We start from the raw sequence: 144,179 nt of genomic DNA, 5'->3' as shown, positions 1-144,179 counted from the left end.
CAGGGAATTTGGACTGCTCTTCAGTAACGAGAGGGAGGGGGAATGGAGTGGGGGGAGGAGAAGAGGAGTGGGGATAGGGGGAGGGAAGTGGGGGGAGGGCAATATTTGGGAGGAGGGGAGGGAAATGGGAAATGGGGAGCAGGTGGAAATTTTAATTAAAAAAGAATAAAAATAAATAAATAAGTAAAAAAAAAAAAAAAGTTCACAGATTTCTGGAAGCAGTGTTTTTCTCTGAGTGTGCATAATGACTTTTTGCACTGTTCACATGCTGATCCTTATCTGGTCAGAAATGAAGGTGACTATAAGTCAATCCTTAGTTGCTTCCTTCCCTGCTAAGATGTTTCTCAGCCCCAGCTCATTGAAATGCTTCCTGAATCACCTTCATTTATTATTTCAGAAACAGATATTTAAGTGTTCTATGAATTTCATATGTATACAGCCCTCTTTGCCTGTTTTAATAAATGTCTTTGTATGCTTTCCCTGAATTTGTGACTCTGATACATCTGTTTTACAAGTCATAAGGTTACAGAAAAATATTGAATAATCCTAATTTGATTCTGATATCACCTTATTTAAAAATCTCTAATTTCTAGGCATATATAATATAGGCAATAGGCTTTGAAATTCATTACTTTTATGACATTATCAGTTTCAGGACCCATACTTACCTATTTTCCTAAAATCCTCGGGGTACTCCAATTTTTTCATACTCCAAATGATCTTACCATTGCATTCTTGAAGCTTAAATCCTTCACTAGCAATATGTTGTTACATTTTATTATAACATTATTTTTAACATATAGTGAGAGAACTATTGAAATATTTCTAAGTATTCAAAAAAGCAGTTTTGAATATTCTACCCCTAAACATTTGTGAGACCTGTCTTGAATTGAAAACATATACACTTTGGTTTATAGTGCTGTATTTCCATTACATTAGGCCTTTTGTAATTCTGGACGCTATAACGTCATCAATAGACTTTCCCTGTTTTACATTTTGAGCTAAACATTTATAGAGTATATTTTCAGGAGAGTCAAATCTCTCTGCTGATATCTTGGAGTTTTTTTCCTTAGTGATTGTGGAACTCATTTTTTTCTCACGATATCTTTTCAAGATAATCAGGCACAACTTATTTTTTTGCTTCTATTTTGGGTGTTTTGCTGTTGGTCTTCTTTTTTACAATGTATACCTCAAGTGTAGAAATCCCTATCTGGCTTAATAAAGGTGAATAATATATATTTCTTTACTTATTTATATAAGGATAACACTTCTTTTACAAAAAAAATATGTCTTGCTTATTCTATGAGATTGAGCCAGTGATACTTTGAATTTTTATCACATATAGGTTCACCCTATTTTGACTTGTATATGGTTTCAAAACATAGTTTTGAAACACAAAACTGTGTAGGATTTTGTATTCCTCAGTAACGTGCTTCTACTTTATGCACATGGAGTACATTCATGGACATATCACATAGCTAAAATTCAGGGAAGGGATATTTATAAAAGAAATATTTCATACTAGGTACTATGAACACAAATGAAATTTCATGGTGGGGAGGTTATATCACAAAATGAGGAACTAGATGCTATCATTTAGTTTAATCTACTTAATGTCAAACAACCTTCCAAATGTTTGTGTTTAGACAAACACTCCCATCCTTACCCAAAGAGGCCTCACTTCAAAGAGAACTGTGATAAAAGGCCAAGATATTAGACTGTAGAAGATCCTAAGACTATGTGATGTTTTATTTGCCATCCACAAACAAGGCTTTTTAAGTCATCCATCCCAACATCCAAGGAATATAATGGAATAAAAGGCAAAACAATTATAAGATTAAGACTGCAAATTTCCTGCTTCCAGGCAACTCATGCATTGAAATAAGGAACTCTTACAATTAAGGATGAGCTCACAAGTTGGTTCTGCATAAGTATGGACTGTACAAAAACATCTTATCCTTCTTTAGTGCTATATTATTTGTGTTTTAATAAATAAAACTTGCCTGAAGGTCAATACAAAGCACTCACACTAGCCAGCCATACAGGCTTGCGCACATCTTTAATCCCTGCAGCTACACTACTTATCCATAGAGGCTGGGTGGTAGTGGTGCATGCTTTTAATTCCAGCACTAGAGAGGAATTCATTCTCTTTCAGTCTGAAGAAAGAGGTAAGAGCTCTCTAGTGTCTTGGCTACTTTGCTTTTCTGATCTGCAGGTTGAACTCTAATAGCTGTCTCTAAAGTTTGATTATTTGCAATAAATAAACTTACTTCCTACAAATAAATTCAAAGAAAAAAGTTAATTATTTCACTTTTGTAACAATTGATGATTACACATACCTCCAAGCTATAGTTCAAATCCAAGGGTCATAAAAATGATCATAATTAAACCAAATAGGCCACACACAAAAATATTAAAAAAAAAACCTTGTAAAGAGACAATTAAGGAAGAGATGAATTGACAAGTGTTGGTAGGAGGGAGTGTACCTGGGATATGTTGAATATGGTGGGAAACTGTAAAAGACTGAACTTGACAAACATTAACCAAAATGAAGGCCCTGCCTGACAGAAAATCAGTAGGCTGCCTATAGACCTCCTCCCTCTCTCGCTCGCTCTGTCTTTCTCTTTCTCTCTTTCTGGCTCACTCTCTCAGTCCCACTCTCTCTTGTTTCTCTCTCTCTCTCTCTCTCTCTCTCTCTCTCTCTCTCTCTCGCTCGCTCGCTCGCTCGCTCTCGCTCTCGCTCTCGCTCTTGCTCTTTCCCCAGACCCAATCCCCCCATCTCATCTCCAGCTCTGCAGTAGAACAACTATGGCAGCCTTTTGTGGCCCCTGTGTTCCCATCTCCTGCAGATCCCACAGATTTTCCCCATTCTACCTTTCCTCACCTGACTTGTTGATTTGTCCCAGACACCAACTCTAGCAGGCACGCCCTGCTAATCCAGGAGCCTCTCCTCCCAGGACCACGAATAGGCTTAAAGCAGATACTTTTCAAGAGCAGTAAATTCTCTTAACCATTCAGTTGTCTCTTCCAAACAGTGTTAGATAGTTTTTATGTTGACTTGAAGAAAGTTATAATTATCTGGGAAGAAGAAAGCTTAGTCAAGAAAATGCCTCCATAACATGGGCTGGTAGGTGTCGGGCAGTGGTGGCACACATCTCTAATCCTAGTACTCAGGAGGCAGAAGCAGGTGGATCTCTGTGACTTTGAGGCCAGCCTGATCTACAGAGGAAGTTCCAGGACAGCCAGGGCTACACAGAGAAACCTTGTCATGAAAACCCGGGAGGGAGGGAGGGAGGGAGGGAGGGAGGGAGGGAGGGAGGGAGGGAGGGAGGGAGGGAGGGAGGGAGGGAGGGAGAGAGGGAGGGAGGGAGAGAGAGAGAGAGAGAGAGAGATCTTCCTGGTGATTGCGGTTTCTCCCTCTGAGAACCCATCATTTTGATGGAATGTGGGGCTGTGGGACAGAGAGGAGAATTTGGGGTGTGGGGGAAGCAAAGCAGCTGGCCAAGATGTTGACTCACCAGGCAGGCTTTCGTTAACACAAAACCACGATAGTCCTGGGGATGGGTGAAATTAGATGCCATCCCCAGATTCCCCAATCAGAGCTGAGAGACACACTCTGAAATGAAAGGAGATTCCTAGCTTTACAGATCATAGTTCCTTGTCCAGCTGCATTTAGGAATTCAGCAGGGGGCGCTAAGAGGAAAAGAAGGAGTTCTAAGGTAACAGAACTGAGCTGTAAGGCTGACTTGTTTCCTTGCTTTGTGTCTGGAAAGCCACAAGATGGCGCACTGTGTTCGGTAAACTGCTTTGCATCTTGCGTGAGACAAATTGAAGGACTCTGAAGCCACCCATCCCAGGGGCTTTTGTCATGTGTGTCTTTGACTTCTCTATTAGAAAATTCAAATTTGGAGAACTTCTGTTTCTACATAAATGGGTTCCCTTTACTAAAATGCCCTGAATCCAGACAAAATGAAGGAAAAGGGACTGGAGTTTAATTTATCTTTCTTTTTAAAACATTTATACACAGCTATTCTGCTCGTGGTCATATACTCAAAAAGCTCCGTGGTCTAGTAGAGATGCCTACTTATCCATGCTTATAATAAATGAATACAGCCTATATGTATTTAACAACAAATAGTGAAGAAAACAAAGACGTCATGAACTTGAAAACGTGCAAGGAGGAGTATATGGGAAGGCTTGGAAAGAGGAAAAGGAAGGGGGAAAACGATGTAATTGTAGTATGACCTCAAAAAAATGTGGGGAAGGGACATGCAGGGCAATAGAAGGCGTAGTGGGTGAAATTGTCCAATGAATTTAATATATACATATATATGCAATGATTAAAACAAAATTCTTTAATTTTTTCTCATTAACCCTTCTTCATTATCAAGAAAACAACCTAACTATCTTTATGTTTTTGAGATTTTTTAAAAGTTTTTTACTACAGCAGTTCAGCTACCCTGACATACAGTATCTCTTACGAGTTAAGGAATGTTGGAGTCTCACCTCTCAGACTCTGTTGCTAAATTCCTTGCTGGGGGGAACATAAGCAATTTCTATCTCTTCTCTTAAGCTCCCCAAATCTCTTCAGGTCTACCCTTCTCTGAACATCCCAGGGCAAGACTCAGAAAAAGATAACTTTGGAAATACATGAACTGGCTTTGTGGGTGCTTAGCCTGTTTAGACGCTCACCTTCCTGGACATAGATAGAAGACCTTCGTCTTCCCGCAGGGCAGAGAATTTGAACTGCTCTTCAGTATCGAGAGGGAGGGGGAATGGTGTGGGGGGAGGAGAAGAGGAGTGGGGATAGGGGGAGGGGACTGGCGGGAGGGGGCAATATTTGGGAGGAGGGGAGGGAAATGGGAAACGGGGAGCAGGTGGAAATTTTAATTAAAAAAGAATAAAAAATAATAAAAATAATAAAAATAAAAACATGAAAAAGTTAAAAAAAAACTAAAAAAAAAAAGATAACTTTGGAAAACCAATGGGTGTATTGAGCTTCCTCACAGATCAGAGGTGATGGCTTCCTCGCAGGAGTACAGTCACTCTTTCCTCAGCCAACTTCACCTATAAAGCCTTACCCTGCAGGGCTTCTTCATAACTACATACACAAAGTGCATGTTCGAGTCTTCTCCAGACTCTGTATTCTAGCACCTTCTTCAGGTCACCTGAAGAGTGGCCAGGTGTTATGGAAGAACTGGATATGCAGATAAGAATTCTATTCCCTACTCCCCCCTCCCCCATGCAGGCTGTAAACTGCCAACAATGCAAGGGGGAGCAACTGACTCTCCAAGATATTTGCCCCAGAGGATCATCACTAGCGGCAATTTTCTAAGTGATGTGTATTGTATCAAAGTAAACCAAAGGTGTGGAGACAGGTCTGAATATTTTTCCACCACCTCTTCTTTCTTTCTTCCTTTATCTTGTCTATGTTATTGTTTTGTTGATTTTGGAATTTAAGAATTTCTACATGTGCTACTGTTTCCTATATTCCCCCTTCAAACCTTATCCTCACTCCTATTATTCTCCTTTGTCTCCCTAGACAGGTTTACTTCAACACACACACACACATGCATAATTTTGTGTTTCTATATAAAATCTAAGAACCACAGAGGAGAGACAATATATATTGTCTTTCGGTGTCTAATTAATTCATTCAATGTACCTTTTTCCAGTGGCACCTGTTTCCCTGTAAACCACATAACTGTTTTGGGAACTTAACTGCTCTTGAACTATTCTCTCCTGCCTCAGCCTCCCAAATGCTGATATTATAGGCATACACCACAAAGCCCAGCAAAACTTTACCTGTTAATAATAAAATAATGTTTAAGGATTTTACTTTTAATTATTTGTGTTTGTGTAAAGATAAGTGCATATGAGTATAAATGCTTATAAATGTCACTAAATTCCCTAGAGATATCAACAACTGTAAGTCGAGTGATGTAGGCATTTGGAACTAAATTTCTACTGCTAGAGTAGAAATTTCTCTTAACTCCTGGGTTATCTCTTCAACCTCTGAAATAGTATAATTTTGATTTTGACATCTACTATCTTATCTTTGCAAATATGCATGTATTACTATTTTTCTCTCTTGTAATGTTTTGCCACCTTAGTCCTACCCAAGGATATACATTAAATTGAAAAACCCCAAAAGAACAGCAATATTAGCTTTGATATTTATTTCTTTTCCCCAATTCAAGGGATACAGAAATGTTTTTCCAGATTAATAATGCTCTAGAGCACAATATAAGGTGAGATAAAAGTGAAATGCATGGAGCAAAAAGCATCCCCCAGTCCTTTCCTTATATTGCCTTTATCTCGATGCTTTCAGAAGCTGAAGCAGAATTGGTGCCTGTACCACTGATCTCGGCAGTGTCCTCACTCAGGGCTTTCTCTAGACTGGAAGGTAGGGAATGAATCAGTCTTTCTCTAAAGTCCTGGCCCACGAAAACATAGAGCATCGGGTTGAGACAGCTATTGAAGAAGGCCAATGAGCTTGTTGGGTGAACCAACATGTCAAGAATTTTATAACCACCACTAAAAAGTGACTCTTTGAGCCAGACTGTGCCTAAAAGGGCCACCAGTTGAAAGGGAAACCAACAGATAAAGAAGGAAGCCACAACTGCAGTAAGGACGCGTAAAGGACGGCTGGAATTAACAAGGGCTCTTCTGTGGATCTTGGCAGCGATGAGTCCGTAGCAGATGGCAACGATGGACATGGGCATGCTGAAGCCAATAATGAACCTGATGATTCCTCTAACTGTTAGCATAGTGATAGCTGCATTCACCCGTTCCATTTCAGTGTCACCCCAGGACGCAAAGCTGAATGTACAGTATACATGCCCTCCTGGAATTCTAACCGTAGTCAAGAAGAGGAAAATGGGCAATGTGAGGATGAGGGCAAGAATCCAGGGTCCGATGATTACCTTCCTAGCCAGGCTCACAGTGCGGTGATTCTGAGCCCAGACTGGATGTAGGACACAAATACAGCGATCCAAGGCAATGAGCGAAATCAGGAAGACACTTCCAAATAGGTTTATGTCCACCACAATGTGAACTAATTTACACATGAACCAGCCAAAAGGCCATTTTTCTTTCATGGCCATTGAGGTGATAAGGAATGGTAGAGTAGCCGTGAAAGAGAAGTCAGCCAAAGCCAGGTTCAGATAGCAGATAGTGGTGACTGTGTGTGCCATCCGAAATCCAGCTACCCAGATCACAAGCCCATTGCCCAGCAACCCGAGGAAAAAAGTGATGGAGAGGACCACCATTGAGAGGATCCACAAAACTCTGGATGTGATAGAATCATAGACCACCACTTCTGATCCATTCAGAGGGATGGAGTAGTTGGCTTCCATTCTGTCTGCACCTGAAAAATTTCAACAACAGCCATTTCTCAGATGTAGCTCCATTTTACATCACCCCTATTCAGAATCCACACCACCTCCCATCACAGGAGATCGATTTTACCAGTAATACTGTAAAACTAGCACTCTACTGGATGCCTTCTGAGATGGCATAGTTCTCCACATTTTCCACATTCCTAAAACTATTGATGATTTTCAGGCTGACTAAAAAAGAATAATAAACTCCCATGCTCTAGCAGCAACACTGAACAGAGGGGGTGAAGAGATAGCAAAACATGGGTAATAGGAGTTTAACACTCCAAGCAAAGCAGTGGACTCAGTAGACAATACCTTGGTGAAAGTTTTCCCTCAGTTCTTGTATTCACAAAAGAAACAATTCAGGAGAGTTGCCAAAAGTATAATCAAAAAGTTTTTTTAACAAAGACCTGTATACTTCAGAGAGAGAAAAAGACACAGACTGAAAGACAGACAAACACAAAGAAGAGACAGACACAGAGAAAGATAGAAACAGACAGACAGACAGATAAGAGATATTAGAGTTGGCTGAACCAAAGAATAAGTAGCAGCCCACTGGGCTCTGCATTGTGGATTTCAAAGACAATTTTTTTCAAAGATTTATGAAACAGGAGGTATACATATTGAAATAAGGTGACCCTTTATTCAAATTTGTGGTAGTCCAGATGCTCTTTTTAAGTACTGATTACTATGATACGCTTACAATTTTACAAAAAAATGGGAGGTGAAAACACAGTCCAGTGAATATCATAACAAAACTGAGGTCACATTTATACCCTTTGCTAATGTGTAAGTAAGGTAGCTGGTGATGCTTCTCATTGTCTTGGATTCTTATATAGTAGAAAGACCTTAACTGCAGTGTAAGGGATGCTTAAACATAAAGGGGCTTTCCAGACACAGCTACCATTACAGAAGCAGTTTTCTTCACATCTAACTTCTTACTTACATGGTCTTGAGTTCAAAATATGATTACACCAGGACTTGACTAATGGTGCCAAGATCTCCTCCACCTTCCAAACTCACTGCCTTCTTTCAACCCCAGATTTAGACAGTTTTCAAGTTTCTGCTTCTCTTCATTGTGAGAATCCTTGACCTAGTGTTTGCCTATTATTTCTGTTCACCTAAGGCATTGGCTTTAGCCCATTGTTGAAGTGGAGATCGAATGACTGCTACCACTGCTTGGTAATGTATTCTACCTTGTGATTCTACAAAGAGGGGAAGTTAGTGAGGAGTGGATAACATCTCTACCTTCAAATTAGTGCCTTTCATTGCTCTTTCTTGTTTTGAAATTTCTCACTCATTGTTATACTAAGAGTGTGCATGACTGCACAGCTTCATGTTGTGTGGGATAGAGGGTGAGTCCTAATGAGATTTGGTGGAGTTTGTGGGCCTCTCCTTAAAGACCATGTATTGTGTAATTATTATGGAATTTAGATTTATCTATATAATCTATGTAAGAATTTTAAAAGGTTTATTATTTCTTGTCTTTGTAAGATTAGAATGATTTTAAGAGAAAATATGATACCTGAAATCTATACAAATAGTGAAAGGACAGATTTTAGCCTAGCTATGTCTGACCCTGAGTCCGTCCTCTGTCATTCCAAATGTGACAGATATTGCTAAATGTGCCCTCCCCCAGCATCTAATCACTTGCTGTTCTCTGCTAAGCAAACCACAGTTTTCTTCATGGAAGTTATCCCTCTATCTACTTTCAAATCTAAATCCTGATCAGTCTAGAGACTATCACGAATCTTCACTGCTTCACAAGACACAATTCTCAATGATAACACAATGGTAGTAAGTCCTCAGGGGGCCTCTGTGATTGCTTTTCTAGCCTCCTAAAAACAAGATTTCCTTTTACTCTGTTTCCTGATTTAGTGTCAGATCATGTCTATAGCCATCAACCAAGAAGTCTCAGACCCACAGCCAGGTTCAGGAAACTTGGAATATTTTCTTATGCTACAGCATGTGGGCCACAAAATCTGCCTACAGGTTATCTGTTGAAACTTATTTATTGGCCTGTGGATATTGTATCAGTAATGGAGAGCTGGTCTAGACCCTCTTGTGAGGGGATGGGAGCGTAGCTTAATGGTAAAGCCTCTAGCTGCCTAAAATTTCCCCAGTGAGGAGCTCAGGACACAGTTCACTGGTAGGGGGAAATTTGTAGTGTACAAAAACCCTTAGATTCAATCCCCAGCAGTATAATTAAATAAAAATGTAGGAAGAAACATCTCACTTCTTTCTAAATCCTACCTTAATATGGATTTGCACAAAACCTAGTGTAATTTTGCACAATCATAAAAGTTGTAGACTTATCCATCTATCTTTAAAAAAGAACAATAATATTGACCTCTTCTTTGGTTGATTGGTTGGTTACTTGGATACATGGTTGGTTAAGATAGGGTCTGGCTATGTAGCCAAGCTAAGTGACCTCATATTCTTAACCCTTCTGCTTCAACTTCCAGAATGTTGAAATTGCAGATGTGTGCTGCAACAGTTTTATGCAGAAATTTCCTTCAAACTCAAACATTTCCATCAGGAGGCAGAAGGAAGCTTCCTGGGTTTCAGAAAGTAAAGAAATTTCACACGTCTTGGAGAGTTGAAACTTAAAGAATTGCTTCTCTCCATGTTCATGGGAACAGTAAACATCTACTGGGATAGACTTTGACCAGCATTGCTACCTGACCTGTCAAGTTGTCTGTAAGTCATGCAGAATGTTGCAGGAATACAACTTCATGAGTCTTTCTTCATCCTTGTTTGAGCTGGGCTTTTTGGTCATAGAACTACATCTGAGTCATCACTTCTGTAACTCCTTAACCATACTCTTGTTAATAAACCCAATAAAAATTGCCGATTCACCAAATTGAACTTTGAGGTACCATTACTTTGGTCTGCCATGGGTCCCCAGGATGGTAGGTATGTGTCTTGTTACCTTGGGAAAACTTACACAACACAGAGCCAGAAGTTTCTCACCTCTAATTCTCATGATAATAATGAGAGACAGCAACATCCCTCTTTCATCAGATCAAAGTCATACTCAAAAGATTTTGGTATTTTTTTTCCTGTCTTTGTTTGTGTTAACAGCAATAAGCATTAGAACCATAATTAATTCCAGAGCTCCCAAATTTGCCTTACTGGTGAGCTTAATTTGATAGGACCTGCCACAAGAGCTGACAAGCCTCACATGTGATATGATAGTGATTTCCCCTCCTTGGTTTTATATTACAGTTCCTTATTTTCATTTCCTCGCTTGTCACTCTCACTAAAGTCCTATGCAGGACATTGTGTAATGGGATTCAGGATTTCTCAACCCTGGTACTGTGGACATCTGCCACTACTTAATTGTGGTTGGGTGTGGTGGAATCCTGTACATCACAGGATGTGTAGCAGCTTTTTGACCTCGTCTACTGGATTTCAGTAGCAAACCTTGTCCAGCTATAATAATCAAAAGTATCTATAGATGTCAAACATCCTCTGGCAGACAAAACCACCTGCAATGGAAAACACTGGTGCAATATAAATTTTCCTGGACTCTACAATCAGATAACTATATTTTATTTATTTATTTTATATTTTCTATGTGAAATCCACATGGGTGCACCTGTGTACATCCATATGCCTGTTTCTGTGCCTGTGGATACCAAAAGCAAATATCTGTTGTCTCTGTCAATTGATCCTCCATCTTATTTTCTGAGATATGGTCTTGCACTGAACCTGGGGCTTACTGATTGGGTGGCTTGTTAGCTAGTGAGCTCCAAATCTCCTGCTAGCTCTGCCTCCCTAGAACTGGGGTTACAGATGGGTGATGTTTTGCCTGGTTTTTGTGTTGTTTTTGTTTATGTAAGTACTTGGGATCCAAGTTCGGATCCTCATGTTGTTGTGAGCACTTTACCCACTAAGCAATCTCCTTAGTCCTAATGAGTCTGTTTTCTAATATTATATCTATTGCTGTTAATGTCATTTCTTTGAGCCTTAGTTTCTTCATCTGCTGATCAGGAATGGCTTTATAGTGGAGAATAATTTTTTCCAAGTGAGGATAGAATGAGAATAAACACAGAAATTTTCCATGTTGGAACAAGTGAGTCTTTAATAAATGTTAATTTAACCCTGTCTTCACCATACTATATACTTCTCTATACTGTGTTTTAGGAGTCATTTGTTGACTATTCATTATAGAAGTTCCCATTCAGAGACAAACATGTTTCTGTGGCTGAGGATGTGCCTCAGCTGGGAAAGTGCCTGACTAGCAAGTACTTGTTTCTGGGATTGATCTCCAGATCAATTGATCTGCACAAAACTGAGTATGGTGGTATACATCTTTAATACCAACAACCTAGAGGTGTAGGCATGAGGATCAGGAATTTAGTGTCATCCTTGACTTTATTTTGAGTTCAAGAGAGAGCTACACAGAGAAGAGCATGGCTGTGACAATACTAACTAGTTCTTTGAACGCTGTCTACATTGGAACAAGTTCATTAAGACTTTACAATTTACTGTGTGGTGGTGGCATATGCCTTTAATCCCAGAACTCGGTAGGCAGAGGCAAGCGGATGTCAAATTCAAGGCCTGCCTGGTCTACAGAGCAAGTTCCAGGACAAGCTCCAAAGCTACACAGAGAAACCCTGTCTCAATAAACAAACAAACAAAAAAAAAGACTTTATAACTCATCTTAGCTCTTGCAGATTACAAAAGGAAATGATGTAAAGCATGTGTACTCTGAGATATTGTGTGTACTGGATATGATTTATAATGAGAATAACTATTGAACAGTTAGATGAGTTAAGATTTACTACTCAGCAGTAAAAAACAATGACTTTCTGAATTTTGCATGCAAATGGACGGAAATAGAAAACACTACCCTGAGTGAGGTGAGCCAGACCCAAAAAGAGGAACAGGGGATGTACTCACTCATATTTGGTTTCTAGCCATAAATAAAGGACATTGAGCCTACAATTTGTGATCCTAGAGAAGCTAAATAAGAAGGTGAACCCAAAGAAAAACATATAGGCACCCTCCTGAATATTAACCTTCATCAGGCGATGAAAGGAGACAGAGACAGAGACCCACTTTGGAGCACCGGACTGAAATCTCAAGGTCCAAATCAGGAGCAGAAGGAGAGAGAGCAGGAGCAAGGAACTCAGGACCGCGACGGGTGCACCCACACACTGAGACAATGAGGATGTTCTATCGGGAACTCACCAAGGCCAGCTGGCCTGGGTCTGAAAAAGCATGGGATAAAACCGGACTCGCTGAACATAGCGGACAATGAAGACTACTGAGAACTCAAGAACAATGGCAATGGGTTTTTGATCCTACTGCACGTACTGGCTTTGTGGGAGCCTAGGCAGTTTGGATGCTCACCTTACTAGACCAGGATGGAGGTGGGTGATCCTTGGATTTCCCACAGCGCAGGGAACCCTGATTGCTCTTAGGGCTGACGAGGGAGGGGGACTTAATTGGGGGAGGGGGAGGGAAATGGGAGGCGGTGGCGAGGAGGAGGCAGAAATCTTTAATAAATAAATAAATAAAAAGATTTAGACCAGTAACATTCATTATTTAACCTTCTAGTTAGAAAGAGATAGGGCCATCTTTTGAGCCCAGCCCTGCTTTTAACCATGTTCTACACTATGTTCTCACTGTACCAGTTTCCCGCCGCTTTGTAAGTTTCCTACAAGCAACTTACAATATATGATGCACTCCATAATCTTCAAATCATTGATATAAGAAATGTTACACAACAAGGAAGTACCAATGGAAAGACGGAGGTGCAAAAGATCATCTCCTTATAACAGCCTTATCTTAGGATACACATCACCATTCTTTAACAGATGAAACATGGCTCTGAACAAGAAGGGACTTTGTAGAAACAGCACTTTTTTGCCAATGCTCTCTACTATTTATCGTGCTCATTTCCTGTCTATGAAGTGAGTACTCAGGACAGGGGAGATGGCTCACTAAAAAGTATTTGCCGTATAATAAGAACCTGAGTTCCGATCTCCAGCATCCACATAAAAAGCAAATATGGTGGCATATCTATGACTCCATCAGTGGGAGAGGGTGGAGAAAGGAGAATCTGTGGATCTTCCTGGACAGACTACCTAGTCCATTATTAAGTTACAGTCTCAAGGAGAGTCTTTACCTCAAAAAGGTAAGAAAGATAAAGAGTAACTGAGTCTGCTGTCTAATGTTGATCACTGACCTCCCCACATGTACACTAATGCACATACATGAACACAGATAGAAACCCATACAAACTAAACTGATTATTCTGTCCCTTTGATTTCTCCTCAAGCTAAATCATCTCCTCTGCCATTTCAAAGCCACATTCTCTTTTTTTAAATGATACCAATTATTCGAGGAGTTCTCACTGTACCATCAGCTATCTTTCCAAGCTACTACATATACAAGCTCCTGAGGGGAAAGAGTTGTCATTCGCTTCAAATGGCCTCTTCACTCACACACACACACACACACACACACAGGCTCGGGATCTGTCTTGCACCCAGAAATTGCACTCTTAGACTCCTGAGTTTTTTTCTTCTCTTTTCTTCCTAACCAAGACAAGACACAAGGATATACTTTCCAGCAGACCATTCTCATTGACACATGAATGTTGTCATGTCACTTCCCTTCAAGAATAAATCATTCCTAGGCAATCCTTATCTTTCACACCAGTAATCCCAACTGTTTTGGGAGGCTGAGATAAGAATTGCCTATTTGGGCTGGAGAGTTACTTCAGGAGATGGAGAGAGGTTAAGAGCACTATCTATTCTTTCAGAAGTTCTGAGTTCAATTCCCAGCAACAACAAGGTAGCTCTTAACCATCTATAATGAGATCTATTGTCCTCTTCTGGCATGCAGGCATACATACAGACAGAACACTATATACGTAATAAATAAATAAATCTTTTTTTAAAATTGCCTATTCAAGGCCTGCCTCAGCTATAGGACAAGTTCCAGTTCAGCAATTTACTGGAATTATGGCCCACAATAAAAAGTAAAAAGAAGGGGGCTGGGGTGGTCACTCAGCAATTAAAAGCATTACCTGCTCCTTCAGTGGATCTGAGTTCAGTTCCCAAAATTATCATGTATACTTAAACTATCTATAACTTCAACTCCAGGAGATTCAATGGTCTCTTCTGGCCTTCTCATGCACCAAGAAAGTGAATGACGCATGAACACACATTCATGGAAAATGCCCATATACATTTTTAAAAACCTTGGAAAAGGGGAGGGGGCAATATTTGGGAGGAGGGGAGGGAAATGGGAAACGGGGAGCAGGTGGAAATTTTAATTAAAAAAGAATAAAAAAAAAACCTTGGAAAAGGAAACACAATGCTGAGGTTGTAGCTAGAATCTGCCTAGAATCCCCCCAGTAGTGATGGACGTGGCAGTGTCACTTAGTGGTGGAGCACTTGTGTAGTATCCCCAGTAAGGTTCAGGATTCATCAGTACAGTATTTGGTTAGCATATGAGAGGCGTTTCATTCAGTTGAGAGTGGAGGAAAGAAGGAGAAAGGAGAAAGAAAAAAAAGATAAACTCTGTTTTATTGAAGAGATTTCTTCCCCTGAAAAGAATTTATAGCTCAACTTTAAAACCTATTAATATTTTTTATACTTCCTTACCTCCCCACTTCTCATTAACTCACTGCATATTGATCCGTGTCCCTGTCACTGCACCAAATTGGCCTCATCAAGGATGTGGACTCCAGATTGCCAAATCCAATGGATCATTTTCAGTTCCTATGCTAATATCTCCCAAAGCACAGTACCACTTAGACACCTTTTTCCTTCCTAAGTAACATTTTTCTTGTGGTTTAAGATAACAAAAGATGCACAGAGCATATTCTTAGTTGCCTTTATATCTCAGTGGCTGGATATATAACTGCCCAAAAAATCAGACTGCCTCGACTTGGCATTTTAAAAGTGGGTTCAGCTCAGGTCTACATGCTTATAAGGCACATACTTACAGACTAAGCCTTCTCCCTATAACTACAACCGTATTCTATCCTCAGCATATTCTAAACCATGAACTCTGAAGTCACCTATTGAAAGTAAATGTTATACTGAACATCTCTGCACAGGATTTTAGAAGTGTCCATTATATAACAGACATTCAAAAAGTAAGTTTTCAGTTGTTGGAGTATGACTTACCACCAGCTGAAGTCCTCTTGCTAGGAACCTCCTGGGTTCCTGTGGTATAACTGAAGCAACTGACTGTCAGGAGCATTTACCACAAGCAATTGCAGGTCATAACACAATTACAGCTGATTCTGAAAACTGTGGCTTTCTTCTGCAATTTCACTTGTTCAGTAACAACTATAATATCTTCCCATCACCATGTAGTTTCATATAATGTGTACCTGTAATCTTATGATTACATCGCAGTCTTATGGGCACACACATCCATGGATGGTGAAATACATGACTTTTCATTTAGCTATATAGTTTGTTGTTGTTGTTGTATACTATAGTCCTGTTTTATTCACTTTCTGGGATTTGATACATCCCATTTTATAATACATTTTATTACTTTATAAATAATACCAATCAAAATTCCCACTTCCTCCCCTCTTCCCACTTCTGCTCCACTCCCCGACTCACCATCCTCCTCTCCCCCTCCAGTCCTACAAGAGGGCAGGGTACCCTGCCCTGTGAAAAGTTTAAGGCCCCCCCACTCTGTCCAGGCTTAGAAAAGTATGTATACAAATAGAATAGCATCCCAAAAAGCCAGTACATGCAGTAGAGACAAATCCCAGTGCCATTATCATTGGCTTCTCAGTCTGCCCCAGTTGTCAACCTCATTCAGAGAGTCCAGTTTGATCCCAGTCCAGCTGAATTTGGTGAACTTCCATTTGCTCAGACACACTGTCTCAGTGGGTGGACCAATCCCTCATAGCCCTGACTTTCTTGCTCATATTCTCCCTCCTTCTGCTCTTCAACTGGACCTTGGGAGCTCAGTCCAGTGCTCCAAAGTGGATCTCTGTCTCTATCTCCATCCATCACTGGACAAAGGTTCTATGGCGATATTCAAGATAGTTATCAGTCTGACTACTGGAAAAGTCCAGTTAAGGCACCCTCTCCTCCACTGCCCAGATTCCTAGCAGGGGTCATCTCTGTAGACTCCTGGGAACCCTTCTAGAGTCAACCCTCTTGCCAACCCCACAATGACTCCCTCAATTAAGATATCTCCTTCCCTGCTCTCATATCCATCCTTCCTCCATCTCAACCATCCTTCGCCCCCAAGCTCTCCCTGACCCTCCCCTTCTCCCTTCTCTCTCCCCCTCTCCCCTTCCCCCCACCCCACCCCCATGCCCATACTCTCAACTTTTGCCTGGCGATCTTGTCTAACTCCAATTTCTAGGAGGATCTATATATGTTTTTCTTTCACCTTATTACTTAGCTTCTCTAGGATCGAGAACTATAGGGTCAATGTCCATTGTTTATGGTTAGAATCCACTAATGAGTGAGTACATACCATATTCATATTATTGGGTCTGGGTTATATCACTCAGGATAGCGTTTTCTATTTCCATCTATTTTCATGCAAAATTCAAGATGTCATTGTTTTTTACTGCTGAGTAGTACTCTAATGTGTAGATTAGACACTTTCTTTATCCATTCTTCCATTGAGGGGCATCTAGGTTGTTTTCAGCTTCTGGTTATTACAAATAATGCTGCTATGAACATAGGACAACAAATGCTTTTGTAGGATAATTGAGCATCTCTTGGGTATATTCCCAAGAGTGATATTGCTGGATCCTGAGGTAGGTTGACTCCCATTTTCTGAGAAACCACCACACTGATTTCCAAAGTGGTTGCACAAGTTTGCATTCCCACCAACAATGGAGGAGTGTTCCCTTTACTCCACATCTGATGTAGGAGGGTCTTCTATCTATCTGTTTCTTTCATTGGTTAATTAAGAAAAAAATACTGCTTGGTCTGATAGGTCAGAACATAGGTAGGAGGGGGAAGACAGAACAGAATTGTGGGAGAAAGAAGCAGAGTCAGGCAGACACCATGACTCTCCTTTCAGAGACGGACGCTGGTTAGACTCATGCCAGTAAGCCACAGTCAAGTGGCAATACAGATATTAGAAATGGGTTAGGTCAATATGTGATAGTCAGCCGATAAGGTACTGGAGATAATGGGCCAGGCAGTGTTTAAATGAATACAATTTGTGTGTTGTTATTTTGGGTGTTGAGCTAGCCATGCAGGATCTGGGCGGGACAAAAAGCAGGCCTGCTCACCTCATCACTACACACATCCTTTCCAGCAAAGGCTATCATTGGGGTTTTTGATTTTAGCCATTCTGACAGGTGTAAGATGGTATCTCAAAGTTGTTTTGTTTTGCATTTTCCTGATAGCTAAGGAAGTTAAACATGTCCTTAAGGATCCTTTGACTATTTGAAATTCTTCTGTTGAGAATTCTGTTCAGTTCAGTACTCCATTTTTTAATTGGGTTATTTAAAATTTTAATGTCTAGGGCTGGAGAGATGGCTCAGTGGTTAAGAGCATTGCCCGCTCTTCCAAAGGTCCTGAGTTCAATTCTCGACAACCACATGGTGGCTCACAACCATCTGTAATGAGGTCTAGTGCCCTCTTCTGGCTGCAGATATACACACAGAATATTGTATGCATAATAATAAAAATAAAATATTAAAAAAAAAATTTAATGTCTAGTTTCTTGAGTTCTTTATATATTTTGGAGATCAGACATTTGTCTCATGTAGGGTTGGTGAAGGTCTTCTCCCATTCAGTAGGTTGCCTTTTTGTCTTAATGACAGTGTCCTTTGCTTTACAGAAGCTTCTCAGTTTAAGGAGGTCCCATTTATTTATTGTTGCTCTCATTGTCTGTACTACTGGGTTATATGTAGGAAGTGGTCTACTGTGCCCATGTATTGCAGGCTACTTCCCACTTTCTCATCTCTCAGGTTCAGTGTAGTCAGATTTATATTGAGGTCTTTAATCTATTTGGACTTGAGTTTTGTGCATGGTGATAGATATGGATGTATTTTCATTCTTCTACAGGTCGACATCCAGTTATGCCAGCATCATTTGTTAAAGATGCTTTTTTTCTTCCATTGTATAATTTTAGCTTCTTTGACAAAAATCAGATGTGTTTGCCGGGTGGTGGTGGCGCATACCTTTAATACCAGCACTCAGGAGGCAGAGGCAGGTGGATCTCTGTGAGTTTGAGTCCAGCATGGTCTACAAGAGCTAGTTCCAGGACAGACTCCAAAGCTACAGAGAAACCCTGTCTCAAAAAACCAAAAAAAAAATCGTCTTCATAGGTTTGTGGATTAATATCCAGGTCTTCAATTCAGTTCCATTGGTCAACATCTCTGTTTTTATGCCAGTACCAAGCTGTTTTCATTACTGTCACTCTGTAATAGAGTTTGATGGTTTGATGTCAGGGATGGTAATGCCTCCAGAATTTCTTCATTGTATAGAATTGTTTTAGCTATCCTGGGTTTTTTGTTTTTCCGTATAAAGTTGATTATTGTTCTCTCAATGTCTGTGAAGAATTTTGTTGGGATTTTAATGGGGATTGCATTGAATCTATAGATTGCCTTTGGTAGGATTGCCATTTTTACTATGTTGACCCTACCAGTCCAAGAGCATGGAAGATCTTTCCATTTTCTGGTATCCTCTTCAATTTCTTTCTTCAAAGACTGAAAGTTCTTGTCAAATAGATCTTTCACTTCCTTGGTTAGTGTTACGGCAAGATACATTATGCTATTTGTGGTTATTATGAAAGGTGATGTTTCTCTGATTTCCCTCTCAGCTTCTTTATTTTTTTAGTTGATCTTTGATTTTTTTAGTTGATCTTGTATCCTGCCATATCACCAAAGGTTTTTATCAGCTGTAGGAGTTCTGTGGTAGAGTTTGTGGGGTCACTTGTGTACACTATCACATCATCTGCAAATAACAAAAGCTTGACATCTTCCTTTCTGATTTGAATCCTCTTGATCTCCTTACATTTTCTTATTGCTATTGCTAGAACTTCAAACACTATGTTGAAGAGATATGGAGAGAGTGGGCAGCCTTGTCTTGCTCCTGATTTTAGTGGAATCGCTTTGAGTTTCTCTCCATTTAATTTGATGTTACCTATCGGCTCGGTCTTTTTATGGTATCCAAGATTTCCTGGATGTTTTGTGATAAGAATTTTTGGATTTGATGTTTTCGTTGATCAATGAGTCTATTTCCTCTATAGTAACTTCAGCATCTGAGATTCTTTCTTCTATCTCTTATATTCTGTTGGATATACTTGTCTCTGTAGTTCCTGTTCATTTACCCAGATTTTCCATATCCAGCCATCTCTCGGTTTGGGTCTTCATTTTGGTCTTCAAGTCTTGAACTGTTTCCTTTACCTGTTTGATTAATTTTTATTGGTTTTCTTTGGCATCTTTGAGGTATTTATTAATTTCTTCTAACTTTTTGTTTGTCTTCTCTTTCATTTCTTTAAGGGAGTTTTTCACTTCCTGTTTTAAGGTCTCCGTCATTTTCATAAAGTTACGTTTAAAGTTGATTTCTTCTACTTCTTCTGGGTTAGGATATTCAAGTCTTCCTGTTGCATGTTTGCTGAATTCTGGTGTTCCCAATGTTGCTTTTCAGGATGTTGGAGGAATTCTTGCAGTAGTGCCTGCCCATCTCTTTCTTCAGATGAGGCCAGCAAAGTCTTGGTGTCTTGGTCCAATCTTTGCTGTGGCTGACTATATATTTTGGAGTTTTTTTGGTCTGCCCTCTCTTAGGTCCCTTCAGCACTGGAGCAGGCTCTCAGATCCCCTCTACCCTGAAGCAGGCTGTATTGGAGAATCCAAGGACCCAGCAGAGAAAAGGTGAGCATGGGGGCAGGGTAGAATGGGGTAAAGAAAGCCAGCAGCAGGGAACTCACCCCACTGGATGGCCAGAAATGCTTAGGGAATTGGAGGTGACCTGGATTCAGTTCCCTGGGACTGTCTAGCCGTGTGTCCACTTACTCACCTCTCCGGATTCCCTCAGCATGGGTGCAGGGTCTCTTGCAGGTTTTTAAGGACCTCACAGACAAAAAGGCAGGCTTGAGGAGCAGGGTGGGATGGTAGAAAGAAGGCCCAGCAGCAGAAACTCTCTCTGCTGGCTCTCCGGACCCCTCAGCCCTGAAGCAGGCTGTGTAGGGGGATCCAAGGACCTTGCAGATGAAAAGGCTGGCTTGGGGGCAGGGTGGAATCAGCTATATAGTTTTGATAAATAGAATATATACTGGGACATTCTTCATAACTAGATCAGTTGTCCAACAAGGACTACAGACACCTAAAAGCCTGACTTGCTAACTATACAGTATCAGTTCATTTTCACCTCAGAACAAGCTCAACTCAACTAAAGGAAAACTTTACAGCTTACACAAGGTCAGAGTCACAGGTGTCCAACCAAGGTTACTTAGCAAAAGCATGCCAGTTCTTCACTTGCCAGCCTACTAACAATGGATCTGTGTCTCAAAGTTGTCACTGGGCACTGTGCCCCTGCCCTGTCTGATCAAGGTTTTACTCCTATGGTCTTGGACCTTTGTGTTGCCATGGTAAGTGGCTCAGCTCCTTATCGCTTCAAGGCTCCTGTAGGAGAGGAGGTTTTTAGGATGGGAGAAAAGGCTAGAAGAAGAAGCATGGAGAAATTAGAGGTAAGACAGGATTATTAGAGTAGAAACAGAACAATAAAGAGCATGTAAAATAAAGGTCATGCCCCTCAGATTGTGTGTGAAGTTACTATAGAAATCATCTACCCCCTCCTTCACTCCTGAGACGCACTTGACCTTTGAGACCCGAGGGCCTGGAGCTGGTGTCTTTGGCTCTCGTAAGAGACTTAAGAAAACACAGAGAGGAACAAGAAAGCTGGAACCAGTCTGGTGGCAGAAATCCAAAATTTCTTAAGATTTTCAGAAGCTATGCAAATGTGATACTATATGAGTCATTTTATTTTATCCTATTGTATGTGTGCGGAGGTTTTTCCTGTGTGTATGTTTGTGCACCCAACTCACACATTCCTGGAGTCCTCAGAGGCGAGAGAGAGCATTGGATCCCTTGGAACTGGAGTTAAAGGCAGTTGCTGGGAAATGAATCTGAGTCTCTGAAAGAGACGCCAGTGCTCTAATTGCTAAGCCCTCTCTCTAGCCAAAGTGAAGTTATTGGAAATACAAAAGTGTAAATATCCTCCCACCAATGATCTGTGGAACACATGAGAGGTTAATCCTGTCAATCTCAGAGTTCTGGTTCTTTACATTCCCTGATCTGAAATTACAGACAGTTGTGAACAGCCTGATGTGAGCTTTGGTCCTCACCAAAGTCAGGTCCTCTACAGGGGCTGTACTTGTTCTTAACTACTGAAACATCCCTCCAGGCCCCTCATTCTTTAAGAAAAGGGGGGAGGATCAACGGATGGCTCTGAGATTCGGAACACTGAATGCTCTTAAAGAGGACCCAATTTAGATTGCTGTCATCCCCATCTGACTAACACCATCTGTCACTCCAGTTCCATGGGATTCAAGGTCTTCTTCTGGTTTCTACAGGAACCAGACACAAACACGGTCATACAAACAGGCAAAAAAAAACTCATATATTTAAACATAAATAAATAAATCTGCTTTAAAGCAAAGAGTAGCTGGATAGATGTCTCAGTGGCTAAGAGCACTCTATTCTTCCAGGGGACCCAGTTTCATTTGTGCCCACATCAAACAGCTCACAACTGCATATATCTCCAGATCTAGGGAGACCAGACATCTCCTCTTGTCTCTTTGGGTGCAGGCATTACACACGTGAAGACTGAGATGACACAGTTTTGCCCCACTGCCTACTAAAACAGCATGTGTATGGGTTCCTTTCCACACCCAAAAATTATTCAGTTTTCTGTGGACACTAACTAGGGGACCCACCAATTCAGTTTTTTTCCTGACTCAGAAGTAGCAAGAAAGGGCATAGACACTACCATTGCTGTAATTATAAATCTGCTGGCCTGTCTTGTCACCTGGGTACCCTGTCCCATTAAGATACAAACTCTGCCCACCCCCAATTGCCCCTCTTCCCTCCAGCTAAGGCAAGCTAATCTCAGGCCTCCTCTCCATCTTATTCTCTTCTCTCTCCCTCTCTCTCTCTCTCTCTCTCTCTCTCTCTCTCTCTCTCTCTCCATTCTTCTTCTGAAGAGCAGCTTCTGCATCTTCCTTCCCCCTTCTTTCCTCCCCCTCCCTTTCTCTCTTTCTGTCATTCTTCCATAACCCCCTTACCCTTATACCCTTCCCAATATCCACTAAATAAACTCTATACAAGCTCTCTCCACATGGCTGTCTGTATCCCACCTGCTACACACACACCCCCACACACAAGAGCCGAGGTACCTCCCAGGGTCACGCCGCCACAAATCACCACAACCATAGTGAGGAAAATGTCAAAAACAGTGTCTTGGTCATGTTCTTTCTATATGTACCACTACATCTCTGCCTCTGTCTCTATCTCTCTCCATGTCCCCACCCGCCTCTCTTATGCCTACATTTTGAAAACAGGTTCTCATATATCACAAGCTATCTTTAAACACACCAAGTATACATCTAAACTCCATATCCTCCTTTCTCCCAAGTCCTGGAATTACAAGCATGCACTATCACATCCAATTTATACAAGACTTCCGGCAGGCTAGGCAATCACCCTGCTAACCGATCTACACCTCCAGTCTGTGGCCATCTTCTTTAATACACTGTAGGAACTGAGTAGATTTGAGGTCACCTTAAAGGTAGGAATCCCTGCACTAAAGCGGCATGGGTTAGTTTTCTAAGGCTGTCACTACAATGCACCACACGCTTGGTGTCTTTAAAGCACAGCAACTAATTTTGTCATAGTTAGGGATACTGGTGTTCCAGATCATGATGATAGTCCTGGGGCTTCTCTTTGGCTTTCAGATGGCCATCTGTGTCCTTCTATAGACATCTCTGTAAACTTACACAGCCCTGGTGTTTCTCTCCTATCAAAAGGTCACCACTTATATTGGATTAGGGTCCCACCCTTATGACTTCATTTATTTTAATTAGTTTTTTAAACGCCCTAACTCTGAACATTCACATTCTGAATGGAGTGGGAGTTTGGACTTTAACTTGAGAATGAAGACCCCAGTTTAGGAGAGAAGACAGGATTAAGCAAAAAGTTGATGAGAGGAAATTCTAGAGGTGGGTCTGAAGGGACAACTGATCCTAAGGTGTGCCTACAGTTCAAGAGCAAAGTCTGAGCTGCAGACTGTGCATAGAGGGAGGTGTGACAGAAATGTCTACTCAGAAGATAAGAATGTCAGCAGATAAGAATGCTTTCTAAGATGCAGATAATATTTCTTACACTGGAATCTGTGGTACATGTACTGAAATAAAAATTAATTTTGTCACTATTATGACTCTGAAGTCACAGGTGAGGTGACTGAGCCTCCTAAATCATGGTCACATCCAGTCCCCACCTGTTCAGTTGTTGTGATCTGTAAGAACATCAAGCGCTATTGACCATTTAGCTCTCTTCTCTAGGCCCAATAACACTAGTTTTTGTACAGCCTGCAGGCCAGGAATAGTTTTCTTGTCAGTTCATTTGTTTGTTTGTGGGTTTTGTTTTTTTTTGCCTAAAGAAGAATAAAATATGGCATGTGGAGTGATGTGAAATCCAATTGCTATGTTATTAAATGATGTACTCTTGGCATATTATCTGTGTATTCATGCCATAAAGCTGAGCTGAGGACCCTGAAGCCTACCAGGTATTAAATATTGACTTTCCCACCCTTGATAGAAAATACTCAGCTCTGGTTAAACGGCTTGTCATGTCACCCAACTAATGACCAACCCAGCCCAGGTTCTGAGAATTTTCACAGTTCCCAAAGGGAATTGCCAGTAGTCTGTTTTCTGACAGGAGAATTGGTATCTCAAACAGGCATTCCTCCAACCCAACACAGCCCAGGGCCACTTCCTTTGGCTTTACCTATATTGTGCAAGTGCGGTCACACAAAGCAGAAGTTCACCCTGGGACTTTCCTGCTTTTCTTCACCCTCTAAACTCTACTGCATACACGCATGCCTCTGCAATCTCACAGGTGCTGTGTGGTAATCGGAGGCTATTGAGCAGCAAAGAGCAAAGCCGCCCTGTGCTTCAGGAAGAGATGTGGTGGGCTCTGAAAGAGCTGTTGGGGACTCCCATCAAACCATTTGACTTCAAATGACCTCATGGTTTGTTCAACAGTTGCTCTCTACTTATCCCCTTTCTTGTTTTCTCTTGGGATTTGGGTTCTTCACTATGTAAAGTGATGTCCTTTGTTATGCCCAGATCAAGGAGTACCCCCTCCCAAACCACCTAGGAGACAGAGTCCTGTATGTAAAAGCAAAGAGCCTTTATTTTCACATAAGTTTGCAAACTCAGACTCTCCGTGTGTCCAACTTATTGGAGTGATCAGAGAGCCCCAAGCTCACTTAGCATTGGGATTTAGTAGTAGCAAAGGTTGGAGTGAGGGATTTCTAAAGTTCAGGGCTCCTGATTGGCTGACATTTGTCTAGGGGTGCACTGGTGAAAAGTGATGGGTGTGTGCTGGTTGGAACATTAGGAATTTCCTTTGGAGGGTCTGTTCCTGCGTGGCGCCTGGGTAATTTCAGTTTGTAGTCTTTTTTTTTTTTTTTTTTTTTTTTTTTTTTTTTTTTTTTTTTATTTTTTATTTTTTATTCTTTTTTAATTAAAATTTCCACCTGCTCCCCGTTTCCCATTTCCCTCCCCTCCTCCCAAATATTGCCCCCTCCCCCCACTCCCCTCCCCCTATCCCCACTCCTCTTCTCCTCCCCCCACACCATTCCCCCTCCCTCTCGATACTGAAGAGCAGTCCAAATTCTCTGCCCTGCGGGAAGACGAAGGTCTTCTATCTACGTCCAGGAAGGTGAGCTTCTAAACAGGCTAAGCTCCCACAAAGCCAGTTCATGTATTAGGATTGAAACCTAGTGCCATTGTCCTTGGCTTCTCATCAGTCTTCGTTGACCGCCATGCTCAGAGAGTCCAGAATCAACCCATGCTTATTCAGTCCCAGACCAGCTGGCCTTGGTGGGCTCCTAATAAATCAGTTCCACTGTCACAGTGGGTGGGTGCATCCCTCGTGGTCCTGATTTTTTGCTCTTGTTCTCCCTCCTTCTGCTCCTCATTTGGACCTTAAGAGCTCAGACCGTTGCTCCAAATTGAGACTCTGTCTCTACCTTGATCCATCGCCAGATGAAGGTTCTAAGGTGATATGCAAGATATTCATCAGTATAGGATAGGGTCATTTCAGGTTCCCTCTCCTTAGTTGCCCAAGGTACCAGCTGGGGACATATTCCTGGACACCTGCGAACCCCTCTAGAGTCAAGTCTCTTGCCAACCCTAAGATGGCTCCCTTAGATAGGATATATACTTCGCTGCTCCCGTATCCATCCTTCCTATATCCCAACCATCCCAATCCCCCGAGCTCCTCCCATCCTCCCCTTCTCATATTTCTCATCCCATTTCCCCTTTGCCCCATGCCACCTCACCCGCAAGTTCCCATTTTTTGCCCTGCAATCTTGTCTACTTCCCCCTCTCCATGCGGATGACTATATGATTTTCTTTGGGTTCACTTTCTTATTTAACTTCTATAGGATCGCACATTATATGCTTAATGTCTTTTACTTATGGCTAGAAACCGATTATGAGTGAGTACATCCCATGTTCCTCTTTTTGGGTCTGGGATACCTCACTCAGGATAGTGTTTTCTATTTCCATCCATTTGCACGCAAAATTCGAGAAGTCATTGTTTTTTACTGCTGAGTAGTACTCTAATATGTATATATTCCACACTTTCTTCATCCATTCCTCCATTGAAGGGCATCTAGGTTGTTTCCAGGTTTTGGCTATTACAAACAATGCTGCTATGAACATAGTTGAACAGATACTTTTGTCATTTGATGTGGCATCTCTTGGGTATATTCCCAATAGTGGTATTACTGGATCTTGGGGTAGGTTGATCCCTAATTTCCTGAGAAATCGCCACACTGATTTCCAAAGTGGTTGCACAAGTTTGCATTCCCACCAGCAATGAATGAGTGTGCCTCTTTCTCCACAACCTCTCCAGCAAAGGCTATCATTGGTGTTTTTGATTTTAGCCATTCTGACAGGTGTAAGATGGTATCTCAAAGTTGTTTTAATTTGCATTTCCCTTATCGCTAAGGAGGTTGAGCATGACCTTAGGTGTCTTTTGGCCATTTGAATTTCTTCTGTTGAGAATTCTCTGTTCAGATCAGTGCCCCATTTTTTTATTGGGTTCATTAGCATTTTAAAGTTTAGTTTCTTGAGTTCTTTATATATTTTGGTGATCAGACCTTTGTCTGTTGCAGGGTTGGTGAAGATCTTCTCCCAGTCAGTGGGTTGCCTTTTTGTCTTAGTGACAGTGTCCTTTGCTTTACAGAAGCTTCTCAGTCTCAGGAGGTCCCATTTATTCAATGAGGCCCTTAATGTCTGTGCTGCTGGAGTTATACGTAGGAAGTGGTCTCCTGTGCCCATGTTATGAATGATCAAGGTGACTTGTTAGAAGTGTAGGCTCTTATGGGACTGATCTTGGCGACTGTGGTTAAGTGTAGAATGTGTTGGTATCTCTGGCTGTCTGAATTATTCATTAATCTTCTTTTCTCTGGGTCTCTCATTTTATTTCTCTCCATTTCTGTCTTTCACTTTTTCCCGTAGCCTCCTCCTCTTTCCCATTGCTGAGGAGGTTTCTGAACATCCAGATCCCTTCACCTTTGATATAGGGAAGGTTGGACCATCTATATCCCACCAATGAGGAAGTAGAGAAAGGGTTTCTGGCTCTTGAGCATCTAAGAAGGATCCAGTCCAGTCACCAAATGCTTTTGAGAAAAAATGTAATTTGGGTATGATCTTATGGTCAATTCAAATCACAGGAAGCCCTGGTTTCCTGTTTCCTCTTTCCCAATTCATTTCTGCTCTGTTACCCCTCCCCCGTTCCTTTGTATATTTTCTGTTGGGCCATTGGAGACAGGTCACTCTCTCTAGGAGATCAGACTTAGAGCTGTCTGGAAGAAGGCCCACAGCTGTTGGAAAGTACAGGTGAGTAAACTTTGCCTGAGGGTCTGCACAACTTGGTGAGGTTGTATTCAGCTGATTGGTGGCAGAGTAGAGTTTGGTCTGTGTAATAGAGGGTTGGGGATGCAGTTTCGTAGACAGAGTGCTTGCCTAACAAGCACTGAGGTTTCTTTCTACTACCACATAAATCAGACACAGTGGCACACTCATGCCATCTAAATATTGGAGTTGTAGATGCAAGAGAGGAAGAAATCTAAGGTTATCTTTGGCTTTTGTAGTATGTAACACCCGATTCTGTGTTACACCCTCGGTACAGTTCGTGCACCACTGTACCTTACGAGTCGGGCAAGGGCCTGGAGATTGAAAGAACACACAAAGAGACCAGGGTCATTCGAAAGGAGATCAGCCGAATGCCAGTTTATTTAGACTTGGGGAAGTCCTTAAGTACCTAACTGTTGCACAAGGACCTCTGGCCAGGCAGGTGGGAAACTACCATATTAATAATGGAGTCAATGCCCTACAGCTAATCACCAGGCGGGGCAGGGAGAGCACAGAAACAAACAGGATGCTTAGTTAGCTGACCAGAAACTGTCCCCGGAAATGCACCCCAGGAACAAGGGCAGACCCAGGCCCTAAAATAGTAAGTTCAAGGTCAGCCTGGACTACATGAGGGCCTGTCTAAAAAGATAAAAGAAAAAGAAAAGGAATAAGTAATTTCAATTGTAGTGAAATATAAGATAAAGAGGTAAATGCAGGAATATATATCACTCAGATGTTTTGCTGCAAAAGAAAGTCAAAGGCATGGTTGAGATACAAAAGGTGACATAAAAGTGAATGATAGCTTATATTAAAGATGCTGTGTTCTAGAGCATATTGATGTGCTCATTCGTTGGGAGGAATCAAGAAAAAGTGTTGAATGTGCACTAGTGAGGGATAGCACTCCTAGAGAAAAGTAAGTTGTGAAGGATTTGAGGAATGAACAGAGAAAAAGTCTGAAGCTAGAAAACTGGTCTTCTGGTCATAGATGTGGGGCCACAGAAGGTCCTTCAGGAGTGTGGAGGACAGTGGCTTTGCTGGAGGATGAAGAGAAGCATGGTCTGTGTTTGGGTCAGTGGAGAAAAGGCTCAAAGCTTTAATCACAAGAAAGAAAGAACAAAGTTGTTCTTATAAGTCATAGGAAGTTCACAGAAAAGGGCATATATGAGAGCAGTGATGAGCCTGCAAGAAGACAGGCCCCACATGCTTCATAGATTCTGTTGTAGAATTTGCCTCTGCCTCCTCCGTAACTACTAATTTTAGTTGTTTTCCTATTCAGTCAAGTTGGGCTTTATCAGGTTTTGTAGAAGGTGGTACAGTGACTGGCAGGTTTAAAGGCTTCCCTAAACATTGGCTAACAACATTCCTATTCATTCCAAACCACATTCTTCTCTCGCCAACCATAGGTGGGGGCATTTCTCATTGCTCTTCTGCTCTTGCATGTTCTGACCTGTCACTGCAAAATCTTTCTTGTTCATTTTGTAATCCTCTTTATTGTTGCCTCAGATATTCTTGAGAACAAACAGCACTCAGCCCAATTTGATGGTTGGTAGTTGGTGGAATGTGGGGAAAGAGGAGAGACTTCCAAATTGTTTCTCAAAGACTCAAGCATTGAGATTCAATAATAATGTGAGCTATAAGTGTGACTGTAGGCTCTCCTGTGGGTGCTTTAAAGAAATAAAGAGAATTGCAGGACTGTGGTTGTAGCTCAGCAGGAAGAGAGTGTATCTAGCATATAAGCCCTGCATTCAAAACCCAGCATCACGAAAACTGAAGATTGTGCATACCAACAATCCCAGAATTTGGGAGGTAGAAGAATGAGGACCAGAAGTTTAAGTCTATACATTTGGGATTCATGAGACCATTCTCAAAATACAAAACCAAAACAGATGAAGAAAAGGAGGATGAGGAGAGTGGAAGGAAAATGAGAGCTCTCTGGGCTTTATAGCACACATCTGTAATCCTACCACTTTGGAAGCAGAGACACAGGACCGTTATAAATTCAAGGCCAGTCTATTATGTACAGAAAGTTCCAAGTCAATTAGGGATACAAAAGAACTTAGGTGAAACAGGAGGAGGGGAAGGGAAAGGGAGAAATGGAGGAAAGAGGAAAACAGAGGAGATGGGAAGGGATTAATTTTAATCCACTATTTGTTCACCAACTATATAAACTTGTCTAATCAAATTATCACCTTAGCATGTAGTCAAGACCTGTAAACATTGTTAATGTTTACAAGCTCCTTCCTCCATTGACTTTCAATTCTGAGGATCACTGTTGCTCTTTCCCTTCTCAAATTGGAGTTGATACTACGGTAGTCAGCCCCTGTTCCAAAAAAGGTAGTGTGCCAGAGCAGGGTCAGAAAAGGGCATTTGCTGAAATTTCAGACTGAGAGATTGAGTGACTATAAGCTAATTTTATGTTTCAGGTCTGTTTTTTCATTGTCACAAATGTAAATGATAAAAAAAAAGAGTAGAACTTCTGACTGAAGAGATTGCTCACTCAGAGGAGTCAATGAGTACCTATCTTCAGACCACCAGCACCCATTTAAAGGCTATGTGCAGGAATGTGGGCCTTCAACTTCAGCAATAGGAGACGGGAGAGGAGAGGATCAGATACCTGGAACGCATTGGCCAATCGCTGTAGCTCTAAGTTTAGTGAGAGACTTGGTCTCAAAAACATAAGGTAAAGAGTAATCAAGGAAGACATCAGACATTGACCTCTGACCTCTGCATGCATGATCACATGCACACACGCGCGCACACACACACACACACACACACAAACATACACACACACCTATCATTATTCAGTAAATTCTACTTGTCAATCACTGACTCACATCCAAGGCTATTAACTTATTTTACCCCTTGCCCCCATTTACGGAAGTCTACAGCTAATATTAGGGAGTCATTTTTGACATGAGCAATTCTTTGCATACTTAATCCAGTAAAGTTTCATACCTACCACATATTGGAACTCTAATTTCTCTCTTGTCCTTTCCCACCCTAGAGCATCTTGAGATCTCATATACAGAGAGAACATCATTCCCTTCCTCCAAGGGTAACCTTAGAGAACTGACTAAAGAGACAACTCAGTGATTAAGAGTGCTTGCTGCTCTTGGAGAGGACCTGAGTCCAGTTCTGAGCACTTAAGTCAGTCAGGTAGCAACTGGAACCCATCATTTCTGGTCTTTTCGGGCATCTGCACTCATGCACATATTCACACACTGATATTCACATATACCTAATTAGAAAATAATTTTTAAATTGATTTTTAAAAGCTAATTTTAATTGGTTATTCAATATCAAATGATTTCCCTTGGAAACATATATGCAAGTAACAACATACAGATTGAGCAGGTTCTATTTAACACTATGTGTGTTTGTGGGGGTGTGTGCGGGTAGGCTATAACAACAATTAATGAAAAAAGAGGCCATGCAATTGAAAAAGAGCAGGGAAGGATGGGAGAGCATATGGGACAGATGGTTTGGAAGATGAAAAAGGAAGGGGGAAAATAATGAAATTATATTATACTTTCAAATATAAAAGAAATACTATAAAAGAGACAATTTCAGAGATGTCACCAGAAGTCAATACTCATGTAACTATCTCCTCTAAGCAGAAGAGAAGGGTCTCCACTGAAGCCCTAGGAAGAAAGAAGGTAGGTGTATAATGAAGTGCTTTTACAGAGTGATGGGTTCGTGACTGTCTTTCTGGGCCACTGAAGCTGTCTTCTGCCAGTTCCTTTATGTCCATACACCATATTTTCTTTATTTTGGTAAAATGCATGTAACAAAAGTCCACGCATTTTTGTTGTTGTTGTTGTTGCTTGCGTGAAAAAGTCACAAACCTCAGTTTTTGAGACAAGGTGTCTCATTGGACCTGGGGGTCAACATACCCAGTTTGACTGGCTTCCCTAAGGAGGCTCCTGTCTGTGCTACTCCTCCATTGAGAATTTTAGACAGGTAAATCCACCTTACCAGTTTTACATGTAGACTGGGCATCCACACTGACATTCTCACACTTTTGTGGCAAGCCCTTTACTGACCGAGCAATTTCTTCAGTCCCTTATTGTTTGTTTCCTGAGACAAGGTCTTGTCATGCCTTTCAGTCTGGTTGTAAACTCACTATGTAGCCCTTACTAGCCACAGAGTCAAGATCATTCTGCTCTGGTCTGCCAAGAACTGAGGTGACAAGTGTACATCCCCACCACACCCACTTTAAATTTTACCACTTGAAAATTAAATGTCATTAAGTGCATTTAAAATGTTTTGCAGCCATTCCCCTATCTAATTCTAGAGTTATGGCATCACTCAGAGAAAAACAAATTCCATATCCTTTGAACAATAATTCTTCTCACGCCCTCCATCAGGTCTCTGTATCCACTAACGTGCTGCTTCTTGTATACTTACCTATTCTGAATATTTGTTATAATCTGAATAATGTATCATACGATATTTCATGTCTGGATTCTTTTGTGTTATACCTTTAAAGCATATCTGTCATACCATGTGCTAGTTCTTCATTATGTTGGTTTGCTTTCTGAGAGAGTTTCATTGTATATCGTATAAAATACAGGCCTCAAACTTAGTAATGCTCTTCCCACTGAGCAATTGCCTCAATCAGATAGGCCTGTAGACCAGTTGTGTGTCATTTTCTTGAACTGATACAGGACGGCTGGAGAGATGGCTCAGAGGTTAAGAGTACTGGTTGTTATTCCAGAGGTCCTGAGTTCAATTCCCAGCATCCATGCGGTGGTTCACAACATAGATCACAACTATGAGATCTAGTGCCTTCTTCTGTCATGCAGGCATACATGCAGGCAGAACACTCAATATATAATAAATAAATCTTTTAAAAATTTGATGTAGCCAGGCAGTGGTAGCACACCTCTTTAATCCCAGCACATGGGAAGCAGAGGCAGTTGGATCTCTGTGAGTTTGAGGCCAGCCTGGTCTACAAGAGCTAGTTCCAGGACAGGCACTAAAGCTACACAGAGAAACCCTGTCTCAAAAAAAAATTGATGTAGGAGGACTCAGCTTACTGTGTGTAGTGCTACCCTTGAGCGGATGGTCCTCTTTTATACAAGAAAGCATGCTGAACAATCCACAAGATCAAGCCAAAAGGCAGTACTCCTCCATGGCCTCTGTTTCAGCTACTGCCTCCAGCTTCCTGCCTTGACTTTTCTTCATTATGGAGTATAAAATATTTACTGAAATAAACCCTTTTCTTCACAAATTGTTGCTGGAAGGCAAACTAGGGCAGGTTGTCTTTATATTCTAGCTATAATGAGAAACACGGCTATAAAATGTGTGTACAACTCGTGCCTGAACACAAGTTTTTTAACCATATCTTTTATTTATTCTTCAACAGCTGCATACACAATCACCTTCACACTCTTGCCCTTATACACCACCCAGCACACACCCCTCTGCCACCATGTCCTCTTTTTCTGCTTTTAACAGTCCAGTAAGTGCTGCCTGCTGGAATATTGACCCATCCTGTTGGCTTGATCTTGTACTGAATTGTTGAACACAAATTTTATCTACATGTTCTTCATCCAGTTTTGAGGGTATCCCCCCGCCCCTTGTAAGAGCAGAAGGCATATTAGCAGTTGTGGAAACATAGGCACTACCTTCCCTACCTGGTAAGAGGTTAACAACAGCCAGGCAGTGGTGGCACATGTCTTTAATCCCAGCATCTGGGAGGTAGAGGCAGGTGGATCTCTGTGAGTTGGAGGCCATCCTGGTTTACAGAGCTAGTTCCAAGACAGCCAAGGCTACACAAAGAAATCCTATCTTGAAAAACAAAAACAAGCAAACAAAAAAGAGAGGTTAACAACATGGGTAAGTATGTCAGGCAGTGGAAGCTTGCTCTAGCTTGGGTGTGAGGGGCTCAGAGGGAAAATAGATTCAGTACAATAAAGGCAAGGAAAACTGCCTTTCTTGGCATTTTCAAAAATAGGTACTGAAGAGATAGCTCAGTAGTTAAAGTGCTTACATACAAACGTGAAGGCCAGAGTTTGGATCAAAAAAAATGTAAATGTCATCTGGGCATAGTGGTTTACCTATAATTCCAGCCTCAGAAGGTGGAGAGAGCCAATTCCCAGAGTAATCTGCCTACCAAGGTTAGCCATTGCTCTGAGTGCTGGGTTAAACTGAGGGACCGTGTCTCGATGAATAAGGAGGAAGAATGGTAGAGGAAGATGCCTGCCATCAACCTCAGGGTACCACATAGGTGTGCACATATGCACTAATGCATACGAAGAAAACATTCACTCATAGTAAATGAAAAGAAAATTAAAGCCAGGCATGGTGGTAAACGCCCATCATCCCAGCAGGCAGAAAGAGGCAGGCAGATTTCTGTGAGATTGCAGACACTTTTGTCTATAGAGAAAGTTCTAGGCTAGAAAAGGAATGTGCTGAGACTCTGTCTCAAGGAGAAAAGAAAAAGTTAAATAAATAAATAAATAAATAATAAGCAAACAAACAAATATCCCTGTTTCTTAATGTTCTAGGTGTGAACAAGATGGACTTCAACATCTCTCTTCTCATGAATATGTCTGCAGGGAACCCCATGAATATGTCTGCAAGGACCCAGTCAGTATCTGCAGGTCATATTGCTCTGAATGTCTTCTCATATTTGATGTTTGCAGTCACCTTTGTCCTTGGCGTGCTGGGCAACGGGCTCGTGATCTGGGTAGCCGGCTTCCGCATGGTACGCACAGTCACCACCATCTCTTACTTGAACTTGGCCGTTGCAGACTTCTGTTTCACCTCCACTTTGCCATTTTTCATTGCCTCCAGGGCCATGGGAGGGCACTGGACATTTGGCTGGTTTATGTGCAAGTTCATATTTACCATAGTCGACATAAACCTGTTTGGAAGTGTCTTCCTGATCGCCCTCATAGCACTAGACCGCTGTATTTGTGTCCTGCATCCGGTCTGGGCTCAGAACCACAGAACCGTGAGCCGGGCCAAGAAAGTAATCATTGTACCCTGGATTTGTGCTTTTCTCCTTACCTTGCCAGTTATCATTCGTGTGACCACAGTTCCTAATATACTTGAACCAGGGAAAAGAATCTGTACTATTGACTTCTCCCCCTGGACCGAAGACCCTGTAGAGAAGAAGAAGGTACAAGTCACCATGCTTACTGTCAGAGGGATCATCAGGTTCATCATTGGGTTCAGCACACCCATGTCCATTGTAGCCATTTGCTATGGGCTCATAGCCACTAAAATGCACAGGCAAGGCCTGATCAAATCCAGCCGTCCTCTGCGGGTCCTTTCTTTTGTTGTGGCTGCTTTTTTCCTCTGCTGGTGTCCATATCAGATAGTGGCCCTAATAGGCACAATCAGAGTCCGTGAACGCCAGAATGGTATGACTCCAAACTTCATAGTTGCAGTGAATGTCACAAGCGCCTTGGCTTTCTTTAACAGCTGCCTCAACCCAATACTCTATGTCTTCATGGGCCAGGACTTCAGAGAGAAACTAATCCACTCCCTGCCAGCTAGTCTAGAGAGGGCTCTAAGCGAGGACTCAGCCCAGACCAGTGACACAGGCACCAACTTGGGTACCAACTCCTCTCTACCTTCTAAAGACAATGTACAAGCAGTGTGAAGAGAGAGCTCCAACGTTAAGATTTATCTGCCTTCAGTTCCCTTGTGCTTTGTATAGACATTCTCTGTTGACCTATACACTCATTAGAAAAAACCTGAGATGAATTTTTGGACTTTTATTACCTCAACCCAAGATAGTCAATAAAGAGAAAAGGCAAGGGGGCTGGAGAGATGGCTCAGAGGTTAAGAGCATTGCCTGCTCTTCCAAAGGTCCTGAGTTCAATTCCCAGCAACCACATGGTGGCTCACAACCATCTGTAATGGGGTCTGATGCCCTCTTCTGGCCTGCAGACATACACACAGACAGAATATTGTATACGTAATAAATAAATAAATATAAAAAAAGAGAGAAAAGGCAAAAAGAACATACATTTTCTTGTTAGTCTGAGATACTTATAAATGACAGCTAGTGCTATAGTGTTGTTACTAATACTATCCACCTCTAGTCCCCTCACAGGATGTAAACCCACAAATTCTCCTAAGTGTCCTTCTGTGGCTAACGTGTGTATGTTTACTTTAGAAAATGAAGGGAGAAGGGGAAAGACTCCTAACCCTTGAACTGCACAATTTCCTGATACTTGTGTTGAAATATTTTAAATAATTGAAATATCATGTCACTTGCCCTCATAAGACCAGTGTTTTCCCTCATGGCTTTCAGTATAGCTACAACCAAATTAGTCCAGATTGTACAGTATCTGGTACCTGAAGTACCTGCTCCAAGGTGAATGAACCCAGAATGGCACTCCAGGTTTTACTGTCAGCAACAGTGAATAAGAGCCACCCAGCACTCACCACCATCCCACCAGCAGCCCTCCACCACACACCTGGGTTTGTTGTCATTTGAGTTCTTTTGATCTTGACCACTCTGACTTGAGTAAGATGAAACCTAAAAATAGTTTCCTGCTAGATAAGGATTTTCAACATTCATTTCAATGTTTTGTAACCATTAGTAATTCCTCCTTTGAGAAATCTGTCTTTAAATTGGGTTGTTTGCTTTCTTGATGTTTAGCTTTTTTATTTTTATTTTACTTATTTGATTTTTAGCTCTTTGTATGTTTTCGATACTAATCTGCTGTCAGATGTCCAGTTGATAACGATTTTTTCCCATTCTGTAGACTGCCTCTGTACTCGAGTGCTTATATTCTTTGTTGTATAAAAGTTTTTTTAGTGACATTGGGTCCCATTTATTTATTGGTGATCTCAACATCTGTACATTAAGGTTCTATTTTAAAAGTCTTTCCTATGCCAATGAGTTCAAGTGTATTCCTTGTTTTTTCCTATGTCAGATTCACATCTCATGTTGCAGTCCTTAATCCATTTGGAGCTGAGTTTTGTGCAGAGTGAGAATAAGGAATCAGCTTTTCTCTTCTACATCTGGCTATCAAGGTTAGCCAACACCATTGTTGAAAGCATTCTACTGCAGTGATTATTGTGGGATTATTGAGGGATTATTGTAGATCTGCAGTCAGTTTCAGTGATCAATGGGTTTGCTTTGAAGCCAGGGACAGGCTGTTTTTATTAGATCTGTACAGATCTGCAGTACAGCTATATAGTGCTAGGAGGTGCTATGCATGCCACTAGAAAGGAATCAGCAGGCTTATCCATTGGTGAGCACTGAGAGCTCAAATAACAACCATCCTGACAAGTCATATCCATTGGTACAATACTGGCATAAACATCACGAGATTAACCAGTCACATTTTTATTGGATTTAAGGCCCACTACAAAAATCAAAACCCATATCTGCCACCATGATCAGAGCCATGAGCTTCTGACTAGAGAGGTTATAGGCCCTAGAGGAGAACCTTAGACTGCTATTCTAACTATACATAGTGTTAACCAACTAGTAGTGAGTATCATTCTACACATAGAGTAGTGCATCTCTCAGCTCTCACCAGAGAAGGTTCATTTTCCTGGAGATAAGGACTACAGAGATCCGCAGCTGGTTAAGATGTAGAGAACAAGAGACTAATAAATGCTCAATCCCAAATGGAGAATGTATATCACACACAATCCTCTCAAGGTTCAGGGGATCATTGTGAAACAGAGACTGTGTTAGGGCACAAAAAGATTGTAAGAGTCAGAGGTGGCAGCTGTCTACAAGGAAATAGTGTTTTCTGGGCACCACAGGGCAGTTGCACATACAAAGCTACAGGGTTTATGACAGTGTGAATGATGCCCGTGCAAGCTAAAGCCAAACCAAATCTCAGTATGGAAAGGAGAGGTGAGCATGAAGTACCATGCCTAACTGAGGAGGTATTGGCAATTGGAAGATTGTAGGAGTGTCTTTTTTTAAGGGATGATCTCTGGAAGATCAACCATGCTCCACTGGAAGGCCACATATCACAGAGTATGTGATTTATTATATTTATTGGATGGGCTTTTTAAAAAAGAAATAAGAGGTGGCTGGAGAGATAGCTGAGCAGTTAAGAGCACTGGTTGTTCTTCCAGAGGACCTTCTTTCAATTTCCAGCACCCATATGCCAACTCACAACTGTCTGTAACTCCAGTTCCAGAAGATATGATACCTGCACACCAATGCACATAAAATAAATTTAAATAAATTATTTTTTTAAAAAGGAAATAAGAGGATGCAAAGCCAAGTAGGGAGGGGGAGGAGAGAGAAGGGAAAGGAAGTGAGAGAAGTTCTGGGAAGAGTTAGATGATAGGATAAATATGCAAAGTATATTGCATGAAATTCTCGAAGAACTAACAAAGAAATGGGAAAAATAAAATTTTCCAAGAAAAAAAAACTGAGGAAATCCTTGATTTGCAACCAAGTCAAACAGATGTGTAAGTAACTCTGTGAAAGCCCATTTGTGGGGAGGGGGAAAACAGGGTCTCATACATTCCATGTAAAATATGACCTTTAACTTCTGTGTGCTTGCGTGCATGCATGCTTGCATGTCTGTGTCTGTGCGTGTCTGTGTCTGAGTCTGAACATGCATCTGGATGCCAGACGTCAATATCGGATATGTTCCTCTTTCACTCTTTGCCTTATTTTGAGAATGAGTTTCTCAGTGAATCCAGAGATTAACAATTTACTGGACCAGACGGCCAATGCACTCTGGAGTTCTGCTTGTCTTGGCCATCTCTAGGTCTGGCATCAGTCATCACGGGTGTGCACTGTCCTTACCTTTTAAAGACTTTCTAGAGATATGAAATCAGGTCCTCATGTTTCTATAGCAAGCACTTTACCTCCTGAGCCTTTCATCTCCCTCGGTCCATGAATAGGTCATTCTGCCTGCATGTTAGGATTAAAATCATATCACCACACCTGTTTTGTGTGGTGCTGGGGATGGAATGCAGAGTTTCCTCACTATCAGGAAGCAGGCTACTAAAAGACTGATATCCCTAGCCCAAGGCTACTGAGCTGTTAACTCAGTAATTAGCATCTCTAAGCTGCCCTAAACCCAGGGTACAGTATCAAAGTTGAATCAAATAGTACAGCTCTGTGAAGGTATACATACACACACACACAAAGGAGAATTGTTTAGGACATACATCTGTTTACACAAGTGCTATAAATAAATAAATAGGATTTTCCCTTTAGTTCCCATCTCAGGATAATAAAACAACCGCCAAAGTGAAGAATACCATGAGAAAGGGAGCTTGGTTATGGTGAACTCAGAATGTAAAGAGTTTGGGACTGAGGGGAATGGGCGGGACCTTATTTCCATGTGATTCTATCTTAACCACTAGTTGTACTGACGCAGTAAAACCACATCCCTTGCTATTTGAAAATCAGACGGAAACCTACTTCCTATTACTCAAGTAGCCCCACACCTACTTCCCCCTTTTTTTCCTCATTTCTGTTCAGAAATCCCTGAAGACTGAGACACACTCTACAGATGACCACATCCCAGAGAAACCACAAAGTTAGATCAGGAGGAAAAAGTCTGTGTCTGACATATATATTCCTAGAATAGAGAATTAGGATGACTTGAAGAGGTGATGGGAGAGAGGTCCAGACTCCTGGAATTCAGGACTTCATCTCTCTGAACTTCTGTCTTTTGGTTTGTAAAATGAGTGATTGGCCTGTAGGCAGGTCTGCAGGGCATTTTCTTAATTGATGATTGATGTGGGAGGGCCCAGCCCACTGTGTGCAGTGTCACCCCTGGGTGAGTAGTTTTGGACTGTATGACAGGAAAGCTGTTCAGCTAGAGAGACAGCTTAGTGATCTAGAGTACCTGACTGCTCTTGCAGAGGACCTGAGTTATACTTCCAGCAACCACATGGTGATTCACGAACTTCTATAACTCCAGTTCCAGGAATTCCACTGACTCCTCCTGGCCTCCTCAGGTACCATGCACATGCATGTGATGTACATACACAAAACACTCATATTCATAAAATAAAATGAGTGGATTTTTACTTGCTTGTTTTTTTTTAATATTTATTTATTTATCATGTATACAATATTCTGTCTGTATGCCTGAAGGCCAGAAGAGGGCGCCAGGCCTCTTTTACAGATGGTTGTGAGCCACCATGTGGTTGCTGGAATTGAACTCAGGACCTTTGGAAGAGCAAGCAATGCTCTTAACCACTGAGCCATCTCTCCAGCCCCTAATGAGTGGATTTTTAAAGAAGAAGAAGAGGCGATGACAAGCTGAGTAAGCCATGTGAAACAAGCGGGCTAGTAAGCAGCATTCCTCCGTGGTCTTTGCCTCTGTTTCTGCCTCCAGATTCCTGCCTTGAGCTCTGGTCCTGAATTATTTCCCTTCATGGTGAAATGGTAAAAGTTATAAGAAGGTGGTTGTGGTGTTTATCACAGCTACAGAAACCAACTATAACAAAGAGTCTACTGACAATCCCTCCCAGACAAGATTGCATGATACAAAACCAAAAATTCAATGTTTTACAGGATGGAGGAATAAATTGTCACAATGTTAGCTACTGTGGATATGCCTCACAGACATCAAGTTATGAAAGACACCAGGAATAAACATAGATATCCTAGGTACTCCACCTACATAAGGTTGAAAAAATAAGGAAACTAGGGGCCTACAAGATGGCTCAGTAGGGAAGGGTGCTTCTGCCAAGCTTCCATCCTGAGTTCAATCCCAGGAACTCACAAGGTTGAAAAACAGAACTGACCCTTAAAAGTTCTTCTCTAAGCTCTACACACACACTGTGACATAGACACACATGCGAAAATAAATAGCAAAAAAAGGAGGCAAATGATGCATGCTCTGTAGCCTCTGGCCTTGGGGGGGGTTGTTTGTTTGTTTGTTTATTTATTATGTTTTATGCTCCATGTTTTCTGGTTATTTAGTTGCTTTTCTTGTTTTTGATTTTGGCTACTGTGTTGGGGCTGGAGGGTCAGTACAGAAAACGAAAACTGACCTCTGTGGTTAATGAACAAAATGGCATAATCTCTGTAATCAGTCACACCCCTAGACCCTCACTGTGGATTCTAGGCAGGGATTTTGCATTGAGCCACCTCAGCCCCTCATTGGGAGATTCTAGGTAGTGGCCCAATCATCAAGTCATGCCCCAGCCCCTCACTTAGTATATATAGGAAAATTTTCTGCTACTGGGCTACATTTCCCACCCTCCTTATGTTTTCATTTTATAACTAACTAATTAATTAATTGGTCTTTGGTGACGGGGTCTCTTTATGTAGTCCTGGCTGTCCTGGAGATAACTATGTAGACCAGGCTGTCCTTGAACTCACAGTCTTGACTTTGCCAGTCAAGGGTTAGAATTAAAAGTAAGTACCACCATACCTGGCTCTGGCACCTTATTTATTTTTATTTTTTTATTTTCAGGTAGGATCTCACTAAGTTGTTCAGTATAGCTTTGAACTCATTATGTAGTGCACACTGGCTGGAATTTCCTATCCTTTTTTCCTCAGCTGCCTAAATATCTGCAGGCCTTGCACCAGGGAAACACATATCAAGTATAGATAAGATAATACTTACACTTAAGGTGGGGACTGAGAAGTGAGAAGGGTCCTCTCCTTCCTGACCCAGAGCTGTTTACACGCATGTTAACACAGGCATGTTAAGACGGACATGTTAGCATGTGATGTGAGATTCCTCTCTGTATGCTGTAAATATGTTTTGTTTTATTACCATTAGTTAATAAAGAAGCTACTTTGGCCAGTGAGTCAGGCATACTTCTAGTTAGCTCTTCCATCTTGAATTAACCCGTTTCTATTAATCTATGTATCACCACGAGGCTATGACCTACGGTAAGGTTCCAGTGGTGTCTTTCTCCTTCAGTACATGGTGTCTCCTTGACTCCAACTTGTTAACACGGGCATGTTAACTCTGTGAACATTTATCAAGAAATCCTGGGAGGTGGGTGGAGAGGTAAGAAGGAAAACTGGGGTTGGTACATAAAATAAAAAATAAATTTTTTAAATAAAAAAAAAGGCTTGTGCCAAATAAATAAATAAATAAATAAATAAGCAAATAAATGTATTCTCAACTTTTTTGGAGCAGTTGTTTTTCTTTACAAATATAAGACTGCATTCAGTAACAGCACTTTTTATTCTCCCGGGATGTTCTATTTTACCATTGGAGACCACAGACTGTTTGTAACAACTAAACAATTCATCTCTAATTAAAAAAAAAAATGGACAAACAAAAATCCTCTGTGCTAAGTACATTCTCTGTGTATACTGTACTTCAATTTTTATATTTATTTATTTATTCATTTGTTCATTTACTTTACTAAGAATAGAGGGACAGGAAGGGCAAAGATGAGAGGATGCGAAGGGAGAAAACAGAAATAAGCAGAGAAGGTGGAAGAGAGAATTTCCTGGCATGTAGGAAATGAAGACTGGTTTTTACAATTATTTTGCACCTGAGAAGGTAAGGTGGGATAAGATGGCACAGCGATTAGAAAAACCACTGAAAAAATCATTTCTAGGAGTTATGATATTTTAGCAGGTACCGAGCCTGGCAACCCAAGTTCCATCCCGAGAATCCCTGGAAAGAAAGGACTAATTCCTTTAAGTTATTCTCTATGGCATTATGTCCACTGTGGTACAACATGTACCAACACACATATAAACAACAACAACAAAAAAGAAAATCTAAAGTCACTTCCCATCCTTTCCTACCCCCTCCTTCATCTGAAAATCCAGAGGCACAGAGTGGAGGTTGGGAAGACACCAGTTGTTAGGGCAGGAACATCTGGAGACTAAGTATATCTATGCCAGGTATTTGAGACATCCAGTGTACACCTAGGGTAGAGATGTCACATCTGACAAATTTACTTTAGTACCCTATTATTTCCATGGATGGTTGGTGGCTTTCCTGATAGGTTTCTATACCCTGATAATAAGTTTCACTGCTGATGCAGTAAGTAGATCAAAGCCATATTATATTATATTATATTATATTATATTATATTATATTATATTACCAGGTATATTTGAGCAAAGCACTCCTGGGTGACTCTCCAGCCCCAGAGATAGGGTGAGAGAAGAGGACAGGAGAAAAATCATCTGACCTCTCTGAAGGAATGGGCCTAAAGACCCTGTAGGTGTGGCATGATGACACATCCTCCACAAACTGGATTTGGGTCTTGAGCAGCCTTAGGGGAGGAGCCATTGCCACCAGGAATGAACTGGCCAGGAACTGGGCTCCCTGTGGCTTTTCTGGGAGGGCTGGATTTGCAGAGGGAGGAATGGCAAACACGGAGGACCTGGAGAGTCCAGCTGAACACTTTTTACCTTCCATATCACAGAACTGGCAGTGTGTTGATCTCTGGAAATCAGATATGAAAAGAACCCAAATTTCTCTTTCTTACACATATACAGGGAGTCCCCCCACACACACTCCAGTGAGGTTCTGTGATGGGTTGCAATGACATTGTTGTTACAATTTCAGAAATTTTATGTATCTCCTCTCTGCCCACCCCCTACTTTGTCATTGAATTCTCAGTAAAACCTTTGGGGTATAATATGCATATAAAATGTTGCACCTATTATTTATATATTGCTCAATGAGATAAGTGAAATAGACACAAAGCAGCTATATTAAACCACCAGGCTCAGAGAATACTGTGGAAGAGTAGGGGCTGAAAGAACATTGGAGCTGGAAATGGGGAGGACTGCTGGAAAATGCTGTTTTCTGGATATGACTTGGCTGCTGCACTATGAACTCACAGCAGCTATATTTATATATACTAGATCTGCAGATGATAATGCCAATTAAAATTTCCAAGACAGAAAAAAAATCCAATGTGGAGTAGAGAATGGGCTCCTGAGGCCACACCACGACAGAGAAGTTATTGGCAGTAGATAGTTGCCAAGGAATGAAGAGTCATTTTCCTTTCTCTTTACCTTTAAATATTTATTTTATTTTATGTATCTGAGTATTTTCTGCATGTGTATCTGTACACCATGTGCATGCCCGGTGCCCACAAAAGTCAGAAAGTGGCACTAGATTTCTTAAAACTGGATTTACATATGGTTTTCAGCAGTCATGGGGGTGCTAGAAATCAAATCCCGGTCTTCTGAAAGAAAAGACAGCGCTCTTAACTGCTGAGTCATCTCCCTATCCCTGAGTTATGTGGTTTAATATTTGTGGTTTGATATTCTGACATGGTTGTTGGTCGTAGCATTAGAAAAATTAATGTTGAATCTGCAGATAATACTAAGTTGGTAGAGTGTTTGCTTAGCACTCACAAATCCCCAAATTTCACCCCCAGTACCAAATAATCTAGGCATGGTGGTGTATGTCTCTCATTCCAGCACCCAGGAGATGAAAATAGAAAAATCAGTTCAAGATAGTCTCCAGCTACATAGAGAGATCTAGGCCACCCTGGGCTACATGAAAACCACCTTCAAATGAAAAAAGAAAGGAGAGAAGAAAGAACGGGAAAAGAGAGAAGAGAGTGGGGAAAGGAGGGGATGAAAAGGGAAAAGATGGAGAAAAAAGAAACTTGATAAATTTTCTAAGAAATTCTCTCCCTCCCTCCCTCTCCTCTCTCTTTTCCTCTCCCCTTCCCCTCTCCTTCTCTCTTGTCTCTCTCTTCTTCCCTCCCTTGTTCTCTCTTACCTCCACCTCACGAAATTCCACCAGAAGTGGTAAGTGCATGAATTTACAGTATGAGAATCATATGTTGTGTCTACATTCACAATCTGCTATAGTCTCTAAAATCAGTAGGTTTGGGCTAGAGAGATTGCTCAGACATTAAGAACTCTTGATATTCTTGCAAAGGACCTGAGTTTGATTCCCAGCAAATATATCAGGTTTCTCATAGCCACCTGTACCTCCAACTCCAGGGAAATCTGACACCAATTTCTGACCTCTACAGGTACCCGTGTAGTAGGGAGAGGGGTCCCTTTGTTCCATCCCGCCTGACTAGCTTACACCCGAAATAACCACACAGAAATTGTATTAATTAAATCACTGCCTGGCCTCTTATCTCTAGCCTCTTATTGGCTAACTCTCACATCTTGATTTAACCCATTTCTAATAATCTGTATCACCATGTAGTCGGGGCTTACTGGGAAAGATTCAGCATGTCTGACCTGGCAGCTCCATGGCAGCTCTCTCTCTGACCTTCTTCCCAGCATTCTGTCTACTCTGCCTACCTAAGTGCTGCCCTATCAAAAGGCCAAGGCAGTTTCTTTATTCAACCAATGAAAGCAATACAGATACAGAAGGATCTCCTACACCATACCCACATCCATATGCACATACAGATATACACATAAACACAAATGATAAAAAATAAACTTTAAAAATTAGCAAGTTTCATTGGATGCACACATATTTAGACACACACACACACATAGTGCTTCAGAATGTCATCTATTTGCATACTGGATCATTGCTGATATAATTACTTAAGTTGAGATTGTGTCATACCAGGGCAGGGTGGAGCTGTAATCAAATATGACCAGATACATAAAGAATATATATATATATATACATATATATATATATATATTCCCTCTAGAAGGCCAACTGGTAAACACTTTCCAGCATGCCACAATATAGACAGCATATGTGTTTTGAAACCTGTAAGAGCCTTATTTAAACCCTCGCTTCCTCACTACTCATGTGAACTCAGTCTAATTGCTTTTTTCTTCAGACCTTTGCTCTCTTCAGCCTGTTTGCTACCTATCATAACTATTGCAAGAGATCTCTTGAATACAGCTCATAAATACTGAGAGGGGAGCCAGGATCTTAGCATAAATCACAACCACCATCAACATTATGTTAGCTTACATCTGCTGTTCTCATTCTCGTCTTCTGCATTCTGAGACTGAACCTCATTGCCCTAACACTTCCCATCTGACCTGTTTGTCTCATTTTCATATCTATTTATGATATGAGAATATCTGTTTAGGCCAGTGGTTCTAAACCTTCCTAATGTTGAAACCCTTTAATACACTTTCTTATCTTAAGTGACCCCCCATCCATAAAATTAATTCATTGCTACTTCATAACAGAAAGTTTACTACTGTTATGAATCATAATGTAAAAATCTGACATTTCATGTGTATTTTTACTGCTGCAAATTTACCCAAAGGGGTGGCAACCCACAAATTGAGAAACACTGATTTAGGCAATCAACAAGTTGGAGAATCATTCTGAAGCCTTTATTCTGAAATCTGAAATTCTGAAACCGATTTGGAATTGGGTCTTGGGGGGAAAAAATCCCCATGATCCATTTTGTACCTGATAACTTTAGAAAAGGAAGGTCTCTGTGAATGTGTAAGGGAAAAGTCCAGAGATTGATTCATGTGCCTGTGTATACCAAGCAATGAGCTAGTATCTTAGTAACCACAAACCAAGCAGTGGTTTAAAATTTTAGAAACATCTTGTCTCATATGTCTGAAATCAGAAGTCTGAAATTGAGCTTTCACCAGAGTTGGTTCTGCTTTAGAAACTCTGTAGGGAAAACCACACCCCTTCCCCTAGCTGTAGTCAACTCCTAGGCATACCAACACCTCTCCTGTGTGGAGGTCCTAATCCATAGTGCTTCAAAATGTCACCTATTTGCATACTGGATCGTTGCTGATATAATTACTTAAGATTGTGTCATACCAGGGCAGGGTGGAGCTGTAATCAAGTATGACCAGAACTCTTACGTAAAGGGAAATCTAGACATAGACACACACACACACACAGGAAAAACAGTGTGGCAGTAGCTGAGTTATGGACTTGGAACAGATTCTCTCTCACAGAGTCAGGAAGAACAAGTTCTACTAACACCTTGACCTTGAATTTACAGCTTCCACAACTGTGCAGCAGTAATTTTCTGTTGTCTCACCAGCCTCCGTTACCAAGGAAGCTATAACAAATGAGTATGCTTGGCTCATAGATGCGTCACAGTTCAGCCTATCTTCCCGTCACTTTCTCGGCAGTGTCGGAATTTAGGGCCCACCCTACCTAACACAGGGTGAGCTCATCTTAACGTTTGTAACTTCATTATGTCTACGAATGGAACCAGTATCCTCAGATTCTGAAACTTAGAGCTAGCTTTGGGAGGACATTAACTGGCTTACTACATACAAAGGTCCTTGTGCATTCTGAGATCTAATCCTTGTTCCAAGAATCGAAGGAGGAAAAGAGAGGCGCAGAGAGAATGTCATAGTCTTTCTGATGTTATATGTATATTTCATATGCATATTCAGATTGGAGGTATTCTAGTTTGATTCTTACCACTCAAATAGTCCCCACACATGCTCTTGTAGTATTTATTCCATTACCTTCACTCTTCTCCCCCTTCCCTGTGCACCCTTAAGATCTTTTCTACCCTCTTCTACCTCCAAGAACAATTGAATTTCTTTATGACACTGAATACAGCAGACTCTTGATTTCTCTTTCTTTAAAATGGGTATCATAGCGCTTCCTTCAGATGTTTCTGGAGAATGTTAAATGAGAAATTGTACCCAGGCTAATGTCATTTATAAATTAATAGATTGGATTATGCTATTTTACCTCAGAACCCATCATTTCCCTAGTCATGTGATCTCTAAATTTTATAGCACATGCAGGGTTCTGGGGTCCCATGCTCACAGAAACATAAGGTAAATGTCCTTTAATCTGAATCTTAACGAATGTAACAGAGCGTTACATGATTTAGGGACTCAGAGTCAAGAGCACTAGCTGCTCTTCTGGAGGTATTGTATTTAGTTCCCAACATCTTCATGGAGGTTCACAACCATCTGTAATTCCAGATCCAAGGAATCCAATGACCCCTTCTGCCCTCTGGAGGCACTGCATTCAGGTGCACATACACACAAACACAAGGGTAAAAAAATAATACTTGATTTTTGAAAATAGCTACTTTGGAGTTCATACGATCTGCAAAATTATTAGATAAGACAAGAGCTGCTGGGGATGTGCCTTAGTTGGTAGGGGGTTTGGTTAGCATGGGTGAAGCCTGAGTCTGATCCCTATTGTAAATCCCAAGTCCCAGTCTCTGGCCTCCATCTTTGGAGGCCCCATCCCTGTGCCCGCCAAGCCTTGACCCCTCCCCAGAGGAATGTCACGACAAGACCACCAAAATCTTGACCACGCTCCCAGTCTACTTAAACTGCTTCCCTGGAAGGTCCCCTCGTGGTCTCTTTCCTCTACCCTCGGTGGTCATGTTCATGATTCCCCTTTGGGACCACCTAAAAGCGCAGGAATCCTTTTCTTTCCTGATGAATAAAAAAGAAAGAAAAAAACAAGACATGATGCTCCCAGGTATGGTGAATGAGGTTTATTGTAGATAAAAGAGAACATAGGCAGAGGCAGGGACATCTGAGAGCCCAAAGTGAACATATCCCTGAGCCACGCCATGTGAGAAGAGGGTGAATGAGAGACAGCAGAGCCAGAAGACCAAGGAGGGTAAAGGGTAAACAAAAGAGGTCAGATAACAAAAGTGGCAGAATTATATAGAGAAGGGGCACTCTGCTTCAGGACTGGAGAAGTCTACTATACGGCAGTAGGGTATGCCAACCAAACCCTACAGCAAGTAGGGATTGAGGAACATTGGGAGAACCTGGAGGTTAGGTCCACTCTAGTATGTTAAATAGACACCTCAGTTAGCCATTGGTCTTGGGTTTGAGACCTAACATCCTTGTCTTTTTGTTGGTAATAAAAGATAAGGGGTGATGTGATCTTTTTACAATTACTTCCTGCTGACATTGCAACATCTTTGTTGGGGGGCCCAAGAATGCTGGAATGCTGGTCAAGGACAGGAAGAGAGAGAGAGAGAGAGAGAGAGAGAGAGAGAGAGAGAGAGAGAGAGAGAGAGGAGAGTGAAGGCTGTTTCACTTCCTGTCCAGGCTCTGTGCAACCCTCCAGGGCTAGGGAAGTGCAGGTCACACTGGAGCAGTCTGTAAGGCTGGACCACCTGGGGCTATAGGCTTTGGAGTCATAGATTGTAGCAAGTCTTTTTGGAAATTTCATCAGAAGCACCTAGGGCTGGAGAGTTTGGAGCAGTTAGCAGACTTTAGTTGATTAGGAATCTGCTGGGACACACTTGGAAACAGACGATAAAGTTGACATTTGAATTTCAGAAATCATCAAACAGTAGACAAATTAGCAGGAAAAAAAAGGCAAGCACCTTTGTTCCAGACATACACAAGGAGGCATCCCGAGAATGCAAAGTGAATATCCTATAAGATTTAAAATTGTATGTGCCCTTCTTTATAGCAAAATGGAAGTGAGGGCTGTAGGTCATTTAGAGGAAGAAAAAATTACTTTTACAGGATATGAGTGATAAGCATAATGATCTGTCCTGTCACTTTAAGAGACAAGCCCAGTCCACTCTCCTCCCCATCTCCACTGCCAAGGCAGGCAGATCTTCCTTCTGTTTCCAGTCTGAGCCCTTCTTTTCCATGTGTCTCTCAATATTTCTCTCTCTCTCTCTCTCTCTCTCTCTCTCTCTCTCTCTCTCCTCTCTCTCCACTCTCTGTCTGCTCTTCTCCCTTCTCCTCTTCCCCCCATTTCCCCTCCGTAACCTACTAAATAAATACCCACTTCCTCTGCATAGCATGCCTACCTGCCTTGGGTTCTCACCCACTATGCAACTTTGTGCCTAGGACTGGCTGGTCCTCATATCCCACAGGCCACTTGGGGGCTCCCTGCCTGGGACCTGGCTGCCTTCGTGGCCCAACATGGTCTCAGGACCCACTGCCAGCTGCCTGCCACCACCATTTCTGCTGCTGTGCCCTTCGGGACAGCACAGCCTTTTTATCTAAGCCATAACAATGAGTATCCCTGAAGAGTAGACAGTATTGAGGGAGAACAGTTACCCGATCTTCCGTGTGGCACTCATCTCTCAGTCTCTTCTATGATGATGGCTTAATTTTCCCTGGTTGATCAAATAACAGACAGAGGTTGTGGGCAATTGTATTCCTTTCTTGTAGAGCCTATCCTTATGCAGACAAAAGAACCTGGAATAAAAGCCCTACCTGCTCTTGCTGCTACACTGACACTGTTTGCAAACCAAAGTGATGGTTTTGTATTATTTTTCAAACCTCAGCAGTAGAGAGGAAACTATAGCACTACTATTTCCATTTTTCTGTCTCACTGGGAATGTCATTGTTATGGCTTTGGCCTACTGCCCTATTGGTAACTAAAGCATTTGCCACAAAAGAGGTCTCGTCACTTCTGACCTAGCATCTTCCAATTGTCTCCTCCCATGAACCCCTCTGTGGATCCAATGTCTATGCTGCAGATTCTCTGCTAGTCCCCACAACATTCCATGGTTCCCACTGAGCAATCTCCTATAGTAGGGAAGAATGGTCTCTTTACCCCATACTCTAGAATGAGAATGATCAGTCCATGCACTAAGGCTGTTCACATACATAAAAATAGTGATTGGATGTTGTGATCAAAGGTGGATAAAGACAAGTTCGGGTATGAAGGTGGCTGGCTCAAGGCAACCAGTCTTGGAATCCAGTGTGACTCAGAACACGGGCTCTTTCCAATTTCCACTTGGCTGATTCTTCAGATAAGAGATAACATAGTCAAGGAAGAAATAGTCTTGTCTCTGCTCTCAACCCAGCACATTCATCAGCCCTCCCCCTCCCCAGAGATTACTGGTTTAGTGCCGTGCTCTAGTTTGAATCTGAAATGTCTCCACTTCTCTCCTAGCTAGTGATGCTAACTTGGAAGGTTGCCAGCATTTAGGATATGGAGGCGTGTAATGGTATTCTCCGCTAACCTCACAGAATATATAGTACTTAAGAGATAAGCCTCCACAGACTCCTATGAGAGATTATTCATATTAGGTTAGCTTCTACCCATGCCTGTAGAGGTTATCTTGATTAGGTCAACTGGGGTGGGTAGTGTAATGGTCTGCTCTGTCCCTTTAATAGACAAGCCATGCCCACTTCCCACCCCCCTCTGAGGCAAGCTGATTTTCAGCTTCCAGCCTGAGTCCCTCCCTTTCTGTCTCTCTTGAAGAGGCAGCTTCTGTCTCTCCCTCTCTGACTTCTTCCCCTTTCCCCCCCCCTCACCTTCTCCCTTCCTCCCCTTTCCCCTCTATAGCCCACTAAATAAATATCCAACCTCACTCTGCATGGCATGCCTATCTATGTGTCTGTCTCTCGCCCACCACATGGCTCCCTGCCCCAGACCAGCCATGGCTTATTGCCTGGAGCCAGGCACCTCCAGTGTCCTATGGAGTGGTCTTGTGGTGTGTCCATCTGTTTGTCTCTCCTTGTGGGACTGGCTGCCCCATCGAGGTCTCTCACCCACCTGGCAACTGCAGCTCCCTGCCTGAAACTCATGGCCCTCTGCAGCCACTCGAGGAACTGCACCATCCCTGCTCAGGACTGTCTGCTCTCAGGACCCGCTGTTTGCTGCCTGCCACCACTCTGAGGGCCTGCAGCATGGTTTCATTGTCCGCTGCCCACTGCAGCCACTTGGGGATCCACAGCATTTTACTTTTACCATTACAGGAAAAACTGCCTATTGTGAGTTGCACCATTCGACCAGCTGTGGTTGAACGGCATTCATTGTCCTCTGCCTCCCTGCTATATTGCAATGTGATCAGCTGCCTCAAGCTTCTGCTACCATGACAGAGGGGCCTTTGCAGCTCTGAGCCAAGATAAAAACACTTCCTTAATCAAATTGCCTTTTCAGAGTGTTTCATCATAGCAAGAGAAAATATCCAATACAGGCCTGGGGAGGGGAAACAGGACACTAAAGCAAGATTTTACAGGTTATTCACAGTCCCTACTCCCCCATGTCTTCCTTGTCTGCCATAATAAAATCAGACTTTACCACTTGGCTGCCATAAAACTGAGCTTCTCTGACATACTTTTCCCACTGTGGTGAACTAAAATCTTTGAAAACCATGAGCCAAAGTAAATCTTTCCTCCATTGAGTTTGTTTCGGTCTAGTGTTGTGATCACAACAAGGCAAAAGCAATTTCCACAAAGGAATAACATCACTTCATAACCTCTATGCTGGGGAGACTCTTACTTGATTAAGGTTTAGGACATGAGAAACGACTTGAAATAATTGTAATCCCAGCCTCGGCCTCCGTCTTTGGAGGACCTTCCCCTGTGCCCCTCAAACATTGACCCCTCCCCAGGAAAAGTCAAGATCACTCCCACAGGATACTTAAACTGCTCCCCAGAAAATAAACACGTGGTTTTCCCTTTCATCTCCAGTGGTCATGTTGGCAGCTTTCCGTTCCCCTCAGGGCCACCCGGGAGCACAGGTGTCTAATTAAACCTGGATAGCTGGTCTGATTTGGCTTGATTGGGATTAATTTGCATCGGCCGAGAGGCTCGGTTAGGAAAATATTTCTAACAATAATCTCATCCTATAGATGATGAAAGAAAGGTTCTGGGGAATGAGCCTTTCAAATAAGAACCTGATAAAATCAGAGCTTGTGTCTCTTTTCAAACCGTAATGGGAATCCTAAGAAACAAGGTGATGGTGCACTGGGAAGAGCGAGCCCTCAAGATGGTCAATAGGTCTAATTTTATTTCTGTTGCTGTGACAAACACCCAGACAAAAAGTATTTTTGAGGGAGAAAGGGTACATTTGGCTTACAAATTCAGGTCACAGGCTATTACTACGGGAATTCATGGCAAGAACCCGAAGGCAAGCATGCTACATGCTACCTTATCCGCACAGCATTAACTGCAACTGAGTATGATAGGAACCACAGAGGATGCTGGCTGCTGGCAGGTTCATGTTCAGCTAGCTTTCTTATACAGTTTAGAATCACAGGCCTAAGGAATGGTGCCTGCCACAGTGGGATCCCTGGGGTCAATGTGGAAAAGTGAGATAAACTACTGCAAACTGTCGTCTGACTTTCAACAACTTCAGAAACCTTCTGTCCTGGCATGTGTGTACAAATCCACAGTACATGTACAAATATTACATACAAAGAATAAAAATAATTTTAAGAAAAATGAGCCCAGGTTTCTTTTCTTTCCAGTATCAAGGCCCTCTTTCTTCAGGCCTGAAGTCCAGACCTTAACTCTCCTCCCACAGACACAGATGTCCAAGTCTAGTACTCTTCCCGCAGACCCAGAGATTCAGATCCCATCTTTCCTCCCTCAGACTCAAGTGTCCAGGTCCCAGTCTCCTGCCTCAGATCATGGGTCCAGGCCTTGTCCCTTAATCCCTCCCACATGGAGGTACAGGTCTCAGTCCCTTACCATAGAAAGAGACCTCCTAATTCAGAACACCTACTCTGTCACCTGGCTCAACTAGCCCTCATCCTTCCTTCTTCCAGCTGACATATTTTCTTGAGCCTCACTTCTTCTCTGTGGAAACCAAGATCCCTCCTCTCTTGCTTGTCTGAGCAGAAACATAGAGCTCTGAGAAAATTCCCTGTCCTCTTTCATTCTCTTCTCTCTTTTTCCTCCAGGGGAAGAGTAGAAGTGGTGAAAATCCCTGGAGAGTGTCTAGGCATAGGGGCTCTGTCTGGGACAGCTATCTTCCAGAGGCATGGACTTAAACTCCCTCCATTGGGTGGTTTCCCAGGAATCTTTCTTGAAGGCCTAGGTATTTCCTGGAATCTTGAGTGTGGGGGAGGAACAGCTCAGTGAGGCCCCATTGGCAGTATTAGGATCCAAGTCCTCCCAGTTCCTGGAAGTCAGTAGCAAACTGCTTGCATGTCTGGGATCTGTGCCCATCCTGGGGACGCCTTGCCTCAGGTCCCATTTCCACAGCTGGGAGTAACACATCCTGCCCAACTGAGTGGTAGCCATAGAGCTGTGGGGTGTGGGCCTCCCAGATGCTGGACCCTCTTTCTCCTCCAGTCACTTGCTCTCCTCCTCCCCGCTCTCTGCTGTCATCCCACCTCCCCCATCACTTCTGCCTTCCTGGGAAATCCCAGTGTGTGAGCAATCGACTCTGCTACAGCAGGAGTTACAGCCCAGGAGAGGTGGTACAGCTGGCTGACGAAAGATAAGACTAAGCAAAGGGAAATTCTAGGGAGTTGGAGCATGGGGAGAACAGAGAGAGAGAGAAGGAAAATGAGAATAAAGAAAGAGGCAGATCAATAGACAAACACACAGAAAATAAAACCAGGAAGAGCAGGTATTAGGGCAACCCACACACCCTTTATTTCTTTAATCTAGTACTTCCTAGGACACAGGAAGTGTCAATCTGGGCTACAGGGTGAGTTCAAGGTCAGCGGGGGGCGATAGGAAGGAGCGGTGAGTAGAGAGATAAAAGAAAGAGGAAAAAGAGAGAAAGGGAAGGGAGAGAGGGAGAAAGGCAGAAAGAGGACGTAAGGGATAGAAGTTTAGAGAGGAACAAACTTTAGCCTTTTTCTTTTCTTTCCCCTCTCCCTGATTCTGATTTTTCGTCCTGACAACCATTCAATACCTGATGATCTACCACCTGCTAAGCGCAGGAACTGGCCTAAACTCTACGGGCAGGGAAATGTGTAGAAAGGATAAGGACCTCTGTCTATGGAGAGCTTATGTTCTAACAAGGCCCTCATTACACACACACGCGCACACGCGCGCACACACACACAAAAGATGCTGAGCAATCAAGTCTATACATTATATAGAAAGCTGACCCGTACTGTGGGGGAAAAGCGAAAACAGAGAATCAGGGCCCACGGCCCATAAAGGTGAGAAAAGTGTGACAGCTGAGTGACTTAACTTGTGACAGCCGGAGCTCATTACATGCTTGTTCACATTTTGGGGGATCAGGAAAAGAGACCTGGCTTCTAACATCTAAAGCCCTTCACTGGTGTGCCAGTAATACTACCCAGTGGCCAGTGTCTGCCAGTTAGACATAGTGACCCCCCAAACTCTAATTCTGAGTAGACAGGAGTTCAATATGAGGTGCTCTACCTTCTTTTCTGTGATAAAACACTGATCAAAATCAACATGGAAGAGGAAAAGATTTATTTGTCTTATAATTTCAGGTCACACTCAATCATTAACAGAACTCAAGTAGGAGCATAATGAAGAAACCATGAAAGAATACTCCTTGGTTCACTCACTTGCAGGCTCATGCTTAACTAATTGTATTCTACAGCCCAGGGCTACCTGCCTTGGGAAAGCACCCATAGTGGGTGGTGCCCCACTACATCATCAGTCAAGACATTGTCAGACATGGCCACAAGCCAATCTGATCTAGAAGCTCTCCTCTGAAATAACTCTAGGCTGTGTAAAGTTTACACTAAGGAGGAAAAGAGATTATCTGAGGAGAAACTGTAGCTGCATCTTGATGGTGTGTCTCCCTGTGGTCAGAACCTCCTTGTGGTTAAACATCTTGGAAACAGTTAGGTTGTTCTTGTTATATCAGAAAGTAAGACACTTGGAAATTCTCTAACACATGTGTAGTAACCAAGGGTCTACACACCCAAATTATCCGATGTTTTTATATATGTACACTCTAATTCTGGATTTACTGTCTATGTTTGTTGTTTTTTGTAGACTGTTTTAGAGGGGTAGGTGAAGAAATACTTTAAAAAGGATACCCAGCCCATCATGATTTGGGAAGAAGAAAGGGTTACTTAATTCTATGACTATCTCACACACCTCATAAATATTCGTTACAATTTCTTTAAAAATCTGCAACACTGAATCCACCTCCATGCAGTCCAGTTCAGTCTTCCCCTATAGTTTGTTTGTTCAGCTTTTTAAAATAAACTTTTGCTCAAACTGTTTTGTCTTTTGACTGAATATTTTTTCAAGAACTGAAAGTCAACCCCCTTCTCTCTCTTACGCACACACACACACACACACACTCCATAACAGCTCCTCAACCTTTAGCACAGCACCACCAGCTGGTTACTAAGTGTTCAAGCACATGACCCTGTGAGAGATACCTCCCTCCACCTCTCTTTTTCAGTATCTGGATTTTTTTCAGAGTATTTCCTCTCCAAGTCAGAACACTTTACAGAGTAACCACCTAGATCGAGAGCAGTATTTAAGAAAATGCAGATTTCTTCCAAGTTAACTTTTTCAGTGGCCATTTTCCTCCTTAGTTCTCCAGGAAACTCAAATGTCTCTTACTTTGAGCTGGGGCTGTAGTTCAGGTAACAGAGTGTTTGCTTAACATGCAAAAAGTCCTGCTGGATTCCTTCCCCCAAATTGCATAAACCAATCATGCTACCACACACCTGCGATCCTAGAGCTTGAGAAGCGGAGGCGTGAGGATCAGGAATTCAGTGTCATCTTCAGTTATCTGGGTTAGAGCCCAACCTGGGCTGAGAGGGGTCAGGTTTCAAACCCAGGACAACAGGCTGAGGTGCCTACTTGCCAGATCAAAGTGAACCTGGTTCTCCAAGCCTCTCTAAATCCCTATCTGTTACAGGGTCCTCCTGGCAGACACACCCCTCCCCTAAACTTTTCCAGCCCAGAGGTTGGGCTGCCCTTCCCTATATAATACAACCATTTGGTTACCTGGTCTTTCTATTTTCTTTTGCTACACTTTCCTCCCCTCTCCCCATTTTTCTTCCCCTCTTCCTCTCCTCACATGGCTCAGGGTCATGGCCACTCTGGGCTCTCCTAGATGCCCCTGCCTCTGACTATGTCTGTCCCCCTTTATCCACAATAAACATTCTCCTCCATCTTAACTGGGAAAAATCATGTTTCTTGCCTTTTTATTTCATTTTTCATTCATAAGAAACTATGCCTCAAAACACTAAAATAAAACTCCCTCCTCCAATTATCTAAGGGGTATATTTCTCTCTCTCTCTCTCTCTCTGGTTTCTCAAGACAGGGTTTCTCCGTAGCTTTTCGTTCCTGTCCTGGAACTAGCTCTTGTAGACCAGGCTGGCCTCAAACTCACAAAGATCTGCCTGCCTCTACCTCCGGAGTGCTGGGATTAAAGGCATGCGCCACCACTACCCGGCTAAGGAGCATATTTTCAAGACCCTTCCCGAATATTTGAAATTATACATAGCACCCAGTCCTACACACACACTAAGAATCTTGCACTGCATGATTTCTTTTTAGTACACCTGAATTTGCAAGTGTACACAACCATGCCCAGTGCTAAATATCAAACCCACAGTCTAAATGCATGCTAGGCAATCCTCATCATGAATATATAATTTTGCCTTTCAATCTAAAAGTTATTTTTAAAAATTTTATGTGTACAAGTGTTTGGCTTACATATATGGCTGTGCATCATGTACCTACAGTGCCCACAAAGGTTCAGAAGTGAGCACAGATTCAGTGGACCTGGAGTCATAGGCAATTGTGAGCAGTCATGGGAGTGCTGGAAACTGAACCCAGGTCCTTGTCAAGAGTAGCAAGTACTCTTACCACTGAATCATCTCTGCAGCTGTCCATGCCTTCTTTTTAAAAGATTTATTGTATTTTTATGTGTATATTGCATGTGTATAGGTGACCACAGAGGCCAGAAGAAGGCATCAGATACACTAGAGCTGGAGTTACAGGTGGTTATAAGCCACCCGACATGAGTTCTGGGACCCCAACCCAAATCTTCTGCAAAAAAGCACTCTTAACTACTGAGCCATTTGTTCATCTCTCCAAGCACTTTAAAAAGTAATCTTACCTTTACGTATCTCATTACTTCTCAGCTACTTTGCACTTCCACAGCACCTCTCACTGAGTGCTTTGTCAACTAGCCACACCATGTCTTTGCCTGGGATGCCTTTTCCCTTCTTCCCTTTCCACTCCCATAATTCCTCATTGATCAGGAGCACCTCCTCCAGGAAGCCCTCCCCGCCTTTCAGTTGGGTGGAACTGTTACTCCATCAGTGCCCAGTCCTCTATTTACACAGCTGTCTCCTCTAGGGGAATGGCATCTCCTCAGAGGGAGGCAGGGCCCCCTGCTGAGTCATTTGTGTGTGCCTGGCATCACTTAGCCCAGGGCCCCACCCATCAGTTGACCCTACAATGAACACATGTTTTTTCCTGTTTCTTCTCCATTTGTAGCTACCACCCTTACCTTTCTCCCCTGTCTTCTCATCATGAAATTAAATAATAACCCTTCTGGAGAAGGAAGGTCATTGTAGACTCAGGGCAGGCACCAGTTAAAAGCTACCATCAGAGGGGAGAGAACTGGGCAACAGTGCTCAGCTTCTTCTGTCTTTGTCATCTTGTCTTTGCTACATTCAGTCCTGATCATCTATGCTTGCAAGGAATTATGGGATAGTGGACCTCTGTGTCTGAGAGAGGAGGGCTAGGCCTAAACTCCTTTTCTGAGAGAAAAGGGCTGCTGTCTAGACTTCTGAGTCTAAAGGCGGAGGATTAAATACTGGTCTAAGAGAAGAAGACTAGGGTCTGGAATCCTAAGTCCAGGGAAGGAGAGCCAGGGTCCTGTAACCCTGGATCTAACAGAGGAGACTAAGGCCTGGATACCTGGGTCTGAAGGGGGAGTCTTGGCTGTGGCCAGATCTCTAGTACGCTGGCTGAGAAAAAAAACCCAGGGTTTGAAACCCTGGTCTGTCTCTCATACACACTCTGGTTTTAGAAACATCTGGTTTTATACAGTTGCTCCACCCAGTCAGGGCGGTGTTCAGACTAGGCAGTCAAATGCCCAGCTCCTGGGAGGAGGGAGCTTGGGCTATCCCTTCCTAGCCACAGGAACTCCTCTTATCCCCTGTTCTGGGCTTGCCTCCATCATCCTGACACAGCCAGACACTAAGCATCACAGGCTCCCGGCAAAAGCGTCAGACACAGCTTGCCCCACCCTAATGGGTGGGTGGTATTCAGGTTCCCACCACCAGGGAGCTTCTCCCTAGTGGCTAGGCTCAAGCAAAGGCCCAACCTGGCACTGCCCCTACACCCTGTCTAGCAAAGTTCTCACAAGCTGGGTGTGAGAACCTGGCTTTGTTCAGGAAAGTCCTGAATGACTAGGAGACATGAAGCAGCAGGATAAAGGAAGACCAGAGAGACATAAAAGTTGGTGGGGGGGGGGGAGTGAGAGAGTCTCACAAAGAGACAGGCAGGTAGATGATATTTAGAGACATAGAGGGATAGAGGAATACATAGATGATAGATACACATAGGTAGATTATTAAGAGATGAGAGATGACAGACAGGCAGACAGATCCATGAGAGATGGTAACAGATATCAGAGGGGAAGACTGGGTGGGATAGGAAAGGAGAAGAAGAAATGTGAATACAAATGGGTAGAGAAATAGAGTCAGGGGGTAAAGCACAAAATGAGAGGGCAAAAGAGAGTGAGGGAGACAGAGAGAAATAATAGAAATTATTAGTATCCACCACCCAAAAGGATGCAGGAAGAGACAGTTGCTGCACACTACCCACTATCAGTTCGCAGTGAGAGGAACTTAGAGAAGGATAGTCTTAGAGAAAAAAAAAACTTATAAAAAGAATATAAAAGAGTAACAGGGATCACTGGCCTTCTGACCACAAAGGGCTGAGGTACATACACCCTGGCACCCCATCTCCATGATGGTGTATCACAGCACCTCAGCCCAGACCACTCCCAGAAGTCACTTGAAGTCCCTCAGCCCCAGTCCTCAGCCCCAGTCAGACCTTGACAGAAACACATATGTGTTCACACACACACCCCCCACAGACAGACAGACAGACATCAGCCCAGCAAAAAGCAGGCAATTCTGGCTGTAGTTCTAGGCTGCTTTGAAACACACGCCAGCAACACCGGCACACACACCCACAGATATGCGTGCGTGTGCACTTTATCTATCTGCCAGTTGCTGATATGTGCTCCTGCGGGACTCATTTGTTTAGAGTCTAGAGAGGAAGGTGGGCTCTGGGGAGATGAGAGGTAAGTGAGGAGGAAGAATAAGGTGTGTGGGCAGGGCAGGGAGACAGGGGGACAGTGTGGGTGATAGAAAGTGATAAGACAAATGGGGTGAGATGGAGACAGAAATACAGACAAGACACAAGAGAAGCAGCTGAGGGAGATGGGGAAGACAGACATGGGGGGAAGGTGGAAAGGGATATACAGATAGGACAAATGAAAGGTAAAGTGAACTCAATGCAAGGGAAAAGGAGAGAAAGAGATAATAGAGGGGAAGGGCTGGAAGAAAAGGGAGTGTGAAGAGCCAGTATGAGGGGCTATGAAGACAGGTCCTATCTGGTGAGGGGGATGGGGCAATGTCGGGAATCGAAGAGGGTGGAGTTACAGGACTGCTGACCTCAGAGCCCCTGGACAGGCTAGTCGGCTGACGTCAACCTCCTCCACCCCCGCATTTGCTGGTCTTCAAATGGCCCCCCTGCAGCTAGCTCTAGACACACACGGACTGCAGAGCAAGCCAGAGAGGAGAGAATCCATCAGTATCCACAGCCATGAGACACGTATGTACGTGTGTGTGTGTGTGTGCGCGCCTGTGTGTCTGCAGCCATAAAGGATAATTACTACCATATGTGAGACCATGTTATCGGGGACTATTGAGAATGTGTTTGTATGTGAGTGTATCTACTTGTGACAGCAACTGTATGAATTCAGTGAGCATGTGCAGTGGAGTGAGCTTCCTTTGTCATCCATGTCTATGATTCTATAAGTGCATGCTAGTGTTCCTAAAGAAGACTGCATGTGTGTAATGCATGCATTTTGGTTTCAATTTAATGAGTTCAGAATCTATTTAGCTGAACTACATGTGTTCACCAACATTCAACCTCTCTTGACCTAGAAAAAGAGTAATGTCATATGGCTGGCATCCACTTAAACCAGTGATTCTCAACATGTGGGTCATAACCCTTTTGATCAATTTGCAACAATGAAAATACATCCTGTATGTCAGATATTTATATTACAATTCATAATCGTAGCAAAGTTAGTTATGAAAGAACAACTAAAATAATTTTACGCTTGGGGGTCACCACAGCATGAGGAACTGTATTAAATTGTGGATAACTACTGATCTGAACTATTGACTATTTCTTCTGAAACCTATTTCTGTTCCTTCACCCCAGACCCTTGGTGGCTGTCTGGGTGTTTACTGGCATGTTGTTTATTGTCTTGATACTGTTTCTTCCTCATGCTGAGGGCTTGTGTCCTCAGGTCCCTTGCATGACCATTAGTGGGAGATCACTGGACCCCCATTCTCAGCCTTTGACATGGTATCTTGTGGAACATGGGTGCTTTCGTTCTGTGTGGCTCTTAAAGTTGCGAGTACAGCTGTAGGTGGAGGTGTCCGTGTTGCTGGCATCAAAAACTTCTTCATAAGCTGAGCCGCCCTCAGGAGCCCAGGCAGAGCTGTGTTTGAGACAAAAAGACAGGAATAAAAGAGTCTAAAAGAAAGAATAATTGTTGTTGAGTATTTAAAAGTACTATCTTAAGTTGGATACCACCTACTTGAGGCTCTAAATACCTGGGAGGCTGAGACTGGAGGATTCTTGGGTCTAGGAGTTTGAGGCCAGTCTGGACAACACAGGGAAACCCTTCATCTTCTTTTAAAATCCCCAAAATGCCTAACTCCCCTCTACTATCTGAAATATAACATGGATTATCACATAGGATTTTTAAAACCTCTTGAAAAAGTAAAGAGGGGCCTACAAGATGACTCTCAAAGGAAAGGTGCTTGCTTCTAAGCCTAACAATCTGAGTTTGGTCTCCAAGAAGAGAGAACCTAGTCCCAAAGCTGTCCTCCAACCTACACACACACACACTGTGACACACATATGCCCACACACAAAATAAGCAAAGAAATAACTAATTTTTAAATGAAATTAATTTTGGTAACTCATTTGCATCAACTCAGTGTGTGAGACGACTGTAAACTTTTCTACCAAACAGCAGAGTATATCCTGATTTGGTATTTTACTGTGGAGTCAGGACAGACAACGGTGAATGAGAAGTGCAGCATTAAGGACACTGACCTTTGAACTGCTAGTAACTTTCACGCTCCACAAAACATTTTTGTTTCCCTCTCAGCTTAAAATGATTTGGGAATGTAAAAAGATATCTGTTTGTAAGTGGTAGTGGAAATCTGTGTCTTGACCACTATTGTATACTTAAAAAATATGGTTGTTTGGGACTGGCAAGAGGACTCAAAGAGAAAGGGGCTTGCAGTTAAGCCTGATTACTTGAGTTTGTTCCCCTACATGAGGGAAGATGAGAACTGACTCCTGAACGTTGCCCTGACTGCCACTCACACACCATGGCATATGTGTATGCATACATGCACAGATAGATAGATAGATAGATAGATAGATAGATAGATAGATAGATAGATAGATAGATAAGCAAACAAATAAATGTTTTTGAAGCATGATTGTTTCAGGGACTTAGGATGTAGCTAAGTTGGTAGAGTGTTTGCTCAGCATACACAAAGCTCCAGGTGCAAGTAAACTCCAGCATCAAATACACTGAATGTGGTGGCTTACCTCTGTCAAGCCATGACTCAGAACACCGAGGCAGAAGGATAAGAAGAAATTCAGCAAATTCTCCGTCACACAGTGAAGTCAAAACCAGCCTGCGCTTCATGTAATCTTGTCTAGAAAGCAAAATATTTCAAAATATTACCAACACAAATATACTAGTGAGAGCTTTTGTTTTTTTAATCTACCCCAGACTAAGACTGCAAAATACACTGGGTATGAAAAAAAAATGGTTTACCTGGGCTTAGTTTTTTGTAAAATTTACAGTTAAAAAGAGAAGAGTCATGCATCACACTTATTCAAGGCATAATTAAAAGTTTTTCAATAATTGAATGAGACTAAATGGAATATTTAATTTATATATTTAAATTACGCATTTATAATTTAATATATGAGAGAGAGAGTTGAGTTTTTGACATCAACCTAGGGTCCTCAAGTTTGGGAACAAGTAGACATCTTGCTGGCCTCTTCATTTTTATTTTGAAAGAGGGTTAAGAACTCAGTTAACCAGGTGGGCCTTACACTTGAGATCCTCTTATATCATTTAGCCTCAAAGGTAGCTAGAATGACAGGCTTCTGTCACCAGGATTTTCATTTTAATGACTGTGTGTATCTTGAATAGGTTCAGCTGTGCCTACTCCTTTGGAGTTCAAAGATCAACATTAATGTCTTCCTCTACCTGTTCTTTACTTTTTGTTTTAAAGATAGGCTTCCCACTGAACATGGAGTCTACGATTTCAGCTATAATGGCTAGCCAGCAAGCCCCAGGCATCTACCTGTCTGCCTGCCTGGGGATGGGATTACAGGCGGCACTCAGCTCTTTTGTGTACGCTGAGTCATCTTCCCAGCCTGTTAATGCTAAATTTTAAATTAAGATTAGAAACTCACACCCTGGTCAGACTGGCTGCCCTTCAGCTGTGGGCAGTGTGACCTACCTTACATTGATGCCTTATCCTGCAGTCAGTGTGGCAGGCAGGAACTGATAGCCTAAGCTGGAGGAAGCACAGCAGCCAGACTGTCTGTGTCTGACCCCTAAGTCCTCTGCATATTATCTGAGTGATCTTTAGTGAGAGAATTCATCTCTTTTGTCCTCGGTAACAGGGCACAGCAAGAGTACCCACTGCAGAAGGCTGTTGTAGAACAATGTCTGGCTGGGGAAGCAATTTCTTACCCATCTTATGCATGAGAAGACAGAGACCCTTCTCAGCCTCTACTGGATAGCGGCAAGGGGACACACATCAGGATTTCAGGAAGTCAGAGGTGCCATTCTGTCACCTGCGGCTGCACACCTGTCATAAACTTTTACTATCCTGTTTTGCTATCTATACTATGACCGCAAATGCTGTCATTAGAGGCTCTCCTGGAAGAGGAAAACAGTCTAGGAAGACTGTGATTAATGACTGCAATCCTGGGTTCAAATCCAATAACTTTAGGTATAATCTTGGGAGTTTAAATTTCTGTGACTTGGCAGCTCTGCCTGGAAAATGATGATAATGAATCAGATTGAAAACTGACCTACTTGTCATCATAGAACAACTGTCATCCAGTAACTGTCGGAAGCAGAGGCCGAGACCCAAAGCTAAGCAGTGGGCCAAGCTCCCAGAGTCCAGAAGAGAGGGAGGGTGGATTACATGAGCAAAGGGGTCAAGATCATGATGGAAAAATCCAGAGAGACAGCTGAGCCGAGCTAGTGGGAGCTCACTGACTCTGGGGAACCTGCATAGGACGGAACTGGAATCTCTGAATGTGGGTGACAGTTCTGTGGCTTGGGCAGTCTTTGCGGCTAACTGGCAGTGTATCCCTAGTGCATGAACTGGCTTTTTGAATCCCTATGGAGGGATACAGGACTCAGCCTTGGTACAGAAGGGAGGGGCTTGGTCTTGTGTCAACGTGATATGCCAGACTTTGTTGACTCCCTTACCCTTTCTGAGGAGTGGATGGGGAGTGGTTGGGTGAGGGGAGAGATGAGGATGAAGTAAGAAGAGAGGAGGGAGAGAGAACGGTGGGTTGGCATATAAAAGGAAAAGAAAAACCTTTGAAATAAATTTTTTTTTTAATAAAAGTACTTACCTGGGTTGGAAGTATAGCTCAGCTGGTAGTACACTTGCCTAGCACTGCAAGAACTGGGCATGGTGCTGCATTCCTGTCATCCCAGCACTCCAGAAGCTGAGACAGTAGGTTCAGAAGTTCAAAGTCATCCTTGGATACATGTAGGACAGGCTGGGCTACAGGAGACCTTGTATCTAAAACAAACAAGTTCATATAAAAGGGTTAAAACAGCACTTGATACGTATTTGGTATAAACTGCTTAGTATATGGTATTAGTGTCTTGACGCAGAAACTTTTGTTTTACTGGGTTATTCTTAACTTCATTATTTTTTTTCCAATTTTTAAAATTACTTTTTGGGCGGTGGCACACATACGCATGTGTTTTAGTCACAGCACAGCAAGTTCACTTCTCTCCTTCCATCCTGAGGGTTCCAAGGATCAAACTCAGTTGTCAGACTTGGAGGCAAACACTTTTCACCCACTGAGCCATCCCACCAGGCAGCACCACTTTTTGGGCCACTAACAAACACGGAGAAAGCCTGGGAAGTTGCACTGTGTAACCCTTTTGTATAGAAGAGATGCTAAAGCTGGGGGAGGGGAAGCATAACGGCTTACTTTAGAGGGCATCACGTAAAAACCTGGCTTGGTGGCTCACTCCTGTCTTACCAGCACTCAGGAGGATAGGGCCTTCTAGACCAGCTGGGGCTACACAGACTCTTTCTCCTAAAAAAAAAAAAAAAAAAAAAAAAAAAAAAAAAAAAAAAAAAACGGGGTAAAGCAATTAATAAAATCAGGTAGTAAGCCACGATAATTGCTTCAAAGGTGGTGCTTAGGGGATCTTTTTAAGAACTCCTGGGGTGCTAGAGAGATAGCTATCTTCGTGGTTAACAGCACTTGCTATTGGGAAGCCAAAAGACTTCACAAGTACTCCAGGGCATACGAGGCCCTCTTCTGGCCTCCATGGGGATCGGGCACAATGGTGCAATGGCATATACATGGGAAAAAACACCCACATGAATAAAATAAAAATGCATAAACAAACCTTTAAAACATTAAACAGATCATTTGAAAGTTCTGGAATGTTCTTATCCAGCTTAGACGAGAGATCCCCAGAAATAAAGTCATCTTCAGAAAGCCCTCAGGACTGATCCTTCTCCTTGGCTCCCCACAGGACATGCCGAAGCCCTCACAGGCAGCCCGTCGCTGCTCCGACCTGGCTCGGCGGGCGCTCACGATTATGTTCGCACTGCTCATCCTGGGTCTCATGACCTGGGCCTACGCCGCCGGCGTCCCTCTCGCCTCGGATCACTACGGCCTCCTGGCCTTCGGCCTCTACGGGGCCTTCCTCAGTGCGCATTTGGTGGCGCAGAGCCTTTTCGCTTACCTGGAGCACCGGAGGGTGGCAGCGGCTGCGCGGCGCGCCTCAGCGAAGGGACTCCCGGACGCGGCCACCGCACGCAGCGTGGCGCTCACCATCTCTGCCTACCAGGAGGACCCCGCGTACCTGCGCCAGTGCCTGACCTCGGCGCGGGCTCTGCTGTACCCGCGCGCGCGGCTGCGCGTCCTCATGGTGGTGGACGGCAACCGCGAGGAGGATCTGTACATGGTGGACATGTTCCGCGAAGTCTTCGCCGATGAGGACCCCGCCACCTACGTGTGGGACGGCAACTATCATCAGCCCTGGGAACCGGCGGAGGGGGCGGGTGCAGTGGGTGCCGGTGCCTACCGCGAAGTGGAGGCGGAGGACCCCGGGCGGCTGGCGGTGGAGGCGTTGGTGAGGACGCGCAGATGTGTGTGCGTGGCGCAGCGCTGGGGCGGCAAGCGCGAGGTCATGTACACGGCCTTCAAGGCGCTGGGAGACTCCGTGGACTACGTGCAGGTGAGTGCAAGGTATCCCGTGCCTCCTGTGAATGTGACCTCACACCCTCCACTTCAGAAAGAGTAGAGTGCATGCACCCCAGACCCTGGGAGGTGGAGGCGGGAGGATCAGAAGTTCAAAGTCAGGCTTTGCACTCTGAAACAGGAGCCGCTGTATCAAACAGATTTGAGGGAACCGCTTCATTTCCTCCTTTTATTCATTCGGTGAAGAAACCTTTCAGTACTTACTCGTGTTTTTATCTGTCCTCCAGCAGATAATTTCTTCAATGTAGTGTCAACCCTGTCTTCTCTTATTTATGTATGCATGTTTGTGTGGTGTATATACACGTGTGTGCGCACTGTGGAAGCCTGAGGAAGACATCAGGTGTCTTGCTCTTTCACTCCCCTCCTCCCTCATTCCTCTGAGACAGGACCTCTCACTGAACTTAGATGTAGGTTGGCAATCAACAAGAACCAGGGTTCCTCTTGTATACACACACACACACACACACACACACAGAGAGAGAGAGAGAGAGAGAGAGAGAGAGAGAGAGAGAGAGAGAGAGAGAGAGAGAGAGACAGTGCACTATGTTACAGGCATGCATATGCAACCATACCTATCATTTTACATGGATGCTGAGATTCAAATCAGGGTTCTCAAGCACTGTTATCCACCTCGCTATCGCCCCAGGCTCAAATCCTTTCTTATCTCATCACTCACCACACGTTCAGACAGAAACTCTAATTCATTCATTTCACTCATTTATTCATCAACCATTGATGAAGTGATTTAATATGGATATTTAGTCAATCTTATCCATCCATTTGATATAATGGTTCTTCCTTTTTTCTTACTTTGGTGTGATTCTTTCATTTGATGGTACACACATCTGCGTACACACCCAATACAGTGCTCATTCACTCTACCCATTTGTATATTTGTTGTTGTGACAAAATACCAGACCAAAGCAACTTTTAGAAAGAAGGGTTTATTCTGGCTCACAGTTTGAGGGTGCAGTCCATCATGATAGAAAAGACATGGATTTGGGAGCTTGAGAAAGTTGTCACACTGCTCCTGCAGATAAGAAGCAAAAAGAGAAAAGGAGGTGAAGACCCACTAACTGGTTCCCATCTCCTAAAGGTCATACAACCTTCCAAAACAGTGCTACCAATTATGAGACCAATTGTTCAAAAACACGAACCTAGGGGGGACATTTCACATCCAAACCACAACACTGAATGAAGAAATTCATTCCCTCTTTCATTCACGTAGCCTCTGAAGATAGAAGGAAACTCTGAGCATACATTCATCCTTTCATGCAGCTACTCATTCATTTAATACAAAGATTCATTCACTCAATCACTCACCCACAAATCAAGACATTTGATATAACGTTACTTTCTTTCTTCATGCAATATGGAAAGGCTTTCCTTTACCCTTCTTTCCACCCAGGCATCAATACATCCAGTGTGGACCTCACCCACTTATTTATTCATTCACTTACCCTTTTTATATAGAGGTTTGTTCCCCCCTTTCCTTTTTGCTTTCTTTCCTTCAGTGTTGAGACTTCTGCTACCTATTCAGCTACGAAATACAGACCTTTATTTCATCACGCATCCATCCATTCAGTGTGGTCATTCACTAACATGCTACTGTCTTAGTTTCTTCTCCTGTTGCTCTGAGAAAATACCTTTACAAAAACACCTTAAGGGAGAAATGGCTTCCTTTGGCTCACAGTTCACCGGACAGGAAGTCAAGGCACGGGAGCTGGAAGCAGCTGCTCACACCACCTGCACATCTTATGTGAAGCTCACGTCCTCTTTTTATATAATCCAGGATCCCAGTCCAAGGAATAGTGTAAACAATCTCTAAGCCCTTTCTAGGACCAGCCCTGTGTAGGATTCTGGTCTGACCCTAGTCCCTTTCTTTTCACAGGTCTGTGACTCAGACACAAGGCTAGACCCCATGGCACTGCTGGAGCTTGTGCGAGTGCTGGATGCAGATCCCCGGGTAGGGGCTGTTGGGGGTGATGTGCGGATCCTTAACCCTCTGGATTCCTGGGTCAGCTTCTTGAGCAGCCTGCGATACTGGGTAGCCTTCAATGTAGAGAGAGCTTGTCAGAGCTACTTCCACTGTGTGTCCTGCATCAGTGGTCCTCTGGGTGAGTGAAAGCAGGGCTTGGAAGGCTTGTGGGTGCATAAGGAGGGGAGAAAGGGAGCCAGAGGCAGGGTAAAGTTGTGGACAAAGATAGGGCTGGGGTCGGGATTGCAGATTGGGGAGTAGGAAGAGATGGTGCTAGAGCTGCACTGGTTTGCAGGAGAGAAATGAAGCTGGGAAAGGGGGAAGGATGCAGATTGGGCAAGTTGCTGCAAAAGGGCTTGTGGAAAGGAGATGAGGTTGGGGTGGAGATGAGGTTGAACAGGGAAGGTATTGAGAATGCTGGGGCATTGTGGGAGGAGTGGTGACTTTACAGTGCATGGTCATGTGACAGACACATTGGAAAGGGCAGGGGCTTCAGATAAGACTGGTGCTGTACTGGGGGGTGATGAGGGGCAAGGCTGAGACTGGGATGGAGATGAGGAAGCACAGAGTGGGAAACAGAGATGCATTGAGCACAACATTAACCACATCAGAGGCTGATGCTTGGTACTCCCCACCCTACCTAGGCCTGTACAGGAACAACCTCCTGCAGCAGTTCCTGGAAGCCTGGTACAACCAGAAGTTCCTGGGCACCCACTGCACTTTCGGGGATGACAGGCACCTCACCAACCGCATGCTCAGCATGGGTTACGCTACCAAGTAAGTAGAGGGGACCATGTGGTCGTGTGTGTGAAGGGTGTCCCTGAGGGAGAGAGACAGAGGGTCCAAGAGGCAGAGGACAATATCATAAGAGGCAGAGGAGCCATGCGTATTTAGCCAATGGCCTCCAAAGAGTTTGATATTAGAAGAGAATTGGAGGTACTGCAAAGGCTGTAAAAGGTTTTGTGAACCCTTTTCGCCCCCACCAAACAAGACAAGGTGAGGGTGAGCAATTTCGCACAGAAGGAACAAGGCAGATGGGGTAAATGGGCTATCCCATGGAGACCGAGCCAGCGTGGGCCACTCGGAAGGGAGGGAGAAGAATGAGATGAGTAGATGGGGTGGGTTAAAACCAGTGGGAGAAGCAGCAAGAAAAGAGGACGTTGAGGAGGAGAGTGTCTGATCTCCATAACCAGTGTACAGGAGGTTGGATGCCCTATAGGCACAGCAGTAGGCAAAAGAGGCAAAAATTCTTCCTTATGCTGAGGCGACAATATATCTACCAAGTGTGGCAACCTATAGCGTATATTGTGTGACTTTTCCTGGGGAAGAAGTGGTGTTCTATTTTAATTTTTGTTTCTGCAACAAGTATCCCTGACCAAAAGCAACTTAAGGGAGAGATTGTTGATTTGGCTTACAATTCCAGATCACAGTCCATCACTGACAGACACTCAAGACAGGAACTCAAGCAGCCAGGAGAATGGCATCCACCATCAAAAGCAGAGAGAAATGAATGGACCCTAGCAGGCTGCCGCCTTTTGCTTAGTATTTAGCTAGCCTTCTCTACGCTTACAATATTCAGTACCTCCCCTGTGAAATGGTGCTACCCAAATTCAGGGGGAGTCTTCCCACCTCTGTGAACAATCAAGACAGTTCCAACAGACATGCCCACAGGCCAACCTGACCTAGCCAGTTCCTCAGTGGAAGCTTTCTTCTCCGGTGATGCTAGCTTGTGGCAAGCTGACTGTTAAAACTAACGATTGTAGATGTAAGCAAACGTCCATTCACCCCAGACAGGGCACACATGACAGACCAAAAATAAATAAATTTAAAAAAGAAAGAAAAAATAATTCACCCTATTGTTTGATGTCGGTCGTGTGTGCCAAAGTAGAGAGAGAAACTCACTAAGATGCTAAGCCTTCATTTTTTGAAGGAGCTTCTGAAGGAGCAGAAGAAGGGCTTAGCCTTCTTGGAAAAGACTGACCCCCAGCTATCTCACTCCAGTTACTTTGTTCAAACATAGACAAGGTTAATAGGAGCTGGGAAAGGTTTCAGCTTCCAAAGTTAACTTGCTTTTGCTGCCTGTGAGAGCAGACAACCCACACAAATCTCAGTCTCTTTTGATTATCAAAAGTAAGAACTCCAAATCTTCCAGGAGTGTCTTAGGACCAAGGTCGGTGTAGCTGCCAGCTCTCACTTAGCACCAACTGCAGTTTCTCCAGAGAAACATTTTCTTTTTTTTAAGATTTATTTATTATGTATACAAAATAATGTATGCCCGCATGCCAGAAGAAGGCGCCAGATCTCATTATAGATTATAGATGGTCCAAACACTCGGGAGGCAGAGGCAGGCGGATCTCTGTGAGTTTGAGACCAGCCTGGTCTACAGAGCAAGTTCCAGGATAGGCTCCAAAGCCACAGAGAAACACTGTCTTGAAAAAAAAAATTACAGATGGTTGTGAATCACCATGTGGTTGCTGGGAATTGAACTCAGGACCTCTGGAAAAGCAACCAGTGCTTTTAACCACTGAGCCATCTCTTCAGCCCCCTCAAAACATTTTTTTTCAAGGCTGAAACAGTCTTAAAACAATTTCACAGCATCTACTAATCAACCCAAATGTAGCAAAGGCTTTGCTGAAACATTTCTCTCAAATCCAGACACAAAGGCTTTACTATATGTTTCACTTAAAGCCAGACATAAAGGCTTTAGTTGCAAATCACTGCATCTACCCAAGTCTAACTTGATACCAGTAGTTGGGTGTACGTATGCATGAATGATTTTGAGGCAGCTTTGACTGCTCTCAATAGCTGCATCTGTAGAGCTCCCTGCACACCTTGCAGGCAGCTCCACTGAAGAGTGCCCCCCACCACACACACACAGTTGATCACCTCTTTTAGGAGAGCTCTCCGTAATCTAGTTACATTTTAAGCCTCCTGGGTCGTGTTAATTCCTTTTATTTCCATTAACTTTTTAAGTCTTCCCTTCTCCCTCCAAGAGGAAATATGTCAAGCTGGAGGAAACAGAGTTGGAACAATAATCGCATTTTAGCCAAGAGCACCAGAAGAGAGGATTGAGAGCTACCAGGGGTCCCCTCATGAAAGGCTCGTAGGACCTTCACTAAAATGAATCATGGAGGGCTTTGAGCATGTGAAAGCATCCTTTAGGCAGATGTTTTGGGTACAAACAGCAACAGCAGAAGTGAGCAGAACATTGAGGGTGCCAAATGACACAGTGAAGAGAGACACTGTCAAGTACTGCCCTTGATTGAGAGACTAGTTTGACGTCACCTAATAAGCTAACTGCTGATGGCCACCTGTGGCTTTTCCTTAGTTGGGATTCTATCTACCCTTCATGGGTATGACTAAGGCATGTAAGGACAGATTAATGGTTTCTGCCTCAGCCACAGGAAGGGGTCCATCTGTTCTTTTGAGAACTTCTCATGCAGACGCTAACCTGGGTAGTGGCCAGTCTTGCCCTACTCCTCATGGCAGGACTTGCCAATTTAGTCAGCACTTAGTCATGCCACTGATGGTGTTAGTGTCAATGACTAATGTTCGTCATGTCTGCAAGTAACAGTGTTAGTCACAGTAAAAACAGCAGTAGCTCACACGGATTGAGCAATTACTAGAAACTGCTTGGCATATGACCTCCATGTAGTCCTGGCTGTTGAAAATATTAAACAGTGATATAGGCCCACAGAAAGGATGCTGAGGAAGCTGGAGAGTTGGTTCACTGGTTAAGAGGACCTCTTCCATTTCAGCACCCACATCTGGTGGCTAACAGTGCCTATAACTCCATCTCCAGGGGACCCGAGACACTCGTCAGGCCTCTTTGTGCGTCCATACTTAGGCACACATACACACACCACACGCATACATACACACACCATGCACATACACCATGCACACACCACACGTGCACGCACATGTGCGCGTGCACACACCAGCATTCCATCCTCTCTGCTTCCTGTCCACAGATGGAATGTGATCAGATGCTTCATATTCCTGCTTCCATGCTTTCCCTTCCAGGCCAGACTTTATTTTTGAACTATGAGCCATAATAAAACCCTTCCGTCCTTACCTGTTGTCAGCTGTTTTGACACAATGACAAAAAAAAAAAACTGCAAAAAGACAAAACAAAACAAAAACTTGTCCCAATAGTATTGAAAGTGGGCACTTCAAAATTCTGCTCCCTGGACTGGGAGTAAATTAAGAGCACTGGCGGCTCTTGCTTAGGACCTGGGTTCGATTCCGAGCACCCACATGGCAGATCACAAGCATCTGTAGCTCCAGTTCCAACGGCTGTGATGCCCTCTTCTAACCCCCTTAGGCACGAGGAACACATGTAGCACACATATGTACATGCAAGCAAACCATTCATACATATGAAATGATCTTTAAGTTTAAAACTCCTGCCCGGGCCCCAGGGAGAACCACACTGATGGCTGCCCTTGTTTCTCTGCACCTGTCAGGTACACTTCGCGCTCCAGATGCTACTCAGAGACGCCCTCCTCCTTCCTGCGCTGGCTGAGTCAACAGACCCGCTGGTCCAAGTCTTATTTCCGCGAGTGGCTATACAACGCCTTATGGTGGCACCGCCACCATGCGTGGATGACTTATGAAGCAGTGGTCTCCGGCCTCTTCCCTTTCTTCGTGGCTGCCACAGTGCTGCGGCTCTTCTATGCTGGGCGTCCATGGGCCCTGCTCTGGGTGCTGTTGTGCGTACAGGGCGTGGCGCTGGCTAAGGCGGCCTTTGCAGCCTGGCTGCGAGGCTGCCTGCGTATGGTGTTGCTGTCACTCTATGCACCACTCTACATGTGTGGCCTGCTGCCCGCCAAGTTCCTGGCATTGGTCACCATGAATCAAAGTGGCTGGGGCACCTCAGGCAGGAAGAAGCTGGCTGCTAACTATGTCCCGGTACTACCCCTAGCACTCTGGGCTCTGTTACTGCTTGGAGGCCTGATCCGCAGTGTGGCCCAGGAAGCTCAGACTGACTGGAGTGGCCCATCCCGGGCAGCCGAGGCCTACCACCTCGCTGCTGGAGTAGGTGCCTATGTGGCCTACTGGGTGGTAATGCTGACTCTCTATTGGGTGGTTGTGCGGAGGCTCTGCAGGCGTCGCAGTGGTGGCTACCATGTTCAGGTGTGAATCTGGTCATGGACATGCTCACAGAGGACTGTGGAGGAGGCAAGAGGAGTCCTGCAGGATAGCTGCAGGAGCCATGAAGTCCATGGGGACTCCCTGGCCTCAGTTTCCCTTCTTGAAGTGAGAGTGTCATCCAAGTTTCTTGGAATGCATTCTTGGAATACATTCAATGAACTGTATTGGACCTCAAGACTTCTGGGTCTCGGGGGAGGGGTAATTTATTGATCAGGGTATGGGTTTGTAGGACCAGGACCAGAAGGTCCCTGCATTCTTTCTGTTTCTATTTAATGTGTTTGTACTGTGATTAAGATATAATAAATTTTTTATTTATTTTCTTCCAAGCACCTCTTCCCATTTTTCTTGTCATTGGGAATTAGGGAGGCCCAATAAGGGTTGACGGATGTTTGAACTTCTACAGGGTACTCTCCTTCCTGAGAACCTAGATTCTGATGTCATATAATACAGGTATTGGAGCTGGGGAGATGGCTCCTCAGGTCTTCCAAAGGACCTGAGTTCAATTTCCAGCACCCACATGGTGGCTCACAACCTCTGTAACTTCAATTCCAGGGGATCTGACAGTTTTTTCTGGCCTCCGTGAGTGTAGTGCACAAGCACACATGCAGGCAAAGCACCCATCCATCTTAAATAAAAATGAAAGAAAATAGAAGTAATAGACAAATGATGTGAGGCACACCTATAATCCATATCATGTCAGAAGTTCATGGTCATTCGCGATTAGTTCTGTTCCCTGTGGCTGTGAGAAAATATCCTGGTAAAAACATCAAGGAAGAAAGGTTTATTGGGCTAATTCCAAGCCACTGTCCATTATTACAGGGAAGTCAAAGCAGCAGGAGCTTGAAGCAGCTACTCACATCACAAACAGTCAAGAGCAATGGATTAATGCACACATGCTTTTTTGCTCACCATCTCCTTTTCAACCAGGACCCAGCTTATATAAGGATGCTGCCTGCATTTGGGGAGAGTCATCCACCTCAGTAAACCAGTTTAAAATCACCCACAATCATATCAAAAGGCTACTCTAATCCAGGTGATTCTATGTGTCAAGTGGACAATCAAAACTAACCATGCTCTGCTACACAGGGACTTCAGTGCCACCCTGGCTACATAAAATCTTGTCTCACAAACCTCCTAAGACTCTCTCAACTTCAATTTCTTCCTAGACTACCAAGCCACTTCCTTTTCTGTGGATAGCAACATTCCATGAAAAAACTCCAAGTTTAGTAACTTGGTCATTGTGCAGCCATAGCTGTAATCTAACTCTACTTATTTCCATCTCTCCCCAGGGGACTCCATACTCACTGGTGGTCACCCCTCATCCCACACACACTCAAGGCAGTCACTCATCTTCTAAATGTGAATTTACCTGTTCTAGAGAGTACTATAAATGGAAGCTGGCAGTCTGTGACCTTTTATGGTTGATTTAGCTTAAGACTTTCAAAGCTCACTCAAGCCATTGAATCTCTGATTCATTTCTTTTTATTGTTAAGCAGTAGACCATGACAGGACACAAACAATTTTTATCCACCCTATTATCAACAGACAGATATTTAGTTGTCTCCAACTTGGGACTATGATGTTCTTCAGCAGGTTTTTGTGTGGACCTATGACTCTAATTCTTAAGTATATACCTAGGGAAATAACTATGAGGTCTTATAGTTCTTTTTAACTATTATTTTTAAATATATGAATGAATTACTATTAAATAATAGATCATTTATGATATTTTAAAATAATTATTTTTCACTTATTTTGAGACAGGCTCTCATAGAACAAAGGTTAGTCTCAAACTTGGCGAGGATGACCTTGAGCTTCAGCTCCAACAGCTTTCATCTCCCGGGTTCTAGATTGATAGACACAAACCAGCACGTTGTGTTCACAGAGGATGGGAGCAGGGGCTTTGAACATACTAGGCAGTTACTCCATTTACTCAGCCGCATCTACAGCGTCAGCCATTTCTTTTAATTTTGTGTTATCTTTGTGTGTGCGCTCATGTGTGACTGTGTGCACACAGGTGGATGTCAAAGGACATGTCATCTGTGCATCCAGTCCTTGCTTTCCATCTTCTTTGAGGTAGGGTCTCTAATTTTCCACTGCACTCCCAGCCTGGGTGGCACACAAGCTTTCTGGGATTCTCCTGGCTCCATCTCTCATCTTGTATAGAAGAGCAGGGATTACAGAGGCTCAGTATCTTACGCCGCCGTTTTACATGGGTTCTGTGGATCCAACTGGGGTCCTCATGACTCAGTGCAAGTCTTTTGCTCACCAAGACTGTTTTCCAGACCCGAATTCTAGAAGGGAATGGCAGACTTTACCACAAAGACTACACCATTTTACCTCATTGCTAGTAAATGTGGTGAGGCTTTTGATCTCCCCACCCCCTTGCCAAACTTATTATGTAACACTAATTACAAGCTATCTCTGTGGCTGTGGTTTGGTTTCTCTTTGTGGTTTTGATTTCCATTTTCCCAATGACTAATGTGGACTCCCATTGTCAAAAAACCCAAGCCAATCACATGACCTGCAGGTACTCCTTCCTCACCTCTTCCTCATTCTACAAAACTATTAAATTAACCTCATTAATAATATCTCCATTGCCAAAACCATGAGCTTCCCAGTGAGGCAGCAGCTTCTGCAGTCAATCTGTCTGTTTCTCATCCCTCTGTGCCTTGTATATATGTGAGGAAGTATATTGAGTTTTTTGTTTGTTTGTTTGTTCTTTTTGGTTTCTTTGTTTTCTTTTGTTTCTGTCTATGAAACTCTGGCTGGCCTGGAACTCACTGTGTAGACCATTCACTGGCTTTGGGCTCAGAAATCCAGCTGCCTCTACCTTAGATTCCTAAATGCTGGGATTAAAGGCATGTACATGACTGGCATTTCTTTACTTGGCTGTCAGGAAAAAAAAAAAGCCTCAGCAACCTCCCTCAGCTTGCTGTTCATTTTTTCCTGGTTCTGAAGCTGGAACACTGCTTATCTGCTACAGTGCTTCCATTCTGAACACACATGAAGCCGAGTTTGATCCAGCACTGGGAAACTAAGAATGTTAGTACACACCCATGATCCTAGCCCTTGGAATCCCTGCCTGTGGAGGCAGTAGGCTCAGGAGTTCAAGGTTCTCTTTGTTCAGTCTAGACAAGGAAACACAAGCTCCAGATTCAGGGAGAAACTCGGTCTCAAAGGAACAGATGGAGAGTGGCAGAGGACTTCTGAGACACACACAGTTCCCCCTCCCTCCAAAAAATACTCATACTCTCACTCAATATAAACAAGCGAATGTTTCAAAACTTTGCTTTGGGTTCCTTTTCATGCAGCCATTGGAGAGAAGCACGTTTCTCATCTGTGTCTACACATGGCCCCACTAAACTCAGCACTGTGGTTCTAAGTGCCCTAATTACACTCTCCACCCAGAGGCAGAATTCCTAAGTATTGTTTAAATCCCAGACTAGTATACCAAATAGCCTGCAAGATGTTTTCACTTAATAATTAACCCACTTCTTACCCCCAATTCCAAACTTTTCTCCTTTTAATCTATCTCCCTGTCTCAGCAAACACAAAGGCATCATCTCAGTTCCCCGGGCCACAGATTCAAGAGCCATGTTGCCGATCAGAGTAACCACTACAGCTTTTCCCTCGATCACTGATTCAGTCACAAACCCATTTACCATGTAAGCTACCAATTCAAAAGGAAAGAGATGCAGATATGCTCACATGGGGCTCCTAGCCAACACGTCGATCAAGATGTGCACACCTTTATTCCCAGCACTCAGGAGGCAGAGGCAAGAGGACCTCTGTGAGTTCAAGGCCAGCCTGGTCTACAGCACAAGTTCTGGGACAGGCCTCACAGCTAAGGAGAAACCCTGTCTTGAAAAACAAACAAACAAAAATTTAAAAAGACTACCTAGAAGAGTTAGGTATGGTAGTATACACTTATAATTGAAGCACTTGTGAAACAGAGATAAGACCCCAAGATCCAGGCCAGTCTAGCTTAGACAGGGAGATCCTGTCTCAAACACACACACACACACACACACACACACACACACACAAAAGTTAAGACTATCTAGATAATGAGTGTGGTGTCAAACAGATTCTCCCAGCATTTGGGAGGCAAAAGAAAGAAAATCCTGAGTCTCAGGACAGCTTTGGCTATAAATTGAGACTGTAAAGAAAAAATGGTAAGTTGGGGAGGGTATCTTGACTGGTAAAGTGCTTGTTGCACGAGACCTCAGTCCTTGCCCCATAACCTACACAGAAACTCAGGTGCAGTTGTGCATGTCTGCAATTCCAGGTCTGGGGTGGTAGAGATAGGTGGGGATACCTGGAGGTCAGCAAGTCTAGTTATGTGGCTGAGCTACAAGTTCAGTTAGAAACTCTGTCTCAAAAATACTAGCAGGGTTGAGAGTGATTGAAGATGTCCAGCATCAACCTCCAACTTCCACATACAGGAACACACTATTGTAAGCATATACATGCAGACAAAAAAAAAAAAAATGCCAGTCATGTGCCTCTGTGACTTCTGTTGGCCTGGATCAAGGACTACACTAATTCTAGTTACCTCTAGCAGTCAAGGCATTCACCAAAACTTACTCCTTTCAAGAATAGAATGTAGGCAGCTGGTCCTTCAGCTCTGGACAGAGCAGAATTAGGCCAGGGCCATTACAGAGATCACTGCTGTCCTTTCCTTAATGTCTTCTTGTCTCGTAGACCCTGCATTCACATCTGCCTGCAGATGCTGTTGAGTTCACCTTCTGGGTGGAATGGAGCTATGGTTTACGTGAGATATGCTCCCATGTATGTGAACATGTAATCCCCAGTTGGTGCTGTCTGGGGAGGTTAGGAATCTTCAGGTGGAACCTTGCTGGAGGAAGTCTATCTCTAGGGTAAGGCTTTGAGTGGTTCTAGACTCACTCTACCTTTTATTTTCTTTTCACTGCCTATGTGTGGATGAAACTATGACCAGTCAGCTTCATGTTCCTGTCTTCATGCCTTTCCCTGCCCACAGCTGAGCTTTCCCCACCATAAGGGACCTGTCAGTAAGTCTGCAACTATAAGCTAAAATAGCCTTCTCCCTTAGGTTGCTTTTGGTCACAGTATTTTATCACAGTAAAAGAAACATAACTCTTACATTACTCCCCATTCCCCTTTGTCCCAGAACTTTGGTGTTTACCTAATTTCTGCAGCATCTCAAAGTGCCACCTCTGAGACTTAAATTTGAAATACACAGGCTTGTTTCCCAGTAGATCTCAATATCTGGGAAGAGTATGGAGCCTTTTATGAGATGTGTGGCCCACCAGAATTGGTCACTGGTGATAGGCTCTGAAGGTTTATTAGCCAGGACTCTGAATCCTTTAACTCTTTCTTCACTTGCAGGCAGGCAACAAACCTGTAGTAACACACTACTACTGCCTTGTATGGAGCTCCTCAACCCTGCCAAAACCTAAGAAATTCAAAACCATGGGTCAAAATAAAACATCCCTTTCTTGTTTCTATTGAGTACTGTGGTTACAGAAACAGGAAAGTAACTTATATAGTACCTGTGCAGTGTATGACTTTCCATGGCTCAGTGTGGTGATCCAAATGAGAAATGTCCCCCACTCGTTCACACATACTGGTTCCCTTATTCTCCTATTGTGCTGTTTGGGGGAGGTTATGAAACTTAGGGGGTAGTCTTGCTGGATGATGCTATGGATGGCCTTCCTGAACTTACAGCCTCACCGCTCTTCCATGTGGCTCCCTTGCTTCCTCTGTGCATTTTGAGATGCGTTCTCTCAGCTGCTTGCTGCCATATATCTCTTGTCCTCATGGCCTATCCCTCTGGAACCATAAGCTAAAATGAACTCTTGCTTCTGTTCGCGCTTTCTCATAGCAATAGAAAATTCACTAATACATTCAGAAACTGTTGGTGACTTAAGGCAGAGAAAAATTGAAACCTTGCAATGGGAAATACCCTGCACAACCTGACCTGTCTTGCCCTTTCCTTCCACGCTGAGTTCACAGCGTGTTCATCTCATAACACTTTGCTTCAGTCCCTCCTGCATACCTGCAACTGCTGCACCAGGGCTCTCAAACATGTACACAGCTCGCACTTTCCATTCCGTCCTCAAATGTCAGCTTCCCAGTCAGACTGTCTTCAGAGCCAACTGCCACTGTTCCTCACACAATATTCCAAAACTCTCCCTTATTTTTCTCTCACAAATATTATGTGTTTTAATTTCTTGTTTAGTCTTCAGGACGTAAGCAATACAGGGGTTTGGGAAATGGCTCATTCAATGCTTAGCGTGCAAACAGGAGGACCTGAGCACAGAAACCCCACCAACTAGGAATACTGGCACATGTAATCCCAGCTCTGAAGAGGCAGAGCCAGCAATATGCCTGAAGCATACTGGCAGGCCTGTCTAGCCTGATGCACAAGCTCCAAATCCAGTGAAAGACCTTGTCTCCCATTATAAAAGTGGATATCAATTGAGGAAGACACCTGATACCAATCACAGTCCTCCACATGTACCATGTACCCACACACATGCACACAGAGCACATTGAAAAAAATGAATGAAAGAAGGAAGGGTTGGTGAAAGTAAGGACAGTAGTGAGACAGGGCAAGACTAGGTAAGCTATGTTTAGAAGATGAGAAGACTCAACCTTTGTTATCATCATTGGAAAGTAAAAAAGTGCCGGAGAGTACTTAATCAGTAATCATGTCTAGGGCTAGGAGTATATAGCTAGTTGGCATAGCACAAACCTAACAAGCACAAAGCATGCCATTCTTCCACCAGCACTGCATAAAACTGGGAACAGTCGTGCACACTTAATCTTATCAGCACTGGGGAAGCGGAGGCAGGAGGATCAAAAGTTCAAGGTTATCTGAGTTTTAGGTGATCCTTGGCTACAAGAGACTTCCTAAAAAACTAGTCATCTGGGCTGGTAGGATAGCTCTGCAGTAAAGAGCACTGGCTGCTCTTCTTGAGGACCAGAGTTCAATTCCCAGCACCCATATGGCAGCAACTATCTAAAACTCCTGTTCCAGGGGATCCTATACCCTTACAAAGACATGTATGCAGGCAAAACATTAATGTGCATAAAATACAAATAAATAAATAATTAATAAAAATTAGCGGTCTATTATGCCTACATGGAACATGGGGGCAGAGGTGGGAGGAGGGAAGACACAGAATAGCACAGACTGCATATGGAACAGGAACTAGTCAGAGAAAGTCAATTGTGGGCTGGTGCCTGTGCAACGGACAGGAAGTCATTCAAGATGGAGGAAGAGTGGAAAAGGTCCAGACATGGAACAGAACTCTCAAAGTTCAGGGGACCAAAGCTGAAGCCACCCGAGCTGAAAAGTAACAAGGAAGACATGAGAGGGGATACAAGCTATACAATAAAACAAGTTTCGAATGGTTGTCACAGGCATTTACTGAGCTGACATAAAGGTAGACATGAGCAGGGGGGCAGCAGCAAGGGATAAGAGAAAAGGAGGTTATGAGGAGAGAAGGAAAAAACACATTATTGTAAATAAGAAACCTGGGGAGGCCAAGAATCATCATGGACACCATAGGGAGAAAAGAGAACTGCAGTGTAGGATGGAAAGCTCTCTTCCTTGCATGGGAGACACAACTAGGAAGACCAATAAGGGCCAGAATGTGGGGACCTTTGGAAGTTTAACAAGGAATTAGATTTGATTTCATTGACAACAGAAAGTCATTGATGAGTTTAGGGCAGAGAAGTAACCCACTGTGACACACTTAACTAGACTGGAAACTAGTAGGGATCTGAATCCATCCTGAGAACCCGGATGTAAAAAGCTTGCAGTTGTAATTCTAGGGCTGGTGAGGTGGTGACATGTTGACCCTTGGGGCCTGCTGGTCAGCTATCCTGATCAGACAAGTCTTAACCATTGAGAAATCCTGTCACCAAAACACAGTGGTTTGTGCCTGAGGAATGACACTTGAGGTTGACCTCTGGCCTCCACATGCACGTACATGTACACAAATGTGCCCCACCCTGCTCACACATAGAAAGAAACCAGCCTTGGCATGTAGCTCACCTGTCTAGAATCCAAAGTAAGGGGCTGGAGGTGTGGTCCAGTGCTAAAGCGACAGGAGCTGTGGAGTGTGACTTAGTGGTAGCACCCTATCTAAAATATTCCAGTGACTGGCTGAGGTATGGCTTAGCAGTAGAGCTTCAGTCTAGAATCCTCTAGTAAGGGGTTAAGGGTGTAGCCCAGTGGTTTTTGCACTGAACTGCTAGAAGGCTATAGGTGCTACTTCTGGAAGGGAGAAAGCCTGGGGGGGGGGGGTTGGAGGAAGGGATACCATATAGTACTCTAAGGGTATTTTCTATAGATGGAAATGTCAAGGAATCTGCTAGAGTACAGAACGGTCTGAACTGGTACTCAAAGACCTCAACAAATAGCCTCCCAAACTGATAGCCTAAGTCCTGTCACCATGGGTCTATACACCGAAGCATTGTGGGGTACTTTGTCCTCCCTAAGGTGAGCAGTGATCTCGTCAAAACAAACAAGCCACCCCTCAAAACCAACAACAAAAAACAGAAAACAAACAAGAGAATCCAGAACTGAAATACATTCTTTATTTCAGGGAAGAATGTCAAATCAGAGCAGATATCCTCTTAGCTGCCACTTAAGTACCATTGAAAAAACACCCTGGGAAAATAAACGAGTGTGTGCGTTGAAGGAGCGCCCAGTGACAGAAACACATTAGGATTTCAAAGTGCAAGGAGAGCCTAGACCTGAGTCTACAAGGAGCCCTGGTGTCGGGACTGTGTTAGTTTATGAGCTGTAAGGATAGAATCTGGATTTCTCAGCCTGGGCAAGGAGGGCTAAAACCTGGACTTCTAGGTCTGAAGGAGAATTGGAGGCTAGAACCCCGAGTCTAAGGAAGACCTTTAGTCTAAGAAGACCTGGGTTGGGCTCAGGGAGGAGGCTGGGGTCTGGACTCTGAGGATGGACGGAGTCTGGACTCCTGAGTCGGAGGCCTGTGGCGTGGACAAGGGGAGCTGCGGGAGGGGAGGGTGGATGCGGGCACTCACCACACTAGCACAGTGACGCTAGCAGACACGAGTGCAGCAATAGCCGCGAGCAGGAACAGGTTGCCAAGCGTCAGAGCCTGGGGCCTGGCAAGCAGTTCGGTTAGGCTGGGCCTCCAGGGCTCGATCATTTCCGCCTCCCGCGGTGTCCAATGTATCACTTCCCGGAACGTGACCTGGAGCTCAGTCTCCCCAGGCGGAGGAGGGCCGGTCACTGCCAGAACGCGCGCGTTAGAGGGCGAAACCCCGCCTTTGGCCCCACCTCTCCTCACATCCTTGCCCCGCCCGCACCGTTCAGATAGAAGTAAAGCCGCGCCAGGGGGCGTTGGTCGTGCAGGATCACGCAGGAGAAGGTCCCGCGGTGGGTGGGTTGCACTGGCCGGATCCGCGCCAGGTACCCGTGGGCCCCTGGCACATCACGGAAGTATGACACGTCCTGAGTCCGGAGCTGCGAGATGGCGGGTCTGAGGCGCTCAAATGCATCCAGACTCAGCCAGAACGGGCAATCCCCGCCCAGTGCACACCCCCCTCCCCAAGCCCTGACTCAGCTCGCAAGGCTCTGACTCGTCTGGCTGCCATGAGTAACCCTTCCCAGCATTCTTAAAGTCTGACTCATAATGCACATCCAAGCACTGGTCTTCCATATATTTCACCTCAGTCTTTCCCTAGGTCTACGACTGCCCTCCCGCATTAAACCCAACCCCTGGGGCCTCATACCCTGAATTTAGCCTCCTCCATTCCCCGGAGCAGAACCGATCCCTTAAGCCCTCCAGCAGGCCCTGTTCCGACTCACACCTCCTCCCGCGAATTTCCATGAGTAAGTGAGCTCCGATTCAGGCAACTGGAAGCCCACGATACAAGAAAACAAAGCCTGATCCCCTCGCTTCACCGTCACGTCCTGAACTGGAGAGAGGAAAGGTCGTTCTGGCAGGCCCGCACAAGCCCCGCCCCTTCCCAGGCTTGCCTGCGCTGCCGCTGCCGACTCACCTGGACAGTCTAGAGGGAGGTCGCAGACTGTGGAAAAGCAGCCCCAGCAGTAGAAACGCCTAGTGACCTCCTGGACGCCTGTGAGCCGAGACCAGGAGTGTCTCCAGATCAATTCCCCGGACCTTGTTGAATCTATGGGAACTCCCAGGGTTCTACTGGCCAGGTGAAAGACAGACCCCACATTTTCTGCACTATTTAGATAACCCTGCTTAATTGGCCCCCAGGTCACCTCCTGGTTTGTTTAGCCAGTTTTCTACAGCATTACACTTATGTTTTGTTTGTGTGTTGTAGCCACTGGGAATGGAACCTACGGGATTATGCAGGCTAGTCAAACTCCCTTCCACCAAGGCATGCCCTCATCCCCTGACTGGGAGATTCTAGAAAAGTGCTCCTGTGCTGAGCCGTATCTTCAGAATTCTTTTTAGATTTTGTTTTAAGACAGGGTCACCCTAGGTTGCCCGATGTGGCCTAGAACTTTATGTAGCCATAGTCCAGGCTGGCCTTGGATGTGTGATCTTGCTGCCTTAGCCTCTGGAGTAGCTAGGATGGCAGGCTTCACCAACAGGGCCTCTTGCTAGGAAGTTTTGGCAGAATACCTAGTTAATGCACTTTCCTACTAACTTCCTTTAGATCTATGGCCCACTCATGGTCTTCATCTTAGGTTCCACGTTTCCGTCCCAGCTTCCCCTACTTTTTTTAAGTGTGGGACTAAATCCTTACCACAAGGAGGGATGCAGTCCTGGACTGTGGAGAGAAAGGAGGAGGCATTAGGACCCAGATAGTTGACAGAGCCTATGGCCCTATGGTGGAATAGTCAGGACTTGCAGTCCTTGCCTCTGGAGAACAAGCCTAGGCTCCTAAAGCAGCATTTGGAGGGCAGAACAGAGCATATAGTTCCTAAAGGGCAGGGCCGGGTTCACAGCACTTCATCCAGAGGGTGCAGCAAGGCCAAGTGTGTCAAGTTGAAAGCCTACAACTAACTAGGAAAAGTGAAATGGGAGGTGGGGCGGGGCACAGGAGCCTTGAGGAGGAATCAACCTCGAAGTATTAATTACCCTTGGAAGTGGGAGAATCAGCACCTAATTAGTAGGCCCAGATAGAGAAGCACCAACTAGAGAGGATGCCTTTGAACACAGGGCCAAAAGCAGTTCAATTGTCACATGATCTGTCCTGGGCTAGGAAATTCACTGGTCCCAAGGTTTAGGCGGGATTCAAAGAGTACAAATGTCTGTATGTGGCATATTGTGTTTGCAGGGGCGGAGCTGGAGGCTGGTTTACCTTTTTTAAGCTGTTGAATGGTCTTCTTCATTTTTGCTGCAGCAATAGGGAAGGCAGCCTTAAAGGACCCTGGAGGATGAAGCAGGGTGGTTGTACTAAAAGCTCTTCCCCTATGGCTGAATAGTCAGGACTTGCTGTCTCTCCCATAGGCACATACTGTGTTCCTAGCTCTCATAGGTCCAAAGGGAAGGCTGGCAAACTTCTTCAAGATTCTCTTTCTGCCTCCCGACAGCACTATCCATTTACATCTTAGTGGAAAGGGAAGAACAATGATTAACTCTTCTGCAGGGCTTACTAGGCCCTACAATGCTGGTTGTTTCCCTTCTCTGCTGCAGCCCTCTTGCTGACTTCCAATTTCCAGGTTACCCTTACCTTGCTCATAAATGTCTTTTGCCCAGCTTTCCACCATTCTGTTTATCTTACCATCTCAAGTGTCCCTGCAAGGGTTTTGATTACCCCAAATCTAAAGTTCCCCACTTTTATCTCATTGTGCCTCTTTCAGTTTACATAGAGTTCACCAGATTGCAATTACACATATGCAAATTAGATGTGTGTGTAAATTAGATGCTGAGATACAATAACGGCCTAAGTCCATCATCTTGGTATTTTGTTTTAAGATGGTGCCTCACTATGTTCCAGGCTGGCCTAGACTTCTCTATGTAGCCCAGGCAGGCCTTGAACTCAGAGATCTGCCTACTTCTAGCTTTCCAGTGTTGGGATTAAAGGCACACACAACCATACCCGGTTACTTTTTTGTATGCTTTTAATTATGTTTTTTGTTCTTTGAAAATTTCATATATGCATGCAATGTGTTTCGATTATATTCATTCCCTCCTATATCTTCTTCCAGACCCATATACTTCCTACTTGTCCTAACCCTCTTCATTTAATTTTTTTCCCCTGTAACTGTAATAACCCACTCAGTCTAATCTGTGCTGACCATCCAGTGGTGCACCTACCTTCAGTGAACCTAACCAACCTATCAGGGACTGCATGCACCCTTGAAGACAACTGGCTCTCCCAATCCATTTGCCTCCATTTGGGGTGGAGGCTTGTGAGCCCCTCCCCCACAGCACTGGAATGTTGACTTGATCTTGGTCAGGCAACTACAGCTGCTGTGAACTCAGGAGTACATTGGTCCTGTCAAGTTCACAAACCGCTTCGTCTAGTCCTCTCCAACCTCTGACTCTTAACCTTTCCACTCTTTTCTCAATATTCCCCAAGCTTCCACCTTTTGAATACACCATCCTCAGAACCCACGAAAGGGTCCCAAGTCTTACAAAACAACCCAGTAAGTATATGTCTAGTGAATTGGAGAGTCCAGCAGGACAGCAGGTCACCAGCTGTAGCCTTAGACTCAAATGTATTACCTGGATATGATAAACACCAGGCAGTAAAGTGTTTCTTTTTCTCTTCTTTGTTTCCTATTTTTTCTTTCTTTTTGTTTTTATTTTTTATTTTGTTTTATTTTTAAAGATAGGGTTTGTCTTTCTAGTCCTGGATATCCAGAAACTCCCTCTGTAGACCAGGTGGGCCTTGAACTTTGAGATCCAGCAGCCCCTGCCTCCCAAGTGTTGTGATTAAAGGTGTGCACCATGACTGTGGCTTTTTTCCTTTTTATTTATGAACTATTTGCCAATATGCAACTTTGGGACAGTTATATAAAAGTTTCTTATCTTGGTCGGTAGGTGGTGTTGGGTGCTTTTAATCCCAGCAATTGGGAAGCAAAGACAGGAGGACTTCTGTGAGTTCAAAGCCAGCTTGGTATACAAAGTGAGTTCTAGGACAGCCAAGGCCACAAGGAGAAACCCTGTCTCAACATAGCAAAAATATTGATATCTCTTTGCAAAACAATGGGGAGGAGGCTGAAGAGATAGTTCTGCAGTTACGACAGTGTCTTGCAGAAGACCCAGTTCTGTTTCCAAGCACCCATGTCAGAAGTTTCACAACCATCTGTAACTCTAACTTTAGGGCATCTGATGCCCTCTCCAGGACTTCAAAGACTCCTGAACTCAAGTGCACCAATGCCCTGCTCCCCCCATCCATATAATTAAAAATAAAATAAATCTTAAAAAAAAATAAATGGATTGCCAACACACAAAACTGATGTCACAAAAATGCTTGGCATCCTTTTTTTTAAAAAAATGTTCAAAGCTATATAACAAAGACCATAGTGCCTTAAGGCAGCAATCAGCAGTTCAGTGACCACCACTGTCTTTAAACAGAACATTTCCCAGTCGTCGTCGCCCCCTCCGCACCAAGCACTATTCATTTCTACCCTTCTATACTGTTATGTTCTGTGTCCTTAATTCTCACCACCACAGGACCCTCCAGATCATGAGATGGAGCTCACCAGAGACCAACAACAAGACAAAGGGCCCTTCTGGTGGAAATGGTTGGGACACTGTCCATTCCACCCCATTCATATGTGCAACCCTAATCCCCAGTGCACTATGGAAGAATGCGACAGTACTTGGAGCCAACATTCTTAGAGGTGTTAAAATGACGTCATTTGGGTACACCTTAGACTAGTATGATAGTTCATCTTTATTGTCAGATTCCTAGGATTTAGAAACACCATGGAAATAAACCTCTGGGCCTATCAAGGGGTGGGAAGACCTACCCTGTATGTGCTTTGTACCATACCACAGGCTGGACCCCCAGACAGAATCAAAAGGAGCAAATTGAACACCAGTATTCATCTTTCCCTGCTTCGAGGCTGTGTATGCAATGTGATCTCCCGCTCCTGCTGTGACTTCCTGCCACAATATAGCAGTGGTTCCCAACCTTCCTAATGCTGTGACCCTTTAATACAGTTCCTCATGCTGTGGTGACCCCAACCATAAAATTATTTTTGTTGCTACTTTACAACTGTACATTTGCTACTGCTATGAAATATAAACATCTGTGTTTTCCAGTGGACTTAGGCGACCCTTGGGAAAGTCCCAAAGAAGTCATGACCCACAGGTTGAGGACCACTGGACTATACTCTCAGTGAGCTAGGATAAACCTTTTCTCCATTAAGGTTATTGTCTTGTATTCTGTCACAGCAATGAGGATGGTGACCAGAATATATGTGTGCATGAAACTGTCAAAGAACTGAAGGCATTAACTAAAGAATGGCATATGTTGTCGACAGAGAAGCACCAAAGCCAAGGAGCTGGTTCTGAGGTCATTCTCTTAACCATAAAGAGCTGGAGTATGACTTAGTGCCATAAGAAGGCTATGGTTCAGAGTGGAGCCCTCAATGGAAGGCCAAAATCCTGAAGGCCTCACCCAAGCTACATCTAGGAGCCAAATCAATGACTCCCAGGATAGTATGGGTGGGTGGGATATAGCAGGTGTACCACGGAGACCTGTGAGGTGGGCAGGGGTGGGACAGGTTTAGGCAATGGTGGCAGTGTCTACTACAAAGACCTACGTGGGCAGGACTGAGTGCTGTGGGAAATGGAATCTTTTTCATTCTCAGCTATTCTGTGGCTTGCTTTGGAGTGCACATTAATTAGCCTTGAGTTTGAGGTTCCCTCACACTTGGGTAGAGGACCATCTACTGCTACACTCTTCAAATTTGAGATGGGGAAACTGATGTATGAAGAGGTTAGGGAAGTTGGATGTGGTGACACAGTCTCTCTCCCACAAGGGAGACTGGGAGGATCATGAGATCAAGGGCAGCCTGGGCTATGTAATGAGACATTCCTTCAAAACAGAAAGGATAAATAAAATAAACGTCAAGGTCACACAGTCACTTGTAAACTCAGGCCTCCATCGTTATCCATTTATACGTCATTTTTTAAGATTTATTTACTTGTGTGTCTGTCTATGAGCGTGTGCATAAATCTGTAGGACATGAATCTGCTCATACCCATGGAAGTCAGAACGCAGTGACAGGTGTCGTCTGAGGCAAGGTCTCTCTGATGCTCCAATTAAAGTGTTCTCAAGTAGGCTGGAAGCCGTGTCTTCATTTACTGTGGGCCTGGGGTAATAAGGGTGCAGGGGACACCGCAGCACTTGTTTTGATAGTGCTGGAACTCAAACTGTAGTTCTCATGATTTTACAGCAAGCACTCTTAACCACCAAACCATTTCTCTCTAGCTTTCTCCACTTTTGTTTGTTGGGATAGGTTCTCACGGAGACCAGAGAAGTCTTCAGAAAACTCATGGACATATACACATGATTAAAAAAAAAAATTAAAACAGGAGCCAGGTAGAGCAGTGGTGGCACACATCTTTGTTCCCAGCACTTGAAAGGCAGAGACAGATGGCTCTATGTGAAGCCAGCCTGGTCAACATACAGAGTGACTGCCAAAGCTACACAGATAAACCCTGTCTCAAAAAACCAAAACAAAAACAAAAACAGGAAAACAAAAAACCAGGAGCCAGGCAGTGGGCGCATGCCTTTTTAATTCCAGCAGAGACAGGCGGATATGTGAGTTGAAGGTCAGCTGTGTCTACAGAGTTCCAGGGCAGCCAGGGATGTTACACAGAGAAATCCTGTCTCGAATGAATAAAAAAAGAAAGAAAGAAAGAAAGAAAGAAAGAAAGGAAGGAAGGAAGGAAGGAAGGAAGGAAGGAAGGAAGGGAAGGAAGGAAGGAAGAAAAGAAAAGAAAAGAAAAGAAAAGAAAAGAAAAGAAAAGAAAAGAAAAGAAAAGAAAAGAAAAGAAAAGAAAAGAAAAGAAAAGAAAGAAGCAGAGGCTGGAGAAATGCCTAAGCAGTTAAGACAACCTGCCATTTTGGCAGAGGCCTTGGGTTCAGTTCCCAGCCAGTTCCCACATGGTGGCTCACAATCACCTGTCACTACAACTACAGGGGATCTGACAACCTTTTCTGGTCTCCTCAGGCACAAGGCATAAATCTGGTGCACAGACATGCATGTAGGCAAATACTCAGACACATAAAGTAAAAATGGAAATTCACTCGTTTCATGTCTGAAGTTTGAGTTCACATAATATTTTGAGTCGGCCTGAGTTGGTTTTTGTTTGTTTGTTTTTTAGAGAGGGTTTCTCTGTAGCTTCAGGAGCCTGTCCTGGAACTAGCTCTTGTAGACCAGGTTGGCCACAAACTCAGAGATCTGCCTGCCTCTGCCTCCCGAGTGCTGGGATTAAAGGCGTGCACCACCACCACCCGGCATGGGTCTGAGTTTTACCTGTGGCCTGTCACGTGATGCTATGTGGAGCAAAGATAACACTCAAAAAGGTTTTGTGTTTTGGAACATTTCATACACACACATGCACAGAGTAAGAACACATGTATGTCACTGTTTTGTCTGGTTTTTGAGACAGTCTATGTAACATAGGCTCCTTCGATCCTACTGCCTCAGCCTCCCAAAATACCTGCATTGTGTGAGCCATCACTACACCTGGATACTTTATTTTCCTTTAACACAGGGTCTCTTGTAGCCTGGACCGGCTTCAAACGCACAATGTAACCAAGGATGATCCTCCTGCCTCCACTGAGTACTGAGATCACAGATGTGTGCGGCTAGGGGCTAAGAATAAAATCCATTACTTCATGTACTCATCAATTGAGCTACATGTTCCCTGCAGTGATATTGGAATGATAAACCACATCTAGCTTAGAAACAGTTCAGATTTCAGATGTTGCACAAAGGATATTCAGCATATACTCACACTGTAAACTTACAGTATGTATATAGAGACATTATCACCTGTGTGACCCCCAATAGACGGCACTAGTCTGGCTCATCCAATGCACAATTTTCCTAAATTCTGACTACATGTCTTCAAGCACAGCTCAGCCCTAACTTTCCTACCTCACCGGACTGGTAACTGAAAATCCCTTAGGAGAATAATTAGCATAAAAGACAGGGCCTGAGACTCTTCCTCTAAGCAAATACTCTATAGCTTAGAAATAGCCCCAGCCTTTTACTACTGGATTCAAAGTGAGAATTTTATTACGAAGCCATAACCTTAGAATCTCACCGGTGGATTCTTCACAGGTTCTCTACCCCGAGCCACACCTTCAACCTCACAGACCTGTTTATTGTTTAATACACTATTAAATACAAGCATCTCGAGGGCAGGGCATTAGCAGCTTTGGTCCCAGCTCTGACCCCACAGGTGATTCTGGAATAGGCCTCCCTCTGAAGAACTTACTGTGCCAGTTCCTCTCAGTCTCCAATCTCTCTGAGAGCAGAAGCTCCTCCACCCTGCTTATATCACTGTGGTTTTCCAGGGCCTTAGGACATCGTCATAAATTACCTTTACTGATTCCCAACATTCTGGTGTTGAGATGCCTTGTGGTTATTGTGTAACTACCCTAATCATCTGTACCCAGTCCAGCTCTTTCCTCCCTGCTCCCCGTCTTAACAAATGTCACTCCTAAGAAGCCAGACCCCAAGTGAAGGCAACTCTTTCCCTTCCCTGTAACAGACCACCAGATCCAGGCCCACTTTTTTGTCCCTCCTCTTCACTATGTTCTCAGACCCATGTCACAGGCTGCCTCCTCTCTAAGTCCAGCTTCCATCTACCCCAAGCCTCTGCCCTACTCCCAGGTCTGCACTTGGTGGCTTTTTATAAGTTTCCAAAAAGGAGACAAGCCCAAACAGGAGCAGAAGGCATTCCCCAGTATCCTGCAATCCTTCCATCTCTCAGGTTCCTCAAGTTTTTCTTTGGGAATGGGGACACACAGAAAATTCTCTTCCACGATGGTCGTGGACACCCCCTCAATGAATGGACCCTTTGTTTGGGAGGATTCTGATATCAAACTTAGTGGAACAAAATGAACCATTGAAAAAGAAAAGAAAAAAAAAAAAGACCTTGAGCTCCCAGATCCTGGGAATGGCCAAGTTATCCTTAAACAAACAAAAATGGCTTCTCACACTGCCATACACATACTGCTACAAAAGAGATTGTGTGTTCCGTGGTTGGGGTGACCAGGTGTGACTACTGCAAATCATGTGTTTACATGTCCCCAGAGCCTTAAGGTTTGTTCCATACATCTACATGGGCATGTTCTCCCCTAATGTCCCAAGCAAGGAGTCTGACACTGACTCTCCATGTCTATCCCCTGAATGGCTAGTTCCACTGCTCCTACCTTTGTTAGCCATGAGAAAGATGTGTATGTGTCTTGTCCTAAGGGATTATGTCCTCCATAAAAAAGAATCATCCCCTCCCAGTGAGCTCTGATTGGGAGATAAAGTGCACGTCTCCCCGTAGGAGAAGAGAATGTTCTACCTTATAGGTCAGTAAGTGGAGCCTAGGTGAGAGGCAGGAGCACACCCAGACTTCAGAGCCCAAACAGTGAGAACCACAGATGGGTCGCATGAACTTGACCCCACAGGGCTTCAAACCCTTTTGACTTCTATACTTCTGTCCGTTCCTTGCCATCTTCAGCTCCACTTGCCTCCGAAGCTTCCCCAACAAACAACCTTATTCACACTGGTTTCCAGCATCACTCCCTCCAACCAGAGGAATGTCTTATGCCTCCACACAGTCTGGGGCAAGGGAGGGTGGAAGGTGGGAAAAGCAGAAGCCAAATTCCACGAAACACTCACCCTGAGCTGCAGCCACCTCTTGGAGGGCGAGTGTCATCTGTGTGAAAGCATCATGAAGGTGCCCCCTCTCGTCATAGTCTGAGGGTAGACAGGAAGCAGACTGAGGAAGCATCATGGCACTTATCTGGTGCCAGTTATGTTCTACGTCTGATTCATGGCTGAAAGTGTCCACCCCCAACTCCACTCCAGGGTCTCTGTGCCCTCTCTGGAGAGATTACATACATACATACATAAACACTCTCTCTCTCTCTCTCTCTCTCTCTCTCTCTCTCTCTCTCTCTCTCTCTCTCTCTCTCTCTCTCAATTTCTTTCCCCAACCCTAACCCGCAATCTGGGTGTCTGTTCCTCCCTTCCTCTAGTCTCTCCTCTCCTCATCTCTCTCTAGGCCTCTGTCTCTGTCACACCACCCTGGATCTGTTATGCCCTCTCAATCTACCCCAACATCATCAGTCTCTGTCCTATCTCTCTAGATCACTGTCTCTCCCTAGGTCCCTGACCCCCTCTCTCCATCAGTCCCTTTCTCCCTTATTCTGGGTCTCTTTCAATCTTCAGAACTCTGTCCCTCTCTGTCTCTAGGTACCTGTCTCTCTCTGGACCTCTAAGTATCTGACCTTCCCACTCACGTGTGATCCCAGTCCACACCCTCCTCCCTCTGGGCACTGACCCTTTTACTCATTCGCTTTTCAGTTTCCTTCTCATTCTGTCAAGGACTTCACTGTCCCTAGCCTCTCCCTGAGGCACTGTCTCTAGTCTGTCTCCACTCCTCTCAGACTGTGTTTCTTTCCATTGTTTCCACCTGTCTCCCTTCCCTGTGTCTCTGCCTAAGTAATCCTGTACTCAGCTTTACTTCGTGGAGTTGATCAAGGTTTCTCCTGCCCCTCCCAGTGCCCTGGATCAAGGACAGGGGTTTCCTCACTGATTTCCACGTCTGAGAGACCCTCAAAGGCAGCTGTGAGTGCGTCTTTACACTGGCCCAGCTTGGGGCCCTCTGTGCCCACAAACAGCTGGCAGAGACGAAGGCGTTCCTCATGGGTGGTGAAGCAGAAGAGACATGCCCATGTGGAGGCCCTGAAGATCAGCGGGAACAACAGGGCGATGCTCCCCATTAGGGCAACAGGGGCCATCACAGAGGGTCTCTGTGTCTGAGGAGTAGCTAGTAACCTTTGTGAGGTCACCGTGGGGGAGGGGGAAGCTGTAGCCTAAGATCAGAGATTATCTTTCAGCTGGTGGTCAAATGTCAGGCTCCATCTAGAGGAAGGTTGTCAGGGGTCACCTGTAATCCCTAAATTTGTAGCTGAGCCAGGCGCCAGGCTCCCAAGAACCTCACCTGTGACCCTGGACGTCCTCACAGGTTAAAGGGTCTCAGGGACCTAGAAGCCGGCATTGTAGCTATGGTGGACCAGGAAAGTCGTTTTCCCCAGAGGTGGGAGCAGGGAAATGAGAAAGGAACACTGGCAGATACACTGAGCCCTAGAAGAGAGAAACCGGGCAAAGAAGACAGAGAAACCTGGAGAAACATCAAGAGGCCCAGAGATCCAAAATGTCACAGAGATGAGAGATAGATTCAGAGCTCTAGAGAAACAGAAGCTTCGAGAACCCCAGAGACAGTGGGGTAATAGAGTCAGAAAACGAGGAAATCTCCTAATGGCAGAGAGACTGCAAAGAAAAGGGCTAAGACAGAGGGTGTGGGCAGAGAAGGCACCCCAGCTCATCCCAAGAACTCTGGTGCAGTAGTGTGGACCTGGGGTCCCCGCCGGCCCCTTCCCGTGCAGGGCGCAGCCTGGGGAAAGCTAGGAGGCCGTATAGTGATCTCCTCGGGTGTCTTCCTCAACTATACAACCTCCTACCTCAGCCCGGGGGGCGCGGCAGGTGGGCAGATTGACAGATGGAATGTTGGGGAACCAGGAGAAATAGGGAGGGTGGGGAGGGCCGGGGAGGTCCCAGCCGCGACGGTGAGCCCCCGACACGGACCCACAGACACGAGCTTGTGTGCGGCGAAGGCCCCGCAAGGTCGGTTCTACGGGTGGGTGCCAGGACCCAGGAGTCCGGGCCCCCGGCCCCCTCCTCCCCAAGGAACCCAGGAATTCAGTCCCAGCCCTTATCCCACAATCTAGACCTCAGTCCCCCTCCTTCAAAGCCAGGGATTCAAACTCCAGGCCTCCTCAGACCCCGGGGTCCAGAACCCAGCCTTCCTCCCTCAGACTCAGGGGTACTGGCTCCAGACCTCCTTCCAATTTCAGACTCAGGAGTCCAGGTCCCAGTCCTCCCTCCCTCAGCAGATCTAAGGATCCAGCGCTCCACACCCAAGAGCCCTCAGACTCAGTTCTCGGGCAGTCCCTAGCGCTCTCACCATCTCAAACTCAGGGGTCAATCTTTCCCCTCACCCCACCCTTGCAGACCCCGAGTCCAACCACTAGCACTTCCCTTACAGGAGGCACACCCGGGGAAGAGACCTGGCCTTTGGAGTGTAGAAAGAAGGGGGACTCACTTGTCTTGGTAATCTGCCCCCCTCCTGAAACCCCTCAAGGTTTCAGACCCCAGGCCTGAGCTTAAGGGTTCCTGGGTCTCAGGAATACTCATGAGGCTCTCAGAAGAAACCGTCCTTTCTACTTTTCCCCACTCTCAACCTTAAGGGTGACAGCTATGATCCAGGGATAAAGATACCAAAAAGGGCCCTGTCTCCGAGACTCCTCCCAACTCAGGATAAGGTTCTTCACCCCTGAGCCCCCAGAGAGGAAACCACTTGGCCAAAGGCAGTCGGCTGCAGGTGGGAGGGGCCCTAGGATCTGCACCCACCCTGAGGCTCTGAGCTCACAACTGGTCCTCTGGGGCTTCTAGGTTCCACGTCCATCTTCTTGTTTCTTTCTCTCCGCTCGTTTTGCCTTACCCTGCCCTTTCCTATTTCTCTCTTTCTCAGTTTGTATCTTCCCTGTCTGGGCTCTCCTTTTTTGCCGTATCTGCATGCCTGGTCCTCACTCTTGTCTCTCTTCTGGCTGACCCTTTCCACATTCACCTCTCCTCTTCCTCACCTCGTATCTTCCATATCTACCTCTCAAGTCTCTCCCTCTTTTACACTGTCTTCTTTAGCCCCCTCCTTCCCTGGCTTTGTCTCTCATTTTCTCTCTTTCTCTGAATTCCTCTCCTCTTTTTTCTCCCCGCTTCTTATTCAGTCTAGCCTCCACCCTCCTCTCCGGGGTCTCTCTCCCTTTCTCTCCCTCTTTTCGCCTTCCCTCCCAGATTTCCTTCTCTCTTTTCCCTCCCCTCCCCCATCCTCTCTCTTTTTTCTCCTTCCCTCTCTCCCTCCCTCCTCCTCGCCGCTCAGAGCCAGGTCTGGAACTGGGGGTGGAGTGGGGGTGGGTCGAGAAGGGGCCCTGGGCCGGGGTAGCGACCTGCTGAGGCGGGGAGGGGGGGTGAGGAAGGGAGGCGGGAAGGGGGCGGAGAAGCAAAGCGGGAGGCGGGGGCCTGAGACGGGTCTTCGGCCCCAGCACCAGTCCTCCTTTCCCTCCTTTCCAACCTCCCAGACCCTCAGGCGGGGCGAGAGTCAGGCCAAGGTGGGGAGGAAGGGGAAGGGAGGAGGCTTCCCCCCCCCCCCCAACAACCTGGCCCAGAGCCCAGGCCTGGGTTCCCAGCATGCCCCGGGGCTGCCTGGGGCCTGAGGAGGGGGGTGAGGAAAGCGGGGAAGCAAGAATCTTAAAGATTCTCAGACCAGAGCATCTCTCCCACACCCAGCAAGTTTCTCCCCAAAGGGGAAACTGAGGCTGAAAAGGTTCCGGACTGGTTCAAGGTCACTGCCCCAAGCCTGGGTGCACTTCCCCTGGGTTCATAGACATGTTTTGGGGAATGGGTAGGCACTGGACTTTTCCCCCCCAAGGCTTGGGTCCCCTCCCCCCCCTTTTGCAGACCCTAGGGAGCCCCCAAGGGTCAGAGAGCAGACCCAAACAGTCTGGCACCATAGCAACCAACTGGCCCCGCCCCCTTAACCCCTGGAGGGCTGGACTCCAGCTGGGGCTAATGCGAGGTGGGGGACTCGTGGTTCCGGGTAAGAAACCCCCCTACCTACCCCCCCCCACATCCTAGCAACTAAGAAGAAAAATACTTAGGGTCCTGACTCTTGGGTTCTGAAGGAGGGATGGGGCGCGGGAGTAGTGGCCTATGCTTCTGGGCCGAAGGTGATGGTAAGAGAGTAGACTCTCGGTCAGAGGCAAGAAGCAGCTGGGTGGCCCAGACTCCTGGGTCCTGGGCAGACTGCATCTAGAGTTTCGGATTGTAGAATTTTGGTAAGGGGCTGGAAGGTGGACTCTGAGGGAGGAGGGAGCCGAGGCCTGGAAGCCTAGGTCCCCAGAGAAACCTGGACGCAGGGCCTCTCCACTACCAGACATCCCCTGCCCCGGGCGCTGACCCGGGCCCGTCTGGCAGCCCAGACAACCTCCCCCTCCTCCTGGCACCCTCCCACTCACACGGCTCACCCTTGACCCCGCAAAGCCCCGCAGCCCCATCTCTGCCCCTCCCCCGCCCTTCCAGCCAGACGTTAACCCTTGGGCCGCCGGAGGCACCTCCAGAGCCAGACAGTCTTCCTCCAACTCCCCTGCGGTCTCAGGCATCTGGTCCCCAGTCCCTTACTCTCTGGGATCCTACATCCTTCCTTTAGAATCTCAGAGGTTCTCTCAGCTTCTGTAACCCGAGGAACCCAGAATCTAGACCCCCAGCTCCCTCCATCAAAGACTGAGGAGTTCGTACTCCCAGCTCACTACCCTCCCCCCCGCCGAACCACTTCTCTGCCATCCAAGTCAGAACCCAGAAATCCAGGCCCAGGCTGGCTGCCTCCTCCCTTGGGGGACCCTGGAGTCCGGCCCAGGTCCCATCCCCCGCTCCTGTTCCGCAGACTCACCGCTCCGCGGCTCCAGCGTCGCGGGGACCCAGTGTCCTCCAGCTCCAGCCCCAGGTTCTCCATCCTCTCCCTCTGCCGCCCGCGGCCTCTCCCCTTCCTCCCGCCAGCCCCGCCATCCTCCGCCCCCGGTCGCCTGCAGCCTCCGGCCGGTGCCTCCTCCCGGCTCTGCGAGCCTGGGCTCCCCCGCCCTAGACCCCGCGGGCAGCGTGGCCTCGGACCGGCCCCCTCCCCGGGGGGCCCCTGCCCAGCCCCTCCCCACCGCCAAGCCCAGTCCGGCCAGGCTTTTCCCCCCACCCCCCTGCCCTGAAGCTGGCCCGAGTCCAGGGGAAAAAATTCCATCCAGCCCTAGGGAGGAGGAGCGGGGCGGAGGAGGGAGCGGGAGGGGAGGCCGGGCTAGGGGAGCATGACGCAGGGAGAAGGGAAGGGACAAAAGAGAGGCCGGGAGGCTCCCTCCCTCCCTCCTCCTAGGCTAGTGCCCGCTCAGTCTCCGCAGCTTTCTACCCCTTGGTTTTCTCCATCTCACCTCCCTTCGTGGCTCTCAGCCTCCTGCCTCTTCTCCCACCCGCTCCCCCCCCCCCGCCCATGTCATTCTTTTTTCTGGCCTCCCTTCCTTCTGTCTGCCCTTCCTTTCTGCCTTTCCCCGTGTCTGCATCTTCATCCGTTTTTTTTTTTCTTTTTTTCTTTTTTTGCTAGCGACGGGTCTTGCATTTTCTCTCTGCTTTTCTCCCTTTCTGCCTGGGTCTTTCCTTTCCTCTCTCCTCTGTGCACCTTCCCCAACCAGGGGCTGCATTCCCACCCACCCCTTTAGTCTCTCCCAGCCCACCACCCCCCTTCTCCTGCGCTGTGTTTCTCCTCTCCCCGGCACTGGAACTCAAAGGTGAATTAGACCCGCATATCTATCCTTGCACACAGAGCTCACAGTCTGATGAAGGAATAAGACCCAGCCGCAGGGTGATGGAGTGTGACTGGGGTGAAGGGGGAGGGGGGGTGTGCCGAGACCAGAGACTCGGGAGATAGGGGGTGGATGGGGCGGTGGATGGAAACAAACCCTGCAGCAGTCAGCAGACGACCAGCCAAGAAGGCGTGGTTGAGGGTGCGACCTCTGAGAATCAGAAGTAAGACCTGAATTGTTGAGGACAGAAGTAAGGGAGGTCCAGGCCCGGGGCACAGTTTAGGCAAAAGCCCAAAGGCAAGAACCAGGGTGGTAGCGGAGGGTAACAAGGCAGTCCAGCACGATTGGAGGACGAGAGCCACTAAGCTCACCAGAGTGGGCGGGCAGTTCTAAGGTGTTCAAGGCCAAGCGCAGCACGTAGTTGCCTGAGGCTAACTTAAGGAGCCTTGGAGCGTTTTGAGCGTGTTGGGTGAGAGCTGAACGTCCGACCTTTCTGGGTCCTGGATGAATTGGAAAGAAAGAGATGGTGGACTCAGAAAAGTCCTACTCTCTCCTGAGTAGGGACTAGGACCAAGGAGGGAGTCGGAAAGAGAATGTCAGGTGCTAGTGGGAACTGTCAGGGGAGAAGAGGCAGAGACTTAAAGAAGCTGGCGATCCGAACCAGGAGAGAGAGGAGAGGCCACAGAATATGAACAAGAATATTGTGAGCAGCCTATTAGAACCTAAGGATATCAGAGGGGTACAAAGGGAATTTTGTGTGCCTATGGTGCACTAATTTTTCTCCCCAGGTAGGATCACTTTTATCTTCACCTGTTTTAACAGCATACCCCAAAGGTTTCCTCATACCCACTCATTTTAATGACTATTTAACATTTTATTTTAATTATTGTGTAAATAATATTATTAATTCTATATTCTATAATATAAAACATTATTTATTTTGTAATTTATGAAATCAAACGAGAGACCAGGCTTTTTTTAAAAAAAAAAAAAAGTGTGCCTATTCAAATAACCTAGGTTCTTTTGTTTTGTTTTGTTTTGTTTTTTGCCAGTACTGGAACTGAATACAGAAAGTCAGACATTCTACGCAAGAGTTCTGCTGTCCCCGATCCTTCCTAATAGTTGCTGAGTTTTATTTTGTTTTTAGACAAGATCTCACTATGGCCTGTAGCTCACTTTGCTAAGATGCATGTGAGTGCAGGTGCCTACAGAAACCCATAGAGAGCTTTGGATACCCTGGATCTGGAGTTAAAGGCCTCTGTGAACCCCCAGGATTGGTGCTGAGAACTGAACACCACTTTTCTTCAAGAACAATACATATTCTTAAGCATTGAGTTGTACCTCCAGCCCATCTTTATTTTTTATTTTTATTGAGCTTCACATTTTTCTCTGCTCTCCTCCTGCCTCTCCCTTCAGCCCTTCAACCCTCCCCCAAGGTCCCCATGCTACCAATTTACTCAGGAGATCTTGTCTTTTTTCTACTTCCCATGTAGATTAGATCTATGTAAGTCTCTCTTAGTGTCCTCATTGTTGTCTAAGTTATCTGTGATTGTGGTTTGTAGGCTGGCTTTCTTTGCTTTATGTTTTAAAACCACCTGAGTGAGTACATGTGATAATTGTCTGTCTGTGTCTGGGTTACCTCACTCAAAATAATGTTTTCTAGCTCCATCCATTTTCCTGCAAAATTCACGATGTTGTTATTTTTTCTGCTGTGTAGTACTTCATTGTGTAAATGTACCACATTTTCTTTATCCATTCTTTAGTTGAGGGGCATTTAGGTTGTTTCCAGGTTCTGACTATGACAAATAATGCTGCTATGAACATAGTTGAGCACATGTCCTTGTGGCACAATTGAGTATCCTTTGGATATATACCCAAAAGTGGTATTACTGGGTCTTGAGGAAAGATGTTTCCTAATTTTCTGAGAAATCACCGCACTGACATCCAAAGGGGTTGTACCAGCTTGCATTCCCACCAGCAATACAGAAGTGTTCCCTTTTCCCCAGAACCTCTCCAGCATAAGTTGTCACCAGTGTTTTTGATCTTGGCCATTTTTACAGGTGGAATCTCAGAGATGTTTTGATTTGCTTTTCTCTGATGACTAAGATGTTGAACATTTCAGCCATTTAAGATTCCTCTGTTGAAAGTTCTCTATTTAGGTCTTACTCCATTTTTTAATTGGATTATGTGTTCTTTTGGTGACCAATTTCTTGAGTTCTTTGTATTTTTTGGAGATCAGACCTCTGTCTGATGTGGGGTTAGTGAAGATCTTTTCCCATTCTGTAGACTGTCGTTTTGTCATGTTGACCAGCTTTTCAGTTTCAGGAGGTCCCGTTTATTAATTGTTACTCTCAGTGTCTGTGCTGCTGGGGTTATATTTAGGAAGTGGTCTCCTGTGCCAATGCATTCAAGTGTACTTCCCACTTGCTCTTCTGTGAGGTTCAGTGTGGCTGGCTTTATGTTGATGCCTTTGATCCATTTGGACTTGAGTTTTGTTCATGGTGATAGATATGGGTCTACTTTCATTCTTCTACATGTTGAAATCCAGTTATGCCAGCACCACTTGTTAAATATGGTTTCTTTTTTCCATTTGATATGTTTTGCTTCTTTGTCAAAAATCAGGTGTTCAAAGATGTGTGGATTGATATCCAGGTCTTCTATTCGGTTCCATTGGTCCTCCTGTCTGTTCTTATGCCAGTACTAGGCTATTTTCAGTACTGTAGCTTTGTAGTAGAGTTTGAAGTCAGGGATTATGATGCCTCCAGAAGTTCTTTTATTGTACAGGATTGTTTTGGCTTTTTTTTTGCTTTTCCATATGAAGTTGAGTATTTTCTTTTGAGGTCTATGAAGAATTTTGCTGGGATTTTGATGGGTATTGCATCGAATCTGTCCTCCAGCCAGTCTTACTATATTTTATTTTAAGATGGAGACCCACTGGGTTGTCTAGGCTGGCCTCAGTTTACCACAGTTCTCCTGCTTTAGTTTTCTAGGCTTTTCTTACTGGACTTAACTTGTAAATTATACTTTCTCATAAATCTATATGACAAAGGATTAAATATATTCTAAACAAGGTCGAGCACTAATAGTTTCAGATAAATATATTGCAACATACCTCCTTTCCCCACCAATAAAAGCGAATGCTCTGGTTGGCATTAACCGTAGTTACCACACACAGTCTTTGTTGAGATGTGAACAGTTCCTGCATTTAATATTCTCTATAGAGCAGGATTTCTCAGCATGTGGGTTGCAACCCCTTGAGGGTCATGTGACCCTTTTGTAGCAATCACCTAAGACCATCTTGAATATCAGATATCTACATTACAATTCATAACAGCAGAAAAATTATAGTTTGAAATAAAAACAAAAATAACTATGGTTAGGGATCACTACAGTGTAAGGAACTAAAGTACACTAAAGGGTTGCAGAATTAGAAGGTTGAGAACCATTGCTATAGAGTATATCATTTAACACACATCTTACAGTCTCCATGCAAAGATGAGGGACCAGGATTCTGTCATGGTATTGATGGAAATTAGGGCCCCATGTATGTTAGGCAAGCACTCTATCAGTGAGCTAAAACCCCAGCTAGGACTTGAGGTTCTCAATAGGAAGAAGCACAGATTCATAAAGTAAGCCCAGGCCCCCTTTTCACGATATGCTATACTCCTTCTTTGGAGGTGTGCTCTATCTATAAAAACATGCTAGTACTGGGGACCAACACAGGCACATTTTGACTTCTGCATCCAGAACTTCATGTGATTTAAAAGTACACTTGTATCAGTCCCTATACATAGAGTAGGTATCTGGAATTGCTATCTCTTATCCACAGCCCTGCTGACCTCTTGTCCTAGCTTGAATTGAGCTGTGTTCTGTTGTGACTGGGTCTGACTGTGAGCACCATTTGAGATAACAGCCTATTTCTGAATCATCTCTTGGTCCTTAGTATCACCCAATGCAGGCGTGGCTCGGAGCAGGGATCAGGAGGGTGTTTGTTAAATGAGTAAATGGAGGGATGGGTGGATGTCAAACAGGTTCTTTAGATGTTTGTCTGGGACTTGCTTTAGCCTGTGGGATAAGAGAACGTAATTCATGAAATATGAGACCTTTATTCCCATCAGGAAGCCATGGGGAGATCTGTTCCTGTCCTCTGCTTCAGAAAATTCCACTTCACATAGAACCTAAGAGTCATTCATGAAATGCCTACAAATTCTTGAAACTCAGGACCCATCATTTGTATCATTCTTGAAGACAGGAATGCCCATTTCCAACTCCTGGTGTTCAGTATCCTCCACTCCCATGATATCCCCTGGGCTAAGTTTCTTGGCACCAAGCATATCCCTGCACACACCCATACATATATACACAATTAAAATATTTTTAGAGTGCTTTAAATTTTAAATGAATTTATTAAATAAGGTCTGGCAAGAAGATTCAAAGGGCAATATGCATTTTCCATGCAAGTTTGATGGTGTGCTCCATCTTCAGAACCCATATAAAATATCCAAATGTGGTATCTCACAACTTTAACTCAGCAATGTTACAGCTGGGTACAAAACGAAAGAAAAACTTTCTAAAACTTGTGGACACATTAGTGCCCCAAACAATAGTAGTAAATGAATAAAATTTTAAATAAAGATATGTGTTTTAATTAAATCAGCACTTCCTAACTAGCATATGTTTGTTGGATGGAAGGCCAGGTTTCATTATAATAGTTTTGTCTAAGTTTATCATATTTTGCTCATATTCACCATCTTGTTGCTCTCTTTAGCTGTCTTTTCTTCCTGCTTCTTCCTCATGATTCCCTTCTTGATTTTATTGTTTTTTACATTTTTGTGCATGGGTAGTGCATGTTTTTGCAGGAGTGTGGATGCATGCAGAAGCTGAAGTTTGACGGCAGGAATTATCTTTTCTCGATCTTCCACATTATTCACTGAGGCAGGATCTCTCAGCCAAACCTAGAACTCACAGATACAGCTAGTCGCAACAGCGAGCTTGCCCTGTCTGTGTTGTATGAGGCTGGAATAACAGGCAGGCTGCCATGCCCATTTGGCATTTGTATGGGTTTCTAGGAATTCAAACTCTGGTCCCCAGGTTTGCAGAGAAAGCAGATCACCACTGAACTGTCTCCCCCAGCCCGGTTTTACTTAAAATCTTAGCTTTCTTTTAAGGTTTATATGTATGGGTCTTTTGTCTGCGTGTATACCTGTGTTACACATGTATGCCTGGTGCCTGTGGAGATGATATAGAGACTGTTGTGGGCCACCAGGTGGGTGCTAGGAGTTAAATTCAAGTTCTCCAAAAGAGCAACTAGTACTCCGAAATACTGAGCCATTCCTGCAGTCCCTCCTGTCTTTTTTAGCTTTTCAGTGTACTAAGTAATGGAATTCATTATGACGTTTGCCTATACTTGTACCCTGTACTCTGTTAACACTCACCTCTGCCTCTACCTTACCCCTTTTAGGCTCCCCACCTCCCACTGGCTGCCTATCCCAATCAGCAAACAGTCCCTCTTACAGCTTTCATATCGTGTGTGTGTGTGTGTGTGTGTGTGTGTGTGTGTGGATAGATTCTACATATGTGAAAAGAACATGCTATATTTGTTTTACCTCACTCTGCCCTCTTTTCTTCCCCTCTTCCTCCTTAGAATACTCCACCCTCTGTGTTCCCATCATATACTTTCAATACACTTGTGAATCCATGGAAAGATGCAGTATTTGTCTTCCAAATCTGGCAACTTTGCTGGAGATGATGACATCCAGATTCATTCATTTTCCTGTAAATAACTTGATTTCTTTATCCTTTTTTAATTTTAAATTACATTTTACTAGCAGACAACAGTAAATGTGTGCCACAGTGCATATGTAAAAGTCAAAACCGCAACTTGAAAGAGTCATTTTTCATTGTATGATAGGGCATCTCTTGGGTATATTCCCAAGAGTGGTATTGCTGGGTCCAGGGGTAGGTTGATCCCCAATTTCCTGAGAAACCGCCACACTGCTTTCCAAAGTGGTTGTACAAGTTTGCAGTCCCACCAGCAATGGATGAGTGCACCCCTTTCTCCACAACCTATCCAGCAAAGGCTATCATTGGTGTTTTTGATTTTAGCCATTCTGACAGTGTAAGATGGTATCTTAAAGTTGTCTTGATTTGCATTTCTCTGATCGCTAAGGAAATTGAGCATGACCTTTAGTGTCTTTTGGCCATTTGAACTTCTTCTGTTGAGAATTCTCTGTTCAGCTCAGTGCCCCATTTTATAATTGGGTTGATTAGCCTTTTATGGTCTAGTTTCTTGAGTTCTTTATATATTTTGGAGATCAGACCTTTATCAGTTGCAGGGTTGGTGAAGATCTTCTCCCAGTCAGTGGGTTGCCTTTCTGTCTTAGTGACAGTGTCCTTTGCTTTACAGAAGCTTTTCAGTCTCAGGAGGTCCCATTTATTCAGTGATGCCCTTAATGTCTGTGCTGCTGGGGTTATACGTAGGAAGTGGTCTCCTGTGCCCATGTGTTGTAGAGTACTTCCCACTTTCTCTTCTATCAGGTTCAGTGTGTTCGGACTGATATTGAGGTCTTTAATCCATTTGGACTTAAGTTTTGTGCATGGTGATAGACATGGATCTATTTTCATTCTTCTACAGATTGACATCCAGTTTTGCCAGCACAATTTGTTGAAGATGCTCTCTTTTTTCCATTGTATACTTTTAGCTCCTTTATCAAAAATCAGGTGTTCATAGGTTTGTGGGTTAAAGTCCGGGTCTTCTATTCGATTCCATTGGTCGACTTCTCTGTTTTTATGCCAACACCAATGATAGCCTTTGCTGGAGAGGTTGTGGAGAAAGGGGTACACTCATCCATTGCTGGTGGGAATGCAAACTTGTGCAACCACTTTGGAAGGCAGTGTGGCAGTTTTTCAGGAAATTCGGGATCAACCTACCCAAGATCCAGTAATATCACTCTTTGGAATATACCCAAGAGATGCCCTATCATACAACAAAAGTATATGCTCAACTATGTTCATAGCAGCATTGTTTGTAATAGCCAGAACCTGGAAACAACCGAGATGCCCTTCAATGGAAGAATGGATGAAGAAAGTATGGAATATATACATATTAGAGTACTACTCAGCAGTAAAAAACAATGACTTCTTGAATTTTGCATGCAAATGGACAGAAATAGAAAAGACTATCCTGAGTGAGGTAAGCCAGACCCAAAAAAGAGGAACATGGGATGTACTCACTCATAATTGGTTTCTAGCCATAAATAAAGGACATTGAGCCTATAATTCATGATCCTAGAGAAGCTAAATAAGAAGGTGAACCCAAAGAAAAACATATAGACATCCTACTGGATATTAACCTTCATCAGGCGATGAAAGGAGACAGAGACAGAGTCCCACATTGGAGCACCAGACTACAACCCCAAGGTCCAAACCAGGAGCAGAAGGAGAGAGAGCACGAGCAAGGAACTCAGGGCCATGAGGGGTGCACCCACATACTGAGACAATGGGGATGTCCTTTCGGGAACTCACCAAGGCCAGTTGGACTGGGTCTGAAAAAGCATGGGATAATACCGGACTCACTGAACATAGCGGACAATGAGGACTGCTGAGAAGTCAAGAATAATGGCACTGGGTTTTGATCCTACTGCACATACTGGCTTTGTGGGAGCCTAGGCTGTTTGGATGTTCACCTTAATAGACCTGGAAGGAGGTGGGAGGTCCTTGGACTCCCCACAGGGCAGGGAACCCTGACTGCTCTTAGGGCTGATGAGAGAGGGGGAGTTGATTGGGGGAGGGATATGGGAGGCCGTGGCGGGGAAGAGACAGAAATCTTTAATAAATAAATAAATAAATAAATAAATAAATAAATAAATAAATAAATAAAAAGAAGAAAAAAGAGTCATTTTTTTCTTCCACCATCCTGGCGATCAAACTTTGTGACAAGTTCCTTTACTCTCTGAGATGCTTTGCCAGAAGTTTGTTCATTTAATTATTTTGAGATAGGGGCTTGCATAGCCAAGGCTAGGCTTGAACTGTCTATATAGCTGGTGATAGCTTTAAATATCTTATCCCCCTGTCTCTACATCCCAGATTCTGGGATTACAGATATGGACTACTACCCTGTTTTACACAATGCCGGGAATCAAATCCTGGACCCTGTACAAGATAGGCAAGCAATCTACCAACTGAGCCACATCACTGGCCCCATAGTTTTTTTTTTATACCTAAATGTATATGTACCATGTGTCCTATACCTGTTTCCAAATTTAAGCACTTGAAACTTTTAAGTTGAGGAGAAAAAAATTTCCCACTGATTTTTTTATTGTTTTTATTGAGCTATATATTTTTCTTCATTCCCTTCCCTTCCTACTCTCTACCCACTCCTATGGGCCCCATGCTCCCAATTTACTCAGATCTTGATTTTTTTTCTACATCCCATGTAGATTAGTTCCATGTATGTCTCTCTTAAGGCCCTCATTGTTATTTATGTTCTCTGAGATTGTGAATTGTAGACTGGTTTTTCTTTACTTTATGTCTAAAAGCCACTCATGAGTGAGTACATATATTTGTTTTTCTTGGTCTGGATTACCTCACTCAATATGATATTTTCTAGGTCCATTTGCCCACAAATTTCAAGATGTCATTATCTTTTTTTCTGCTGTGTAGTACTCCATTGTGTAAATGTACCATTTTTTCCTTATCCATCCTTTAGTCAAGGGACATTTAGGTTGTTTCCAGGTTCTGGCTATACCAAACAATGCTGCTATGAACATAGTTGAGTTCATGTCCTTGTGGTATGATTGAGTATCCTTTGAATATATACCCCAAAGTGGTATTGCTGGGTCTTGACGAAAGCTGTTTTCTAAGTTTCTAAGAAATTGCCATTCTAGGATATACAAAGTGGCTGTACCAATTAGCCCTCCTACCAGCCATGGATAAGTGTTCCCCTTACCCCACAACCTCTCCAGCATAAATTGTCATCAGTGTTTTTAATCTTGGTCATTCTTAAAAGTGTAAGATGGAATCTCAGAGTTTTGATTTGCATTAAGTTGAATAGAAAACAAATCTTATCTGTGTTTATTCAATGTCAACATCTTATCATTCCGGCGAAGTGTGTTACATAATTGCAGGAGCAAAAGTCTGGACTTATCAGTAATGCGTGGAAAAACATGGAGACTGCAAATGGTTCTTCAGGAGAGGGACTCCAAAAACAGAGATCAGGGTTCATAGGATTAAGTGGACATCTCTCAGATTCACAAGTGTGGGGCAAAGCAAAGAGAGCAGGACCTGGCCATGGGAAATCCCAAGTTGCCCAGCAATCACAACAAAGTCTTTAGTCAATTCACCCAGTGATTGCACTGAATCTTGACAGATTGTGTCTGAACATTACACACTGACTGGTTATCGATGCATGCTGCCAAGTCTGATAACCTGAGTTTCACCCCTAGGATCCACTTTGTGGAAGGAGAGAACAGACAATGAAGAGTTTTTCTCTTACCTCCACAAGAGCATTGTGACATACACACATGTGCACACACAAAAAATCTAAGACACATCAAATTACTATATTTATTTGACAGGTGTGTGTGTGTGTGTGTGTGCATGTGTGTGTACAGGTGTGCATACATGCAGGGGCATGTGTGTGAGTCCAAAGACAACTTCTAGAAGTTGGTTATTTTTTCTATCATGTGATTCCCAGGAATGGACTTCAAGTTGTTAAGCTTGGTGGCACATATCTTTACATACTCACTGAACCACCTCACTGACTTTACAAATTAATATAATGGTTCTTATTTGAACAAAGAATGGTCCATGCATCAGGCAGTCTAAGAACTAGAGTTTGAAGAACTTCTTCACCCAACAGGGAACAAGGAGCTTCACACCCTAAACAAAAGCCAAACTGGGAAACAGCTGATTGGCCAAGCTTGACAACTAAGTCTACCTGATTTGGATGTGACTTGGTTGGGCATGGGCCAGACAAGAGTGCTGCCTGAGATCTGTTGAAGCTTCTCTGTTTGCAATTGGTAGAAAAATGCCTTTTAGTTTACACACACACATACATAATTTGTACAAAGTTAGTGTGATAGCAAATGAGTCCCTCCTTTAAAAGTCTGATTTTGAAATTCAGTCTTCAATGCAGTGGAGTTGGGAAGAGTGTAAGCAGACATTTCTCTCTTGCCAACCTTTTCCCAAATAAACCGCTCAAGAGGCTGAATATTACTTATAAATGCTTGACCAATAATAGCTCAGTCTTGTTACTAGCTAAGTCTTACACTTAAACTAACCCACATTTCTCTATTACACTCAACCACGTGGCAGTGCCTTTATTAACATGGCATGTTCATCTCCTGTTCCCTCTGTGTCTAGCTGCTGTCTCCTCTGACTACGTTCTCCTTCTACGTTCATCCTTAATTTGTTTATCCCTTCTATAGTTCCTGCCTAACTATTCACCAATCAACATTTTATTAAATCAATTTGTGTAGCAAATCTTTACAATTTACAAAGAGGATTATTCCACAGCAGAGGAAGGGTATAAAGACAGAATTTGGGGGGAGTACTCATGGGCAAAGTTAGAAGGACATAAAAGCTAAAGTTAGTAGGAGGGGCCAGAAAAACAAAGTTGTGAGGAAATACCTAAAGACAGATTTGTCTGGAGCAGCTTTGTGGACAGAGTTGGGAGAAAAGACTTCAGAGATAAGGATAGGAGGAATAATTTCATGGGTGAGATTAGGAAGAGGAGCCTCAAGGACAAAGATGAAAAGAGGAGCCTTCTGGATAAAATTGGAAAGAGGGAGTGTGGTAGTTTGAATGTAATTGGCCCCCATAATCTCATAGGGAGTTAGGAGGTGTGGCTTTGCAGGAGTAGGTGTAGTCTTGTTGGAGCAAGTGTGTCACTGTTGAGGCAGGCTTTGAGGTCTCATGTATCTCAAGCCACACTCAGTGAATCAGTCCACTTGCTGTTGCCTTCGGATCCAGATGTATCCAGCACCATGTGTGCCTGCAGGCTTTCATGCTGTCCACCATGATGATAATAGAATTAACCTCTGAAGCTGTAGGCAAGCCACCCCAATTAAATATTTTCCTTAGAAGAGTTGCAATGGTCATGGTGTCTCTCCACTGCAATAGAAACTCTAGCTAGGACAGGAAGCCTCTTAGACAAAATTGTGGGGACAGGCTCATGGATAAGACTGTGAGAGAGGCTTAAGGACAAGGGTGGCAGAATGTACCTGATGGACAGGTGGAGGGGCCTGGTTGGAGTTGTTTACATCATGAGAATTTCAGACTCATGAATGTCTTCAGGTTATCAGGCCAATTTCTATCCTCTTTTACACCTTCACCTTATACCATAGGTTTTAATAGCAAGAACTTCCATGCTAGAAGCTAGCATCTAGACATAGGATTTCCCAAAACAGTGAAGAACAAATCTTTATCTTCTCTGCTTTGTTTTATTCTTTATTTTCATACAGGTATATCCCATGTGTTTAGCACATCCTTACCATTTTCCTCTAATCTCCATTTGCTTACCCTCTTCCCACTCTTACTTGTTTCTTAAGACAATTTTCATTCTTTTATTTTAAAACATTATTTGTGTGTGTATGTGTGTGTGTGTGTGTGTGTGTGTGTGTGCTTGAGTATGTCTGTTCATCACATATATACAAGTGACCATGGAGGCCAGGAGAAGATGTTTATTGATCCCTTGTAGCTAGTTAAAGATGATTGTGAGCTGCCATTTGGGTGCTGGGAACCAAATCTGTCCTTTGGAAGAAGAACAGCAAGAACTCTTAATCACCGAGCCATAGCTCTGGTCCTGGTATTTGTCTTTCTAGATGGACATACATAATTATGTCCCGCTTTTTAAATTTTGCTTTATTTTGCTTGTTGTTGAGTCAGGGTCTCACACAGCCCAGACTGAATCCATATTCACTATACAACTGAGGATGGCCTTGAACTTATTTCTTCCTGCCTCCACCTCCCAGTTGACAGGCATGTGCCACTATGCTAGGCTCAGAACAAGTACCTTTAATGAGAATGTTTTGTACTCTTGGGACGAAGAAGGAATAGAAAGAAAATGAGAAAAAAAAAAACTACAAAGAAAACATAAGGTGGAAATAAGTAAATTTTATGATAGGTACACTTCTTTGTGGAATTGTTTGTGGTACTGGCTTTTATATAATTAAAGAAAATAATCTTTAATAATAGTATTTAATGTTTTAGTTCTTAAATTGCATCTAGGCCACACATCTTTTAAGAAAGGTGTTATTTGAAAAGCTTTCACATCCGTGAGAGTGAGTTTTTTGTTTTTTGTTTGTTTTTTTTTTTTTTTTGGTTTTTCAAGACAGGGTTTCTCTGTGGTTTTGGAGCCTGTCCTGGAACTAGCTCTTGTAGACCAGGCTGGTCTCGAACTCACAGAGATCCACCTGCCTCTGCCTCCCAAGTACTGGGATTACGTGAGAGTGAGTTTTAAACAAAGATTGACATCTTTCTTGAAGTGGAAATAAAATCATGTGTAAATATCTCTGTGGTATTTTATTTTTTGTCCAGACCAAGTGAATATGGAGAGAGGGGAAAAAAAAATCAAGAAAGCACTGAAGTGTATTGCCCCAACACATTTGTTTCTCACTAATTAAACTTCAAAGCAATTGATTTTATTAGAAAAAATTGCATGATAAATTTTTAATAGTTTCATGTTTATCAAAGATAAAAGCTTAAACAGAAAGCATCAAATTGATTACATAATATTATCAAGCATTTTTGGAACAGGAAGATGAGATGTTTTTATAATGTGCTCAAGTTGTGATCCTTAGAAGTTCATTCAAGAAGAAAAAAAAATTAGGAAAGGTGTTTAATTACTTTTCTGTTGCTGCGACAGAACACCATGGCCAAGGCAACTTAAGAAAAAGAAAGAGTCTTATGGTTCTAGAGGATTCCAAGTCCATCACAATTAGAAGGCAACACCACAGACATCTAGAAAGCTGAGCATTCCCAGCTGCAAATGCAAGCAGGAATCAGAGAGAGCAAAGTGCAAGCAGGGGAAGGATATGTATGGCTTCCAAGCTCACCCTTGGTGATATATTCACTCCAGCAAAGCTGGACTTCCTAAACTTCTGCAAATAGTACTTGGAATTGGAGGCTAGGTGTTCAAATGCCTGAATCTATGAGTAGTATTTCTCATTCAAATACCGCAGAAGGGGGAATGGCTCATTTGATGCAGTGATTGCTGTAGACTCAAGAGTGTCTGAGTTTGATTGCCAGAACCAATCTAACTAACACAAATGAAAGCAAGAAAGTAAAAAAAGCAGAGAGAAAGAAAGAAAAGAGAGAGTATAGTATTGCTTAGGGGCAGAGACTGGTGAATCCCTGGGGCTTGGCAGCCAGCTAGCCTAACATGTCCAGCAAGTTCTAGGTCAGTGAAAAATCTTGTCTAAAAAACAGACAGGATGCTCTGACCAAAAGCAATTTAAGAAATGAAAAGGTTTTCCTTTGTTAGTTCACATTCCTGGTTACAGTCCTTTATTTTGGGGAAGTCGAGGCAGAAACTTCAAGCTCATGGTCACATCACATTCAGAGAGAGAGAATCAATGTGTAAGCGATTAGTACTAACCTAGCTTTCTTTCTCTGTACAAGTCAGACCCCAAACCCAAGGAATAGTGCCATCTACTTCAGGCTAGGCTTTCCCACATCGATTAAGGCAGGCTATCTAGACAATCCACACGGACGTGCCCATGGGACAACCTGATCTAGACAGTTCCTGAGGAAGCCACTTTCTTTCTGGGTGTTTCTAGGTTATATCAAACAGACTATTAAAACCAAACAGCGTAGCTTTCTTGCCAATTTTTCTCACAGGTGAGAAGTAAGAGAAGCAAGTCCTCCACTTTTGGGACTTGACAGTGTATACTCTGGCCCTGGTTCTGTATACCTTAAAAAACATGTGATGTCTTCTGTTTGACTTTTCATAGCCTCACCAGGTAACTTCACTCCCACAGCTGTCAGTCCACCAAGCCATGAGCCATCTGCTTCTGCCTCTGTTGGTCATAATTTTCCTCTCTTCTCCAGTTTACTGTACAGGACCTAGAGGGGTCCTGTTTCTAGTTGACCTGGTGCTAGCAGATTCTTTTAAGGCAGTCATAGAGAGTTTTTGTATTTTCAACACATATCTGAAGTTGGGAATGCAGAAGTTGCTCTTTGTCTCCCTCAACGCTCTGCCCCCTACCTGCCCTCCATCCTCTTCCACTATTTGTAATAATCTGGCTAGTTATAAAATAATAAGAAATGATGATGAGGCTTTAAAAATAAGGAAGGTATAAATAAAAGAAAATAATTAAATATTGAATCTATCTTAGTGAAAGGACATTCTGATATTTTTATCTCTGAGTTGGGTAGCTAAATTAACTTAAAAGTTGTTTTCTTAAAAAAAAATAAAAAATAAAAAATAAATAAAAATAAAGGTCGCGGTCGTGAGCTCCTAGGCGCGGCAGGCCTAGAGACGCCAACATGCCTGTTGCCAGAAGTTGGGTTTGTCGTAAGACCTATGTGACCCCACGGAGACCCTTCGAGAAGTCGCGTCTCGATCAGGAACTGAAACTCATCGGAGAATATGGGCTCCGAAACAAGCGTGAGGTGTGGAGAGTCAAATTTACCCTGGCCAAGATCCGCAAGGCTGCCCGAGAGCTGCTAACGCTGGACGAAAAGGACCCACAGCGTCTTTTTGAAGGCAATGCTCTGCTGAGGCGACTTGTTCGCATTGGGGTGCTGGATGAGGGCAAGATGAAGCTAGATTACATCCTGGGCCTGAAGATTGAGGATTTCTTGGAGAGGCGGCTGCAGACCCAGGTCTTCAAGCTGGATTTGGCTAAATCTATTCACCATGCCCGTGTGCTCATCCGCCAGCGTCACTCAGGGTCCGCAAGCAGGTGGTGAACATCCCGTCCTTCATTGTTAGTCTGGACTCCCAGAAGCACATTGATTTCTCCCTCCGGTCTCCTTATGGTGGTGGACGACCGGGCCGAGTGAAGAGGAAGAATGCCAAGAAGGGCCAGGGTGGTGCCGGAGCTGGTGATGATGAAGAAGAAGATTAAGTTAATGTCTCCCTGGACTGGAGAATTGTCTAGTTTCCAGTTGGCTAATAAAACAGAATTAACACTTAAAAAAAAAAGTTGTTTTATGTTTTCTTATTGTAGTGTTTAGGATAAATAGTAATGTGGAAATAGAATGTAAAAATTACAAAAAGAAAAGAATCAGGAAGGGGGGAAAGTTCCCCAACTGTTCAAGCATAAGACAAAACTTTTTATTTATTTTATTTTTTTTTTTTGAGACAAAGTTTTTTTTGTAGCTTTGGGGCCTGTTCTGGAACTATCTCTTGTAGACCAGGCTGACCTCAAGGAGATTCGTCTGCTTCTGCCTCCTGAGTGCTAGGATTAAAGGTGTGTACCACCCACTGCCCAGCAAGACAGAACATTTTTTAGAAGTATCATGGTATCTAGAGATGGCTCATCACGTGAAGGTGTTGCCACCCAGCCTGAAGAACTGAATTGGATTCCCAGTACCCTCCTGGAGAAAGGAAAGAACAAACTACTACAAGTTGTCCTCTGACCTTGAGATGCTCACTGTGGCATGCGTATGTGTGCATGTGAGTGCATATTCACTTGAAATATAAAAATACCATATTTTTACCTTTTAGAGATAATGTGATCACTTACATAAAAATCTTGAGATAATTTACAGACATATTAAAAAATCATAATCAGGTTCTTAAGCTTGGTAAGATTGAAGTTAGCTCTTTATACTTACCATGAGCTTATAATGAATCAACCTTACACAAAGTTATTCCAGATTTAATGTGACTTTTGGTATGATTAAAATATCAACAAAACATTTTTCCACTATCTTTTCTCAATTGATCACTTTCTAACGTAAGAAAATAATTTATTTTGTGAGTTAATTGTTTGTGACAATTCAAGCAGGGGCCACTTATGTTCTTCCCTCGACAGGAGATTTGACAAAGTCTGAAGTGTGTGTGTGTGTGTGTGTGTGTGTATGTGTGTGTAGTCTAGAGAATGGTATGTATGGTGTCTTCCTCAGTTACTCTCCACCTTAGGTTTTGAGACAAGATCTCTCATTGTTCTTGATCTCATCAATTAAGCTAGGCTTGTTGGCCAGAGAGCCCCAGTGATGCTCTGGAATGCATACCATCATCCCAGGCTTTTGACATGGATTCTGGAGATCTGAACTCAGGTCCTCATGCTTGCAAGCACTTTACTCATTGACCCATGTCCTCAGCCCCTGGAGACATTTTCTTTTGGTTATAACTGAGACATAACATTTTACTCTGTCCCCACAACAAATTATTATTTTGTTCCAAAAGTCAATAGTGGTAAATTAAAATGCTTTGTTTTGACCAGACATGGTCATGAGTTATTGTATGACTTTGAGTTGTCTTTCTGGTTAATTTTACATTTTCTAGGTATAGAAACATATTAAATGGACATACCTTTTCCATTATTAATATTTTTAACTGTTTTGTATTATAACTGTATTTGACTAACCTTTTTCAAAAATGATCTTTAAAAATATTTACTTTATTATTAATTCTTTGTATATGTGTGCAAATGTGTCTGTGTATATGTATGTGCCTATGACTACTGGCCCCTGAGGAGTCCAGAGTTGTTGGATCCCCTGGTGTTGGAGTTAGAAGCGGTTGTGAGAAACCCAAGAAGGGAGCTGGGAACTCCCTTCCTCTGCAAGAGCAGTATGCACTCTTAACCACTAAGCCATCTCTCCATCCCAGAAACAATGTTTTCAGTGAGGTATTGAACTATCATCCTCCATTGGGAGAGTTCCTCATTTTGTGAGTGCCAGTGAGGAGTCCTAAATCAAACAACCAGGCGCCTAAATGCTAGCATTGGGTATCTAGCTAAATTTAGCATTAAATCCTTGTCTTTAAGTATCACAGGGTCCCAGACCTTAGTACAAATAGCTCCAAGATGGAAGTACCATCCAAGACATAAAATTCAATATGTAGACAGTACCATTAGCCAAAATAAAAACAAAGACCTAATCTACTAAAGACCATACTTCTGGGAATGTCTCTAAATGTACTAACATTGCCTTTTGGCTTCTGCGGCTTTATTTCTGGCTAAGTGTTCTTGTTAACTGAAATATGACAACCCAGGATATGTTTTTTGTACTTAAAAGCTCACCCTGAGGAAAGCTTCAGTCTACACTGGGATCCTGGACACCCGGTATCATCTCTGGCTAGCTAATAAAGACTTCCTATTGACTCAAATCCATGTCTTAGCAGTCTTCTCTGGTGGATACTCCATACCGCCTGGGAGCTTACTGACTAGAGTGGAGGTGTCATTCTAATCTCACCCTGAGATTTTATCATGCCATGAAGAAGAGTTTGGTGCTCATTTTCACAGCTGTAGTAGTTAACCAATGAAGTTGTCCCAAGGCAAACTTGGCAGTGGCTATGCTGTCATTGTTTCCTTTTGTTGTGATCCAGTTTCTGAACTTAGTATTTTAGCTATTACATGCTGTCAAGTGCCCTGAATCCTGTAATAGATTCTTTTTTGTTTGTTTAAGTTAACCAACCAGTTAACTTTGCAAAAAAGTATACCACTGCTAGAATGTTAAATAATATGGCAGTGACAGCATATTATCCTTACTATTTGTAAGGCTCAGACAGAAAATTTCCAAATTTTAAGCTTTCCTGGAGTATGTTCAGAGTCAAAGTGAAACTTTGCAAGATTCTGACTCAAAATAAAAAGTAAGAGGGTTGGGAATGTAGCTCAGCAGTAGAGCACTGGCCTAGCATGTGAAAGGCCCTGAGATCCCAAGAATTACAAATAGGAAAAGGTAAACAAAATATTTGGAAGGAGAGGTGTGGTAGTTTGAATAGGTATGGTCCCCATAGATTAGTGTGTTTCAAAGCTTGGCCTATAGAAAGTGACACTATTAGGATGTATTGCCTTGTTGGAGGCATTGTGGACTTGTTGGATGAAATGTTTCATAGTGCAGAAGGGCTTTAAGGTGTTATATGCTCAAGTTATATTCAGTGTGACACACAGTCTTCACTTCTGCTGTCTGCTGATCAAGGTGTAGAACTCTCAGCTCCATCTCCAGCACCATGTCTGCTTGCATGCTACCATGCTTTCTGCCATGATGATAATTGACTAAGCCTCTGAAAGTGTAAGTCAAACCCAATTAAATGTTTCCCTTATAAGAGTTGCCATGGCCGTGGTGCCTAGAAGTTATTGATTTGGGAAATAACCAGGCTAGCTAAAAGATAAAACAATTATATTTTTATTTATTACAAGGGGAAAACTCACAAAACAGGAATGATAACTCCAAGCTCAGCTGTGCTGCAATGGAACCACACACAGAGAGCACCTGGGATGTATGCCCATTTTTGTCTGGGTCCCAGAAAGCCACACCCTAACTTGGTCCCACCTCTTAAAGATAATTGGTTAACAAGGCTTCCCCATCACCTTCCCCTTTTGTCTAAACAAGAGTAATCCAAACCCAATACAAAACTATATATAATAGGAACAGATATCAAATATAAAATTACAAACAACATAAACAATATTAAGCAAGGAACACATGATAAATGGTTTAATAAACATTCTATTTCAAAGAGTCTAAGTTGTGCATTGGAAACAGACTTGGCTAAATTGTAAGAGGAAGGTAACTACGACTATCTATCTTCAACCCCATTGAAGGCCTGAGAAGGGAGATAACATTACTTGAGTAGAGCAGTATATGACAGAGACAATTGGCTACCTGAGCCATTACCCAAAGTCTCATTTGTAACATTGAAGCAAACTTTGGCTAAGGCCTAACATAACTGACAGACCATTTTCAGAGGCAGAAAATGTTTTCAAAACTGTTTTACAGCCGGGCGGTGGTGGCGCACGCCTTTAATCCCAGCACTCGGGAGGCAGAGGCAGGCGGATCTCTGTGAGTTCGAGGCCAGCCTGGTCTACAAAGGGAGTTCCAGGACAGGCTCCAAAGCTACAGAGAAACCCTGTCTCGAAAAACCAAAAAAAAAAAAAAAAAAAAAAAAAAAAAAAAAAAAAAAACTGTTTTACCCCATCTTGGCAAGGTTTGGTAGTCCTTTTCTTTGTGTCCTGCTTATCCAGTCCAGATACCATGTACTTTGTCAGTGGTTGAGGCAGGTGCAGTTCCTTGCCCAAAGGCCAATTGTGCCAAGAAGAAAACAAACTCTGAGTGGAGTGTCTTCCGTGCTCAACATTCTCTCAGGAACAATCATATTTCATGTCAACAGAACCCTAAGTTAATTAAATGCCATGCTCTACAGATCACTGAAGTGGTTGAAGATTAGCTATCTAGACAAAATACAATCTCTATGTATCTAAAGAACCTAATTAATCTGACTATATATATATATATATATATATATATATATATATCAAACATGAACAACTATGGACCTATAATATTTAATACCTGTATAACTTAAGACTAAGACTTGTCAGATTATTAAATAATCTGTAAACAAATGTGCAGCAAATGAGGACAATGACCTCAAAATGTAAACAATGTATAATTGTCTTGATCAGAGGTAAGAAAAATATATAATGCAATATCAAAATAGATCCTAAAAGTTGTATCAATATACAAAATGTCCTAAACAAAGGTAGAAACATGCATGTATAAAATCTGACAGAATAACTTTGCATAGGAGTACAAATATTGTAAACAGAAATAACAAATATAATTTGAATTTGTATTAATATGCAAAAAACTATACCATTCACTCTATTACCCACTATTATTATCCCTTTTCTAAAATCTCTCAACCTACATAGTTTCTACTCCAACCCTCTACCTTATACAAGTAATAATCAAGAACCCCTAAATGGTGTTCCCAAACCTGAGGACAAACTTTTTTGAGAGAGAGGACATTGTCTTCGAGAATTGCTTCCCACTGTCATGGGGGCAATGTTCTCTTTATGGTATTCTGCAAAAGTAAAGTGATGGTTAAATTTCAAGATTGCTTTCTAGCATATTGCTGAAATAGGTCATGACCCCAAAAATTCACTGCAATATTAGCTACATATAGCCTCAGCCTTCTACTCTGTCCTTCTAGCCCTATGCATTTGACCCATCTTGTGCTTTGTTTCACTTAAGATAGGGTTCCATTTTCTAGGAACTGAACATCTACCTCTTAAAGAGGCCAATTCGAATGCCAAGATTCTGGGGTAATGATACTTACATCTGCACCCAAGTCTAGTAAGCCTTCAATAAAAATGCCATGTAGACACACTCTTAGCTTTGGTCTTTGATCATTTATAGAAGTCTGACAGAATATACATTTCCTATGTCCTACTGGAGTGTTTGCTTCATCCTCCACACCTATTTCATCATCCAGACCAATATGGTTTATGTTTTTTTACAGTATGTTTTTTGTTGTTGTTGTTGTTTTTTTTTTTTTACAGTAGGCACTGGATTTTTTAATTTTCCTGGTGAGATACATTCTCCACAGTAACTGGGAATGATTGCATCACATTTGTCATGGGGGCCTGAAAGAAACCCCCCCCCCCAAGGAGTTGCCTTATCTGTCTTTTGTTGACCTACACCCATTGGTCCAATATCGGTCTTTGCCACACTTCCTACATATACCTGAAGGCTGACATTTCCTATATTTGTCATTCCTAGAGGAAATATTATTCCTAGAAATTCAGATGTCCTAACTTACCACAATTAAAGCATTTGGAAGTTTGATGTCTCCTCATTGCTTTGGAAATTGCTTCTCCTACCCAAGATTTGGTACTATAGTCAAGTGTTTCAACATTCATTGTATGCAAGATCCATTTATCCATTGGTGTTGATCTGACCTTTAAAGGCCCAAAGATTTTTTTGCATTCTAAGTTGGCATTCTCAAAAGCCAAAGATCCAATTAGTACATGTCTAGCTTTTGGGTCTGTTACCCCTATTTGTACAGACTTAGTTAATCTTTGTAAAAAGTTACTAAAGAATTCTCTCTGAGCCGGGCGGTGGTGGCGCACGCCTTTAATCCCAGCACTTGGGAGGCAGAGGCAGGCGGATCTCTGTGAGTTCGAGACCAGCCTGGTCTACAAGAGCTAGTTCCAGGACAGGCTCCAAAACCACAGAGAAACCCTGTCTCGAAAAACCAAAAAAAAAAAAAAAAAAATTCTCTGACCTTGTTTAACCCTGATATATGACTCAATTCTCTTTCCTAGTTCCTGAATCCTTTCCCAAGCACAAATGCTGTGCTACATAAAGCTGCTGTGCTACATAGGGACAAGGTGTGTTTATTGTAAAGCGCCTGATCCTGAGGATCAGAATAAAGTTCCTTGCCCAGGATTTGATCTTGGGAAATCTCAAGTCTTTTTGCTTTTCCCCGTTGCTCTAAAATTTTCATTTCTTTTCTCTGATAACATTTCCAAAACAGCTGAGGGCCATTTTCTAGGACCACTGAGATTAACTAAATCCAATTTTGTGGTGTTGACTTGTTACGTAAAGCCCATGTTGTGACCATTTCCCTAATGAAGGATGAATGTATTACATAAGATACAATTACTTATTTTTATTTTCTTTAGATCAGTCTTACATATGGGCTCCCATGTATATTCTTTGACTACCTTAGGATATTTGGTCCCAAATGTTCTTTCTGATGATATCACTGGAAAGACAAAACTCCAGGTAATCTGTCTTTCATCCCAAAGTTAGGTACATACTGATGAAGCTACATTTTGTCTTTGTACCTTTTGTCCCTGGTCCTCAAATTCAACAAATTCCTCAGTCTTTTAAAAATTTTTTTTTACTACTGTCTTTTGTAGAGTCTGGATCTCTTGTCCAGTATTCTTTCTGTTTTAATGCCCTCATTGAGAATTCCAAGGTGTGTAGTCTGTCCAGTAAACATAACATCTCATCTTTGTATATAATTTTTATAGCATGCATATTATCTTCCTGGAGAGATGTTCTATCAGGTAATCTATCATAACCATTCAACAGAGTCCAATTAACACATTGAACAGTATAAATTCTCTCAGTCAATGTCTCAGCACCCTCTGTCATTGACTGGGTTTTGTCAAATTGGTTGTATCCTTCTCCAGAGTGCTGAATTTCCTTTGCAGTTGGTCATTATTAGTCTATAAATACTGTATCATTTTAAAAAGTGCCTCATTTTTGGCCCTATTATCAAACCATGTTTTAAAGGAGAAAGTATTGAGGACAAAGCTAATTCCCAGAATCCAATAGAGGGATGTAGAAAGGAAATCATATAAACCTTGCATAACATCATACATGGTATAAGTAAAAAAAGTTATTGAATTTTTGGATTGTTAAATTGTCTGTAATCTTGTTCTTTTAAATTATAAATTTATAATTTATATTTTAAATTATACATCTTACCTGTGGTTGAGTTTGAGCTGGAGTAGATACAATAGTCGTTACCTGACAGTAGGTGTCGCGGCACACTTGTAGCTGTATGGCCACTTTGATTTTGATTTTAGTGTTAAATGCTGAAAGATATGCTCAGATTAAAAGCAAATATTCAGTGTAAATTACAGACTGTGCACTCCATGGAAGTCCTTGACTGGTCAACAGCCACAGGAGCACAAGGAGAGCAAGAAAGCAGGGAAGCCCACATCCCACCTGAGCTTCCAGAAGCCTGTCACACAGTCGCGAGTGGCCAAGGTGCTCTGAAACATTTAATGAGAAAATATGAAGGACCATAGCTAGCGGCTACTCAGGGCCACTGTGAGGGAATTCTATACCCAAATGAATGGCTTGGAACATGACAGCGTCTCTAGGACAGCGGCTGGCTAGAGTCGCTGGAGACCTGAGCCCCACAATTTGTGGAGCCAACTGTAGAAGTTAGCTTGATTCGGGAAATAAACAGGCTAACTGAAAGATAAAAAAAATATATTTTTATTTATTATAAGGGAAAAACCTCACAAAACAGGAATGAGAAGTCTAAGCTCAGCTTTGCCTGAACCATAAAGAGAAAGCACCCAGGCCCTGGGCCTGTTTTTTCTCCAGGTCCCAGAAAGCCACACCCTAACTTGGTTCTGCCTCTTAAAGATACTTGGTTAACAAGGCTTTCTCCATCAGTGGTGTCCCTTCACAACAATAGAAACCCTAACTAAGACAAGAAGTCATTTGCATTCATTTATAAAACAAATGTTGAAAATTCACACCTTCGGATATCCTGACACACAATTCTGTAAGAAGCCCTTAAGTCTACCAGAGGCCCTACCAGCACTTAAAACCACAAGTAAGGTTGGACCCTGGAATCTCAAGTAAGACCCCACCCACAGAATACTCCTCAGGGATCAACCACCTTTTCTCCAACCATATCCACAGCCAGCTCACAACTCTGTACCCTGCTGTATCAGAGTCCTTTCAGGTACCCAGAACCCCAGGCAAGTCCCTGCTGCAAGAGCACCAACACTTTCCCAGAGTCAGTGCGGCCTTCCCCCAACAGTCCCTTCCCCATCCTTGTCACTAGCTCCAGGACCACAGCTTTGGAAGAAGTTCCCTGCACTATTAGAGGACTTACTTGTACCCAGAACCTCAGCCCCTTGCTCTACCAGAGGCTATGCCAGTTCCCAAAACTCCATAGGCAATGGTGGCACCCAGAACCCCATAGGCCACACAAGCACCCAGAACCCCAGATGTCACACCATCCACCAAAAAGCCTCAGCAGAGACAACCTACTAGAATACAGGACTCTACTGTAACCTGAATAACAAGTCCCTTGGGCCATAAGATGAGAGAGGAAAGAAAAACCAAGGGAAAGAACACTGATCCAACAAAGATGAACTCAGAAATCAATACTTAAACCTAAAATTACCCCAAACCCAGGTACCTCAAGGCCAGCTTAAGAACACAATAAGCAACAGCCAGGGTAATATGTCATCACTAAGGCCCAGCTATCCTACCACAGCAAACTCTGAATATTCCAACACAGTTGAAGCACAAGAAAATGAGCTTAAAACCAACATTATGAATATGATAGAGGTCCTTTAAGAAATCCAAGAAAACAAACAATTGATGGAAATTAATACCTTAAGGAAAGCCAAGAAAAAACAAAGAGGTGAAAGAAATGAATAAAACTGTTCAAGACTTGAAGATGGAATTAGAAATAATAAATAAAACACAAACTGAGATAATTGTTGAGATGGAAAAATCTGGGTAAGTGAAAAGGAACTTCAGATGCAAGTATCACCAACAAAATACAAGAGATGGAAAAGACAATCTCAGGCATAAAGGATACAATAGAAGAAATTGATACATTGATCATAAGAAAATTTAAATATAAAAAAGTCCTGACCCAAAACATCCTGGAAACATGGGACACTATGAGAAGACCAAACCTAAGAATAATAGGGCTAGAAGGAGAAGAATCCCAGGGCAAAAACCCACAAACTGTTTTAAATACATTAATTGAAGAAAAATTTCCTAACCTTAAGAAGGACAAGCCTAGAAAGGTACAAGGAGCTTTTAGAAAATCAAATAGATTGGACCCAGAAAAGAAAGTATCCCTCTCAGCATATACTAATCAAACCACTAAATTTATTCTTTTTTTTTTTTTTTTTTTTTTTTTTGATTTTTTCAAGACAGGGTTTCTCTGTGGTTTTGGAGCCTGTCCTGGAACTAGCTCCTGTAGACCAGGCTGGTCTCGAACTCACAGAGATCCGCCTGCCTCTGCCTCCCAAGTGCTGGGATTAAAGGCATGCGCCACCACCGCCCGGCAAACCACTAAATTTACAGAACAACAAAAGATTATTGAAAGCTCAAGAAGAAAAGGTCAAGTAAAATATAAAGGCAGACCTGCTAGAATTACACCAAATTTTTCAGTGGATACTCTAAAATTCAGAAGGACCTGGATTTACAGTCCAGATGACTATATCCAGGAAATTTTCAATCACTATAAATGAGGGAAACACGATGTTTCATGATAAAATTAAATTTAAACAATATCTATCCACAAATCCAGTTCTACAGAAGATGTTAGAAGGAAAACTCTAACCCAAGGAGGCTAACTGCACTCATGTAAAAACGGGAAATAATCTCACATCAGCAAAAACAAAGGAAAGGAAGGAAACTTATACTCACACCATGATATCACTACCACCACCACAACTACCACTACCACCACCACAACTACCACTACTGCCACCACAACTACCACTACCACCACCACAACTACCACTACCGCCACCACAACTACCACTACCACCACCACAACTACCACTACCGCCACCACAACTACCACTACCGCCACCACTGCCATCAAAATAATAACAGACACTGAGGAAATTTAAAGAATCATTAAGTCATACTTCAAAAACCTGTACTCCAAAAAATTGGAAAAGCTATAACAAATGGACAATTTTCTTGATAGACACTGTTGACAGTGGTTTCTGTCCTGCCTGGTTCCACAGTCGTTTGAAAGGAAGTTTATATCTACTGGCATGGGGGAGAAAAGCCTGGAGTGGAAGTTGAGAGTAAGGCTTGGGCATGGCGAGTTCAAGGTGCATAATTGTTACCTTTACAGGCAAGTGTTCATCTGGAGCTCCAGAACAAGGGCCAGAGGGAAGGTGGCTACTGGGTAGTGTCAGTATTTGACAGTATTTGCAGCCTTTGGCATGGGAGACATTGCTCTGAAGTGAGTAAATACAGAAAAAGAAACTGGTTTAAGGTGCCTGAGAGCAGGGCTTTGTATTATTTATATACGAGGATTTAATTTGCTTTGGGCTCCTGGCTTTGCATTACAGTATAATTGCAAGCATAGAATCACAGGTTGAGGAGACAACTTTACATAACGAGTTTTTTGGGAAAGGTCTCTGAACTTTAGGAGATGTTCTTTCAGGCTCTAAAAGGTGGTGTGTGTAGCATTCCTTTTTTTTGTATGATTATCTGAATAGATTTTCTAATAATACTATTTGCATTGCTAAATAAGGGAGTATGTATGTACATAAATACAAGTGAACACAGGTATGCAAAAGCACTCATGTGGAAATCTGAGGACAGCTTGAGGGACTCAATTCTGTCCTCTCACCCTGTGGATCCTGAGGAGAGAACTCAGGTCATTAGGTTTGACAGGAGGTATTTACCCACTAAGGCATTTTGTGGCCGCTAGATGGCTTCTTCGTCTTCTTCCTTCTCCTCTTCTTTCTCTCCTTCCCCTCTTCTTTCTCTCCTTCCCTTCTCTTTTCCAAAGATCTTATTATATATGTATATATATATATATATATATTTATTTTATTTTAGGTGTATGAATGTCTTGCTTCCATTGATGCATGCATACTACGCCTGTGTCTGGTGCCTAGCAAACACAGGAAAAGGCATCAGATCCCCTGTGACTTAAGTTATGGATGTATGTGAGCCGTTGTATAGGTTCAGGGACACAAACTTGCATTGCTTGTAAAAAAAAAAAGAAAGTTTTTATAACTACTGGACCATCTCTCTATCCCCCTAAAATTATATATTCTTATCATGTGTATATTTGTTCGCTGTGTGAGAGTGTGGGCATATGAGTTAAGTGCCCAAGGAGGCTAGAAAAGGACCAGATTCCCTGGAGATGGTACTACTGGAGGATCTGAGCTGCCATATGTGGCTTCTGGGAACTGAACTTGGGCCCTCAGAAAGAGCAGTAATGCTCTTAGTCACTGAATCATGGTTTTAGCCTCAAAGGAGTCTTCTTAAATCTTTTCATTCATATCTCCTTTTCACCCAAGAATTTTTTCCACAACCTTGAGTATATAAGTGACCAAAGTAGAGATACAAATTAAATACTTATTGATAAGTATAAAGACATTTGTTTTGAAACAATTATTTTGTATATATATAAGTATACCATTTTTATGGATGCAACAAATTTGCATAATCATCTGGTAGATATGTTTATTTTACATAAAGAACTAAACTTTGGATAAATATTTGATACTTCAGGATGTAAATCATCCTTGATATTGTGGTGGCTTGAATAAAAATGGCCCCCCCATAGGTGCATAGGCAGTGTCACTCTTAGGAGGTGTGACCTTGTTGGAGTAGGTGTGGCCTTGTTAGAGAAAATGTGTCACTGGGGGGTTGTGTTTTGAAGAATCAGAAGCGCATCCAGTCTAGTGGCCCACTGTCTCGTCCTATTCCCTGTAGGTCTGGATGTAGAACTCTCAGCTATATCTCCAGCAGCATTCTGCCTGCATGCCACCATGGTTCCCCCATGATGATAATGGACTAAACCTCTGAAATGTAAGCCAGCCTCAATTAAATATTTTCCTTTATAAGATTTTCTGTGGTCATGGTGTCTCTTCACAGCAATAAAATCCTAAGACAGAAGTGTTATATTTATTTATTTATTTTATGTACCAACCATAATTTCCCATTCCTCCTTTTCTCCCTCATGAACCTGCCAGCAGCCAGCATCCTCAGTAGTTGCTACCATACTCAGTTGCAGGTAATGCTGTGCGGATAAGGTAGCATGTAGCATGCTTGCCTTCAGGTTCTTGCCATGAATTCCCTTAGTAATAGCCTGTGACCTGAATTTGTAAGTCAAATGTACCCTTTCTCCTGCAAAATAGTTTTTGTCAGGGTATTCGTCCAACAATAGTTAGCTGTGAATTGAAAGTTCAATAATCAGTAGTTGCTCAGTCCCATGAGGTTGGGTGTCTCAGTTGGTCTTCGGTATATGCTGGAATCCCAAAGAAGTAGACTCCAATGCCAGTAAAGGAATGGATGTGCTGACAAGTTGAGGGCAACAAGGTAAAAAATGATGCAGACTTTTCTTCTTCCATGTCTTTATATAGGCTTCCAGATTAAAAGTGTCTTTCTATCTAAAGGTCTGAATTAAAGGTGTGAGTTGTTCTGTCATCCAGCCTCAAGATTCAGATCAGAGGCAAGTTGACTTCCTGCCTCAAGATCAGGATCACAGGTATACCCTCCATTTCTGGATTGTAATTCATTCCAGATTTAGTCAAGTTGACAACCAAGAATAGCTCTCACAGTCCATCCCTTGTCAACTTGACATACAGTCATATCTCCTTATGTCATAATTAGTTTCCAAATGAAAACAACAGCCAGGTCATAGTAATGCATAAACACAATATAACTATCCCATGTACAATCACAAATAAACTATATATTTAACCAGGTCATAATTACACCTAATATGATATAACTGTCCCTTGTACAACTACAAATACATTATAAAAATTGAATAAGTGAATATCTGTCCCTTGGAGGACATCCTATTAGTATTCTGTTAATTGATATTATAACATATGATAAGGAAATTGAAAGAAAAGACAAATATTTGTACAAATATAATTTTTTGAAGGAAAGGGTTTATTTGACTTATACTTTGCATTATCACAGTCATTACTGAAGGACTTGGAGTAGGAACCTGGAAGCAGGTACTGAACAAAAGCCATGGAGGAGCACTTTCAACTGCGTGTGTATGTTTTTTTTTTCTTTATTTAACATAATTTCTTTATTGAGTCTTTGGGAATTTCACCCAAATTCTGCTCTACTCTCAGTCCTTTCATTTCCTCCCTCAATCCTGCAGCATCTCCCCCAAAGAACATTAAAAACAAAAAAAAGTCAAGCTAAAACAAAAATGGCGTGGGTTTCATGGTGACTGATAAGTTTTGAATCCCTGCTTAATGGGAATTCACCACCACTGATGTAATAACCCAAATAAATCAAATTAATAAAACCAGGTTTAATCTGAGCAAAACACTCCTGGGTGACCCTCAGGACAGTGCAAGAGGTATCACATGGCAAATATAGCCACCAGCTCTTTTTTTTTTTTGTTTGTTTGTTTTTTTTTGTTTTTTGAGACAGGGTTTCTCTGTGGCTTTGGAGCCTGTCCTGGAACTAGCTCTGTAGACCAGGCTGGTCTCGAACTCACAGAGATCCACCTGCCTCTGCCTCCCAAGTGCTGGGATTAAAGGCGTGCACCACCATTGCCCGGCTAGCCACCAGGTCTTAAGTAGCCTACAGGACCAGCCCCACAAAGGATCTGACTTTTGGAGGGTTTTCTTAGGGGTGGAGTTTGAAGAGGGAAGCTCCACAGGAGATGCTGCTAAGGTGCTGAGGGCAGGGTCCATCTCCAAGCTGGAGATTCCAAACAGTGATCATTGCTGCTTTACAAAGTTGCAGAGTTTCAACCATTGCAGACCACACTTCCGTAGCATCTTTTAACTTTCATTTTTAGTGATTCTATTAATGCCTCTCCCTTTGGGAAATTTTGTGCGGGCTTTGTTCAAGCATAAAAATGTATACAATGGTAGCCTCTCTAAACAAAATAACTCTTTGGAAAAATATCCTTGCCACCATAGATGAGTGGTGGTGGCGCACGCCTTTAATCCCAGCACTCGGAGGGAGAGGCAGGTGGATCTCTGTGAGTTTTAGGCCAGCCTGGTCTACAGAGGGACTTGCAGGTTTGCCAGAGCGGTTACACAGAGAAACCTTTTCTCAAGCCCCCCCCCCCCAAAATCACTGCCACCATATAACCAGGACTCCCACTGTTCCCTCCTAAATACGCTAGGAACAGGAAAGTTAGAGATTTACTAGATACACCTAATCAAAAAGTTGAAATGTCTACTATTCAGATCCAGACCCTGAGGCCATGAAGGGCAAGAGTTCAGATAATAAATACAGAGAAACTAGAATGGTATAGTACAATTGGGAAAGAGTAAAACTTCAGTTTGGGAGCATTATGAGGGGAACAGGTCCAAATAGTAAGAGTGAGGAATTGTAGTGTACTCTCTGCTCCCCAGAAGGAATTCTTTCCCCAAGGTCAGGCATTTGGATGAGGGTCTTCATTCCCTCAGAGGTGTGAGGAAATTTCCTGCTTCCTAAAGCAGTCAATCTCTTGTTGGGTGAGGCTGCTTGTTCCTTCCAGGCTGCCCCAAACACGAAATAATCACACAAAAACTATATTATTTGCAACACTGTTTGACCTATAGCTTAAGCGTATTTCTAGCTTACTCTTGTTTCTTAAATTAACCCTATTTCTATTAATCTGTGTATTGCCATGTGTCTATGGTTTACTGGAAAGGTTCTGGCAAATCTGTCTCTGGTGGAGGCTATAAGGCTTTTCCCTGACTCCACCTTCTTTCTCCTCTATCTCTGCTTGGAAATCCCACTCTACTCTACTCTGCTAAGCTACTGGTTGAAATAGCTTTATTCACTAACCAATAAAAGCAGCACATATACAGAAGCACACCATTTCCCTTTTTCTGTTTAAACAAAGGAAGGTTTCAACTTTAACATAGTAAAATTACATATAACAAAACAGTTATCAAGCAAGAATTATAGTTACAATATTTATATCTACTTTATCTTTTATTATAACTAAGGAAAACTATAATTATAATTATATTCTTTAACTCCATCAAAGACCCCTGAAGTATATAATATTACCTAAGTTAACAGGAAGTACTTTGTAAGCAACTTCCAAAACTCTAGAATTGACAGAGACATCCTCCTGCCTGGACAGTCACCCAAAATTCTTCTATAATGTTGTGGGCACCTATCTTCAGCCTACTGGCCCATAGTATCCAGCAGGCTTTTGCATAAAGTGGAAATTTCAAGGAAAGTTTCACCTATATTGGCAATTTGTTAGTCACTGTTTTCTGTGTCCTACAGAATGTCTGGAAGATCCTTTAATGAAGCAGGAACCCCAAAGGACTGTCTCACTTTCTTTAGGCAGCTTCAGCAGTCATTTTCCTGTGAGTCCTGCAAGTCCAGTCAAGCAGTTCAGGCAAGAGCACTTTTTTGCCCAAATGGCTAAAAACTCTATAAGGAGCCTCTTTGATACCCATCATCCTCTTGAAGTTGATTGGTGCTTCCAGGAGCAGACGTGTCTCATTGTCATAAAAAGTCCTACGTTCTTAAACATTTTAGATGCCATATTCTTAAGGTCTTTGGAATATCTGAAGAATTCTTATCCATCTGAATATATCTCTATACATCTAGAAAACCTAACTAAATTCACCACAAGCTTGACTATTATAGATGACTATCTAGTAACCTTTATTTCTTAATGACATATTACATTTTTAAATGAGCTGCACAAACACAATACTTGAATCAAGAGCAGAAATATACATATAACAAAATTGACCTTAAATATGTATCAATAAACCAAGATCCATACCAATGCAAATCTCTATAGCATATCCCCCTTTAAATATAAAGAAGTATTTACAAAAAATTATTTAGGGAATTTGGCCATAGTTCTCTCCAAACTGTTACCTACTTTTTGTTGGGTAAGGTATTTTCCTTTCGGGGTTCACAGAAACTTTTCAGGTGGTCTTGGTCTGTCAAACTATTTTAGTCTGGAAGAAATTCACAGGTTGTCATCTTCTGTGAAAACAAAAGAAGAACCTCTTTTCCAAAGCAACAAATTCTTACTCCTAAATTTTGAAGACAAGATACCTTTAAAATATATCTGTTGGTTTAGCTTAGCAGCCCATACAATGAAATGTCTCTCTGTAGTTAATTCTTTCACAGTCAAATAATTTAAAGAAAACACAATAGTATACATAATCCATACTCTCTGTGTATATTTCACATTTACATGGCTTATTTTCTTACTCTATTACTTTTTCTACAAGTTTACTGTCTCTTTAAAGACTTTATTTTTTAAAAACCATTTACTTCTTTTTATAACTCTCTATACTTTTTCTTCTCTCTCCTAAGCCTACAAAATACACAGTAACCCATTTAGAGGTCTTTTTTTAAAAAACAAAACAAAACAAAAAAACCTGAATCTGTCTTTATTGTGTATCTGTAATAATTTTCTGACCGGAAGTGCCTTTTTAAAAATGCTAAGTGGCCATGGCTAGAGCCAGCACAGCCCTGCCTTCTTGCTCTGCCCAGTCTAACATGGCTGAGGCATATTCCCTGCCTCTGAGAACCATGTATTGCCCCATTTTAAGGCACACAGCAGGTCTGTGTCACCATTAAGCAATTTGTAACATGCTGCTCACAGACCTCATTTAAATGCTCCATAGCTGAATCTCCTGAGTCAGAGCCATTCATGCTGGTAAACCAGGAAGCCTTCTTAAAGGAGCCATGCAATTTTTGCTGCTTCCACTGAGTCAAGAAGTCTTCCCTTAAAAGAATCATGCCTCTGCTTTTTTTTTCTAGCAAAAAGAGCCCGCTCGAGAAAATGCTACTACCAAAAAGGCAAGCTTAACTATGTTCTTTTGTGTCTGTATTTCCTTTTTAAGCTTTCTCAGGTTTTATGTGGATTTAGCTGGCACATGTTGGCATGTCAATCTGTTGGGTGAGGCCACTTGTTCTTTCCTGGCTGCCCAGACCATGAAATAACCACACAGAAACTACACTATTTGCAACACTATTTGGCTCATAGCTTAAGCATATTTCTAGCTTACTCATTTTTTAAATTAACCCATTTCTATTAATCTGTGTATTGCCACTGTGCCTGCATTTTACTTCAAAGGTTCTGGAGAGTCTGTCTCTGGTGAAGGCTACATGGCTTCTCCCTGACTCTGTCTTCTTTTTCCTTTATCTCTCCTTGGAATTCCCATCCTACTCTACTCTGCTAAGCCACTGGCTGAAACAGCTTTATTCACTAACCAATATAAGCAACACATTTATAGAAAGACTTTTCACACCAATCTCTGACAAGAGGAACTTGTGGCTATTTAATTTACATATTATGAATACCTATTGTCAAAGTCAATATATATTGCTCAACTCCTGATCTCAAGCCATACACCAGCTCATATGCCCCCTTTTCTCCCATTTAATCATATGTGCAACTTTAAAGTATAAAAGGTGTATTATTTTTTCAATTAAATGCTCCTGTCAGCCATCCTGATTTACCTTCAAATCCTGTCTGTCTCCTCCCTCCCCAACTTCACACATCCTCTTTGGGACCTGAAACCTCCTGTGAAGCAGTTCTTAAAGACAAAATATAACAAGAAAACAAACAAAAATGAAAAACAAAATAAAACCAAAACCAAACCAACAAGAAAATTCCATTTGACCCACCATCTTTCCCAACTCTCCAATGCCACTTCATTTGTCCTGGTAACATTGGAAGCCATCATGTGTCACACAGTATATATACCTTTTTGCCCAATCACTTGCAAATGTAATTGCGATGTGTCATGGGTCTGGTTCAAGGTCTCTGGGTTCTGGTACACCATTATCTTTGGATCCTTACCTAAACTTGCCTCAGATAACCCTCAGCCAACTGGAGTCATGGAGATCCTGTAGCTATGTTTCTATAGAACCAGTACCTTCACTAGCTCCAGCATGTACTAAATGGGGTAGATATTAGAGTAGTCCGAGACAAGGCCCAGACTGTTGTGGGTAGTAGCTGAGTTGGTCAGTCCAGACCACTGGGACCATCCCCTTCAGGTAATGGGTGGAGCCAACTCCTCTATGTCCATGCCACCAGGACCAGTTCTTCTTTACCATGGTAAGTGGTGGGGCCATCTCTCCCAAGTGCAGGAGAACAGTTCTCTCATGAGGGTTGGAATCAGCTTGTAGCATGACTAATAACCTAGAGAGAGATATTGGAGTTCAACCTGAAGATCAGAAAAGCAAAGCAGCCCAGCCACTAGGAGTTCTTACCTCTAAGAAATCCTTAGACTGAAAGAGAACAAGTTCTTGTCTCATCCTGGTTTATATTCCTCTTTAGTGATGGGATTAGAGGTTTACACTACCACCACCCAGCTTCTATAGCTAACTAGTGTGGCTATTGGGTTTAAAAGTGTGTGCCACCACTGCCTGGTCTGTATGGCTGATCAGGGCAGCTGTTTTACTCTTTGATCTTCAGGCAAGCTTTATTTATTAAAACACAAAAGAAATATCATTATACCAGCTCCCTTGCTGCAGTGTCTAGCATGGGGCAGGACCTGCTCTCCAAAGGCCAATGAAAGGTGGGGCTGGCTCAGTATGGCCCTTTGATTTCATCACTCATGGTTCCTATGCCCCCTTCCCAAGTGACTTGGGCCACATACAGATACCAGATGTAGCAGACATTGCCCTTGGCATCAGCTTGTGCCTGGATGATATCCTGACTCTGGTGGAAGCACAGGCCATTCAGGATGGCTCTGCTAGTGGCATGGCTCTCAGACACCATAAGGCTACAGGTTGTGGTCAAACCCCAGGCTTTTGTGCAACCTTTGGTGGCAACACAGGCCTCAGACTTTAACATAGACCCCAGTTGTGGTAGGGCTATAAGCCCAGACATGGTCCTCAGCAGCAGCTGGGTCTGGATATTACCAATGCCCTGGGTGGAAGTGCAGTATAAATACATTCTCAACAAAATACAAAAAAAAAAAAAAGAAATTACTCATGCCTATTATAATCCTTATTTCTGAAATTGTCCACATGGTTTTACTTGTTATTTGTAACTACCTTCCTCTACTAGCCATCTGCAGGTCTTGGTTCTTCTTATGGAGGAGTGATTCATATTTTCATTCCTGATGGGTCTGTAAACTTTGTCATCCTGCCCACATTAGGATGCAGTAGATTCCACTGACTTTAATCACATGACACGGTAGCACCAAGAGATAGCAAAGAATCTCCTGCACTCCATATTTAATTCTTTGTAAGGATTATGCATTGTGCAGGAGTGGAGAGGCAATTCAATTTCCCTGTGATAATCTAGATTTATCAGCCTTCCTAACATTGCTTGTTATTCTCGTATTCTTGTTATTCTCTTCTAAAAATATAAGGGGGGACTCGGGAAAGGCCAGTCCCATGAGGGGTGGTGGTCCCATGAGGTGTAATAATGGGTGATCCGAGGCCTTGGTGGGTCCCCCAGGCATCTGTGAGTCCCTCAGGCCTTGGTGGGTGAGAGACCACGATGGGTGAGAGACGAACAGATACACCATGCACAAAGGTAAATTTATTTAGTGGGTTATGGAGAGGAAAGAAAAAGGGGAAAGGGAGAAGAAAAGAAATACAGAGAGAGAGGAAAAGAGAGAAAGAGAGGGAGAGAGGTAAAGAGAGTGGGAGGTGGGAGACAGGGAGAGACAGTACCTCTTCAGAAGCAAGACAGAAAGAGAAAAATCAGGCTTCTCTCGGGAAGAGGAGGGGTTGTGAGAGGGTGAGGCTTGTCTCTTAAAAGGACAGGGTACCCAGTTGACAGACCAGGCCAGTAAATCATAACATTTCCATCTCTTTCTTATAATAAAAAGTCTGGAAGTTAGGCACAACAAGTTAAAGGAATTGGGACTGTGAATTCTCAGGACTGTTTTCTGCTTATTTGTGGGCATCATCTTGGGCGGGGGTCACATGCTGGGATAGCTGTAGTTGGGGCTGTCTGTGACTCTGCTGATCAATCTTCCAGATGCCAGTGAATCCAAGGCTCAGATGGTTGCTTCTCACGGTGCAGTCAGTGTCATGGTTCCAGTAACTCCATTGGTCACTTCGAGTTCCTGAAGGTCTCTTGGCACTCCAGGGATTTCCTCTGCTCCTGTGGAGTTCACTGTCTCAGGCCTGCTCCAGCCTAGGTCACTGGCTCAGTCTTTGATAATTGTTCTTATCTTTTCCTTTCTATTTTGACAAAAGGGGAAATATAATGGAATAATATTTTTGAACACTTTTTCACTGTGATTGGTTAAGTAAAATGCTGAATGACCAAAAGCTAGGCAGGATTAAGGGGCAGAGGGGATAATGGGGAAAAAACAAGAGAGTCTCCAAGAGAAATGGAACAAGCAGGATGAGTAATATGGAGATGAGGTAATAAAGTCGTGTGACAGAAAGTAAATTAATTAAAATGGTTAATTTAAGTTGTAAGAGCAAGCTAGAAACAAACCCAAGCTATTGGTTGAGCTTTCATAATTAATAAGTCTCCATTTCATTATTGGGGAGCCAATGATCTGACAAAAATGTCTGACTACATGCCAGCTCCCAAATAATGACACAGAGACATTTCATTAACTATGAAATCTTAGTCACGTTGGGTGACAGATGAAGGCATAAGTCACAAACAATCCCACACCAGTTTGGAATTATGATTTTTGTTTTGTTTTGTTTTTCAAGACAGGGTTTCTCTGTAGTTTTGGAGCCTGTCCTGGAACTAGCTCTTGTAGACCAGGCTGGTCTTGAACTCACAGAGATCCGCCTGCCTCTGCCTCCTGAGTGCTGGGATTAAAGGCATGCGCCACCACCGCCCGGCTGGAATTATGATTAATAGGATGGTTATTTATTTAAGGGGGAAAAACTTACAGATCACCGTTCCAGACAACAGCCCTCTGCACAATCAGGAAGAGAGCCTAGTTGCTGGAAGCAGAGCCGGAAGCCAGAGAGAGAGAGCAGAGGGAAGTGGCCGCATTTTTAAGGAGAAAGAGACCACACCCCAATGGGCTGGTATCTCAGTGGCTATTGGCAGAAGGAGCGGAAGGAGCTCCCACAGCAAGGCTTGTTCTAAACTAGCTCTTAAAACTTAAATGAATCAATTTATATTAATCTACATTCTGCCATATGGTTCATTATCTCTCCTCAGTACCTTACATCCAACTTCCTTCATGTGGTCTACTGAGTCCCTCACCTCCAGAGTTTTCGTGCAAGTACCCCTCTCTTCTTCAGAAGTCCTTTCTATTCTCTCCTGCCTCATTATTGTCCATTCTGATCTTTATTAAACCAATGAGAAAGTGACTTAGGCAAGTGAGATAAAACAGAGGCTCTCCACACATCATGATCAAATGTTCTATAACACATGATGCTGTAGCTGAGTGCTTGAAAACAAGAGTAGAAGCTAGAAGAATTTGGAAAAATTCTTCATGTAGCTTGCTTGCATCTTCAGGACCTGCTTGTGTCAGATCTACTTCCATTTGATACTAGATTGCAGTATCTATTTTCTGACTTTGTGGGTCAAACAACACAGTATAAGGAAAGGGTAACCAAAACAGTCAAAAAGAGTCAGAGACAGCCTCTAATCTTACTTTTAGGAATCCTGTAAGAATACCAAGTTACATAACTGTAACATATATGAAGAGGACTTGATCGGCGCCTTGCGGGCTACCTGGCTACAGTTTTAGTCTCTCTCTGTGCATCTCTATGAGCCTGGGTAGTTGATGCTATTTGTTTTCTTGTGGTGCTCTTGACACCACTGCATCCTATAATCTTTCCTTCCTCTATTCTGTAATATTCCTCAAGCTCAACCTAATGTTTGGCTATATGTCTCTACATCTTTTTCCATCAGTTGCTGGATGAAGCCTCTCTGATGACATTTGGGCTAGGAACCAACCTATTATATAGCAGAATATCATTACAAATGGCATTATTGACTTTATGTGTGTGTGTGTGCCAGTTGTGTTTGGTTCTTTCCTAGGTCTCTGAGCTACCCCACCTTACTAGATACAGAGAAAACAAAGATTTCATTCTAATGTTTACCCTGTATACAATAATTTCACTAATTTTTCCCCTGTACAGGGCACTCAGAGGAAGAAGAAGCAAAAGAGTGTAAGAGCCAGAAGTGATGGAGAACACCAAGAAAACAGCACCCTCTAAATCAACCCAATCAAAGTTTGTATCAATTCACAGAGACTGAGGCATCATGCACCCTGTCTGTAGCTGTCTTCATTTGGTCCCCTACATATATAGTATTTCCTCTGATTTACTGTTTTTCAGTGTGTGAATGAGTGAGTCTTTGATAGATAGCTATGGCTTCTCTTGTTCTCATTTCTTTCTGTTTGTTTGTCTTGTACAACACCAACATGATAGTTTTCATTTTATCTTGATAGTTTGGTGTTGTGGGAACTCTTTCAACCAATAGCGTTTAAGATACTGGCTCACTTTGGACATGGTCTCATGAACTATAAAGGCAGATGAAAAGATGTATCACCCCTAATTTTTCTGCTGAATTTGGTGCCAGTTACCAGTGCAGCGCACACAGAGGACTGCGGATTGCTACCCTTAATGTGAATTTATCCCTAAATAAATAAACCTTTGTTATACTCCATTCTGGGCTATTGTGAAACTCTTTGATACTACTACATTTTGTTTTATTTTATTTTATTATTATGTCTTAGAACCCCATTCTTTTCTAATGAGAGACGGAAAGAGAGCAAATCTGTGGTGGCGCAAATGAATGTAGACAGATTATATAGATATATACAGTTTTAATAAGGAAATAGACTTACAGGACCACAGGTTCCCGCGGAGTACTGGAAAAGCGGAGCAAAAGAAAAGGGGCTGCTGGGCTTGCGCCCGGCAGATTTATCAGTAAACATTAGCCCGAGGCGAACACGCCCCCAATGGGTGGGGCTATGTCCCTACATCTCCCCCTTTTGTCTAAATAAGATAGAACCAAACCAAATACAACTATATACAATAATAACAAATAATAAATATAACAAACAATATTGAGAACAAAACTTTTGCTAAACATTCTATCTCAAGGAGTCTAAATAACATAGAGAGTAACTACAATTATATAATCTTCAACTCCGTCAAAGATCTGAGAAGGGAATAAATATTACTTAACAATCGAGAGATATCCAAAATGTACAACAATTGACAGAGACAACTGACTACCTGGGCAATCACCCAAAGTCTCGTTTGTAATGTTGAGTCAACCAACTTTGGCTAAGGCCTAACATAACTGGCATACCATTATTAAAGGCAAGGAACTTTCTTAGGACTATCCTACCCTGTCTTGGCAAGATAAGACAATCCTGTTTCATCCACTTAGGGATATTCTGTATCTTTGTCAGAAGTTGAGGTATGGGCTTTTCTTAACCCAAAGGCCAGTTCTGCCAAGAAGACAAGCTCCCAGTGGAGTGTCTTTGGTGCTCAACGTTTTCTCGGGAGTAGAGTGGTGTTGCCAGGAGTAATTGTGTCTCTTTGGCACAGAAATTTTAGGTTAGATTAAAGGCCATTTTCTACAGCTCTTTGAAGAGGCTGAAGATCATATTATCTATACTAAATATAATCTCTATGTAACTAAAAGACCTGATTAACTTAAAAATAAATATGACAAACATATAATTCTCAATACCTATCTAACTTTGAAGACTAAAAGAATAAACAACTGTGCAATATATGAAGACAATGATCTTCAACTGTAAACAATGTCATAGTATCAGAGGTAGAAATGTACAATGTAATATGGTAGATGTATCAATACAATATAGACAAAGTTATAAGTATACTCATACAAAAATAGAGGTAGGAACACTCACATTCAATATTCAACATATCAATATACAAAAAACAGTACCAGTACAATTTTCTATAAACAGTAATTCACAAATACCAATCATCCCAAAAAACCAGTTACCCCCAGAGAGAATAAAGTTAATGCCCTTAAAAAAGGGGGATAAAGTCCTTAAAGAGACAGAGTACAGATAGTTATAGATTAAAAAAAATAAAAAAAAATAAGCCACGTAAAAATGGAAAATTCACAGAGAGTCTGGATTCTTTGTATTATTGTGTTTTCTTTAAAATTTTTGACTGTAAAGGAGCTAAGTACAGAGAGACATTTCATTATATGGGCTGCCAAGCTAAACCAGAATGGATATAAGGGTATTATGATTTCAAAATATGGGTCTAAGGATATGATGCTTTGGAGAGGGTCTTCTTTTGTTTTCACAGAGGATGAGACTCTGTGGATTGCGTCTATCCCAATATGGTATGATAGACCACGCCCTCCTGAAAGGTTGCTGTAAACACCTTCAGAAAATTACTTCACTCAACTGCCAACCGAGATGACCCTGACACACAGGTTACACCATGAAAGATCTGAATAACAGCGCCCCCATTCAGCATAAAGCAGTTTGGAGAGAAAAACTGCGCCCATGTTCCCAAATATTGTTTATAAATGTTCTTTTACATTTAAAGGGGGATATGATATAGATATGAATAATTTGCTTTGGTGTGGATTTGAAGGTCAATTTTGTTATATGTATATGCATATTTCTAATCTTGATTAAGGTATTGTGACTATATAGTTCATTTAAAAATGTAATGTATATAGGTTGTTAATGGATAATCATCGATAATTGTCAAGCTTTTAGTCATGTTAGTTAGATTTTCTAGATGTGCATAGATATATTTCAGCTATATAGGCATTCTTCATATCTTTCAAAGACTGCAGAATATGGCATTTAATGTTTTAATAATTTAGGGCTTTTTATGACAGTGAGACATGTCTGCTCCTGGCAGCACCAGTTACTTCAAGAGGAAGATGGACATCAAAGAGGCTCCTTATGGAGTTTGATAGCCATTTGGGCAAAAAACTACTCTTGCCTGGACTGTTACATAAACTGGACACAGAAAACCCGCAAAAAAAGGACTGCTAAACTTGCCTAAAGGTGAGATGGATTTTCGGGGTTCCTGACTCATAAAAGAGTCTACAAGACATTCTGCAGGACACAGCAAAAAGTGACTAAACTGTCTTTAAAATTTCCTGCTTGATAAAAATGTCTACTGGATACTATGGGCCTAAAGGCTAAAAATGGATGCCCCAACAGTACAAAAGAACTTTGGGTGACTGTCCAGGCAGTAAGATGTCTCTGTCATCTCTAGAGTTTTGGATCTCTTGTTTGCTTAGGTAATATTATATCCTTCTGGAGTCTTTGATGGAGTTAAAGAATGGATAGATAATTATAGTTTTCCTTAGTTGTGATAAAATAGATATAAATATTATAACCGTAATTCTTGCTTGATAACTGTTTTGCTATATGTAATCTTACTATGTTAAAGTAAAAGCCTTTCTTTTTTGTTTAAACAAAAAAAGGAGAAATGATGGAGGTGGTTCTTGTATTTTATCTGTTGCTTTCATTGGTTAACTAATAAAGAAAACTGCCTTAGCCCATTTGATAGGCCAAACCTTAGGTGGGTGGAGTAAACAAAAGAGAATGCTGGGAGAAAGAAGCTGAGTCAGAGAGTCGCCATGATTCTCCCTCTCCAGACAGACGCAGGTTAAGATCTTCCCTGGTAAGCCAGCTCATGGTGCTACATGGAATATTAGAAATGGGTTAGATCAATATGTAAGAGCTAGCCAATAAGAGGCTGGAACTAATGGGCCAGGCAGTGATTAAAAGAATACAGTTTCCGTGTAATTATTTCAGGGCATAAGGTAGCCATGCGGGCGGCTGGGTGCCGGGGATGCAGCCCCGCCGCTCATATTACAACACAAATCAGAATGGGAGAGGAGGTAGGAAGGAATAGGGAGGAGTAAGGGAGATGATAATCAGTATATATTATGTGAGAAAAGAATCTACTTTCAATAGGAAGAAAATATTTTGAACATAGGAGACTGTGGAGTTGGCTAAGTTGGTAAACTGCATAATGTCCCATAGTGCGTGCATGCTATCCCAGAGTGAGAAGCTGACTTCAATTCCCATATTCACATAAAAGGTGAATGGAAATGTATGGGTATGAACGAGTGACCCTAGCCCAGCTGGATTCCAAATCATTATGTAGTGGAAAATGACCTAGTGTTTTGAAGCTACTGCCTTCATCTTCCTCCCAAGTGCTGAGATTACAGGCTTTCATCTCCACACCTGGTTTATGCAGTAGGAAACAAACCCTAGGTCTCAGATATTCTTGGCAAGAAGTCTACCAACTGAGCTACAGTCCCTATATGTAATTGTAGGATCCAATTCCATACAAAATACTTTCAAGAGAAATATGAAGAGTAATCTGTAGACTCCCTTGACCCCCCTCAAGTCTGTATTTGAATTGCAATGGTTATACCAGAGCTCTGAGTGGGAGGAGATTTAATGCTCAGCTCAAAGAGCTATAACAGATAGTTCTTGCTAAACTCATGCCCCTGTGCCATCAGTCAGACTGGTGACCTTTGGCCATATGTTGATGAATGTGTTCATGTGACTACCCATATCATTTTCTGAAGCTCCAGATTTCCATTATCTGCTTACCCTCCACTCTATATCTAAAATATACATCTAACATGACATGTCCCAGGTTATGCTCACAGTTGTCTTCCTTTATAATTCCCTTCAGGACAGCCTGGGGAGATGGCCCAGTGGGTAGGAACTCTCACTGCATGATCATGAGGACCTGAATTTGAATCACCACCATTCATATATAAAAAGCTGAGAAGGTTAGCATATACCTGTAATCTTAGTCCTGGGATAAGGGTGCTTTCTAGGGCCTGCTAGACATTATCTAAGCTCCAGGATCAGCAAGAGATCCTGTTACAAAACAGTAAGGCAGAGACTGTTAGAGCAGGACACTTGACATCCTCCTTTGGTGACTCAGTGTGTATATGTGCACACAAATGCACATACCTGCACACATGTGCACACACACATGCACACACATTTTGAAGTTGTTTCTCTTCTCTACACATAATATAATTAAGCCTAACAATTGCCTAAAACTTAAACACTGTTATTATTTTTCACCTTTTATTCTCCCTCTGTGCATTTAATGTATTAGCCAACACCATTAGGAGCTGGTGAGATGGCTTAGTTGTATCCTCAGTTTTGGACTCTTTCTGAGTTATTCATACATGTTCAATTATCATTCAGTATTATGAAGGATGGAATTTCATCTAGTTTTAGGTCTAAGTAAAACTTCATTGTGTAGTGGCCAGCAAGTTGACTTAGGGATAAAGGCACTTGCCAATGAAAACAAGGACCTTAATTTTATCCTCAAACTAACATGATAGAAGGAGGGAGCTGACTTTGTATTCAAGAGTGGTCTTCATGCCGGGCAGTGGTGGCACACGCCTTTAATCTTGGCACTAAGGAAGTAGTGGCAGGCAGATCTCTGAGTTCAAGGCCAGCCAGGACAGTGAGTGAGTTCCAGGACAGCAATAGAGAAACCCTGTCTCAAAAAACCAACTTCCCCCTGGTGTAGGAGGTTCTTCTGTTCATGTGTTGCTTTTATTGGTTAATGAATAAAGAAACTGCTTTGGGCCTGATAGGGCAGAACTTAGGTAGGAGAAGAAGACAGAACTGAATGCTGGCAAGAAGGGCAGAGAAAGAGCTGCCATGGATCCTCCAGAGTCAGACATGCTGAATCTTTCCTGGTAAGCCACTGGCATGTAGCAATACTTAGATTAATAGAAATGGGTAAAATTAAGATGGAAGAATTAGCCAATAAGAAACTAGAGCTAATGGGCCAAGCAGTGTTTTAATGAATAAAGTTTCTGTGTGATTATTTCAGGTGTAAGCTAGCCAGACAGCCAGGACAAACAAGCCTCCTCTCCATGTAACATCCCCCCCCTCCAAAAAGATATACCTAATACAGGAATGTTGAACAGATGAACTCTTAGTAATCTGGATGTCTGCACAAGATTGTGTACTCTGACATCCCAGCACTGATAGAGGACAGTCTCACAATTTCCTGCCCCTATTTAAAGAACTATAAACAGTTGACTGTGGAGATATGAAGTGTTTGTTGTTCATGTCAAGGGGGTAACCCTAAATCACTATGCATACAGACAATGATAACTGGATTCATTAGACTATACACACATACATGCAGACTCACACAAACACACACAAATTATAATAAAAGAAGAGGACATGTTTTTGAGAAGGATATGTGGGAGACATTGAAGGATTTGAGAAGAAAGGGTTGGATATGACTGGATATAATCAAAATACATTATACTCATGTATGAAATTTTAAACAAAGAAAAATGAGTGGGAGTTTGACTGGAGACATGGATTAAGATTAAGAACACTGGTTGCTCTTCCAGAGAATCAGGTTCAATTCTCAGAATCTACATTGTAGTTCATAACCATCTATAACTCCAGTACTGGGAGATCCAGTGCCTTCTTTTGATTTCAGTGGGCACAAGAAATGCCTGATGTTTGCAGATATGCATTCAGATAAAATGCCTATATACATAAAATTCAAACATAAATATAAAATAAAACATTTAAAGTAAAAAGAGAGAATTATTTTTACCACTCACTCAGGTGTTTAATCCTGGGCCATAAGCTAACCAGAAATTTTGCTGAACATTATTTTGGGTGTGTTTTGGAATAAGATGACATTTAAATCAATATTCTGAGTTTTCATATATGTTAATTTTTTCTTTCTTCTCCTCTTTCTCCTTTCTCTCTCTTCTCCCATACACTTAAGGGAGCATGTGTGTATATGAAAGCTAGAGGCCAATACTGAATATCTTTATCACATTCCATCTTAGTTTTTATATTTTAAAATCAGCATATCACGTAGTAGGTACCATCCCCAAAATTTTAGAACAAAGTATTTTTGTGGTTCACCCCACCTCCTTATCTCTGCTACTCCATTCCTCCCTTGTAATCCTCCTCCAATTTTTTTTTATCTTTCTTCACAACTAGTGTTTATTTTTTGCTCACCCAAATCTTCCCTTATCGTATAACATTACTTTATGTTGATCTCCTTTATAGATCTTTAGACTCTACCTCCTTGCACTTCTTTTTTTGGGGGGCGGGGATTTCGAGGCAAGGTTTCTCTGTGTAACTTTGGAGCCTGTCCTGATTCTTGCTCTGTACCAGGCTGACCTCAGATTCACATAGATCCTTCTGCCTCTGTCTCTCAAGTGCTGACATTAAAGGCATGTACTATCGCCACCCAGCCCTCTTGCACTTCCTTATAGATACATATCCTATCATAGGCACACCTGTGAATCCATGTTTATTGTTGTTATGTGCACCACAGAAAGAAAATAGAACCAGCCTAGATATCCATAGGCAGAGGATAGGATCATGAAAATATGGTACATGTGTATAATGGAATATCATTAGGAAAACTAAAATCATGAAATTATAAGGAAAATGGATGCTCCTAAAAAATATAAAGTGAGGCGTCCCGAACTCATAAAGACCAAAACATTCATCACATATTCTCTTTCATATATGGATCAACCATATCTTTTCAGACAGCATCTCTCACTGAACTGACTTCCTATCAAGCATCAGTGATCCAGTTATCTCTGTCTCTACCCCACACCAGCAGCCACATTCAAGTCCTCCAAATACTCAGTTCTCAGAGTGTCAAAGGGTTATTTAGAGAAATGGAACCAATAGTGTGTGTGTGTGTGTGTGTGTGTGTGTGTGTGTAAGAAACAGAATTTCAGAAACAGAAAGACAAGCAGAGAGACAGAGATAGATAGATGATAGAGAGATGATAGATAGATAGATAGATAGATAGATAGATAGATAGATGATAGATAGATAGAAATTTGTTACATCAACTTGCCTTAAAATGGTAACAATAGCTTTCTCACCCTGAGAGAACCAAGGATCTGGTAGTTGCTTGGCACTCCCATTTAGGCACTACAAAATGGAAGGGAGGGTTACTCAAGGTTCCTTTGTAAGGAATGGAAGCCTGGGAATGCTGGTTCTGACATCACTGACAGAAGCAGCAGCAATGGGGTAACGTTATTCAGCAGTTAAAGGGAAATCTAAGTCAGCAAAAGGCAAGTGATCTTCCCTCTGTCATGCCCCTTTATATGGGTCACTACCAGAAGGTAATTCAGACAGTTCCTCAGTGGAGGCTTTCCTTTCAGGTCATGCTAATCTGTGGCAAGTTGACATTAAAACCAGACATCATACTATGTTCTAACTAACACCAGGTCTAGCATCTTCTTTTGAAATGCCTGGTCATGGGATCCAGAGACCCGACAATAATGGGTGAGACCACATTTGTGTTGATCATGGAAAGACAAGAAGATGTATCTGTCCATCTGAGAACTTGCATTCCCTCCTGACAGAAGAAGATTCCTTCTACTTTGACTCTACCTGGGCTCCCATCACTGACTTTCTTGTCACATGGAAGAACATTTGCTCTTTCAAATCCCAGAGGTCTAGAGCTCCAACGCTTAACGAGATGGAGGAGGATGCTCTTTTCCATGCATCCATGGTATGTGTATGAAGAACAGGGCCTTCCTCTTTTGGCAGTCTCAAACTAAGTCTAGGAATAACTTAACCTCAGCAAATAATGAGACTGACTTTTATATATAGTCCTATTTTATTTACCCCCATGGAACTTGCTGTTCATTTAAACACTATGCAGATGGTAGTCATTTCCAGGTTTCTGTCTGAATAAGCCTTTCACCTTTGATTGACTCTAGTCTTGTCACGTCCAGTCTCCGGCAAAAGTGCAGGGAGAGATGATTTATAAGATTTTATTTCACCATCACTTTCAGGAGCACATAAACTGCAACTTCCCCTTTGATGTTTGGTAGCTTTTCTCACAATATGGCTTTCTGTTCAACTTCACTATTGCAACCCCACACTCTTCATTTCTTCTCCAACAGGACCCATGACTGGCCCTAGTCCTGGGAGGTACAGAATTTTGGCCTGCTGTTGCTGGCCCTGCTGTGGACTGGTGAATGGATTGAGGAAAAAGGGATGGCATGGATGGATGCTGCCACGGAGACCATTTGTCCCTGCATGGTCACCGCAGGGAAATGCAGAGCTCCAGGTACTTGAGTCAGTGATAGTACCAAGGGTCCTGTGTGTGCTAGTGCCCTGCTTCTTCTACCCAATCTCTTCTACCATTCTACATGTCCTGGTTTCAGGATGGGGACATTTTCTATGATGATCCTGTGATTACAAACAACCCAAATGAAACAGTGAAGACAGAGATCCAGGAACGATTCTGTCTATTTGGGAGCATCAAGAGCAACAACTATTACCTGATTATAAAAGGAGCCAGAAGGGAGACACAGGAAGCTTTTCCACATTCACAGCTGGCAGAGATACACTTATAGAGATAAGAA

General features: G+C 43.0%; 4 protein-coding genes, 1 long non-coding RNA gene and 1 pseudogene across 7 annotated transcripts; 3 read left to right on the top strand and 3 right to left on the bottom strand.

Annotated features, from left to right (window-relative positions):
* Nucleotides 1-6,302: 6,302 nt before the first annotated feature.
* Nucleotides 6,303-7,358, bottom strand: Fpr2 (formyl peptide receptor 2). The gene has a single exon (XM_057763130.1). It carries the CDS (start codon nt 7,356-7,358, stop codon nt 6,303-6,305), a length of 1,056 nt encoding a protein of 351 aa, XP_057619113.1.
* Nucleotides 7,359-27,427: 20,069 nt separating this feature from the next.
* Nucleotides 27,428-36,248, top strand: LOC130870407 (fMet-Leu-Phe receptor-like). 2 transcript variants are annotated; one of them, XM_057763129.1, is made up of 3 exons: nt 27,428-27,482; nt 31,118-31,156; nt 34,013-36,248. In XM_057763129.1, exon 3 carries the CDS (start codon nt 34,024-34,026, stop codon nt 35,113-35,115), a length of 1,092 nt encoding a protein of 363 aa, XP_057619112.1. In that variant the 5' UTR covers nt 27,428-27,482; nt 31,118-31,156; nt 34,013-34,023; the 3' UTR covers nt 35,116-36,248. The 2 variants fall into 2 exon arrangements, with proteins under 2 accessions (XP_057619112.1, XP_057619111.1); XM_057763128.1 differs by lacking the exon at nt 31,118-31,156 and having other exon boundaries at nt 27,432-27,482.
* A 17,245-nt stretch (nt 36,249-53,493) lies between these two features.
* On the bottom strand, nt 53,494-65,374 carry LOC130870421 (uncharacterized). Of its 2 annotated transcripts, XR_009056703.1 has the most exons (5): nt 65,240-65,371; nt 64,522-64,578; nt 63,877-64,049; nt 61,813-61,922; nt 53,494-60,682 (listed from the first exon to the last, which is right to left on the bottom strand). It is a non-coding gene; the product is annotated as an uncharacterized LOC130870421 (long non-coding RNA). The 2 variants fall into 2 exon arrangements; XR_009056704.1 differs by lacking the exon at nt 64,522-64,578 and having other exon boundaries at nt 65,240-65,374.
* Nucleotides 64,683-73,177, top strand: Has1 (hyaluronan synthase 1). Its single transcript, XM_057763122.1, has 4 exons — nt 64,683-65,734; nt 67,649-67,874; nt 68,380-68,512; nt 72,205-73,177. The coding sequence occupies exons 1-4, from the start codon at nt 65,030-65,032 to the stop codon at nt 72,878-72,880; spliced, it is 1,740 nt and encodes a 579-aa protein (XP_057619105.1). The 5' UTR covers nt 64,683-65,029; the 3' UTR covers nt 72,881-73,177.
* Nucleotides 73,178-74,070: 893 nt separating this feature from the next.
* On the bottom strand, nt 74,071-96,696 carry Spaca6 (sperm acrosome associated 6). The gene is made up of 8 exons (XM_057763131.1): nt 96,610-96,696; nt 91,722-91,926; nt 84,209-84,277; nt 83,651-83,674; nt 82,737-83,008; nt 82,235-82,391; nt 81,947-82,157; nt 74,071-75,186 (listed from the first exon to the last, which is right to left on the bottom strand). Coding segments are annotated over exons 1-8 (1,002 nt in total). The 5' UTR covers nt 96,673-96,696; the 3' UTR covers nt 74,071-75,185.
* Nucleotides 96,697-111,951: 15,255 nt separating this feature from the next.
* On the top strand, nt 111,952-112,639 carry LOC130870416 (40S ribosomal protein S9-like; annotated as a pseudogene).
* The last annotated feature ends 31,540 nt before the right edge of the window (nt 112,640-144,179 follow it).

This window comes from Chionomys nivalis, chromosome 2 (assembly GCF_950005125.1).
Source record: "Chionomys nivalis chromosome 2, mChiNiv1.1, whole genome shotgun sequence".
Lineage (NCBI taxonomy): Eukaryota > Metazoa > Chordata > Mammalia > Rodentia > Cricetidae > Chionomys > Chionomys nivalis.
This window is presented reverse-complemented; position numbering and strand designations above follow the sequence as displayed.

What these genes read in the sequence shown, in the direction of transcription:
- Fpr2 (XM_057763130.1), bottom strand. Translation starts at nt 7,358, where the DNA reads ATGGAAGCCAACTACTCCATCCCTCTGAATGGATCAGAAGTGGTGGTC.
- LOC130870407 (XM_057763129.1), top strand. Translation starts at nt 34,024, where the DNA reads ATGGACTTCAACATCTCTCTTCTCATGAATATGTCTGCAGGGAACCCC.
- Has1 (XM_057763122.1), top strand. Translation starts at nt 65,030, where the DNA reads ATGCCGAAGCCCTCACAGGCAGCCCGTCGCTGCTCCGACCTGGCTCGG. An exon ending in CTGCATCAGTGGTCCTCTGG is followed by an intron (nt 67,875 to 68,379) that starts GTGAGTGAAAGC and finishes CACCCTACCTAG; the next exon opens with GCCTGTACAGGAACAACCTC. An exon ending in AGCATGGGTTACGCTACCAA is followed by an intron (nt 68,513 to 72,204) that starts GTAAGTAGAGGG and finishes TGCACCTGTCAG; the next exon opens with GTACACTTCGCGCTCCAGAT.
- Spaca6 (XM_057763131.1), bottom strand. Translation starts at nt 96,672, where the DNA reads ATGGAGAACCTGGGGCTGGAGCTGGAGGACACTGGGTCCCCGCGACGC. An exon ending in GACGCTGGAGCCGCGGAGCG is followed by an intron (nt 91,927 to 96,609) that starts GTGAGTCTGCGG and finishes TAATCTCTCCAG; the next exon opens with AGAGGGCACAGAGACCCTGG. An exon ending in GGAAATTCGCGGGAGGAGGT is followed by an intron (nt 82,392 to 82,736) that starts GTGAGTCGGAAC and finishes GCCATCTCGCAG; the next exon opens with CTCCGGACTCAGGACGTGTC.